This window comes from Calypte anna, chromosome 2, assembly GCF_003957555.1.
Source record: "Calypte anna isolate BGI_N300 chromosome 2, bCalAnn1_v1.p, whole genome shotgun sequence".
NCBI classification, from domain to species: Eukaryota; Metazoa; Chordata; class Aves; order Apodiformes; family Trochilidae; genus Calypte; species Calypte anna.
In genome coordinates this window covers 81,576,853-81,702,630 of record NC_044245.1, presented here as the reverse complement: position 1 = coordinate 81,702,630, position 125,778 = coordinate 81,576,853, and the positions used below count along the sequence as shown (strand labels likewise).

The window sequence follows — 125,778 nt, the reverse complement described above, 5'->3', positions numbered from 1 at the left end:
CACAGAAGATGAGTTGTGAGGATAGCAAGAACAAACTCACCGTGACATGGGCTCTGGGTGTGGAAGCAGAGCCTGAGGCCATGGATGATGCTCAGTGCTCCCTCACTGCCCATTGAGCTGTCTACCATACATACATACATACATACATACAGACATAAATACATACATACAGACATACATATATGGCCCATCTCAGCACACAAAGTCACCACTCCCAAACACAGGGCCTCCACCTCTACTGCATGGCTTCTCCACCCACTTGGAGGATGACCAAAATACTCAAAAGTTCTGGGGTCTGGGTTTTTTGTTTGTTTTTGTCTGTTAGGGTTTTTTACCATGTTCTCTTGTCTTAAAAGGTACATCTCACTTTGCGGACATAATTTAATAAGAGTTCCAATTTTTATGAAATTTGCTTTTCCTTTTTCTCTTTTTTTTTTTTTTTTTTTAATAAAATGTTCTCAAAGAAAAATGAAGTTACAACATAAAACCACAGGGAAAAAAAGAGTGTGTAAATACAACTTCTCTATTAGAAAAGACAGTCTGGGTAAAGGCTGGGAAGCAGTTATTTTGTACTTTTGAAAACAGATATAAAATTTAAGACATTCACCTACTCACTCATTTTAGGGTTCAGCTAAGCCATATCAGGGTATTGCACCACAGAAAAAAAAAAGCAAACAAAAACCAAAACCAAACCAAAACAAACAACCCCAGAAAGAGGGAAACTACACTAACCTAGTTTTCTGAGGGCAGAGTTTGTTTCAAGGTACACATATTCAAAGCATCCTATTTTCATGCCATCCTTGCATATTTTCATAAATAAAATTATTGAAATTGTTGTTTCTAAACAAAAGATGATATTGTCCAAAAAAGAAAAAACAAAACATAACACACAGAACACATGAAAAGAAGCAAACCTATAGAAGTCCCATCCTGAACAGAAAATGCTGTTTGCCCTTGCCTTTAGACTATGACCTCTGGTACTTACACTTCTGTCTTGTTTCATATACATCATCACATATCCTGGTATAGCATAAATAAGGAAACACCAGACCCAGGAAGCAAACCCACTCTGATTGATGGCTGCAGCATCATGTCATATGAACCATTTTAGATATATACACATACATTTGTATATAGAATATTAACGATACACAAAATCACAGACAGAGCATGTGCACATCAACAAGAAAAGTGACACAGAGACTGCTGCGTGAGCAGGTGTGCACAGAGATGTTGCAAAGGCAGTGAACCCTCCCAGTATTCAGAAATAACATTTAAAAGCTACGTTCAAGGCAGTCCTAAATTCCACTGGGGCTGTGCTTGTTTACAGGGTTAATGAATGTGGCTTTATTTTTGTGCTTTTTAGTAAAAGCAAAGAAACAAAATCACCTGCCTAAGCTTCTGTCCCCCTTCCCTTTATGTAGGTGTCTTAAATGAAGGGTTAAAAAATTATAGCATGGGGCATAAAGTGACCTAAATCCTAGCACAGTAAGAAAAAGGTGTAAGAGCAGAATATTTCTGTACAGCCAATACCTGACTTCACACAGGACATGGAATCTGAGCAATTGCTTCATCCCTTCTTGGTTGGTATCAATCAAAAGTGGAGAGGAGTAAGAATAACTGTATGCATCCTAACCATCTATGGGAAAATAAACCCATATCTAGTTTAAATTTTTTTTTTAAATTAAAAAAGTTAAAATAAAGGAAACTCAGAATAGTTAATCTCTCCTAGTGAGGATCCTCTTTAGATCAGTCTTGTACAAAATAGTATAAGCATAGAATTGTTTGGCTTGGAAAAGACCAAGTCTATCATCGAGTTCACCTGTTAACCCATCACTGTCAAGTCCACCACTAAACCAGGTTCCTAAGCACCACATCTACATGTCTTTTTAATACCTCCAGGGATGGTGACTCAACCACTTCCTGGGGCAGCCTATTGACAACATTTTCAGTAAAAAAATTTTTCCTAATACCCAATCTAAACCTCCCCTGGCACAACTTGAGCCCATTTCCTCTTGTCCTATAACTTCCCATTAGGGAGAAAAAGCCAAGCCCCCACCTTGCTACAGCCTCCCTTCAGGTAGATGTAGAGAGCAGTAAAGTGTCCCCTCAGCCTCCCTTTCTTCAGACAGAACATTCCCAGTTCCCTCAGACACTCCTCATAAGGCTTGTTCTCCAAACCCTTCACCAGATTAATTTCCTTTCCTGACACACTCCAGCACCTCTATGTCTTTCTTGTTCTGAGGGGCCCAGAACTGGACACAGTACTTGAGGTGCCGTCTCACCAGTGCTGAGTACAGGGGCACCATCACTTCCCTGCTCCTGCTGACCACACTATTCCTGATACAAACCAGGATGCTCTTGGTCTTCTTGGCCACCTGGGCACACTCCTGGCTCACATTCAGCTGGGTGTTGATCAACACCCTGAGGCAGGCAGATCAACACCTCTGGGCAGCTTTCCAGTCACTCTTCCCCAGACCTGTGGCGTTGCATGGGGTTGTTGTGACCCAAGTGCAGAAGCTGGCACTTGTAGGACCTCATACAGTTGTCCTTGGTCCATCAATCCAAGCTGTCCAGGTCTCTTTTCAGAGCCTTTCTACTCCCAGGCAAATCAACAGTCCCACACAACTTGATGTTGTCCACAAACTTACTGAGAGTGCACTCCATTCCCTCATCCAGGCCATTGATAAAGATATTAAATAGAACTGGCCCCAGCACTGAGCCCTGGGTAACACCACTTGTACTGGCCACCAGCTGGATTTAATCCTTTGGGACTGGCCAGCCAGACAGTGTTATACCTACTGAAGAGTGTGCCCATGCAAGCCACGAGCAGCCAGTATTACCAAAATATTTTTACCTCATTTGCGGGTGTATTCTGTCTTGGAGCTGTAAGCGTAGCAGGCATTGATGACACAACCCTGTCTGGGCCATGGAAGGGGCAGACAGTTCCTTGTGCTTGCCCTCTTTACCTGGAAGGCAACAAGCAATTGTGTCTCTTGAGGCAACTGAGCTATAATATGGGAGTAGAAGGATCACCTTTTGGCCTGTAATTTACAGTGCTTGTTTTTATGGGAGGTCACTGGCCTTCCTGTATGTACCACCTTGTAGTGGAACAAAGCAATCAGACGCCTCTGATTACCGAGAAGTGGGTGTGAGGCGGTATCAAATCCACCTGTGCCCAATTAGGGCAGGCCCCCTATTGAGCATGTGCAAGACCAGGGGGCCAATAAAAAGTGAAACTCACAGCCACAGACTAGCTCACTCCCGAACACTGTATTACCTTTATTGCACTACTAGTGCTCATCACCTCCAAGGTGAGGCTCTCGTGGCGCAGCTGGTTAAGACCCAGTACTGCAATGCCAAAAGCCCTGGGTTCGAGACTCCACAGAGAGCCTCACCTTGGAGGCGATGAGTGCTAGTGGCGCAATAAAGGTAATACAGTGTTCGGGAGTAAGCTAGTCTGTGGCTGTGAGTTTCGCTTTTTATTGGCCCCCTGGTCTTGCACATGCTCAATAGGAGGCCTGCCCTAATTGGGCACAGGTGGATTTGATACCAGCTCACACCCACTTCTCGGTAATCAGAGGCATCTGATTGTTTTGTTCCACTACACCACCTAACAGGTACCAGTAATTTGTTATAATTGTAGCCACATGCATTGCTCTGTGGACACTCATATGCAGCATTGGCATCAGTGACAAAGCTACTACATAGGCACATATGTGTAAAATTCCAGTGTAAAAAATCCACTGTGCACGTCTCGTATGAAGTAAGTGTCTTACAGTAGGCATAAACAGCTAAGACTTGAGCCGGTGAAAAAAAAAATCTGCAATTCATTATTTTACTGGTATCTTTCCTCTAACTTCAGTGTTGTTGCTCCTGACTTGCACCAGCAAAAGTGAAAGCACAAGAAGGAACTCTGTGTGTCTGTATTAGTGTGTACATACAGGAAATGTATATCAAATATAGCTTCACGTTTCAGGCCAAATTGGCCTAAGTACAAGAGTTTATGGTTTCATTGAATTTCTTTCATAATAAGTACGTGTGCTTGCAGGCACTTAAGAGTGAAGATTGTGGACCTGTCTGACAAGGCTGCTGGTCTTGTTAGTTTAATGTTTATGTTTATTGAACAATATCCATTTATTATGCAGAGTGGAGATATTTATACATTAAGTTAATAAGATGGGTTATTTTTACAACTTTTGCCCAGGAAGTATTGCAGCGTTGATGACAGATTTTTATGCAGCTGCAAAAATTTCTTTTTTGCCCAATCTTAAACTAAGTATGAGAGTGTTCACGGAGAGGAATGAACAACTGGGAAGAGTAAGTCAAAAAGATGATGAGAAAAATATTTTTTTTTTAATATCAGCTGTGTTTGAGGTTAAAATCTTTTAATCATAGAAGTTTTAATTCTAACTGAAATTACAATATCTGCAGCAGAACCCACTGTGGAGTAAGCTCTGGATTTTACTGAACTCTGCAAAGTGCTGCAGTGTCTGGTCTCCATTCAGCAAAACATAATTTTGTTTTAAATCTTAGGATTAGTTCTGGTGAAATAAAAGTAACTTAAAGCACATGGGGAAATGATTTGTTGAATAGGAAGCCAGAGTTCTCAGCACCTTTGTGGGGCTTGGTCCCTCATTAAACAGCAAGTTCCAGGAGAAATGGAGAAGGTTACACATTTTGACTGGCTGGTTTAATTCAGCTCAGTGCTTTAAAAATAATTAAGTGAGACACTTACAAGTAGAGCCAAATAATCTACAAGACATCTTCTGTGCAAGCAAATGGAATTTTTTTTTTGTATGTAAGAGAAGGACATGTGGATATTTACCAAGCATTTTAAAAAGATGAAAAATGCACATAAAGACTCTTTCCCAAAAGTATTTCTAGCTAGTGCTTTTCTCAGTTGTACATCATACATTTCTAAATAACTAAAACATGAAAGAAAAATTAAATACATCTCTGTAACGTTTATGCAGAGAGAGGAGGGGTTGCTTAACAAAAAGTGGTCTTTTATTGGATAGGGAGGGAGAACATTTATTAAAAGAAGAGCCAACAATACCCTTTTTCTATACATTAAATGCAATTCATACTTCACAGAGTACATTACAAGGGTGTTTCTTCTATCTTTCATATACCTGCTTGCCTGCCTGGTGACACAAACAAGGTGTGCCGTGATGTGCCAGCAGCACCTTTGGAGATGGAGAAGTTCTACTTTTTACCACCAAAGCAATTCAAGACCCTCTGGCTGGGGGATCCCATCCCACCCCCAGTTGTGTGTGAAGTCATCTGAGATGAGCCTCTCCATCTTTTAATCATCCCAAAAGAGTCAAATAATACCAGAAAGTTAAAAAAAATTTTAAAAGTCTGGTGTAAGAGCTCTGTGCTAAGGGTTTTAAGAGAAAAGGCTTGGCCACTCCTGCTTGTTGTGTCCTTGTCCATGTGGTGCATCCTGTGCATGATTTACAGTTTTGGCAAGGCAGGTTTGCAAGAAGCATCAGTTAAGGGAAGGGCTTTCAACTATGTGACTACAAAAAGCTCCTACTTAGGTTACTAAAGGTTTTTGGTGATCAGACATTTTCAGTAAAAACTTTAGTACTCATTTTAGAAAACTGATTTGGACTGCATGCTACCAAAAGGAAAATATTTTCTTGTGGAGACACCTGCACTTTTGATCCTCTTGTTACTTTTTCTGTCCAGTCGCCTTGTGCTTTGTTGCTGCTGTGGCTCATGCAGCTCCAGTAACGCAGCTGGTGAGGAGCAGCTTTAACTCATGTGGAAACGGTGCTCCCCTCGAGTTATGTGGGAAGAGAATTCGTACCTGTCCTGGCTGTGGTAACCACACATGTTGCATTCAAAAGGATCACGGAACCCGTGGCAGCCCATATGGATCGTATACATCACGTGATCCAGGAAAAGGACTCGACAGTGTTCGCACTTGTAAACTTTCACCTGCTCCCCGCTGTTGCTGATCACCTTGAAAGCATCCTGGGAATTGTCAGTACCTGCCCTCAAGACATCGTATTGCCTGCTTTCTTCTTTTATAGAGATGCCGTTTCTTGCGTGGGGACCTATGTGGTTTGTCAGGTAAATTAAACCACTGCGCTCCTCATTATTGCTCTCTGTATCTGTTGAGTCTTGGCAGCTGTTGCTGGGAGAGGCATCCCGCTCCGAGGAGACGGATTTGGCTTTGGAAAGCAGCAACAAGTTCTCCACTGCGCTGTCCTGAGCTGCGTGGTTGGAGCGAGCCTGGCTGTCCCCCAGAGGTTTGTGGAGCTGATACATGGGGCTGATGACAGGGACCACCTCGGAACCACCCGGCGGTGTCTGGACAAGGGGACGCAAGGACTCTGCCCCCAGGTAACTGATGGCGTTGTTAATGGCCTGGTCTATAACGTGGGTCTGCATGATCTCGTTCTCTTTCTCATAGTTGGTGGTGGCATCGTATGGAAGATCGGGCAGGCATTTCTCACCTGCAGGGAAAAACAGTCAGGATTTAGAGGGATGATTCCTATATAATCAAGGAACAAAACACCATGGATCAATAAAACAGCAACGTGCAAGAGAAGAGCTGCTCAAATCCACCTCTGCAATTCACCTGAGTTATTCATACTTCTCTAACAGAGGTGGTCAGAAAAAAAGGTTAGTTGTTTTTCTCTGTTTGTGTTTTTTTTGTTTGTTTGTTTTTTTAACCTGTAACATAATTTGAAAAAAGCACTTTTGGAAAAGCAAATGGATGAAAACAGACTCTAGAAATAAATATATGGGGATTCGTGGAAGCTGCAGATTGAGTGGATCCTTTCTAACAGGATTTTTGACAAGATTATTTCTCCTTTCTAACAGGACTCTCTCATCTTACTCCTGCAGTGAGCTGAGGAATGCCTTTCCGGTTAGTGGAGACAGTTTACCAACACAGTTACAGTGAACATTGCCTTTGTGCAATGAAGCACATTTTCAGTATTTTTCTCTAAAAAACTTCAATTGTGCACTGTAAATTGTATGGTTTAGTTTTCGTCCTTCAGTTTCTTACAAATTGCCCACATGGGCAATGTGGTCATCTCTAATATGGGAGAAAAATAATGAAAAAATTATATTTTCATATTGTCACTTCCTCACCACACCTTGTGTTTTAAGTAAGCCATATTAGACACAGTATTAGAAGCTACCGATGTCCCTAAAAATTTGTGTCAGGAACCACCAACAGCCATAGAAAAAATTTACCTCATGGAAAGTTTTTTAGCCTCATTATCCTGTGAGGTAAAAAAACATATAGAGCATGATTACTTTTACTTTTAACTTTGAGTATGATTTGGGATCCCAAATGTAAGAGAGTACCCCTTATTATTATAACATCAGACTGCACTAATATACCTCCAGCTGGATACCCTAGTTAATTTAAGCACTAAGTTTCACTACAATTTCTCAAAATTTCTGGACAGATAGGACTTAGAAAAACAGAGAAGGTAAAAGTTAGGAGAGAGAAAAACTACTTAAATGCACAGGTGCTGATTTTATGAACAAGAACAGGGCAAGAATAGGGCAAGACATTACTGTTACTATCAGGCCCTAATAAATTTATGTACATTTAAAGAGGTTAAAAAAAAATCCCAACAGGGTCTCAGTGTCTGTCAGTATGCAGTCTGGATGGATGTTCTAGTTTAACAGATCCTGGGAAATTCACTGAAAGCCACAAACATCTCTTTGGGGTGCTGTCACCATTTCCTAATCAATATAACATTTGCTGATAGGCCCTGGAAAGTCCTAATTTGTTGAAAAGAAATGCAAATATGAGCATGGAAAATCTACCAGGAGATTGGCAAATTAATTTATCAACAACAATTTCCCCCTCCAGTTTCTATTCATAGTTTCTATTCAAAGTCAGTGAAGAGCCCAGGAATCTTCCAGCATAACAATATTGCAACGATGGGGCAAAAGAGTAGAAAGTCTTGCAGTCTACATTTCCCATCAGATATGGTTTCACACAAGTGTGTCCATGTTCTGCAAGCAGAGAAAGAAACCCTCTGATCATTGCTTAAGTTCCTATAAGAGATGTAGGGTATGGGTACAGACACCTTCTAGCTGCTCTGCACAAGCTTCTACTTCCTCTTGTTTCCTCTCTGTTATATGTGCTGCTAATTTGAGCACCCTTCTAACTGGGTTGGATTCTTTTTTTTTTTTCTTCCAGATTTACCCTTTCTAATGCTGTAGTTGTCTTTGAAGCTTAAGATTCACAATAGGCATTGTGAAAAACTTAAGTATCAAAAAACTCTCCTAATATGTTTGTATATCCTTCACTCAAGTGGGAAAAAAAGGAGGTCAAAATTGTTTGTATTCCATGGGTAGTGTATACCACAAAAAAGTGGGACTGGTTGTCATTATACACAAAATTTTGGGCATTCAGAGGGCATGATTTTAATAGCTGTTTCTTGGGTAGTATTTGCTTTATGTAGCATAACTAGTCAGTAGTTGGACTGAGAAGACCAGTGCTTATAAGAAAAAAATTGTTTCCAAGCAGACTGCCTGAAACAGACACAAACTCGAGGTAGGCAGGTATCATTTCTATATCTGGGCAATGCAGGTAATACTTGCACTCATTAAAAATAATAGCTCATTTCTGTGGTTATTAGAGCATAAGTAAATTAAACTGCTAATGGTGTGATGCGCTTCAAGCTTTGCACTGCTCAGGCTTCTGCAGCAGGTACCTAGATAGTAAAAATGCACTCAGTGTATGTGAGTACTTTTTCCTTTTCTTTGCTGTTTTTAACCCCTCACTTTGCTGCCTGTTGTTTGTTTTAACATGGTAAAAGCATGTCAACCTTGGCTAAAGTTCTCACTCATTTGGATGGCCCAGTTCTGCTCTGGTGTCTGGGAGATATTCCAGTTTGGAATACAGAGACAATTTTACAGGTAACTGGCTTATTTGTTGAAAAAAATCTCACTTTTGAAAGGCAATGAATTGAGAAAAAGTAGTGAAGCAGAAGACAATCTTTCCCTTATGCAAAGAATGCCATTTCCTCCTTCTCCCTGGAATTCAACACGAGGATTGGGATGACACGGTGATTTACAGCAATAAACATGTTTTATTACCCAAAAGCTCCCCTGACCAGCCAACCCAACCTTGTGTTAATCAGGAATGAGCCTATTACATGAAGCAGCAGGTGAGGACTGGAAAGGAAAGGATTCAGGGGCATTTTCTTGTCAGAAAAGTTCATCCTTTTGAAGGTTAGCAGATTTCCATAAATATCTGCTGTCAATAGGCTGTCTTCCTACACTGGACTCTGAATAAATAACTGACAGAAAACTTTGCCCTCCTAAAACTTATAGTTAAACTGGCTGTCTTTATGATTTCTCAGGGTGAAGAGAGAAAAGGAGAAGAAAAAGCTAGTCCACACCCCTGGATATATTGCATACAAGTTACTTGCTAGTGCCTTTTACATTTTAACACATCTGGTCTTCCCAGAGCTTTCACTGAATTAGCATTTTGCCTAATGCAATCAGTTACTGGAGTTACTAAGTAAATAATGTTTGCCTCACATAATTGATATATTTTTGGTAACTATCTCTACTAAAACTTCTGTCCTTTCATAAGCATATATTTCTTATCCTTGATTACCTGCTGGAATTGTTGCCTTTGGACTTGAAGACAATATTGAACTTTCATTCCAAACCTTTTGTTACACCACTTCCTGATGTAGCTGGGATTTCCCTTTTATTGTCTCAGAAGTACTTTCACCCTTGTGTCCCCATTGAAGAAAGTATATTGAGAAATTCTGTCTCATGAACTGGTCATTTTTTGTCTTGACTTTTGACTGAAGACCTTCCTAACCTGTTTTTTTCCCCCCATAGAATTCTGTTTTCTTTGGATGTGTCTTACAGAATACTATAAATGAATATTCAGAGAATTATAAAAGAACCTAGCCAGTTATAAGTATATTCTGTCCTCTAATCTTTTTATTAATTTAGGCCTAACTATATTGCTGACAAAATATTGTCTGTGGGTCTCATTTTTGAAAAACTGATATAACCTACTTTGTACAGGCTCACCAAACAAAACATCATAGGTGCAACCTCCCTTTTTGTGGGTATAGCCTCGAGTTTTCATTAAAACAAAAAACTACAATGTGCAAATGGGCATGAAGCTTTTCCATCATTTATAGAATGTCCTCAAAGATCTTTTCATGTAAGGATTTTTCTCATGCCTAGTTTTATTTTTTTCCATGGTCATTTTGGGCTGTAGAAGTATACAGATTTTATGAAGAATATTATCCAGCCTATGCTCAAATATTCACAAATGCTTTCACAAATGCCAGTATGCCTAGACCTGGATGTCATCCAAGAAGTTAACAAAATCACCCTGAAAGTGTGGTCAAATGCTTTCCCAATAGGAGATTTCTGTTCCTGTCTTCAGGTTCTTAAGGCACCTTCAAAAGCCTCTCCAGATCTTGTAATGATCTGGTTCATGAGCATTAAAAAAAAATTCAAGAGAAGGACTTAAAATTGATCTCCAGATGTGGAAAATTAAACATGCAAAAATACATGCTGGAGAAGTGTGGCTGTTTTTTCTCAAAACATTGCTGTTTCTGTTTCTGTAAAGATACTTATTGCTAATTTAATAAACCAAGTAAAATCATAAAGCAAAAGTACAAATCCTGTGATATTTGCCTTTGGTTTTGTTTTATTTTTTTTAGGAGACAGCAAACGTTTAACTCTTACCAACAAATTTCTGAGGCATAGAGCTCTTACGTTTGGCGACGTTACTTGCTAGTCTATCCAGCACGAGGGATCTTTCTGACCCTATCTTGCACAGGTCTTCAGCCATTTCACTCTGGTTATTTTCCTCTTTTATGACTGAAATCAAATGACATCAGAAGGGTTAGGCATGCTTGTTCCATTTTAATGGAACCGTTGTCTTCAGGTATTGTTTCTCAGGTGATTTCTTTCAGCTCCCAACCAGCAGGAAGGAGGAGCTCACCGCTGAAGGCACAGGACACTGCTGACTCTTGGTAAGGCCCTCATGCTGATTAATCTGTGGTCATGTTTCCCTTATTTAGGACACAAAAATGAGACTGAAACTGCAAGGCATCTGCCTGTACATAACGTAATCACTCCACCCTTGCTCTACAGCCTCTGTAAATAACTGAGGTCCTAACAGAATACTGGACACAAAGCATTCATCTTCTCACCCTCCTGCTGCCACCCCACACTCTCCCTCTGCACCTCTCCCAGGGGAACCACCTTCGTTAGCAGGAAACAAGGACAAACTTCTCAAGTCCAGCAGTGCAAGACAGATTTGCAAACTACACCAACCCTTCTCCCCACCCCTTTTTCTGTTTCCCTGGTAAATATTTCTGTACTTCCCTCGGTGCCATTTCAGACTTTAAATGACAATTTAAGTTGATAAAGTCACATCTACAGTGGAACCACTGATTTGTAATACTCAAACCTGTTTTCCAACCTCCTGCTGTTGCTGAGACACTGTAGAATTAAAAAGGAGCTTAGGTGTGTGGCTCTAAGAAAGGGAGACTATTTCTCCTTCCTTAAATTTTGCTACAGTATTTTCCTGCAGGAACAGAAGGGGTGTATGAAAATGGATAGTCAAAACAATGACTATGGAAAGTGTATGGAAAGATTTTTCTGACTCCCAGAGTCAAAAGGAAAGATCATATGCAGCAAGGTAACAGCACAACTGTTTTGGTTTTTTTTTTCTTTCTTTTTCTGACCAGGTAAGTCAGAGACAGGAGAGAAAGGGATTAATTTTACTTTTACCTGCTGCTAGGAAATGGATATTTTCTTGAAGTTGTGAGCTGTTATTAAGGATGGTTTTCAGATTTTGATTCACTGTTCTGCTGCATTTTGCCTGCACATTTGCATTGTTCCTGCTGAGAATTTATCATTGGATTTATTAGTTTGCAGTGCCTGGCACCTGGGTGTTTCTCAGTAGTTGAGAACACACTGTAAGTATGTTCTCTGCCACGTTTTTTTGGCAATATACCCCTGCCATAAAAGGATGATGGTGGAAGTTTCATTGTTCCTGAAATACGTGAAATCATGGTCTGGTGGATAACTTGAAGGAACAAGTGAAATGTCCTAGAGAGCACAGCCTGGCAATATCCAACTGAGGAGCACACAACTGGCTCTTGAGTCCTTGATAGAGCAGCACATACTGGAGTGACAGTGACACTGACAGTGAGCCTTGTGGAATTATGCCACAAACAAGTAAGATGCTCAGGATTGTGACCCATGCAAGATAAGAATGTGGACATAAAGGTGCAGAAAAGCGAAGGACATTGATGGTACCCAGTCATCACTAAACAAATGTATGCCAGCATGGTGTGCAGACTAAGGTTCCCAGATTCCACCTCAAGATGAGACTTCCAGAGAATGCTTCAAAGCAGCCCATTTATCAGGAAAGCAAAAGACTGAATTTTTAGCTAAAAGCAGAAATTATCAGAAAATACCTCCTTAGGATATAGTCAGATTTAATTTCTAATAAACTGAAGAGAAGCTAAGGCAGGTATTCAAGCATTTTAAAATGCCATTAAAAAAGTGTTAATCTAATTAAGTACTAATTTTAAGTCTTTGCAACTGAACATCAGTGAAATTTACTCAATAATTTTTTTTCCTGTAATTTGGTGTCTGTGAACTAAAAAAATTTAAGAGTTCTCAAAATTTCACTTCCCAAAGGAAAATTCACAAGTAACTGAAGAATTGTAACCGACCTTTTTTAAAACTATTTATTCTGTTATTTTATATAGGCCCAGTAAGACTTCAACACGCTTCTACCCAACTCAAATGCAAAACTCCAAATAATATCATTAAGAGAAGAACTTCACACGGACAGTGAGATTTTAGTCTTATGAAATAAAATTTAAAATTCATTAAATTCAGCAGGTCCTTAATTTCATGCTTAACCTCCTCTTAAATAAAGCACAAAAAAAGTTAAAATGTAAGTTCAATCTCTTGTTCCTTTCCTTACTCCTTTTTGCTGGATCTTTCTCTTACTGAAGTACTTTCTAAATTATATCTGTGAGATTTAGAAGCTTTAAAGTCCTTTCAAATGACATTTGGTTTTTCTGTATACCGTGCAATATATTTTCAAAATGGTGTCAAAAGCAATTCTGCTGTAGCAGAATGTCAAATTGGAGGCTTTGTCAGATTTTTATACCAACTTTTTAGAATCAGAACAAAAAAAAAAATGGAGAGGAGGGAGGGGGCAAATGAGGCCTCAATGATGGTTCTAATAACCCCATATCACACTTTGAAATATTACAAGAACAGTGTTAGTATATCTACTTGCTTTTCTAGATACAATGTAGAAAGCACTAAAAATCCCAGAAGGATATCCACTCATTGTCAACTGTTAAATTGTACATTTCAGTCTTAGGATTTCTAAGGGAAATAATGTAAATAGGGCAAAATTGTATATTTGTAGTGAAGTAGAATCCTAAGTTAGCATCAACTCTTATGTCATGACTTGCTATAAACAAAGGTCTATTTCTAAAATTGTGTTCTATCTTACTGGAGTTTATGATTCCTGACAGAAGTTTCATTTAGATATTTTTACTTAACAAGACTTTAGTAGTAGTTCAGTTACTCACACAGATTTTCATGTTCTGCATGCAGGAATTCAAATCCATATGGCAGACACAGAAATCCCAAGACAGAATATTTGCTTCTGAATCCTATCACCTCTTCGAGGAATATATATTGCAGCTTACTGTACATTATATTGAGCTTTTCTATCTGTACATTCTCCAGCCTCTCATTATAATTAGGAGGGGCACTGCTCCAACGTGCTCTCTGCCAGAAGCATCTCACCTGTATTCACTTCTATCATTATGTGCATATACTTTATGTTATTTGTTAGCATGTAAAAACATCTTCAGGTTCTGTCCAGATATAAAACAGTAAAGGAGGAATCATTGCAAATAGGTCAAACCTTCCTTTTCTGTCATTTGAAAAACCAAATGCACTGACAGGACCAAAAAGGTACTCAAGCAATTTAATTTACTGGATGGGCTTAAACTCCACGCAGAAGCAGTTCTTATATTCTCTGTCTAAAACTGCACATGCAAAGGGATTTGTATGGTAGTTTACTGTGAGCAATCCCATATAGATCTTTAGGATCTTTGTTTAAAAAAAAATCCAAACCCCAATATCTGCTTGCTCTGTATCTGGGCATAGGTTTAGATTTTATATTCTCTAGGAAATGGACTTTATCTTCATCACGAGACCAGCCTCTCAGAATAGCACAACAGCTCTTTGCCTCCTTCCTGTTTAATTTGAAAAGGGAGGTTGGGAAAAAGGGTGTCCACAAATTATTAGCCTTTCTGGACTGTCTCTGTCAAGATGGCTAAATTAAGTGCCTCTTGTTTGGCTCCATGTCTTCTTGTTTGGAAGAGCAAGATCTAAGACAGGTGGCTCATCCTTGCTAGATGAGTTGGCCCTAGTGCTCAAGTAAGTCCCATAAGCTGGGCCTGGGGAAGGCAGAGGATGTGCAAAGCAGAATATTCTGCAACCCTACCAGAGCACTGATACTAAGTCATTATCAAGAACACATCCACAAGAGTACTGAGATACTTGACTCCAAGGAAAAGGGAAAGATGATGAGATGATGCAGTCATACTGTTTTGATATGGTCATCTAAAGTTTTTCAGGTTTTGCAAGTGTTTTGCCCCTGACTGTTTTTTTAGCTTGGCTAACTATTTATCAAATCTAAAATGAATCCATATGCAATATCATACATATGTGCGTGCATGCACACCTCTACAATGCAAAAGTTGCCATAAATGGTACTACTGTTCCTTTTGCACTTCTTTTTCTGCCTACATGACAGGACAGCATTAATCCCCAAATGGACACGTTTGTTACCTGAATAAAGGCTGCTTGAGATGTTCATGGTTTGCAGGTAGTTATGGCAGCGTTCTTTATGTTCTTCCAAAGAGCTGCGCTGCTTATAGCTGCGACCACAGTATCCACACTTATGGGGTTTGCCAACTGGAGAGAACACAATTAGTTGAGAGATTCAGATGAGGTGTTCAACAGCATATTAATAATGGTATGAATAACAGGAAAAAAAAAACAAAACACTCCAAAAATAAACTTATGCTGTGGTGAACTGAAGAAAGATTTTTTCAGTTAAAAAAACAAAATCCAACAAACCAACCAGAAAAACAACAAGAAGAAAAACTAATGGAAAACTAATTGTGTATCTTTACATCAATAGGCCAGTTCTGTGGGTGCTGCAAAATGATTTCATGATTCTCATCAGATAGGGATTGTGACATGAAATCTTCAAAAACAGCATCTACACAGGTTAGAAACTGAGACACCTTCAAATGTCTGAGTACACTTCCTTTAGTGCCCATCTCCCTCAAGAAGCAGCTAACAAGGGAACTGCTGGTGTAGGTAGGGACACCTGCCCAAGGCTGGTTCTGATGTAACCAGAAGCAGCCCCATCCTTTTAAGACAGTGTCAGATTTCACATGTTTTCTGCTTCTGAGAATTCAAGAGAAATGCTACAACAAAAGTTTTTTCTGTATTACATCGATCCAGATGTAGGTAGTTTCAGGGATTACACAGTAATAATGCACTTTCATGGACTTCTGGACCTGAATTTTGTATTAGCACGACAATACTGTTGCTTTATCTGTGATTTCACAATTTTATGTGTAAGCAGTTCCTTAATTGTGTGCTCACTTTATGAGCTCCCCTTCTGGTACTCAGACCTTGGTCCCAAAGCCAACATCTGCAAGTAGTTATCAGTGTTAATACCAGCAGTGAGTTTTGGAAGTCTCCTATCCAAATAACAATTTGCATTTCTGGTTTACCTTGAGAAACTAGATGAGGCAACATTCTGTTTTTAAAGGCACTTTAAAGGAGCTAAATTAGTTTTGCTTCACAGAAGGTGTGTGACTATGGCTTCTGTAAATCAAAGTTTTGTGGTAATGGAAAAGTGAAGCTATTCAAAAGTATTTATTCAGAACTCCATATTACTGTAGAGATAAGACACTGAAAAACTCTAGCAGAGTACTCTTTTTTTTAAAGATTGTTATCTTCTTCTGTCCCACCCCTCCCTCTTCCCCACCCTTTCTCTTTGAAAGCACTTGTTAAAAAAAAGGAGCAACAAATAACTTCTGCTAAATGTTGCAGGTGATATTCAGTCCTTGATCAAGAATGACTACCAGACAGGAGGATTTTGAGACTTTGTGAATTAAACCTACTGTGTTTAGATCTCATTTCATCTCTATATGTGGATAAATGCCACGCAAACACTAAAATATCCCTCAGCTTTAACTCATGCTCATAGCTCCATAAAATGGGTTACTCAGATGAGGATTGTAAAATGAAATCCTAATAGAGAAAATTCTAGTCATCCAGGAAGCCTGGGAAAAAAACAGTCCTTCTGGTGAAGGATTGTGACTGGGAGATGTGTTTAGTCATTTCTTTGCTAGTAAAACACTGCACCCAACTCACATCTTGGATAATCCCAACATGGGACTCCTCGCCTCCTCAGGGTGAGAAGATCTGCTTGGCTTGGTGGCCATGAACACCCCCATCTCCTCGATGGGTGTGGTGCCGAGCAGGCCCTGGACAGCCCCAAACCTTCACTTACCTGAGTGGGTCCTCAGGTGCCCAGTGAGGGCATCCCTGCGCCGGCAGGCATAGTTACAGAGGTGACACTTGAAGGGCTTTTCACCCGAGTGCAGCTTGATGTGGCGCAGAAGGTTGCCCTTCTGTGTGAAGGAGGCTCCACACTGATTGCACTGGAAAGGGCGTTCTCCTGCGGGGAGAACGGGAAAGGATGTGAGAACAAAAAATCTCACGCGGTAACAAGAGAAAGATTTCAGTGAGAAAGTTGTTTTCTCACTGCTGCTCTGTGACTTCCACCGGCTGCAGGTTTGATATAACATGAGGCTTTCAGACTAAACCTGCCAGTTTCTTAATGCTTCACTGGCTGGGTCAATTTGATCTGAAAATCTAATTTTTTTTTTCTAAATCAGAATGGCACATCACAATGCAAATTCAAACTCATTTAAATAAAGTGACTGCAACATTTTGTGTTGAAGAGCCACTCTTCCTGATCAGCAGTTTTGGAATAAACCAATATCCAATTTTGCATGTTGTGGCATTTGGTGGGGTTTTTAATGTGGCTTTTTTCAAAGGGTCTTTAAAATATGCCACTGAAGCAGCAAAATAAAAAGGAAACTCATTAAAAATGCATTTCAGGATCACAAGTTCATTTCAGCGTTACATTCTTATATTTAAATGAAAGGCACTTCATTATAACAGTTATAATAACTTCTTTTCATTTACATTTTCCCTGTATTTTCCCTTTCAATTTCTTCTCCATTACCTGTCTGTCCCTAAGCAGCCAAATCAGGAAAGAGACAGAGACAGAGAGAAAAAGAGAGGCTAAAATCACAGAAGTTAAGACAGTGCAAAAGAAGCCCTGCACTTCCATGCTGAAGTCCCAACCCTTCTCTGGGTATGAACAGAGGAGCTGCACAAATGAGCTCTCCTCGTCTACACTTTGGACAGACACAGGGAAAAACTTGAAGAAACACAGCCTTGGTGTGTCTAAACTGCTGCCTGCTCTCAAGGAAGCAAATCAACCAGCCTTTGCAAATATTAATATGGCTGGTTTTTGCTTTTTAGAACTGTTTAAAATCAATATGCTCATTTATTCTCTCGGCTATTTTTTGAAAAGTTAAGATAGATGTGGTCTTTTCTTAAGGCAGCAGGAAATAAAATGTTTCCAGTTTTAGTAGACAGGAGTAAAGGAAAAATTAAACATAAGAGCACTCCATCAGCAGGCACTGCTCCTGCCTGCCCATTTCTCCATAGCCTCTGCCTAAGTCTAACATTCCTTTGAAACTAATTTGCTGAATTCTGTTTCTCTTTAGGCATAAATATAGTCTGCTGTAGTAGCAGTAATGCACTGATTATATTAGAAACAGCCCAGAGGTGACCTGTTCTTAGTTTTGATTTTCTTTATGTAACAATAAAATTGAATTTAAAATTTCAGTGCTGAAGCTAAAATATTTTTTAAAAAACATAGCAAACACAAGTTAAGCAATTTACTTTATTCTCTCTCACTTAATCATCACGTACTATTTTGCACATTTAGGACATGCTTGTATTTCCATACTGTGTATATATGTGCAACATGATCATTTTTTACTTTGGGGTAATGCAGTGGAACAGCTGCAAACCAGTTAGACAGTAGTGCAGTTCCAACCCAAAAACCTGCAAACTCTACCATAAGGGCTGGCAGCTTTAGCATTCAGCAAACAGAAAAGTTATCTCCTTTATGGCAAGATGTTTCCATTGGTTCAAGAGATCCAAGCAGGTTTAGCAAAGTCCCTGTTGAGCCCCTTTCTTCATCCATCAGATAGGTCTATGTCATCTACAGATCTATGTAGCATCTATATCATCTATACTATATCTGTAAGTGGTTCAGCTGGGGTGCCCCTCAAAAATGCCAGGATCAGCCTTACAGGATTTTGCCATGTACTTCAGAAGCCATGCACAGCAGTTGTTTGGGGAAAAAAGAAAATGGGTAAGAGTCTGTCTGCTTTACCTCTTAATCTTTGGGGCAGTTACTCAGCATGGAAGGTACTTTTCATAAATGGACTGAAACAGTAATGAAGAAATCAGTTTGTCACAGAGGACACAAAGAAGAAATGGTTAATTCTTACTCAACTAGCATACATTTCTGTTATTTCTGACTCAGAGAAGCATAAGAGGAGAAGCTGAAGCTCACAAGAGTACTCCAGGAATGAAAAGCAAAGCACAGTAAGAGTGTAATATTTCTCCAACCTGCAGCTTTTGCAATTTCAGGGTGAAATCTTGCACTGGTTGGAGAAGACAGACAGATTGGAGCACTTCAAATGAGACTGCTGCATACCAAATATTTCTACAAAATTTGCAGTGGGATCAAATGCAAGGGAAGCTGCAGTCACATTGCTGTACAAGAGAAATGGCACCACCATCTGAAGACCCTGAAAGTATGTGTAGCTTGGCCAGCCCTTGATCATACATACTGCAACTACCAGGGTGGGGGACACCTGCCTTATGAACCCAGCAAAGCTCCCAGACCTGCCAGGATGGGGATAGTTGCTGAGGGAAGGTATGGCACTATAGCCCCAAACAGGGAAGGGACAGGATGGAAAGAAAAAATACCGACTGCATCTCTTCACTTTATGCATCATAATGCATCTTTTTCACTTCAGGGCATGCTCTAGTGGGTGATACAGATATTACTATATGTATTTTATTGGAGGGGGGATGTTGACTGTTGGATGCTCTGATCTGAGAGATCTTTTCCAATTGTGACAATTCTGTGATTCTTTAAACAGTGAAGTCTGTGTATTCTTATAATTTTCTCTCCAGTTCTGCACAGCACACGTCTATGCTGGGCTGATTCCACTGCATGGTGTGCAGCTATGGATATCTGTCCAGGCACTAAAACTACAATAGGATCCCGAAATGAATTAACCACCATTGCCTTGATATGTAAGGCTTGGCAGGAGAATGGAGTACTATTTATTCCATGAAGAGTATTTATCATCTTAATTGAAATCTTTCTGATTTCTTAACCAGCATAAGAACAACATCACCTAAGACTAAGAGATGTGCATAGCTCTCTTTCTTCTTTATTTTATTTTATTTTATTTTATTTTATTTTATTTTATTTTATTTTATTTTATTTTATTTTATTTTACTTTACTTTACTTTATTTAAGTGCTCGCTCTTCAACTGGCATTAGTTTTCTAAATAAATGTGAGATATTCAGACCCAACTAACAAGACATAAGTGAACTAAGTGGTGACTTAAAGGAGGGTACACATAAGGAAGCATTATGTATGCACATATGTACATATGCACACATGCATTGCATATATGTGCACACTGAGCAAGTGAAGCCTGAATCTATACTCTGAGGTCTCAGCACCAGGGAACAGGATGATATTTCTCTCTCCTTTCTACATCACCTTTTTCCTAAACACCAAGCAAGGCAGCAGTAAGCTGGAGAAAATCAGCATACTGAAAGCCTTTGGGAAGGGCAGGGTGGAGGGTTGGGCATCTGAGAGATTTGCTCTGCAGAGAGGAGCAACAGGTAAGGTGCTAGGGAGCAGTCAGTGCTGTACAGCTGCTTGCAGACAGGAGAGGGCAGAAATATCAGGTGCTGCTCTGCATATCTGCATTTGGCAGGTGTATTCATTAAAAGTAATTATGCCTTTTATCAGGTCAGGCAGTCATTTTAGTTTGCCACTTTAGTGTGCTACAGTTTTGTTCACTTATCAAATATTTATTTAAGGAAACCTCACTGCATGTGTAGGTTTTACATGAATTAGCAGCAAAGTAATTCATTTGCAAGGCTTATTCCTTCACCAGGCATGTATTGAAATGGGCTTCGGCATAGTCAGTTAAATGTCTGTAATAGTATATCCCATTTCTACTTTAATTTTCACAGCACAGCTGAAAGGAAAAGCAGTCACTGCTGTTTCCCCATAATGTCCCTTTAATTTAAACTAGTGGTTCTGAGCCTCTATTCCCTTGCTATCCCCCCGAAAATCTGCCTGAGCTCAAGGGAAGAAGTTGCTCAGAAAAGGAGCTGAAGGTGAATTGGGAAGGAAAGCAAAGGCTTTCTTTCCACAAGAGCATTCAGAGACTCAACTTCACACCCTCTAGTTCTGTTAGGTGTAAATAAGGGCATCCTGCTGAGCAAAATGCAGCTCTTGGGGTGTTTCCACTGCAGGTTTTAACTATGGTCCCTAAATAAAAGAGGGTCCAGTTGGCAAAGGGAGGGCTCTGAAAAGGGCAAAAAAGTCTTGGAGTAACAGTGCTTGCCTTGTAGCACCCTGAGCACCCTTGGCAGGCACAAGTCCTCCTTCTTGGCCTGGAGTTTGAGCAGCCCTGGTAGTGCCAGGGAAAACAGTGAGGTAGCCCTGGGATTGCTGTGCTAGGGAACTGGCAGCCCAGATCACCCTTCAGAGATTCAGCCTGATGGGTACCAACCAGGGTGCTGGAATAAAGAGCAGGCCTGCCCATCATGTACCTAAAATCAGGTGTGTCCCCAGAGAGGCCACCCAGCCCCAGTGCAAACACTGCCTCTGGCCCTCAGGAAGCCAAAACAAACTTCCTCCTTGGAAGCTTCAATAAAACAGCATCTGCCTTAAACAAGAACATAACCTCCTGCATCTAAATGCATTTTAAGTTGCAACATTTTATTTCAGCTAGTACAGAATCCTCCCCAAGCCCGTGGGTCTGTTTGAAAAGCCTCATGTCTAAGTAATTTTCCATACATACATTTATCCATTTTTAAAGGATCACGTTACCTTTCAATTAAAGAAAATGAAACAATTGAACAACAAGCACTTTATTGTATCTAGGAAGCAGGCTGCAGCCTCTCTTCTGAGAACTAGTTGCGACTTTTCCAATAAAGATAACTATCTGCTCTTCCCTGACAGAAGGATTTATCATATTGAAGGGTATTTTGAAGTAGGCAATGTAGCAGCATTTCTAACCAGCACTAGCACTGCTTCTGAACATGGCTAACCCACGTTATGATATTGCACCCTTCCAGAACTTGAACAGCCACAGTTACAAACAAAGGCATTAACACTGGGGGAGATGGATGATACTCAGTGTCTTACCATGGAGCTTCTCCATTACACTCTGAAAATATTGTGCTAATTTCACTAATTCTGTAATTTTGGGGAAATAATTTTTAAGCACGACTGGGGGGATGTGGAGGAACAAAATATGTACATATTCACTAGCATGACTAACTCAGTGGAATCCAAACATCAGAAGGTCGTTTTTATGTTAAAAATATTTTAAAATTCCCTGGATACTGAGGCAAAAAAATGCCTAATAATTCGTTGATTTGTTTATTTTCAAAGTAATTTATGTAACACAATGGTACAATTTAGTTCTCCTTTGGCCTCAGGAGTTCAGACTGGAAGTCTGATTTTCATATATCCCCCATTTGCTTCTTTCTCTTATTTTTTTGTACTGAGATTATTTAGAAAATTAGAAAATTGAGGCAAGAAGATTCAGAGCACTGTATAATTAAAAGGCATGTGTATGACACACAACATCTTTGCATACATCTTTTAGTGTTCCAGTGCAAACACTTTAGTCTAGGTTTGACCAGTGACTATACTTGTTTCCACCTCATGCAACTTTTGATTTAAAATGATCCTTTTTTTTTTTTTTTTTTTTTTTTAACTAAGACCTCCAGTACAGTTCCCTTAACACTTTCATAATCACTGATCCACAATGATATTTGTTGCATTGTCTGTAAGATTAGAACTGTGTTGATTTTGGATTTAGCCGCAAACAGGTTTTTTTCATCAGTTCTCAGAAATAAAACAAGTCTTACTTATTTAATTTTAATTTTTCATATAGCTTCAAAGTAACAAGCTGCACAATTTCTAGCCCAATGGACTAGATGGACTGCCATCAAGAAGAAATCCCAGTTCCTCTGCTGGTCCAAAATAACCGAGTTCCAAATGCCCACTGATGCTACATCATCTTGCAAGAGTGAACACGTGCATCATGCAGAACAGAAGTCTTATTTCCTAATGTGTGGCCAGTTCTTGTCAACTAAAGAAAAAAACTATGGCAAGCCTTACCAGTGTGGCTTCGTTTGTGAACCATGAGCACATTGGGGCCGATGCAAATTATCCCACAGATATCACATTTTAGCTTTCCATTAGGAAGTCGAATGCCTCCAACTGCTGACATAGCCTTGCTGCCTGGGCCATTGTGTGAGCCATTCATTTTCTCTCTCGAGGCATCAAGCATTCGTAAATCCTCTGCACATTCTTCCCCATTCATTTCACAGGCACGCCCATTCTCTTCATCACTCTGAGTCTCTATTTTAATATTACCAGCTGAAAAAAACAATACAGGATGCCACTCAGTTTTGTTACAGAAACAATATGGTGACGAAGAAGCAAGCACATCAAAGGAGATAACTTCTAAGCAGCATCTACAAAATAACTAAATAATAAAAGCTACAAACACAACTACATTTCTGTGGGCAATGCGATGACTTTGTAACACATGGAGCAATGAACAGTGAATATCAGTAAGACATATATCAGGCATACAGGGAGCTGACATTCCCAAGCAACATTCCAAGTCTGTTACTAGGTCACTTTGAGATTTTTGCGTTTGTAATGCTCATTTTGACAACATGGATTTACTGGAATGAAACTTAAAATTAATCCACTTCACATGGATTTGTCCAAAACAATTGTGATAGGAAGTAACTCATCAAAGACAATGGATGGAAATACATTGAAAAAGCAATATTCTGTACTTGGCAGGAACATCTTGAAGGTTGTACTGAATCCAAATATTTGGTTTGCAGTTCTGTGAGTTAAGGAAAGACAGTGGGAAAGCAAAGAATATGAACACTGATAAAGAAATTAGTGGGAAAGGATGGAAGGAAGAATTTAAGAACAAGAGCTAGGATTAGGGGTCACACTACTGTAACTATAGGAGTCACAGCTGCGTTTTTAGGACACCAGGATTAGGATCACTGAGCAAGAGGGGAGGATCTCTACACCCAGGAGCTACTATTAAATATCAGTCAAATCAACAGAAGTGGTGGGAGTACTATTTACCCTTTATGGAATAAATTTTTTTCTGTTACAGTTCCATAGGTGACAATTGCTTCAAGCTACAAGAATAATTCCAGTATAAATTTGACATAGCCTTACTACATGTGATAAGACACTGGTTGGTAAACTTGGTGTGAAATAAATTCAGCAAATGTAAATGCTATGGGGAAGGGTCAAGATTCAGATGAGTTAATGCCAATATTCATTCCTCTTCTCTCCACAGGACTGCATGACATCTTGCATAGGACACATCTGCTTTACAGTTATTTCCCTCTTTTTATAACTATTCCCCCCTTTCCTAATTTGCAAATTTTGGTGAAAAACTCAGGGCTTTTTGGCTGAAAAAGACCACTTAATTGCCCCAAATCTTATTTTCCTTTCAGTGAAAAATCTCTTACTTGCTCTTGCTCTCCCAAAAGGAGAGCATTTGCTTTAGTGGCAAGCTGAGCATATGAGGGGTCTGTTTCACTTATTAAAGGCCAGGTCTTTTCCTTCTGTGGAAAAGTAGTGTAATGGTAGCATTATTCATAAGTAGTGGTCTAGCAATGATGTAATTAGGCTGTGAGCAATAATTGCCTGAGAAATGAAAGACCTTGACATTCCTTTGAAATGGAAAGGTTTGACAAACCCTTCTCTTCTACAGCCTGCAGCCTCCTAGGTGTCCCAGGAGGACTGCATGGATGTGACTGACAAGCTTGTCTGACTCAAAATCCTACTGGGAACCACGCTGAGTGTAAAGGTGTTCATATTCCTGAACACTGCTTGACTGGACACCTTTTATATAGTCTACCAATCTAGACACTTTAATGATTTTTCAAATAGTGCATTTTTAATAGCAATCAGATGCAAGATGGAATGAGTGCACATCAAAAATAGCAGCTCTTCCTTTGAAATCTGTGCCCTAAAAAGGGTAATAATTTAGAGATATGGAAATAAAATTTAAAAATCAGTGACCAAACAATGATTTACAAATTGTATGGTGGTATGACTGCAAACTGTATGATGGTATGACTGGATAGACAGAAATCATCTCAGCTGTTCTGCAAATTAAGAAGACTACAACCATATACTGCTGTTTTCACTGTGCTGAATGGAAGAAATGGAACTAATTGGCTGGAGCACATGGCACATGTTCCATAATTCTCATACCACTTTTTTTCTCTCAATTATGAGAATAATAATTCAAATGTAAATATATTTCTACAAAACTATTACAGATGCTTTGACTGCCAGGTATTTGGAGAAGTTGGCTTTATGTTAAGTTAAAACAAAATACATGGGAATGAAGCAAAAAGATCAGACTACTTAAGCCCTTTGGTAACATATGCAGACAAACAGACATCACTGAGAAGCAAGTGACACAAACAAAAATCTTAAAAGTAGGAATTAGATGGAAATGCTTTTTAGTAAATATACTTACGGGAAAAAGATTTGGGAATTATTGCATGAAAGTCCCTAAAGCCTTCTGCCCCGTATGCAGCTGCAATAAAGAAGGCAAACAGGATGCTGGTTTGTGGTACTGCTAGCAGCAAACATGAAATATACCATTATTGCTATAAGAGAAATACCTGGGAGAAATACAGAACTATCATCACAGAAGCAACACAAGCAGTTTAGAATGAAGCAGGACCATCAGTAGGACAGCTGGCAGGACAATCTTGACCTGCCCAGAGCAATTCCTATTTGTAAAAATGCACTTTTCTTATAAAGCATCCAACAAATTTCATCATGTTTTCTAAACGCATAACGTTGTCTGGGTATTCCCCCTGCTCACACGTTAACTCCTGCTGAAATCAAGAGGAATTTTTGCTTACATTTTTTGAGAGGGTCAATCGGAGCATAATATCTAACAGAGCCTTCTCCAACCCTCAGGGAAACCACAGGCCCTTACAGTGCTCGCTCCCACTCAAGATTAATTTTTTTGCCAACATGAAATTCTTTTGTTTTTCCACCATTGTGTGCCAGAGATGTCTCCTTTGCATGTCCTTGTTTCTAGTTACTGCAGTTATAAGTAGTGAAACTCCAAGCACTCTTTTCTTCTCATGTCTGCTGGTATTATGCAGTAGAAGATGAGGGAGTTTAAATTTCTGTATGTATTTCTGTATTACTCTGTATAGTGGCATATGTTTGTTTGTATTTCTAAAGCTTCACAATGTATCTACACAAAATCAGTTACACAAACACATCACACCCTGCATATTATGGGTAACCACGTGCAAATTAACATGCCATGGGGCACACTGATGGAGTTCATCACTTGACACAAGCAATGAGAGGGATATTGATCCAGTCAATCTTCACTTCAGATCTGCATTGCTTTGCCCCTGGACTGTCATAGCTGTGTTGCTCAGAGAAAGTCTCCACACAGATGAAGCTGAGCTGCCCAGCTCATGGGAGGGCCTCAGTTCAGGTGCAAAGTTCACTTTGACGGTGTGAGCTCTTGGACGGTGAGGGAACCCACCTATAAAATAATTTTATGGATTTTATAGGTTTAACTATCAAATGAAACCTCTTCATCTTCAAGCTTAACATTTTTGCAAACCTGTTTTCCAAATAAAAAATAGTAAAAAAAGAGCCCCACTGATGTAGGAGACACAGCAGGAGTGTGTCTCCTACAGTATAAATACTAAGGATTTTTATTAAATCTCAGTCAGAAACGGGAAGGCAGATTATACAAATATTTTATTTTGGAGACTTAAGTTGAAAATAAATATCAACAGCGTTTTCTATTTCTTTTGTGAGAGAAGGTCCCATCCCTCCCTTGCTATCATGGGGAAAATCACTTTTGGAACACTGATGGTGTGACAAATACCTGGGAATTTGACTTTCATTCACTGATCAAGAGTAGCTCCACAAAAATTCATGGTAATAATTTCTCATTGTCTCTCCTGACACCATTAAGACATTAGTTATTAATTATTTTAAATAAACAAATAAATTAATAAATAAATTCAGTTTTGTTGGAGATGATCTTAAAGGTCTCTGTATTTTACTCTCTTTGTGCACATTAGTACAACTCAGGGGAGATTAAACCTAACCCCATTCTTTTTTGTGCAAGGAATGTGGAATGCACCAGTGTCAATGAAGTGACAGCTCTGCCACCCTCCCTTTTTACCTACCCAGAGTGTGGAAATTTTACACAAAAGCAGAGCAAAGAGTGGGTCTTTTGTGTTCTCTAATGTTTACTGGTAGCTTCACTCAGGATTTTTGTAAGAGCTTTGAAATTTGTGTTACAAAGACTGTTAATAGTGTTTTATGCAAGACTTTGGGAAAAAAAATAATAAAATAAAATAAAGTATAAGTTAAAGGGGTACAGAGTGGTGGTGATATGATTTATCACTGAAAAGCAGTGTCCCTTGACTCAGTCTGGGACAGTCGGGAAGGCAGGATGGAGGGCAAGGAGACTGGATCACACTTCCCTGGAAAGAGTTAATGAGTGTGGAGAGGGAAGGAAGGCAGTTTGCAATGAGTGAAAGAACAGGGAGAAAGGAGAAGCCAAAAGGACCTCCTGTGAAACAGGATGTGGAGGGTGGCTTTTAAAGGACAGAGAAATGGGCATTTGGATATGGCATTCCATTTGTGAGAATTTTGCACCAGCACAGGTTTAAGTACCTAGGCAGAAAAATCCCATTTGGAAGGGGATACTCACCTCCCAAGTCATATTCCTCTCCAGTGGGATTTTTAAAGAAGAAACAAAGCATTAGACCCAGCTATCAAGGGAGTGAAGAGAATAACACAGAAAGAAAAATCTCACTGAAGTTTCTGGGGCATTTTAAAAACAGAATTCCCTAACTCCCTTTGATTTTTAATAGGAATTAAGAATCTTTAGTACTTTTCTTCCAGCAGTTGTTTAACTGCATCTTGTGGGATATACATGCCTTTAAGAAATTATTCTTCAGCCTTTCTCTGAAAATAAGACCAATAATCCTAATTTTGTTGCCTTGCTTGTACTTCGTAACCAAGTGCAAAGAAAAGACCTCTCTTCAGGTTGCTTCAAATAATCTGGGTGACTGTAATTTTTTTTGTTTGAAAGGCTCATTTGTTATTTCATGACAAGACAGAATTATATTGTTGGTGTTAGCTGATGCTTAACTGGTAGCTTTAAAGTCCAACAAGAGCTTTTCATGAAGGCACCATAACCATTTAACCACCAGACAGATGAATCTGCAACAATACCAGGCTGATATGAATGGTGGATAAGCACTATTATGGTGAGGAGGACAAAACCTTTAACCACCTAACACCAACTAAAAATGCATAGAAAATGTTGCTGAAAAGGCAGAATAAGGTGAAAAAAGACTATCAGGCCAAAATAAATTGCCTCAGCATGCCAACATGTGTCAACAGAAGCAGCCAGGACATCTTCCAATTCATACAGGTGCACAATCCAGAAAACAGAACATTGCCAGCAATTCCACCTGTTATTTCTGATATAAGACATAACAGTTATTTGGTTTTCTTGCAATACACCAAATTCTATCACTTGGCTATGACTTGAAATCCAAACCTTTCCCCTTTTCTTTTTACATCATGGTAATTTACGATGGCATAGGATCTGTTCTCATCTCCTAAGAGCACTGCTGGTGGAGGGTGCCATACTCAGAAAGGTAAAGCAAATAAGCACGTTGTCTGTCCATGTAGTATTTCAGGAGTTACTGCTCAGTAGCTAGGCCTGACATCAACAAACACCAATTATTTAACTTAAATTATGCTTCCATTAATAGTCTTTCTCTTATGAACCTATGAAGTGACATGAAGAAACATGCAGGTGTGAAAAAGGCCAACAAAAGGTCTGGGAAGAGAAATCATAATTAGTAATGCCACAGCCTCAGCCTTTCAGTAAAATTCAGATAACACAACACAACATAGGTGGGACTGATCCGAATTAACTAGTTATTTAGCTATAGAAACAGTGAATGCATCCATGTGCTGTTAAAAATCACTGGTTTGCCCTCTCCTTTCTACATATAGCAAGCATTGCATTGTGCATTTAATCAAGCATTTGTGGTATCTGCCTATGCAAAATGCTGCAAGTTAGAGGCCAGCTCCAAATTGCCTAAAAAGTTAGAACATAGAACGCAACCTGATTGTTATGTTCAAAAAGAAACACATCAATAGATAGAAGGCTGCATGCTGCTCATGCTAGACAAGCTGTTACGTAGGGTTTCCATGAAAAAAGAGTCCCAGCATTCACTGTATCACAGGCCAGAGATACCAGTAGCACAGTGGGAGGCTGATGTCCAGGGCTGGTGAGGCAGCCCAGTGATGCTGTGCTGGCACCTTAACATTTGGCTTGAGAGAGTTAAGTCTTTACCATAGGCTGTCACATGATGAGGAGGCAGCAACAGATGAAAATGGAGGTGTCTTCATGAGAGTCTCAGCTGGCTTTTTAAGGGAAATAAAAATAACAGAAAGAAGAGTAGTAGCAGGAACCACTGGGCCACACCTGCAGGTAGGGAGAACTGGTGCTGACGGATAAGGAGATCCTCCTCGTGGGGTCTGTGCTGCCCCTCCTTTGACACCAAGTGCCAATCAGCCATTGGCAGCTGATTTCTTCCCTACTGTAATTTTGGCTTTCAATCAAATGTATATTATTCCAGAAACACAGGCGTCCCCAGATAAGCTATCTCCCATGGGACAACCAGTCTGAGGAGCTCCACCCATGCCATAGCCCACGACTTTCATTTCCTTCCACTGCTGGGCTCCTGGCTGCTGCAGACAGGGAGGTGGCTGGTGTGCCACAGCCCATGCCAGTGCCCACTGGCATTACCACTCAGCTTTGGCTTCAAGGCAGGGAACTGTGCTCAGTGCACTGCAAAAACACATCAACATGGCCACGTTACCTGGGTAGTGTAATGAGATCAAGCCATAACAAATGCAAACAGGTGAGCAAAACAACCAGCAAAGTGTGTCCTCTCTAGGTACAAAAAGTGGCCCCTGGTGTAGAATTCCAGTAATGCCCTGGTTGTTACCTTTGGCAATCCTTTAATGTACGAATAGAGATGGTCAGGTTAAAGACAGTTGGAGCTAAGTGCTGTTATCTGTAACCAAGCCAAGGGGCTGATCTGGTTCATTTTTATTGTCTTTATTGTGCTGGTCCATTTTCTATTGGATTCAAGTTGTTTTTTCAAGACTGCTAACTACCTGGCTGCTTGATGTTTATTATCTGAATTACCAGTAAAACTAAGTTTTAAAGGTGAGAGAAGGAGCATTATCAAGAAAACCTCTGCTAAACATATTTCTCGAGTTCCACATGTATGTGTAACCCATGCTTCCTCTAGACAAAGTACTCTGTTTCTTTTACTGCTGGCATGGTGAAGCTAAGGGAACTGCATGCTCACTGGTAACAAACTCTACTGACACTTTTCTGTTTTGAGAAGTAAGCTGGGAAGGTTTTCAAAATGCCATCATTGCTGACAAATGATGGCACGAACAGAGTGTCTCACCCAAGTTTTTTGCCTTTTCTGCTTCCACCACATTTTTTTAACATGGGCATTAAAGGATGAGGAAGTAGCAAAAAGGCAATTAGCAAGATATTTTTTAAAAAGCAGAGTAACCTCAAGTAACAATACACAGCAATGAGGTAAAAGCACTGCCACGTATGAAAACATTCCCAGCACACACAGGTGTATCCGTGTGGATGCAAATGCCTACGTGCCGAGTCTGGCACCTGTTTCAGAAACATTTGAGGCACCAACATTGACACTTATGTTCTTCCTCACACAGCAGAGCCTCAGACAAATGGTAGCCTAACTTTTATAAGGCATCCTGCTTCTCTAATCCTTCCACAAAGAATGCTTTAGTGAAATTCATGGGTGTCAACCTCTCCTCAAATAATGCAACAAAATTCTAGCTAATGGCACTCACACGTGGCAGTCTGGGAGAACACGGAAAGCATGTGCACCTGCAAAGGTTTCTGTTTAGAGGAGTGACTAGGTTGAGATTTAACAAGGAGAGCAGAGAAACTCCTCACAGATGGGAGAGGTGGGCAGGTTCTTGCATAAAGCCATGGGGTAATGGCTGGAAGTTATCCTTACCCTGCTGCAAACCCAGGGCATACTGTGGGGATCCCTAGCCAAAGAAAAGGGCTTAAAAAATGCAGAAATACAACTAAAGCACAGCTACATGCCTCAGTTGATCATCTATGAACAAATGCTGTGAACTGTATGAGAAGGGGAATTTTAAGCCTGCCTGTCAAAGAGAAAATCTTTTAAAAATTTGAACATGTGTAGAGGGTATTGCCCAGACCAGCACCAGCTGAAGACAGCAGTCATTAACTTGCAGAAGAAAGCTACTGCTTGGGAGCAATGAAGTCTCCTCCTGCCTGCAGTAGGCAGAGGAGCTTGGTGCCTGGTAGGGCACTGGGATAGACAGGGAGATGAACTGTTTTGTATGTTGCTTCAGAGAACCTAAATGTACCTTCCTCTGAATGCAAAGTTAGCCCTTGCAAACGTTCCCCTTTTCATGCTCCATCTCAGTGAGCTGTTTACACATCTTTAATTTTGTCCCTGGCGTGACACAGAGCTACCCTGTCTCAGGACTTTGCCCTTGCAAATGAACATTTAATGTGCTGTGCCTTTACTGACAGCAGGGTGGACTTTGGGACTTTTACAAGGGACTATTTAGGTATGGTGATGATGTCCTCAGCACTATTTTATGCAAGTATCCCTAGTTCCCCAGCTGTCAAAGGGTCAGTAGACCTAAAATTAGACCAAACAGCTGTGTTTAGGTTTGAGGAGGTGCCTACGGGGGCTGTGACAAAGATGTGCACTGTCAGTCTCCTTTTTAGAGAAGAGGTCAGAGGATGAAATGGAGCCATTTCAGCACTTGAGAAGTGGTTACTTTATGGCTATTTTATCATCTTGCCTATTCGGAAAATAAATGAAGTGAAGAGTCTTCTGTGTCCCCTTCACTAGACAGTTAAAAAAAAAACCCTCCAGGGATAGGGAAAGTTTCTTTTAGAATAAAGCAGATCAAATATAATCATCACTTTATGAGTAATAAAGTAGATGGTCCCTGTGCAAAGAAGGTAATCCTGAGCCAGCCTGCTTGAGATCTGTTAATCTTGAGTGCTGAGTTATTTTTCTACAAGTATCCATTTGAGGCTTTTGGAGTCTTTTTCCTTTTGGGTTGCAGAAATCTTGCCAGAAAGCTTTGCAATGTAAACTGTTGTTTATGTGATTACAATGTGCTCAACAGCCCAGTGAAAGGAAATCCTCATCTATACCTTCTGTGGAAGGCATAAACTGTTCTACACAAATCCTAAAGATATTTTCTGAATGCAGATTATCCTGAAAGTCTGAGAACTCAGTCCAGTCCACATTTTTAAAAGACTTCTTCTTTCCTCACTTCTTTGGCCATTTTTAGTGTCTGCTGTTTCCTTGCTTTTACCTCAGGAAATGCAAGCTCTCCTTTGTTTCCTTGAACAAACTCCAGCCTTAAAAATCTTAGTGCCACGAGGAGTCATCCCTGATGCTGGATTCCTATTCTGTGAGGCATCCAACAATTGCAAAGTTACATACTGTTTCTCTGAACACAATGCTAAGAGAAAAACCTACATTTCACTAGCTTGCTGCAACATCTAACTCAAAAGAAGAAGGAGAGATTATTTTTAAAATCCCACATTCTCAGAAAGATGTGGGGGAAAATGTTGACAGTTCAGGCCAAAGAATTTTCTGTACGTAGAAGATAATACATCAGGGCCAGTTTCTTAGCTGAAATTCCTAGCTCTGCTCTGCAAGTATAACTCAGCTGTGATTTGAAACTACTGAATTTAGGAGTTCCAATTCCTGTCCTGAAGGGTATCTCCAAAATCTGATGAAACAGTGCTGCAGAAGGGAACTCCAAACTCAGGTTTAATTGGATTCCTGGTGTGGGTATATCTTGCCCCCAGAAGAGAAAGGCCAACATGGCAATCTACTCAAGCAAAGCTTCCTCAAACAAATTTGCTGAACAAATCTTCAGCAATGCTTAAGAGTAGGGAATGTAAAGGGGAATTTTAAGATTATTTGACTGCTATCTTGAATGAATAATCCAACATTTGAGACTCACTGGAAACGGTCAAGATCACAATCTACACACAGTCACAATCAGCATGCTGACTATCACTATCTTACATCAAAATGCAACCGTTTTCTTCACATGGATAGATCAACAAAGCATCCAATTCAATATGTTGCTGGCAGAGCTTCAAGGCAAAAGGCTTTCAAAATAATTGTTGCTGAATTAAGTGGTCTTTAATAGCACCACTCTATACTAAATTGTCATGATTAGACCAAAACTGACTATTATGAACAGAAGAAATCTACCTAACCTCAGACCGTAGAAATTCTTGCATCATGGCCTTCATTTCTGGCTGAGGTATAGAACAGAGCAATCTAAAACTGTTAATCCAGCATTTAAATACTGTTTGAATTTCTCTAAACTCTTCCAATCTTTTCAATACCCCTATCAATTATTTTAAAAGTTGTTCATCAGTGAAAGACTTTTACAAAAGCAACTATTGTTTTGGGGCTCTCCAACTTTAGGCACAAATGAAACTAGATTATCAGAACAGAGATCACCCAGAAAAACACTATTCACTGAAAAATCAGACCACTGTGCAAAGCCAAATTCTGAGAGTACAGTCATGTCTGAAAATCAGGACAATCCTCTGTTTACCATGGACATGCTCCTTACAGACTCTGCTTGCCATAACCTGTAAATTGATCAGTGAGGAAATATTTAACTAAATGGACATGTATTGGCATATTCTGATCTCAAAGCTCAGAGCTGGTTCAGTCATTGCTTCCCAATCTGCAGCAGAAGGAGACCACCAAACCCTTTGCTCCAGCACAGCACCCCACAGACTGTGAGCAACTATGTGGCAGTGGAGAAAAATCTTGAAGTATCTACATGATTTGGGAGCTTAATACACTTTGGCTTTGGTGGTATTCAGATTTTTAAGACAACCTGACCTTCTCCTGGAAGGTGGAGAAATAGCAAGACCACACCGAGAATGCTGTTGAACTTGGGTCCAATTGCAACCACAGCTTAGAAACATCACAGCTTCCCCCTTGTCCAGCTTAACAGGAAACCTCTATCTACTGTTCCTCTAACTCCTTCCACAAACACACAGAGCAGTCTGGACATATTACCCATTTCCTCCCAACCCTCACTTGTTTATCTCCTTAGCATCTGTCATGACCTAGAATTTTGGAGCAAACCCTACACTAGTTGCCATGATGTACTTAAATCAGTCAAGCTGAAAGGCTTTTAGGAGACCCCAGACAGCAGAGCAGAGCAGAAAAGAGAAGGAAAAAAGAGCACTTCTAACTAATAGTTGCCCTAGAAAGTAGTTGGAGTAAAGTCTGTGGGATTGCCTTCCCAGCCACCTGGTATCTCAAAAAAACTATAGTGCCTGCTCATCTTCAAGGTTTACTCCACACATAGATATGGGCACTACGAATAATTTTGCCTTTGATGTTATAGAGTAGCTGCCTTTTCTTTTTTAGAAACAAAAAATTTATAATTTTTTTTTTTTAAATAAGGACAATGCCAAGAGGTCTGCTTAGCTTGCATGTCTACAAGCAAGTTCAGAAATGCATCAGGGTTGTATCTTCTACATGGCAAGACTATTGTTGGAGACCTTCAGACTGACACACACGGCCATCTCACCCTTGCATTCATGGACACATTGATGATTCAGTTTGAAGTTATCTAAAACTATGTGGAAAGACATTATTCCAGGGTTTTGAGCTGGAAATCTTGTGACTGCCTGTCATTTCTCTTCCCTGTTTATAAATCTCTCCCCTCTTTTCCTCATCCTTCCACTCCTGCCTTCCCACCCTGACCTGCTTTTGCGCACTCCCAGAGGTGAAGTAGAAGGGCTGTAGTTGTGACACTGCAGTTTGTGTGTCATATTGTAACTGGGTTTCCACATCCTCCTGGCTCTGTTGTAAAAGCACTCGAAGAGGAAGAAGGGCAAGTAATGAAATGTAGGAAAGCAGGAAAAGAGGAAGCAGCCGAGACACAGAAGCCCAACTGAAATGCTAAGAATTATGGAGAAGTGACAGAAAGGGAAGCGCAGACCAGGAATTATACTTGGTGGCTTAGCAGAAAAAAAAGTGATAAAAAATTGAACCAAACAAAACCATACAGGCTTAGCCTTTTCTGCCTCTGCAGCAATCCTCTAGATTATTACTCCTCTCCACCTTTTGGCCACTTGACCTGTATTCCTCTCCTCACCTACTGTAAGACAGGTAGCTACCAAACTATGTGTGTTGTGTACAGCTGGACTGCACCAAACCTGGTCCTGTCACTACTGCCCTCTTTATCTTTCTGTCAGACAAGAGGAGATACTCCACAAATGACTCTGGAAAAGAGGGAAATTAAACATGAAGGAAAGGCCTCAAAATGCCTAGCCTCAGGGTGAAAAGGCTCGATTAGGCAATAATCTTATATGCTGAAGGAACCACTGAGGACAGAGTGATCAAGAGTACAGAAGGAAATTGGCTAAAGCAGAGTATGGATTGCCTAACTGGGCAATCCTGCTCAGCTGCCAGTGGATGGAGCAGACTACTTAGGAAGTTTTCCACTGAGATCATGTACTGTGCTCATTCAGAATGAAACTTGGCTGGAGCAGAAAGTTTGAAATTCACATGAAGATTTTTCTCTTCTCCATTTGAAGACAAAAGAGATGACAGGCAGAACATGTACCTCTTTAAGAATAGAGTGGGACCCAGCCTTTTATGCTCTCTCATTTCTCAGGGAGTTTTCAACAAGAATTTGTCTCATAAAGGGCTGAGTAGAAAGTAAAAACCTGAGAGGTGACCCTCTATAAATATCACAGCTCTAATGGTTATGCATTCTTTTTGAGTCAAGCTACAGTCTTTATCTTATCTGGTGGCTAACTGAATTTTGCAGCTTCTCAGGAAGATAGTGGTGAAATCCTGCTTGTAAACGAAGACAGGAGTGTTTCACAAAGGTGTACTGTGGTATAACTATTTGTTCATCATTGCATGAAAACTATCCTGTTGGAAGAGCTCGTTCAAAACCATTTGTGGCCATTCCACCACAAAGGAGGCTGTCAGGAGGTGATAAGAAATGGGCACTAGGGAGTCTTACTTTCTTTGAAACACTTTTGCACCAAGAATATCAACAGCCTCAGCTATTTCCCCAACCATTTATCTGGGAATTAGGAAATATCTTCTGGCCCACTCGATCAGTGTTTAGTTCCTCAGCTGAATGTCAATGGATTTTGGGATGGGTGGGACAGAGCAGAGATGTCTTTACCTGTGTCGGAAGGTCAGAGACCTTCACCTCATGTCAGGTCCTGCAGCTCTGACTGCTCTTCCACATTCCTACAGATACAGCACCAATACCTCTAGTTTGCAGTAGCATAGTTTATACACTGCACTATTTTTCTAGGGATGGCAGGGTGATAAAGCTTTGTAGTATCCATGTACAAGTATGTGAGATATTATATGAGCTGTGAAAGTTTTGACTGGCTTGTTGTGTCCTATCTATTGCATCTCTGGTGTATATTTTAGGTTGCCCTCAGACCATGATCTGCCTACTTTCTTCTGGCTTTACTAGTTCTGGTCTGGTTTTAACTTCTATGGAACACCTCTTGATTGAGTTCAGCATTACCAAAGACAAAAAACAGTCATGCAGTTGTTCAAGAAACAATGCAAGTCAAGTCAAATGAGTACTGCAAGAGAGAATTTAGTTATAGATGCACTCTACAGCAAATGGATGCATTTTTCCTATTTGATTTTGGTTGAGAAATGTCAAGCAATGATAATTTTCCTGTCAAGCCAGTCATAATGCTACTTACTCTTAAACTAGGACAGCTGGAAACAGCTAAGCATTGGCCTCTACTCTGATCTTAGCCATAAGGAAAGGCCTGAGTAGTTGGCTTTGTTAAGGAGCAATACCACAAGGGGATTTTTATGCTGATGTAAACTTGGAAAAAAAGAGAACATTAAACAGCAATAGAAATGGGTGATACTTGGTCCAGAACTGCTCTCAGTTTCTCACCAATTATAAACAGTACTTATCTTTTAATAATTCTTTTCCTCACAAACAGCAGCCTTCTGCTTCAACCTATAGTGAATCTGATAATAAACAAAGTTTTATAGCCTCAAAGAGGGACAGGGCACTGGATGCACACTGAAGAAATCTTGGTTTAATTCCTAGCTCAGCCACAGACTTCCTGTGTGGCCATGGGAAAGGCACTTCATCCATCATGTGCCCTTACTTCCCTATCTACACATTTTTCAATTCTTTTTTTAATGGGATAAAGCTTTTGTTTTAAAAAAAAGAAAAAACAAAACAACAAAAACCCCAAAACAAAACCCAAAAAACAAACAAACAAAACCAGCAAAACAACCAGGGAAACTCAAAAGCTACCTAGAGTGATGGGTTAGCCATCCACTGGTCAACCTCCTGGCATGTATCCCACAAAAGGCAACTGGGGGACCATGTTGTAGCTGGGAACTGGGAACATGTAACTGGGAGACTGCAGTTGTAGCTTGAGTAGCTGCAACACTTAGGTATTTTTGAAAATGTTATCCACAATCTGTGATGTGTCCTACAGAATTATATAAAGGTGGAACTATTGTCTAGCCTAATAAACCTTCATTAATGACAATCAAGTGGCTGGAGTTCTCAGGCAGCTCTCCCTTATCTGGGATTGCTTAGGGTAAAAAATTAGGCTATTTTTTTCAAACTGATGATGAAGAAGCAGGAAAGGAATTATATTTTTCCTCAGATGTTCTTTTTCATTGCTACCACTGTATTCCAAGAGAGAAGTAAAAATCCTGAAGACAAGTACCCCAGGAAAAAAAGGCATAAGCTGCTTAAAATATCCAAACCAGTTTTAATTTCCCGCCACACTGCAATCAGCATCACAGAAGCAATCAGTGGTCTGAGAAAGGAAACAAAAGAAGGTTTCAGCCTGTGCCTTTTCTGTAGGAAATTACTAAATACTGAAAACTGTGTCATCTTCAGTTCAGCTTTGTAGTGCTTTTCATACATGCTCAGTTATGAGGTGTGAAATCCCATTCCTAAAACAAATTGCTTATTGTTTTGGGGGTTGTACTGGTTTTTGGAATTGAAGGTTTAATTAATCAGTCATGAATATATAGCCTTGATTAGACTAAGTAATCTCTAAGTAAGCTCTTTGGGCTGTGCTGGTTGTGTTTGTGAAGCATCTACAGCAATAGATCACTGTTTCTTTCCCAGGAACCCTGTGCCACAACATCAATTCGTAGACAAAACCAATCAAACAGCTAGAGACGAATGACAGTAGGAACACCCAAATCTTAACTCAATCCCCTTCCGAGTCTTACATAAACAATAAGAGATAATATGGACAGAAGACACTCAAATACCCACAATTAGAACAAGAGCTGTGCTGTGAAAACTGGCTCCAAGCATTCAGAGAGTGATCAAAACTTTGCCTCCCATAAGGATGATGATCTGTTCACACTGACAGCATTGGCATTTCCTGCCCTCTCAGCATTTATGGAATTTTTGAAAGTGTCTAGCAGGCAAAGTTTCAGTCAGACTTCCTCTCTTCTCCTAGCTGCATACCCTTGACACTCCAAGTGCCTTTTACTTGGAAGTATACTTTTCTCACTTCTTAAAGCATGTGCCCAGTTCATGTGTAAAGCACTTTTCAAATACTGCAAAGGAACAGACATTGTGTTGCATTTTTACCAAACATGAAGGATCTGAAGTGTAGAAACACCCAAATGTATGTCCTAATGAGATTACACACCAGGAAAGCTTCTTCTTTCCCTTGAACTACAAAGTTGTAACTTCTTGTCACTATCAGCCCAGAGAGACTGCATCAGGACTACTTAATCCAGGATTCGTAAGTCCTTTAAATTCCTACTAGCATCCAGACAGTGTGGCTGGACTAAGGGGGAGGCAAATGGAAAGTGTGAAAAATCTTCCCCATTTCAATGCAAAGCAGCCCCACAGAAGTTGCTATTTCTTATTAGCTAGGGTAAGCTTTGGTATCTGTGCCATGGCTGTGCTGCACTGTAGAGTACAGTGTGAGGTCAAGAAAGCAAATGAAATCCTGCTAACTTCACCACCTAGGAATACATACATCTGGAAATAAGTTTGAGCTGCTGGGTTGAACTGGGTCATGGTGCAGACCAGTTTGTCAGAGGCTGCAGTACATGTGCAGACTTGGTCTTCAGAAAATTAACATTTACCTGGTAAACTGGTCAGTGACCAGGGTCAACAATAAGGGGACTGACAAATGATGCTCTGTTCATTTGGAAGAGAACATCTCAAAGAAAGTTGCTTCTGCTTTGTCCAACACAAAAAAAACAAAGTCACTCTGGGTTGACATCTGGCTTGTGACTTCCATCAGAGCAGTGCTGAGAGGTCTCCTTACCACCAGGACAGATGAAGTATGAATCACCCACAGCTTCACGTACCTTTACCTCCAAGGCACCATGACGGCCCACTGAAGCTGATGTGATCTATGTGCTTCTCAAATGTTCGTAGAAGAAAACGTTAAAAGTTTCATTTTCTGTTGTTATCTTTTTTACCTAGTGGATGTGCAGCAGCTGTTACTAGTGCAGGCCTGTGGCATGCTGTGGCAAACCTTCCCAGCAAGTCTTGTGAAATTTGTTTCTGCTGATGCAAATGTGCTATTTGCTAGAGCTCCCCATTGCTATCTGATGAACTCCCATCCTATGCCTGAATTCTGAAAAAACACAACCCACAGACCAGAATGTGTGGATCGCTGTGTTCTCAGGAAGTATGCAACTAATATGACTATTTGATTTTTGTCTCACTAAGGGAAAAAAGGAGTGAAAAAACCCCACTGCTGCACAGTCCTCACACAGGAGGCAGGGTACTGTATTTTGTTCAGCTAGCCTGGCCTTCATGAGGAACTGTATTTTGCACTCTGCTGTAGCTCCCTGTTACATGCACAAATAAATTCCCTGAACATCACTCTCTTTCTAAGACTGCAGAGAAGAAGGGTCCATTACTCTATCTGTTACAGTGGTTCTTTTACTTGTACTTTCATATTTATTAGCTCAGTTAGCTACTGAAACATCTCTAAGAAATTTATCGAGTTAGGCATGCATCAGATTTTAGTGGAAAGCTGTATCTCAAAAAAGAGATGCAAGATATTATATCTCCATTTTCCATTAGGTTATTTGAATACATCAGCCATCTACCCCTCTATGCTGTGGACCAGATACCCTCTGAACCTTCACCGCACAACTTTAATTTTGGTATAGAACTGTGAAAGGATCTTCTGGAAAAAACATTTCATCAATATACTCCTCATTTTGTTACAGACCTTACCGGAATAACACTGTAAGTAGTTAAATGAATAAAACCTTGGAACTCAGGAAGGAATAGCACAGGGGAAGATCCTGAGAGCCCACAATACCCCTTCACTGCTGAGCCAGCAGCTCCAGGCAGCAGAGTCTCTTTGGGCCATCACCTTGGGCAAGGAACACCAGCAGGAATTATTGAGAAGGTATCTGTGTCTCTTTCTCCTTTTCCCAGGACCTTCTTTCTGCATGAACTCCTTGGTGGTCTTTCCAGGACCTTGACCCTATCTGCCCTCACAGCTGCCTCAGTAGAGCAGCTCTGGATGGACTGCAGAAGCTGCACTGGTTACAAGTGGGCCTTCCTCAACTGCTGCCCACTTCCCAAATGGAATTTACACTTAGGTTTCTTACAGGGACACAGACAAATTAGCAGGAACTAACTTTTTCCTCTTTTAGGTTTTAAAAAAATATATTTCTGACAGCCACTTATTTTGCAGAGAGTACTGCATAGGTTTTTCTTTCCCTCTTAAAAAGAATTAAGAGCTCAGATTTCATGATAACTGCTCTTTTCCACATATGTGCTGGTTTTTAGGGTTTTTTACACAAATATGCACACAGAGGAATTTGACTCCGCAGACATACAGTTTCATATGTGTGTGTCTTTATGTACATGTGTGTATGTGTGTGCATTTACACATAAAAAAGAGAGAAAATGGAATGAATGGCTCCTTTTGACTGGAAAATACATTGCCATTGCAAACTTCAAATGGAGTATTAAAGGGAAGAAATTAATTACAAAAAGTTTCAGAAATGAAAAATAATTTTGTCCTGTCTCCTTAAGACCTAGGGCTAAATTGGGCATATTATAGATCAGCCTCTTTCATGATCCACAAGAAAGAGCTTGTTTCCAACAGTTACACCATATAGTAAACATACAGAATCATTAATATATAATTACAGCATAAACAATATCAGACTTCTCTAGAGTGTTTTGCAAGGAGAAAAAGAAATTCCACTTCACACCACAAAAAGACCACAATAAGATACCAATTTTACTAGGATCCACTAACACTTTTTTAGGATTAAACAAGCGTGTTGCCATGCCAGAAGTACTGTTTCATTACCATTATTCTCTCATCTTTTTTATATGTTGGACTTTTGCTAGCACAATTGTAATTTCTCTTTTTTATTTCTACTTGGCATTATGTGGACAAATGTTCAGGAAGCTGAGCCCCTCCCCAGAAAAGCCTGGTTCCTTTTTGACTTTGAGATAAATTGTAGATCCACACCTGCAGTAGACAAAGTCCCAGTGATCACACTCGCAATCGGGGCTTTCCTACCTCCCCTCCAGTGCCCAGTGCCAGTTACAAAATTGCTTGGATTCTGGAAGGAAAATGGACAAACCTCAACACAGGAAGGCAGGTGCCATGTCAATGCAGGAGGGATGTTCTCACCTCTTCTCTTCTGGCTTCAGCCTAAGGAAACCAGGAGGAGCGCTCTGCTCAGGAGAGGCAGAGCCATTCACAGCCTGAATTATGAACACAGCCAGACTGTGGCTGGAATAGGGATGGGTCATGGACAATTTGACACTTCCCTCAGCTGCATAGATATTTCTTTCTCTTTGCAAATCTGGGCACAAAAAAATGAGCAGTGGGTGTTTGTCCACCCCACAACAGCACAAATGATTTTTTCATAGTGAATTCTATATGAAGAGAATTCATACTGAAAGACCCAGAAAGATGTCTCTGAAACCCAGATGCAGTGCAAGGGGTGCAGAAACAGCAGTGTTCCCGAGCAGGCACTTGCCATTTCAGTGCTAATGAAACCATCCCACTTCAACACCAACCACTGCCACCACTTCCGAGCATTGCGACACGTATTCACAGCAGGAAAAAACAGGCTCAGTCACTCAGTCCCTCTAATGCTGAGGTGCACAGTGTTGTCAATGAGAAAGGAGTGATCTCTCTCCACAAAAATCCCAGGCAGTGATTAAAAATCAGAACCCAAAGCTCTTAGCTTGGACAAAAACCAAAAGAAGGAAACAACCAAGAATTTGGGAAGTTCAAATCCATAGCAGGGATGCTGGCTGATCACAGCTTCTTACAAATACAGGATGCTTTTAAATTATGAAACATGGACAATGAATATTTCCTCTTCTATTAATTGCAACACAAGCTGAAAGTGTCACCAACTTTACTTAAAACTCACCTTTCCATTGCATTAAACATCTCTGTTGCATAACTTAATCAGCAGGGAGGGCAAAATCATGTGCAGATACTCTGTTATATGAAGAAATCAGCAATCCCTTTTAAAGCTCTCAATCTTTTTTTTTATAAAGGAGAGGTTAGGAAGCAGATGAGTTCTTATGTTGTTCTATAAAACAATCTAGAAGCTACAGAAAACTATTTCCTCAGAAGCAATATTTCCAGGTTAAAAAAAAAAAAAACAGTCAGTCCTTTCCCTCTTTTTTTTTTTTTTTTTAATTTTCTTCTTTTCTTTTCTTTTCTTCTCTTCTCTCTTTTTCTTTTCTTTTCTTTTCTTTTCTTTTCTTCTCTTCTCTTTTCTTCTCTTCTCTTTTCTTTTCTCTTCTTTTCTTTTCTTTTCTTTTCTTTTCTTTTCTTTTCTTTTCTTTTCTTTTCTTTCTTTCTTATTTTTCTTTTCTTCTTTTTTTCTCTTCTTTTTTTTTCTTTAAACCCTGACACTTCTCTTGGAAGAGTAGAAGCCAATTAATTGTGCCATACTACTTCACTTTTTTAAAATTTATTACACTTTTGAAATAAGGTAATTTCAGAGATCTTTGAGGGAGAGGAAAAAGGGGAAATAAAAGGCAAACAACAAAGAGCAAAATATAGATATTATATTTCCTTTTAGGATCATCCCTTCTTTGGTTGGAAATTGACAGTAATTCTGTGTTTGCTCTGTGTTTACTAATTCTCAGCAAACTTTCAATGGGATTTGTAATTGCATTTTTAGGTTTGGATTTTGGCATTTTAAGACTGAAACCTCACGTAAATCAAAGGAGCAGGAGTTACTCACTTTCAAGAGTTGAATTTGGTGGCTGTGGTGTTACTATATCTCATGTTAGGATGATAGATTTGATACCTTGAGATCTCTTATGCCAGTAACTGAAATTTCTAAGTGCTTCTAGGAAACACGTCTCTAAATGACAATTAATGCAAGATCCAGATATTAATCCTAAATTAAAAGCACGTAATAAACAAGGGAAGAGAAGGACACACCTAATGGATTACTTCCCTAGAGATGATGCTACCTGCATATATACACTTACAACAAAAAATTCACTTGCTGGGGATGGAGGAAGGGAGCTACAGGAAGCATCTCATGTTGCAGGCTATGTGTCTGATCTGCTTCTGGGAAGCTGCTCCACTGCCTCACTTGTTCAGGGAAGCAGCGAGGTGAGGCAGGACAGAGTTTCCAACCAACTGTCTCTGTAGGCCAGAATTCTGGGGTCCTGGATGATCCACCTTCACAAGTTAACACCTTCTTGTCATCACACTTCTCCACTGTAAATGACAGGCTGAGGCTAAGCCTGCACTACCTGCCTCCTGCACGTGGGGAAAAGGTTCTTCTGGAGAGATCATCTTCTGAGGTTTCAAGAAATCTCACATAGTGAGCTCAGTCAGAAAGGTGCAGAGACAAATCTCTGTCCTGCTGCAATGTGTGGTGTTTGGTCCCGCCTTTAGGATAACAGCTTCAAAAAAGAGCTTCCTTCATCCCATACTCCACCATAAAGGGCTTGTTCTACACTGGGGAAGTCTGTGGTGGCACAGCTGTAAATCCTTCCCTGAAAATCTGTAAGGCAGGGATGCAGCCACAGTGACACTATGCTTGCACATTTTTCTGTGGGACAGAGCATGAGGAGCTTGTACCTGAGAGGACATCATCAGTGCCGGTCCTCTGCAGCTAGAAACCACCTCCTCCTAGGGAGGCACCATAGCAGGAGATGAAATTACAGAAATGTCAGGAGAGGATGAACAAAATCAAACCAGCAGCTTGTTCTAAAAAGGCACCTCTGTAGAGGCAGATGGTCTCTATACTGCACCTCAGTCCAGCAGTTAAGCCTTTCACTCAGAACTCACTCCTGAAGAGCACTTGGGTTGAATGAGAACTTGCTCAAGGGAAAAAAATCAAGCCTGCAACAAAGAGCAAGCAAGAAATAATAGAGAAGAGAGGAATGGCTGGTGTTGGCAGGCCCATCCAACCTTTTGATTCAGAGTCGTTCCCTTAAAATAACCTGAGGTTCTACAAGCTGCAGTTATAGAGGTCCTACCCAGCTTAAAATATGTCCCCCTTCCAGCCAAAGCCCTGTATTTCTAAGTCGTGCTGCAGCCATGGCTGAGATCCTGCTAGATAATTTTAACTCCCAAGCTAGAATGGGGCTTATCTCTGAGGCACATCTCTTCTGCTCAGATAAAGACAACTTCCTCTAACTGCAGATTAGATCAGCAGGCTCAGTATCCGTACCTAAAAGCCACACAACTAAACACACTGCATCTCTCCAGTTCAAACAAACACTTGCAGCTTTCTCAGTGCAGAAGAAGTAAAATTGACACATGTCCAGGCATTCCCTGGCTATTGGAGTGATGGTCCCCTCTGAAAACACAGCAGTACCCAGAAGGCACTCAAGAAATTGGCCACAGCTCCACAAGATCCACAGCTCTGGAGAACTAAGGAAAAAAAGAACATAGCTTCCCCATCAGTGCAATGTCATATTGCCACACAGAGGCAACAGAAACCATAGGTCTACTAAGTGGGTGAGGAGAGGAAAAACGCCTTGCAAAATGAAACAGACATCACTGGAAAAGCACAACTCTCTTTTAGGACCAGTTCTCTCCTTAAGGATTTAATTTTATCGAGTGCTTTGGTTGCATGAGAGAATTTTTATGTGATTGCTTTCCCAGTGGCTCTGCCCTGGCTCCGGGCGGGCTGAGTTCACTGTGGTCATACAGCACAGCCTGTGTTGAGGCTGTGGCAGCTCTCATTTCCAGGCAGGTTTGCCTGCCCTTTAAGAAGTTACTTGCAAGTGTGTTTTGAAAATGTTTATCCTCCATCACCTGCAAGAGTAATTTTTAAATTTGATAAAAGAACTTGTCTCCAAACAAGGGCCATTTTCCAATGACCTGCTGAAGTCCGAAGTCATTACATTGAGCAGATTTTGTCTCTGGAAATAAAGCTAGCACCTCAACTTCCAAGCAGTTCCATATACCTGGACTTTCTACACCTCACCCTAGCACACTGTTTCACCCTATGCCCATGCAAAATGAACTTTTGAAGCATATTTTGTGCAGCATATGTAAAGTTGTTCATGAAATCTGTCACATGCCTTCTCCCACCAGACCACCCACATCCACCTCTGTACAAATTCCCAGAAGAGTTTTGCATACAAAATGAAAATAATCCTGTCAAAAAAAATCTCCTGTGTTCCCCTTAAAAACAGGTAAGCCATACTGTTAGGGTCTAAAAGAATGTAATACCAGTCCATAACAGTACAGACTTGTACTTTGGAGCTAGACAGAGGAGCTTTGGCCCAAAGAAGAGGGGAGATTCCCAACTTCCCTATTTTTAAAAGTTTCTAAAATACTTTAGTTGCAAATTTTTCAATTTCTTCAGAAGCCTCTTCAGTTGTTCTCTCTTTTATTGTGTAGAGTCAAAGGTAATTCCTAAAACTCCCCAAACCGTCTTGAAACAAATTTTCTCTCTGCTTTCAGAGCCAGTAGGGCTACATCAAGTGAGACAGAAATTACCAGCAATAATTAGCAATGGCTTTTCAGCTCCTACATACTTTCAGACCTTTGAGTGACAGAAACATGCATCTGAAACATGAGCAAGTAGAACATATTACACAGCCCCCCCCAAGTTACTTTTGTTCTCTGAATGACTGTGTCCATGCACACATATGCCACACCTGTATTTTATTACTGATACACAACACGCTGTCTTCATTGCCACTCATCCCCTACAGGAAAAGCCTGTGAGGGCCTTTAGCACTGGCAGACTTTCTCCTCATTCCCTCTCCTTGCCCTACAGAAGCGCCAGGGTAGCAGCGACCTGGACCTGCCTCAAGCAACAGGACGGATTTTGCAAGCTGGGGTGGGGCACTTCCCCTTTTGGCTTTTCTCCCTTCTCCCCCCTGCAGCCTGCAGCCTTTACACACTTTTGCTCTGCCTCCACCCAGCTATGTGTGAGTTGCAGCAGGCTGATGTAATGGCAAGTTGTTGTGGTTGGCCTGGTGGCTCCTCAGCAATGCTTTTGTCCTTGCTCTCAAATGGTTGAGCTCCTTTTAAGGCAATAAAGCACTGAAGCAGCTCAGAGTAAGGACACTTGCTTGCACCAGTAAGTAGCTACTCGGGCAGGTTACCACCTCTGGGTGCCAAAGGCCAGGAGGGAAGACTCCAGGATGTGAAGGCAATGCCAGGTTTCTGGTGATGCCATACACCAAGGCTCTGCCACTATACAGCCTTCTGCTTCAATAATGTGGTTGTGGGAGGGAGGTAATATTAGTCACCTGACATATCCCACTGGGGCAGGAAAATGTCAAAAAGCTCTTTCCTACTTCTCTTTCCATGCTAGTGTTCTTTATTTTTAAAAATACAGAGTTTCTAACTTTATATAAATCTTATTTTTCTTCTAATTCAGATCTAGGATCACCTTGACTTGTTACTTTGGGCATCTTCTGTCAGGTGTCCAAAAGTTTCAGCCCAATATTGTGAGATAAGTTCTCCTCACCTCTTCATCTCAGAAAAGAGAATATCTTTGTGCATTACATACGCCCTGTTTGGACTGTAATCTCTAGCTATGTTGGTGATAACTTTTTTTTTTTCAGTGAGAAACCCTTGATTTGTGCTGGAAGTCTAAATGTCTGCAAGTCTTCAGCAGCTACCTGTGCAGAAATTGTAAGATCACAGCCTTTTTCTGAAGCCAGTAACACTGTGAGATGACATTTTAGTTTTTAACCCATTGACAGCAAGCTACACTCTGGGCAGTCACAGTTAAGGGAAGCTACTGCTTGTACCGCTGCAGCAAATGACTTTTTAGGCATGAAGAAGGCTCCAACCTACAGCTCACTGAATCATTAGCTTCTCACACATGCCTTGAATTAGGATCCAGTCTCAGGGCATGAACAGACCTAAACTGCAACCATCTTCCATGTACAGGCTGTTCAGTATTGATTATACACAAAAGGTGCATGCAATATTTAACCTAAAACTTGAACGGAGAAATTAGGAATCAGCAGAAGATATTTCAGATCAGCTCCTATATTATAGGTTAGCATGGAAAATAGAGCTGCCCATTCAAAATAGGGTACAAAGGAGCAATTCTTATCTTAATCGAATGGTGTTTCAGTGGGATGTGTACTTCTAACTTATCAAAATTTCAAAGGTATATTCAGGATAGACGGTAAACCAGAGTCTCCAGTGCCCTAAAGAACTATGAAAATCTATCTCTTTGCTTGTCTGAAAAAAAAAAAAATTGTGTGTGTTATAGGTCCCAGGTTGGCCCAAGAAGGAAATTTGGGGTGGAGAAAATTACAAGGAAGGAAGAAGACCTAGTAGCCAGAGCAGTAGAAATTAAATGTGCAAGAGGAAGCTGCTCAACACATAGCAGCATTTCATGAGTTACAACACTGAAAACATAGCAAGCTCATCAAGGAAAGGAAAAGACAAAGAAAACATCTTTTAGTATGTTTCAGCTTTCCTATGCTGCTTCAGGTTAAAACTAGAAACTGTTGATGACTTCACTTCCAGAAATGACCTTTTCACACTCACTTATGATTGAACAACCTACATCTTGGGTGCCTCTGTCTAGAGGCAAAGTCAAAATAGAGATTTCATGAATCTCTGGATACCTCCCTTATGAAATTTCCACCCTCTCTATTACTTTTAAATAAGACACCCAAAATTTGAAGCTATCAAATAAAATCTGGTATCTGAACTGCATACTTCAACTTCTGAAGTCTACTACACTTTCATTCTCAGAGTAGGAGAGATGCTTCAAATGTTTCTCTTTATAAAGTCTATAGCACCATGTTCAAGTCAGTCTGGGGCTGGAAGAAGCAAGAAATGAGACTTCTGAAAACATGTGGAGAAGCCTATCATTCTGTTCTGAAAATAGCTTATTTGCCCTAATCTTTGACTTTTAAAATGCTAAATTGATGAATAAGGTAATTAAACTTCTGACTCTGAGGTTAAAGGTTTCATGAAGTGTTAGTTCAAATCTGAGTAAGCAAATGGCCATTTGAACATTTCTATCTCAAAGGCTGATTTAAATTAAAAACAGATTTCTCACCTGCTTTTTAGTAAGATGAGGCAAATACTTATTATTTTCATTTAACAAACCTGCAATTTCTATTGTAACCTCTAGAACAGTACATGCACACAAAAGTCCTTCAGAGCACGATGGCCCTCATACATAAATGTCTGACTCAAATTACCCTTCCTCAGAGCATACTGGATGGACAGCTGATCTCTGGGGGTGGTACAGATTAGGTGGAATGCACTGTAAATCATATGCTGAAACACAGCACAGTGCACAGGGGATTCCCTTTTGACAAAGGAAGCAGGTGGGACGTTAGGAAAGAGAAAAATTGCTGCTTGGTTGTATCTGCTCATGCATTGCCTGCCAGTTGTAACAGCCTGCAGTCTATCTCCTAGCTATGAGATACATACAGCATCAGTGGGACTTAATATTCTCCCATCTATCTATTACTTTCAAACTGTTTTTTCAGATATTTTCTACCTAAGTATGGTGGTAAATAGAGCTGAGAAACAGATCTTAGGGCTTAAGAGATGACAGCATGGCACTAAACACCAAGCTTGTCTACACTGCCATGCCACTACCTACATAGAAAGGCAGTCCCCCTCATCCCTAATACATCTATGGGATCATATGGGCTAAACACTACTCCTAAGGTGTTGGTTATCCCTAACAGGCTTTTTTTAATGATGATCCAGAATATGCATAACAATCATTCAGCTCCTGATATATTTGGGACACATGTTCAAACTCTTTGTAAAAAATAAGAATTAATTATTTTTTTTTACTTTTTCCAAAAAGTTAGCTTAGGGCTAGAAAAAGCAGCATCAGAAGAGGAAGCAGTATACACAGCTTTACAGAAAAGACAAACATTGCAAGCACTGGAGCTGACACCTACCAGTAAAGTCATCCATAATAGAGTACTGGGAATTGTCTGTGTTTCTGTTGACTACAGTAAATGTCTCACTATAAGATGTGACCCTTATAAATCAAAGAACTAGGGGTAGAGAAAATGGCTGTAGAAAAATGTTTAAGTCAGGACTTGAAAAATATACTTTACTGTTGAGTGCTCAAAGTAAAACTAATAAGAGATGGTACTTATCATATTTAGGATTCCAAAGATAATATTTTCTCCTTTTATTATAGTAACTTCTAATATGAGTTTATATTAATAAATATTTTAATTGTTGAGAGAATAATTACATCATTAAGTATAAATTTAATCTTTGATGGATCTGTATGATATTTGTCAGGTGGAGTAAATTCAGCACAACCAAAAATCCTGTTTGTTTCTTTGTGTAGAAGGTGTTTAAAAAAATGAATATTAACTTTTAAATCAAAGCTTAAATATTTTGTAGGGTTTAATTACTGTGGAGGAAAGGAAGCTTAGCTCATTTTATTGAGTTGATACACAAAACAGTAAAGGCAAGATTAATTAATAATTAATAATTAATAATACAAAATTAAACATCTTTCGTGGGGGGGGAGGCGCGCCACAGAAAAAAGAGAATTTGGGGGGACGAGGGGGGGGGTCACGAACACGACGCGGGGACAGAAGTGGCAAAGCTTGGTCGCTGCGAAGGGGTTGGGGACACCAAATAACTTTGGGCTGAGAAACAATGCACTAGGTAAGGGATTATATTTTAAATTAAACTAATAAAAAGCATTTTTAAAAATTATTTTTTCATAAGACATGTCAATATAATATAGGAGATGAGCTTTACACTCATTTTGGTAGTATCAAGTGGAGAAGCATAAGGTGATGCATCCTCTTCTAGCTAGTGCTGAAGTTTGGGAATAGGCTCTATTCCTAATCCTGACACCATCTTGTTGTACTACCTTGACTTGATTATTTTTCCTTCTGTGCCTGCCTTTCCACCTAATGTCCTTTATTGGAATTCCCTAGGCAATAAACATAGAAAGATTTTTGCAGTCTTTCTATAAAGTCTTCCACTCTAGCCCTCATTCTTTCAATAAAAATATGAAAATTATGATCAATACTTTTATTTGTGGATAAAAAAAGATAGTTTGGTAGTTGCTCCTCTTCTGAAATATTTTTATCATAAAGTGCATAGATCACAGCATTTTGGACTCATCATGCTTTCGCTCTCTCCTTTTTTGTTTGTTTGTTTTTAAAACCACTAATAAACAAGCATCATGTTGAAGTAATTTTGTGTCTTCTCTTTTAGTTGACTACATCTGATGCATACAGTAGTCAGCAGCATTGGTATTTCTTGATGTGGACTTTATGATCCCTAAGAATCATCAGTGTTTTGCAAAATCATCTTTAGATGATAATTTATTCTAATCTAACAGACTAACAATTGCTGACTTTTGCCTAGAAAAATAAAATTCACATGTTTTCTGAAGTTCTCCTAGTTAAAAAATCAAGGGTAAATAAAGGTCAGATACTGGCGTATGAAACATGTTAATTATTGTCTTTGTTCTACTACGGCATTTCTGGAAAATTAGAACAACCGATAACATTCAACGTATCATTCAAATTATTAAAAAATACAGCAATAAAAACATCTAAGAGTTTACTAAATTTTTATCAAAACTAAATTTATATTACTTTAACCTGGAACTACATCTTTCGTTCCATTTCCTATGGAGAATGAAAGCCATCTTTCCCGGGGAGAATTTAATACCATCAGTTATGCTTTAGAAGTAAGATAAACAGTGGGATCTTTTTAACACCTCTGTGGATGAACAGGTTTTTTGTCCTTCAGAATGACTTTCCCAAAGAGAAGGTTTCACAAAAAACACTAAGCAGCTGAATGATCCTCTGCTGAAGATCAAGAGGCACATTACCTTCTTGTATAACATCTTGCTATGTAGTGTAACATTATTGACATATTATGTTATGTGCTAATATTTATCAGAAAGGACTAGTCATCTTACCCAAGATTCTCTCATTCTTAGCATTCTGTTGTCCTCCAGTACTAGTTGAAAGGTCTTCTGGTACAGGCATAGGTTCATCTGCATCATCAGGGACATCACTAATTGGAGGACTTTCTTTTCCTAGTAGTGAAGAAAGTAGCACCCATGAGTCATCAAAGTAGCCTCATTTTCAAATAATACTGGAAGAGGAACAACAAACCAAGTACAATGACAAAAAAAAAAAAAAAACAAAAAAAAATGACAAACTTATTTTCCTGGAGAGAAACTTCTTTTCAAAACAGAATTATATTTGTGAAAAAGAATGCCTGGCCAGTGTGGCTTCCAAATTTACTGAAGTCTGGATACACTTATCAGTCTCAGCATTTTTGATATCTTTAACACCTTGCAGGTATTTTTCATCTGCTGTGCTGAAAGATCCAGTTTAGCTAATGTAGACTGACAGACTACAGAAGTTATCAAGTGGTCATCTACTGTAAAAATTCTTCTTTCCTTCACAAATGGTCCTTGAGAACACATTGGGATTTTCTTCAGTGACATAGCCAAGTCTAACCCACAGTTTTTTTTGAACCTTAACAGCACTACCCAAAAAATAAAATATTGCTCCCAACTAAAAATTCAACTACAGCTTCAGCAAGCTTCACCAATACCCACAGATCAAGATTCAGCTGGTCATTGAGCCTACAAATAACTAAGTGCCTGTAGCTCCTGGGACTTCCTAAACCACGTACAATTAGTAGAGGTCAGCCAAAATGTGACTTGAAGTGCTTTATGGGCTCTTATTTGAAAAAAAAAATCAAACCCCAGGACCTTGTTTATACAAGGTTTAGCAGAAGCAAATAGTCTGGTACTTACGTGTATTATAAGTATTATGGAACTGTTACAGCACTGGATGCAATGCAATAAGGAAAACAACTCTTGCTAAGCAGTCACCTCATTAATGTCCTGTCCACAGTACTATCCCTGTCTTGCAGAGCTTCTTTTAAAATGACTTCACATATCTGTAATAAAAGCATGCCTTGGAAACAGCTACTTTATTTTTCAAATTATCTGATTTTTAAAATTATCTAAGTTTCAACTATGATCTAGGTTTCAGGTATTAGTAAAAGGCTGGTCTCTGCATTCATAGCAAAGAATGCAATTGGGCCAGAGTCCAATAGGGTGCTCTTCACATAAAACTGCAGAGAGAGGACTTGGGGGTAACAAAAGAACAGTCACTGGCAAAGGGACCAACTAGGTGAGTTCGTGAGGTCCCTCCTATCTCCAGCTTCTCTGAGGTATTCTTAAACGGGCAAAATCACACCCACAGGCTGTGCATGCAAGAGCAAAGGTGGATAGAATAAATGGAATAGAAGGATTTTGAATTTTACAGCAGAGGAAAGTAAAAGCAGGAAGTTCATTAAAATAGTTTTTGCCATTCACTGTTTAGCTCCTGATTTAATTGTCCCAGTAGTTTTCCACACTATTTTTATGGGTACTTCAAAAAATGATGGCAACTTTTCAATGAAGCCCCATCCTGCTGAGCTGATGTATCTCTTACAGATTGGATGCCTGGGTGAGGAGAGACAGCTGAAATGTCTCAGCTTTTTCAACACTTCTGCCTCCAACAAAACAAAAACAAAAAACCAGAAGTTTGCTTGGAGGGAAAGAGGTAGTCTGGTCAGAGTCAGCTATCTTGACACAACATGTAGGTTAAGGAAATTTGTTAAAAAGTGATAGCAATCAAAAGCCAGCTACACCTTCCAAGGTTCAAATTGTGCTACCGATTACAAGTTTATTCTTTGACTTAATCTAGATTTAGAAGAACACTTACCCTAAAAATTTTAAGGCTTTTTTTTGCTAAAAAACAATATCAACACATAATATCAGACTTATGAGATAATGGATAACAAGAAAATAAAAACTTTCTGAGTGTGTAAATAGGGTGTAAATAGGCATCCTACAATAGGCAGGCTGAGCCATATGCTTTGAAAATAAGTCAAAGCCATCTTTTGAAATAGAAACCTGTTAGTAGATCAGAACTCAACAGATCACAAAACAGATACCAGTCTTCTCTTGTTAATTTAATAGCCATTTGCCCAGGTGGCATGAATCAGACTAGTCTTATAAACTTGGTGGTCCAGAAGCTGGAGATCTGGTGCTCTCCCTTCTTTGCTTAAGACTGCAGTTAAGGAAACCTAGAAAACTTGGATTTAATGCCTCATTCCACATAATTTGATTTCTCCCTCTTACACATGCTCAAGAACACCCTGAATGCAAAAAGGCAGAGTAGTAATAGTGAACTGAAAATAGATATAATTGTTGGGCTCTGTGTCTTGGATTCCAGAGCATGATATTTGTATTTCGTGCCTTAACTGCATCTAAATTGTTATACTATAATATGTTCACTACTGCACGGTAATCTTACAGATATGCAATCTCACTAATGTCCTTTTGCCAATGAATTTCAAAATGGAAAGGGGATAAGGAATAGGAAACAGGAGGGAACAGCTTCCTATTTAATTTCTAACAGGCATGTCCAGAACAATAACTGGTTGAAGAGATGGAGCTATAAAAAAATGAAAACAACTTAGTGGAAAGTAGTGGGATAAATTAATAAAATGTCACAAAACAAAGTACCATAGGTTTATTCTATTCTGATTTTATATTTTTGCTCAAAAATAAAAAGCAAAGCATAAACAATGCAATCTAATCTTCGGGCGGGGGGTTGTCCTTTTTTTCTTTTTAATTTTTTTTAAAGAGCCACCTGAAATATCAAATGAAAAAGACAAGAGAGCTATAGAGTTGAATTTCTGTTTCTGGCACTGCCACTGATTCATGATGCCATTGCTTAAGTCATAAATAGAGATAACTTCCACTGCAGGCTGTGTTTTTCATTCCCTCAGTCATCTTGAAGCTCTGAAAGGTGGTCTCAGATTTCCCCTGTCATTTCTATATGAAAATTGTCATAGAAGTCCTTAACCTATCAATGGTGCCTGATAAGACCTTCAGCTTCTCTCTGCTTAAGTTTCCTCACCTCTGCCCTAGAAAGATGATAGAAGAGAGGAAGGGAACAAAGTGCCCAGCCCAGTAAGGTATCATGCATCCTTTCTTTCAACCCAAGTCTGTAGCCTGGTGTTTCTTTAGCGTCTTTTTTCACTTTCAAGAGTCATTCAGTTCATGTCAGGATGGTGGTGGAGCTACTACTATAGAAAAGAAAGCTAAGGGAAGTTTTCTTACAGAAATTTCATTCTCTATCCTTTCATAAACTAATGTTGGGTTTATTTAATCCAGAAGCTTGTTTCCTATGGAAACACTAGAATCATGGGAGAAGTTAGGCAAGAAACGCAACATATGCATTTTTCTGGATAAGAGCCACAACACAATTCATGTCCCTTTTCATTAGTAGAACCTCAAACCTCTAGCAGTGAAAAGATGTTTGCTCTGGGAGAGGAGCCAAGCTCTCAGGCAGGAGATACCAGCCCATGATACTATCATTTTCACCTTCCTAGGACCTAGCAAGAACATCAAATACAGAACTCTTCTTCCTTCTTTAGCAGAGGGCGGCACAGCCTGTTTGGTGCTCGGGGGATCTTTTTATGTTAGATGTGGAAACATTTGTACTATCTTTTTCATCTTCCTTAACTGTTAGGCCCTAGAGCTGAGAAAAAGAAAAAAAAAAGAAAAGAAAAAAAAAAAGTAGGAAAAATACTGCTTGTTAAGTGAGATATTATCTGTGTTTTCTGACTCCCTCATATGGGTGCCGGATACCATTTGGTTATATGTATGTCAGCTCTCTCCTAATTTCAGAACTGCAACTGCTGGCCTCATGAAATATCACTTTCAGGAGAAAAATAAAAAACGTGAACTCTGTGCTGGTCACACAGTATTTCAGTTCCTTTAGGAGCCAGCCATGCCTGGATTCCCAGAAGCAGGAATGCCTGTGTGCTCGCTCACATCAGTTTTATACTCTCTTGGCCCTGCTCTCCACTGCCACACCTGAGTCAGCTACAGCTGCATAAGGCACATGGCTGCAAAGCACTGCTTTTGAGCTGAGAAGACTGTTTCTAGAGACCTATTTTGTTTCTGGGTTAAAAACAAAACCAAACAAAAAAAAATGCAAACGCCCTAAACTACTTTTACTTTTTAATAAAACTGTTCTTTTTAAAACACAACCAAGTGTGCTAGTGAACCAAGTCACCTAACTCCATAGACTCAGAGACTAAGCTATATCTGACAGGCATTACTCACACAGTAATGGAGAAATAAATGTTTTTCAGCTGACAAGACAATCTCACACTCCTAAAACTGTGCAATAGTCTAACTAGTTCCCAGTACATTGTAGGGCCCCCTGATCATGCAAAGAAGAATCCTAGAAGCATGTGGATCCCTAGGAGGACAAGGAGAAGGGAAAACTCTTTTCTGGATTCATCAGCCTATAAGAAAGAAGCAGGTAATAGGCAACATCCCTGTACCTTCAGATCCTCGACTTTTGAGGACTATTAAGAGCCTATGAAGAGCAAGTATCAGAGGAACCTGACCTGACAAACTCCTGTTTCCAGAAGGCTGAGTTAATAAACAGCTTACATCATAAATGAAAGTAAATTAACAAGGTTGTGCTTTGGCCAGTTGGTCACAAATCCACTTAGCATCCTAATATACCTCACAGCCTTTGCTCATAGAAAGTCCCAGGTGACTGGTGAAAGGAATAGCAGGAAGAGTTCAAAGCAAATTTTTCTTTTTCTGTAATATTTATGTAGGTCTGCCTTTTGTCAGAGGTCAAGGTCTTCCTAGACTGTTACGTTTTGGGTTTTTTTGAGAACCCCATCACTGAAGAGTACTATTCTCATCAGCATGACTTGCCAGGTAAGTTAAGGGCACAGAAAAGTAGTAGAGTGGTTCAAATCCTGGAAAATTTTGAGAGCTACAAATTATATGCAGAGATACACATATATTATGTAAATATTTCAAACATTTAAGCCAGCAAAGTTTCTCACAAATATTCCTTCTCAAGGGGAGAACCAGACTATAAAGAAGGCAAAGTGTGGGACCTTCTAATACAATTCCCTGACTCAAAGCAGCATCTCCCAGCCTAGTCCTCCCTACATCAAAAGAAAGAAAGAAAGAAACAAAAAACAAAAAAAACAAAAACAAACAAACAAACAAAACACCAAAAAACAACCAAAAAACCCCCCCCAAAAGCAATAAAGCAATAACCTGTAAGAGGTAGCAGGTGAGCAGGTGCAGAGCTCAAATGATCACTCTTGTAAAAAACTACTGCAAAGGTTAGGTGTAGGTATCCAGGGAAGCCTGTGCTGCTGCAGAGGAGGAGGAGGTCAGTGGTCCTGCTCCCTCGCACAAAGAGGGAAGGGTTTATGCAGCACGCAAAAGGCTCAGATCACAGCACTGCTCACCACTTCAAGAAGATCCATAATGCTTTACCTGCATAAGGATTTAAAACTACTTTTTCTGCAAAGGCCACACATGCTCCAAGCACAGCATGTATAGGCCAGGTTTCATTTCACTTACAAATTGCTTCAGCATGCAAAAAAATACTAATGCATAAGTATAACCAGTTACAACTTTAAAATTTTTAGTTGAGGAGGGGAGCACAAAACGCCTTCACAAAGCTGACTAGGAATGACTTCCTGATACTACAAGTGACTGAAAATTTTCTTTTAGCATGAAGTATTATTATATTGTTCTTAGAGATGGAGAAAGTCTTAGATTTTCGATTTTCAGATGACACTATAAGCTCTTAATTCCAGTTTTTGAGAAAACTCAACATTTTTAGAAAGGAGGAAGAAAGAGAAAAAAAAAAAAAAGAAAAAAGGAAAGAACATTGTGTTCCTATGCTTCAGGAAAACCCAGTGACCTAGTCACCCACACTAGACCCAGGACTTTCATATTCTCCTACATCTGGCCTCCAGGTCCTGAGCCAGCTTTGCCCGAGAGCTGCTGCTTACAGCTGACCCACATGCCCAGGTATCTGCCCAGAGCTCCCCCTGTGAGGGGGCTGCTGGGCTTCAGGGGGAACACCAGAAGTGAAAACTGAAAGCCATTAACCACTGCAGCTGCCAACGGGTTAGGGAAACTAGGAAAGATACTAACTTGTTCTTTTTCAACTGCTGAGGAAGAACAGTATGAATGTGTATTACATTGCTAAGCCAATTTTTTAAGGAACCAATTGCCAAGGAAGTTAAGAATATAACCTTCCACGGGAATATCAACATGGGGTAAAAGTGCAAAATGCTATCCATGCCACTATAGGGCAGTTTTTAGAAATGTAATTTCTCTGCTGTTAAAAATTTTTTTGAAAAATCATTGTGGACAAAACCAGTTACAAATGTAAAGAATCATGTCATTATGTAATTATATTTTTCTCTCTCTTTTTTTTTTCTTTTAAAAACTATTTGGAAGTAAAACTGAATGCTCTGGATGAAGTCAAACAACCTTGTGTAGTAAATACAATTTGCTTTTAATTAGTATTTTCCCCCTCCCACTTGCTGAACTTTTTTATTCTATATTTATTTTTGTAACAATCAGAATTTTGCTCCCAAAAGAAAGTGTAACTGTGCACTTGACCATGCTTCAGGAATATGCTACCACAAGGTTAGTGCAAAATTACATCTATGCTTCTGTATTTCCTTGACTTCTTGATTTACCCAGTTTCTTTTAAAAAAATCCGTGCACTGTTGGGCTTGATGTCAAGTGATATCATTAATTATATCTCAATTCCCACTATGGTTTTAAAAAATTTCTAAGGCAATTTTATTTAGAACAAGAACAAAACACTATACTATGCTAGAAAGATGATTTAGTATTTTCTTTGCAGCAGCAATTGTCAAGGACCTCACCTGAAACCTGGGACATATCTTGAACCTCATCTGTTTCCATTTTCCTCAAGATATCTGGAAGAGAGGAACAGCTGTAAGTTAATGCAGAATAACACACACATACACACACAGAAAAAGGAAAACAAAAAAGCAAACAAAAAACCCCACAAAACAAATGTAAACCCACACATGCAGAGAAGGAGAAAGAAGGGGAAAGGAAATAAAAAAAAACCTTTGCTATTTAACTATGAGATTATCTGGGAAGAATAATGTATTTTTCTCTTTTTTTCCTCCCTGCATACTTGCTGGAGTATCAGACTGGCACAGACCTTGATCCTTTTAAAAACAGCATTACAAAGATTTATAAAAATATCATTACAAGCACAGGAGGACCAAATTTGTTATTTATTGTTAATTTCCTACTGCATAATAACCCAAAATGCAAACTGACTGCAACAAAATTAAGCAGAAAATTAAATGGCCCTGGGTCATTGTAGGCACAGAATTCATTCTCTTGGTTGATCCATAGTTATGTTCTTTCTAATTTACTGAGCATGCATCGATGAACCTTGAGTCAGCTTGGTGACACGCGTACAATCAGCAATCAAAAAACGAAGCAATTTGCTGAAGAATGTCTCATTTACCCAGGCAGGGCTGCATATCTGAGCAGCCACTGCCACTACCTCCATTAATAATGAATACACCTCCAGCCACAGCAGATGGGCAGAGCAGAGGCTCCGGGCTTCGGCCCCTGGCTCGCCTGGGACTTCTTCCCTCAGACCGCAGCAGCCCGGAGCTGCGTGGGGGGAGAAGTCCAGCTCCCGAAAATAACCAAACGAGCCCAGGAGGGAAAGGGAACCTGTGCCTTCCTGTTTTGCTGACAGATGGCTGGCTCCACGGCACGGCGAGCGATACCGGGAAGCTCCAGCCCTCTGCTTGCAACACACCATCTTCCGAGGAGCCTGTGACCACAAGCACCGGGGAGAAGCGTGCGGAGGGTTCAGTGGGGTAGAAACAACAAAATTCAGGTTTTCAGTCGGAAAGGGACGCTGCAGGTCCCAGGGCTCAAGTGCTGGCTGTGGACAGCTGGTGGCCCCTTCGATTATAGATGTGATGCTGGAGTAGGGAGTCCCAGCACAACCTGGTCCCCACCTGGCGTGAGCGGCTGAAGGAGCCTCAGGTGGGGAGGGGACAGGAAGCCTACAAGCTTTTTGTTCAACCATGGTTTGCCAGGTCAGGCCTTTAGATAGTTTTGCTGCTTTTGCATTCTATCAAGAGGAGGAGCGGGCTCTTTGCTGTTCCTTTTAACTGAGTTATCTTCCCCATCAGCCCTGTTTCCTGGAATTAAAGATGCATTTTCTTGAGGGCTGGAAGCAGAGGAGGATGTGGCTTGAGTGACTACAGAAGGATTCAAACCATATCCTCACCTTTCTAGCCCAGCTTCCATAATCTCTTTTTTTTCCCCCAAAAAATCTTTGGCCTTGCTACCCAACAAGCTTAAGTAGAAAAGTGTAATAGATGTGACCATATCTGTTCATTTTGTAAGCTTTATGGTCTCCTCACTTGCCTCTGCATGTTGTCAGTACACCTGAGATCCCATATACTGCTGCTCCCCCTTGTAAAAGATGACTTCCCTCACCAGGTCCATGCCACCCTTGCAAAAATAGAGCATGTGAACTGCAGGACTGCCAACAGATAGGTTGGAGAACAGACTTTGGTCTATGCAAGTTGCAGTTGCCTGCTGCACATGTACCATAGCCCTGCTTAATAACCAACAAAGCTCTGTCTTGCTTTACTTTGCTCTTAAAGTTTAATTCCAGTCAAGCAATTTGTTTAATGCCTATATATAATTCTGAGAAATGGCAACAGCCATGCAAAATGCAAACCGCCACCTACCACTCAACAATTTGCATTGTTTCCTATGGGACTGAAGAGCTTTCACTATGTCTATTTTAAATTAGTCAGTGGGAAATGCAGCTTCTCTGGCAGGAGGGAAAACCCTATAATGGCAGCCTGCTCAGTTACTGGAAACAGGATGCATTTATGGCAGGTGGTGTGGTACGAGGTCTAGGTATAATCCCTTATTTCTCCTGCAAGCATGACTGAACACAAAGGAAGAAAAGAGAAGAAAAGCCTGGACATCTGCTACTGCCTTCAAGGGTCACCTGGCTACTGTTAGTCAGTTGACTACTACACATTTCCCACACAGTACAACGAACTCCAGCCAAGCAAAGAAAACCACCTGAAAGAATACCAGGCAGAAGGGAGCCACACTCATAAAGGGCACTTTTTTCCAGTGGCACCTAACTTCTCCCTAATGCTCAGGCTTCAGCAGGATTGAGAGGGACAAGGGAGAAAATTTCTAGTTTCATAGACATGAATTCACCTGCCTTTGGCATAATGAGCCTTACATCCAGCATTCTGCACCTCAAGTAGCACACTTCTCAGCTGTACTCCTTCCTGCCTCTTCTCTCATCAGGCAGAATTCAGTTTGAAAGCACTTCCCCATTCTTAAATAGAGAGGTAAACTAGAGTACAGATTGTTCAATTTTTTTAAGCGGAGGTAAACTGGAGTACACTTTGGTTTATTATTTTTTTTAGTGGAATACTCTTGGGCTTGCTTGCTGTGAGGTTGGATGACTGCCTGTCCTGAAACAGATACCCTCAGCTCTCAAAGAGATGACATCAGGATTTATCCTGAATTAGGTGTTTTTACAACTTTCTGCAAAGGACATCCATTTCCCAGGGACAAAACGTGGGGAAAATAGAGCTGGTGGAAAAGTGATGAGGAAAAGATTGTTTTCCCTTAATGATTACTTAGAACATATTAGCATGGTTTCTAAGTGTAGATTAAGATCCATAAGCACTAAGCAAAAAGAACTCTTAAAAAATCCTAAGAAGTGCTTTGAAACCCTCGCAGTTGAAAAGTGTACTTTGACATTATAGTATCCTGTGGTATCTGCTAGATATTAATGAAATCCCAGCTAAATTCAGATTAGGCTCTGTGTCAGCAAAGAATACATGACAGGACACCTGTCCCAGTTCTGCAATGGGAGTCCCAGCAGTCTGTAGGGTTTGGCTCTGCAACTGTTGAAGGTTCTGGACCTGGGCATTATGTACCCTGGGTTAAATTTTAAGTGCTAAGAGTAGAATTTATCTCATTGAATTTGGCAGGATAAATCTATGAACAGGAAACTATGCCCAGTTTGTTTTCTCTTTCCTTTGCTCTAGAATTAGCAGAAACATTGTCTCTGACCTCCCAAAAAGCAAGACAGCCTTATGCATGATTACCAGGATTTGCACTGAAGTACCTACTTCATATCAACCTGTAAACTAATAGAGCTTTAGAAATATTTATCTGAAAGAACACCGTTTGAGAAATGTTTATGGCACGAGATGCTAAATGACTGTTCATTTTTGCAAATAAAACAAAGAATTGTTTTGCAACTTTTCACTGTAAGTTGTGTCTCTAGAAGCAAACTTATCACTAGCATGAGAAGCATGTATGACCTCACTGTCTTCGATGCAGTCACATTTATTTAGGCTAGCAGCTAATTTAGGAGCCTGAAGTTAGAAATCAAAAGCTGGGTGGGCAGATGACCAAAGCAGTCTTACTCTCAAATGCTGAAAGTGCATAGCCCTCATTTATATCAGGAAAGAGTTCAGAACCTAGGTGACAACAGATATTTGTTCCATTTAGTAATCCAAGTAGCTTCAAAGACTGGTCCCTTATTGAAAGAGCTACAAATCTCCCTTCAAAATAGATAAAACTGTTTCTTCAAGTCTTTTCAGACACAGAACTCTAACCTGTGCATTTTCCTCTTCATACTCCAAATGCCAAATTCATAGATAAAGCTACCATAATGCATTGGAAAAAGAATCAAATGCTGAAATCTTATGCAAATTAATGAACAACACACAAAAAACTTGAAAGGCTATGCTTTTTTTTTTTATTATTTTTTTTTTAATAAGGAAGCCCATAACTTCCATGCTCACAGAAAAATGTTAGATTTAATTTAGTCAACCTTTGTCCAGGTTACCATCTTGATCTCAAAGAAAATTTACAAGTTTCCAATTTCTCTCCTTGCAACTCTGTCTGCAATATAACTTGTGCTATGTTTTAAGAATATATTAAAACACACCCCATGAATCGCTGAGACACTGCTCCATTTATACCTGGTGTCAACTACAACCAGAAATGTATTTGGGACCTTTTAGTATTCTGAGGGTAAATATGAAGAAGTAAGTGCAAATTTTTCTTATTTTTCTAATCTTTCAGGATACAATAAGTTAATTGTTTGAAAATCTTGGCTTATTATTTCATGTCCTGCTTTACAACGCAAATTCAAAGCTAGCCCTCCTTCTCAGGAAGCTGAATGCTTAGGATTTATGTAAAGTTCTATCAGCACATACAAGAGTGTAGGCATGACACACCTTCTACAAATGCGTAGATCACAAGATCGGGTCATTGATATAATTCAATACATCGACCTAATCCAATGCCAAAGACTTATTTTCCTTTCTTCTTTGTTTCCCAAGCTACATCTGTACTCAACTCTCCGGGACATCATGTTCTTTATGCTCAGCACATCACTTATGGTATGGAAATCACAAATTTTGACATCCGTGGAGCCACTTTGGATTTACACCAGCACACCTAATCTAAGATCTGTCTTTCCATTTACAGATAGCTATACTTCTGTGCTGCAAGGAGTCCACAAATAATCATCACATCCAGCTGCATGTCTCCTCACTGTTTGTAGGTGTAGTCTTGGTGAGCAGACAGGAAGGACCCTGAGGGACCACCTCAGTCTTGAGTGCATCCTGTGGGGGCAGGTACACCTTTCCACAAAACCTCAGAACTGAAAATAGTAGTGCTCACAAAGTCTGGAGGAAAGGAGAAGAAGCCTTCTACAAGGGGCCTGATGTTCTGAAGGTGTTTTTGCAAATACAAAAAGAGAGGGGAACCTGTGCTCCTCAGCGGCCGCCGCAGCTCTGGGTTAAGAATGAGAGAACAAAGAAGCAAAGAGGCAAAACCCCAGCCTTGCTTCCACAGCCACTGGAGGGAAAGGGCTGATTATTCAGCCCCCTGTTTGTGCAAGCAGCCTCATGGCAGGAAAAGGGAATGCTCACACAGGTCCTTGGAGCATCTGTACCTGTCAGAGTGCTCCTGCCTGACCACGTTTTGTCCCTGTGGTCTTTGACATGTCTCATTGCCTCCTCATCACATAGGCTGCAGCTTTAGCAAACTAAAAATGCAAACTAACAACCAGAAACATTGGAAAAAAAAATAGCAAAGCTCCTAAAATTGGTCCTAGGTGCAGCCACCCATGACATATAAAGATATGTTTAAAGTATTAATAAAGCAAAACCAGGCTGCAGCCTGGAAAACACAGTACTGTTGAACCTCTGTAGCTCTTAATACACCTGACAGGAGAACTTGCACATTAACAACAGATTAAGAGTGATATGTATCACCATGCATGTGTCATACATCTTTTTTTTTTTTTTTTCTTTTTTTTTTTTTTTTTTAAAGTTGGCAGTTGCATTTACCTGCAGAATGATAATACAGCTGCATTACTAATTGCAACAAAGGGTCTCAGCCTAGCAGACCCATACCTCTTGCTGGAGTGGATGAGTTTGAACAACAACCAAGTGAGGAAATGAATAAAGGTACCTATGTAGAAGTATTTCACATTGCGTTTTCTGTTGACCAAAGACTTTTTTTTTTTAAATACACTTTGAACACCACACATGAATATAAGACAACAGGAAGGCTGCTAAATGCGGGTAAAAGTTAGCATGTATTTCACGAGTGGAAATACTAGAAGAAAATTGTTAGAATCCTACAAACTAGATTTAATTAAAAGCGTCCAATATCTCAGCAAGCAGCTGATAATTAGCTTTATTATTGTAATTTAATATGCTAGACTTCACAATCTCTGTGAATGACTCTACTTTAGAACCATTTTAATTCTATTTTTAATTTCCGCCTCATCACACAGTTCAATGTAAATAATAACTACAAAGATGAGGGGTGGTCCTTTCTGAAAACCAAAAACTGAGAGTCATAATAAGCAATTCAGTGTCTTTCCAATTCTGCTTAAGAAAAAATAACCTTCCAGGTCTTTTCAAGGAATGCATTAAAGGAGAAGAAAAAAAACCTATGTGGATCAATTTCCCCCTACACTAATTCCATATTCAGCATTTTCTACAAAGTCTAGGGAGATGTTTAGTTTATTCAGTCTTTTCTCTATTCCTGCCTAGTGCAAATTCTGGTTAACTACACAAACTGACAATACAATTATGAGCCCACAGTCAAATTTCAATGGAAAGCTCCTGTCTGCAAAATGAAGGAAGCACTGTAATTCAACGCACAAGATTAAGAAAGGAGATCTGCTAACACTGCAGATGTGAAACATTTGTATGTCTGGCACATGTAAAATTAATTTCCGTGTTAGTGAACAATTGTTAGGGTGTAAAAAAAGTTGTCTCAAAGATCCTACATGGTTCTCAGTTCTTTGGGAATTCTTTGTCAAAGCACAGGCAAATGATAAAAAGTGCATCTTGTATGCTCATCTGCGTTTCCCAGAGCTCTCCTCTTGGCATTCTACTGTTTGTAGATGTATTCATGTAACAATTCATTGTTAAAGGCAATAATAAAAAATGTGTTCTTGTGTTGACTTTGTGTGCAAATTGCTGGACTTGAAATCATTGCAAGTATGGAAAGGGCTCTTCCTTCAAGTTTTTGAATCGCGAGCAGAGTCATTATAAATTGCTTTCACAACATGAGAAAAATATGAAGGTAATTTTCCTAATTAAGGCCACATTCTATTAACTCATTAAACTCTGTCACCTTCATTCACTAAAAATCAACCAGAAAAGTGGAATAAATTCACCGTGGCAAAGAAAATGCACATATTTCTATCAAATAAATAAACTGAATAAAAAAAGGTGAGGTCTGTAAATTAAGGCACTCAATCTAAGAACACAGCACATTCTCAAGTGGCCAAATTGAGCTCCCGGATATTCTTCCAGAACTTCTCAGGAGAAGGCAAGCAGGAGATGCAAAACTGGTTTTGTTTCCATCTATATATATGATTTTAAAAGCATAGGATGTCCTTAGTACAGCATATCTAAATATGCAATTTAGAAAACATAAAAGAATCCTTTTATCAATCTGGAATTGTTATTGACAAGTGTTCCCAACAATATATCAGTAGCCAATTTGTACAAATTACAGGAGGTTTCAGTAACTGCTCCATGATCACAGAATTGCTTCCTAATTTTCCTTCGAACTGTTGAAGCTGTTATGGATTATTAAAGGACATTATCGGCCTGATTAAGCATATTAGAAATTTGTGTGATTTTTTTTCTCTAAATAAACCTAAAACTAACTCCTAAAATTAGTATAATTTAAATGAATTACCAAGTTCCTCCTCACTACATGTTTCAGCTAACTCACTCTGTTTTCATTAATATTTTGGACCAAATTTACTATGACAATTCCAGCTTAATATTGCAACTGCTCTACTGTTCTCAGTGAATTTACACAAGCAAAAAAAATGAAGCAATGCAGTGGGGAATAAGATCTATCTTACAGAGCAAATTTCTCTTTAACTGAGAAAGCTAGAGCAACTGGGTTCAGAAGAAATATAAATCTTACACATGAAATACCCTTCAAAATAAGCTACAGAAGTGAACAGTTCCCATTGCTTTAAAAATATGAAAATTTCTGTGTGACTTCTCTTCAAAAACTGTTTGAATGGCCTTCTGAGGCATTTATATGGGAAGCATTAGTGTGCCATGCATGTCCCCAGCCTGCACTGTCCTATCCCTATGAATTTACAATGGTACAAATAGGGCTAAGCACAGGCTTGGCTTTAAATGTATTTTTTGAGGACTAGGACCTACGTTTGCAGTCACCACACTGTGTTGGTAGTGACCTGTTCAGTGCAAAAAACCCTGCAATCTCTTCTTGTTCAGCAGTTTAAAAGCATGGGGGAAGAGAAGGGTGAGGCAGGAGGTTTTGGGCTTAATAAAGATGCATCACAACACACTCTTGGAGTCCTACACGATTTTGTTTAAATTTAAGGAGCAAACAAAATTTTGCTGACTCCAAATTTTAGTTATGTTTATGAGAATATTAGGGACATAAGCACAACAAACCACCTAGGAAAAAGGGAGTTTCCCAACCAGGATAGCCACTAAAAAAAACTCCTGCAGGTATGTTGGATGAGTGGAAAGTATTTAAAGCAGCCTCCTGCTTAAAAGTTGCCATAAAGCTGACAAGACCCACACTGCCTCTCATGCCTCAGATGGAGTTCACTCTCATCTCTAAATGCTGTTCCCCTCCAGTGGGGGATTACAGAAAAAGTACCATTGAGGAATAGGTCTTTCCTCTTTTGACTCTTGCATTGAGTTGCAAACATTTAAAAATGCTTCCCAAAGAATCTTAGTCCCAGAAAAACTGATGAGAGCTCCTGCCTTCCAGTGCTCAAAAGACATAATGAAGTCCCAGGACTCTCCTGAATGTATTTAGCAACTGCATTTAATCCAGTGGCATTTGTCCCACAGCATGGCCTCATCCCTTCCCCTTTCTGTTTTGTTTTTTTTTTGGGGGGGTTAGGGTTCTGGGAGGAAAAAAGAATTTCTAAAGTTCTATTTCTGTAATTTTTTACTTCCTAGAAAATGGTATTTGTTGCTTTAGAGGGGAATTCAAGGGGAGTCCACTACAGTGCCAGCAGTGCATCTCACCTTATGTTTGTAAGGATGACAACTTTTTCCAAAGATCCCATTGTTGCTACACTACTTTTTACTATGTTTTCTTTGGTCTAATTCTATTACCTTTAATAATAGCAGAAAATAATGACTGGTCAAAATGTAATCAAGTACATATGTGAATCTTGACTGAAAAGTAATAAAATTCACTATGGACCCAGTTCTTCTTGCATGTAAAACAGGAGGGGGGGGGGAAATCCCACAAGTCTTCAGTGGAAGTTTTTCCTGACAAAGAGCCACACAATTAGGCTGTGATCCATGACTTTTGATATCCTCTGGACTTTTTGGGAAAATATTGCCAAAAATGGTCTTTCAGAACAGCATACATTTCATTATGCCCTTGTTTTCCCTTGCTGAAATACAGAGCAGACCCATTTCCTTGTTTTCTGCAAGATTGTGGCATTAGTATAAGAAGTACCTAAGCTCAAATAAAATGTGTCTGGAAAAGTTTTTGGCTTATTTTTGGAGTTATCCAATTTTAATGATGAGAAACTAATTTTGCATTGTTGTAAAACTCTGTAGATTGATTCTCCACTTACATTTCTGCATTACTATGCAGAGGGGGCAAGCAGACCATGTTTTTGGTATTAAGGTCCACAAGGGAAAGAAAACTGCTACAGTAACACTGAGATGGAGACTATTGCATTTTTTATTGTACACTGCATGTAACACAAATGACAAAGGTGTCATTCATGCTTATATGAAGAAACATACCACCAGAGCATTCCAGGAGTGAGCACTGGAAACTGGGAGCCGAGGTGGAATGCCATAGGTGTATATAACAAACTTGTCCCTCTGCTCCAACTCCTGAGTTTGTGACCTACTAAAAATATATCAGCTGCCTTTACAGACTTGGAGTTAGGTAGCCATCCTGAGAAAGACTCATCTGGGACAAAAGATGCACACAGAAACAGTGTCTAAGCTTCTCTGGTTACTGGGAACATGAAGGTCCAAGAGAGAAGAGTCCTCTGCCCTGGATGCCCATCACTACATCGGGGCAGAGAGATTAGTGATCTCTGTTGAAGTACTAGGATCCACCAGTCCTTCCTGCCTGAGTTAGGACAGTCACTAAAATTCCACATTATGCCTCTGCCTTCCTGTCACTTCCCCTGGAAGTCATACACAAGGGGTAGATGAGTCTTGCAGGTTGAATTAGGTTTGAAATCCAGGCTCCTGAGGATGTCCAGTATTGGACTTATATTGACTTCAGTCTGGTTGGTTTTCTCACTTTGTGGATAAAGCTGCCTTCCCCTGGTATTTTTTGTCTTAAATTCACTTTTTTTGTTAGGGATATAATTTCTCTTTCTTTCTCTTTCTCTCTCTCTCTTTCTTTCTTTCCTTCTTTCTTATGCTTGCAGTATATCAAGTTCTGAGTTTAGACTACTCAAAACAAATAAAAAAAAGAACCCACCCAAAACAATAGGGAAAAAAGGAAAACATGGAATGTTGGAAGACAGTCCAGGATAATACGAACATGAGCTAAGGAAAGAGAAGTCTTTTGGACACTTTCCCCACACAGTTCTGCTAAGGACAGCTATCATTTTAAGAGTTGGTGTTGCATTTTGTCTACACTTAAGATTCATATGTCCATATGCAGCAGTTTCAAAAGGTTTGATAAAGCAATACAGCATATGAACATCAAATTTGACTAGGTAGAGTTTATCTATAGATTGAGGTACCGGTATCATGGGGAAAGGGAAGTCTATGCAGAATATCTTGTATTTTTAAATTCAGTTTAAAAACAAACATTCATGAGTTAAAATCAAAGCAGTGAATGTAAATATTAGAAAGAAGCTTCTGAATGTGAGTGGTGACATCTTTTAGAAAAGTGACATAATATGAACTATTGTATGCTACGGTTGTATTAGAAGAGGAACACTGGATGTTTTCATGGTAATACGGACAAATCCATTCTCTTTTTTTTTACTTAAAATTTCTCTGATTAGAAAAGAGAAAGAAAAATAAACAAAGTTACCTAAAGGCAAAAACTTGGCTTGGAAAATTCAGAAGCAACTACATTTTCATATAAGGAAGCCATTCCTTTATTTAATTTTTCTATTTCACTAAGACTCTGAGCACCTTAAACTATGCAATTCACTGGCAAGGCGAGAGAGCAGTGCTGCAAGCCACTCAATATGCCCCTGCTTAGTTGATTCAGATAAAGTCTTTCCAAACACTTGAAGAAATTTTACTACTTATTTCCAAATGTACTATATTAATATGGTTTTTTTTTTACATTTCAGTGATCATTTCTAATGTTTAATAGTCATACTACATGGTACTCCAGTATGGATGTGAGTTACAATTGATGTGAGCAGTCAACTGACGCTAACACAGTGCATCTTTTAAAAGACTTGGCCCTGACAATGCATTACAGCTTCCAATTTTAAAACTACACTATTAAAGTCTAGCAAATGGGTTGAATGCATGAAATGTAATCAGGACCAGATACCTGGCTTCTTTCTTTTTTTTTTTTTTTTTTTTTTTTTTTAATTTTTTTGATAGCTGGACAGCAAAGGCATATGAATATAACCTTGGTAGTAGCATCTCTGTGTTGAAAAGAAAAATACCTAGTCAGGAAACTCTCATTCTAACTTCTGATCCTCACACAAAGTCATTTGACAACACTGCTTGCACTTATATGTGTAAGCAGACTCAGCACAAGGAAAAAAAAAAAAAAAAAAAAAAAAAAAAAGAAAGACAGAAAAGGGAGAGAAATTAAAAAAAAAAAAAAAAAGGGAAAAACATTATATTCCTCCATAATAATTTATATGTCTTAAGCCAGTGGATACAATGGTCTTAAAAATTTTGCATTCCACAAAACATCACTTTTTTGAGATAATTTGCAATCATAAGCTACTTTTTTTTTTTTTCTGACACACTATTAACTTGTAACAGTTTTGGAATCAGAATGCTTTTCATGATGTCTGCCAGCTTTACCATACCTTTTAGACCAAGGCAGAAGTAATCCAAGAAGTAATCAGCTTTCTTGAAGCCCAAAATTAAAACCTTCCTTAGAATCAACTGCTGCAGTGGGAAGTCTTTTCTTCACACACACAGTTTCTATCTACAGGCATCTTCTTTAATACCGACCACACAGCGAAACTATCGCTTCACACAGAGGGTAACTGCGGAGCAGGGTGAAAGAAAACCTCCAGCTGTGTGACAGGCTGTATCGCAAGGAGGAAAACTTCTGGTGACACCGCTACTGGGAAGTCAGCAACTTCTCCTCTAACGCCGTTCCCCTCAAGCGCGCAAGGAAATTTACAAGTTGACAAAGCTAATTTTACAAGTTCTTAGCGGCTTTGACAACCTCCGCACCTGCCTCCCTTCCGCACATCACAGGCTCAAGCAGTTTGGACTCGGGCTTTGAACGAACCGAAGTGCTGCGGCTGACTGGAGGAGGCGAAAAGAGACCGCTCCGCACCCACTCCTGCGCGGGGGGCAGCGCTTCCACAGCCCCGCCGCTTCCCTCCCCCTTGGAATCAATGAACACCCCTCCTGGGCCAGCTCCTGGTGGCTGCTGCTCATCTCTGAAATTTTAACCAAGAGTTCCAAAACGCCTGGATCACACCCAAACTGCGGCGCAATATTTTCAAATTTAAAATTTTGGGGGAAAAAAAAAATAATTAAAAATAGCGGGTGGGACGGGGGTGAGGTGAAGAAAAGGATGGGATGGGATGGGATGGGATGGGATGGGATGGGATGGGATGGGATGGGATGGGATGGGATGGGATGGGATGGGATGGGATGGGATGGGAGGACCTGCCTGTTGGGATCAGCAATCTCCCACTTTAGGCTCCCGTCAACTTCTCCCCGGCAGCGCCGGCTCCGCACGGCCCCTCCTCACCCCCCGCACCGCAACTGCTCGGGGCTAACACCCCCCGCTCGCCCTCGGGGGATGGGGCCGGTGCCCACCCGGGACCCCCCGCCCCGCGGTACCTGCTAAGACGGGGCGGGGGCCGGGGCGGGGGCCGGAGCCGTGGCGGGCGGCAGCTGTGTCGGCGCGGCTCGGAGCCGCTCCATGTGCCGGCGCTGCCCCGCGGGCGGTGGCTCCGCGCCCGGTCCCTCCCCCGCCGCTTCCCCCCGCCCGCCCTCCGCCCTTCGCGGCCGCCCCGCTCCGCACCCGCGCACGCTGGCGCCCCCCGCGGAGGGGTTTTACCGGGGCGCTCCGCCGGCTGAGCAGAGCTTGGGGTTCTGGAGAGGAGCTGGGGGTGTCCCAGCGTGGGGTGACGGCGGTACGGCGGGGTGCCACATGCCGCCAGCTGCAAACATCCACCTGTAACACCACGAAGGTGAGAGGGAAGGGGGGGTCAGGTCACCCTTTTTTATCTCAGCACGGTCGCTCGCATCCCATGCAAAACGTGTCCCAGGCTTTCTAAGACCTTGAGTTGAACACTGCAGGATCAGAAGTTAGGTAAATGACTTGGGATCAGTGGCAGAGCCAGTCACTCACATCCCCACCTCAGGCTTCAGGGCAGAAAGAACGGTGAACCTGATGGAAATTACTTATATGCTGAAGAAGTAAGTGCCCACACGTTCTGTGGAGGACCAGGATCTCTTTTTTGCTGTGCTTCAGTTCCTCGTCTGCAAAATGAGGATAATAAGAGTTCCTTTCTCACATCCTATCTATTTGTGCTCTCACAATACAAAAAAAATGTAGGCATAACTTTATGTGTGTGAGTAATTTCGTTGACTTAAAAGGAGCAATTCAGAGATGCAAAGTAAAGCACACATGTAAGCATTGGAAAGATCAGGCTTTGTAACACAACCTCTTCAAAACAGAAATCATATAGTGCTTACTAGAAGTTTATACTGTAAAACAAAATAAAGTCTCCAGGGCTAAGTGAGGCTTCTTTTAGAACAGACAGTATCTGGAGACTTATTTCAGGTACTCCTTCCCAATGCAGATGTGATTGCTGCATTCTTCACAAGCTAGGACAGTGTCTGGATATGATTGAGATAAACCTGGGGTATCCACTCCCTCTCAATTCTTCTTGTTTTTCTCATTGCATCTTTACAGAGATGTAGAACTTTCCTTCTTAGCAGACTTAATGGATCTTTGGGGGTTGCAACCCAGAACCAAAGTCTCCTCTTATTCCAGAATACCCCCACATCTTCCAGTAGGTTTGCAAATAGAAAAACAAGAGCATTTGATCACCAGAATCACACCCCAGCATTAAAAAGAAAGAAAGAAAACAAACAAAAAAAGGTCTACAAAATGATCCACAAAATATGCCACCATAAACTTAGCAGTTACTACCATTCTCCAGGAAATCCCAGAGCTCTGCCTCAGCTAGATTGGGAAATACAGGCAGGGGAGCATCATCAGCCACCCTCTTGAAAAGCAGAAGCTGGTGAACTCAGGGAATGTAGCAACTTTCCACAAATATTCATGTCCTGATATTCTGCAGTAGAAGCACCAACACTCCACTGAGGAACAGCACTTCCAGGAGATGTTTGCTGCTCTCTTGTGCTCCAGCTGCTGCAGGGCTTGCAGGCCAGCGGCTCTGAGTGTGCCTCAGCCTTCTAGGAGGAGCAGATTGAGAATGTATTTCTAATACATGCATATTGTGCAAGCCACAATTTCTCATTTAACATTTGTCAGGAGTTTTTAAGGTTAGCTTCAAGTCGCTGGACATATAAGCCAAGCCTGTTGAACTCAAATCCTCTAAGATGTTAAGCATCTTCTGCAAGTTGCTGGACTCAGGTTTGTTAGTGGCTCATGGGAAATCCCAGGACTTAGAAAAGGTTGTGAAGACCTTTTTATGGCTGTCACACTTGAGAATTATTAGCAGTGTAGTCACAGCTGCTCTGAGCTCACTGCAGGCAGCCTGCTCTTGTGTGCAATGAGTTTCTTGCTGGGATAGTAGCAGCAGGTAGTCTGAAGAGAACTTCAGTGTCCCAGTGATGCTTAGCAAAGCTAGAGCTAGTTTGATCAGAACTGTTAAGGTAGGATTGCAGACATAAGCTTAGGCACTTGCCTGAGGAGCCAGTTTCTACAATTCTTTTCTTGCAGTATTCCCACTGACATTTCTGGGAGCTTTGGATGAGCCAAAGTACGTTTTAAAGGATGTAAAGCAAAGCGGTGTATAACATGAAAACACCAAGATGCCTTGCAGTTCTGTGACTGTCAGCTAAATCTTACCTCAGACTAAATCTATTAAAGGAACTTTTCCATTGCTATAAGGTTTGTTGGGGGAATCACCTAACAAAGCTGCACAATGATGGTTTCTCTCTTTCAGATTTGGTCTTAAATACAAATTGTAATTGTTACTGATACTACAGCCGTGTGTTACAGTTTCCTTTCCCATTTATTTGCCGCAGCTGCCTTACCAACCTGAATCTTCAAAACAGAGTGCCACATTCATGCTGCTTCAGCCCATTGCCAGGCAGGTGAAGATGGTTAAATACAAAAATATAACAGAAATTTTTGGCGATTAAAAAAGTTTTAACCACAAAGCATATATATTCTCTGACAGCTGGAGTGTGGCAGGCAGCTAGTCCTCTTTAATTTCCACTGCAAGTTTTATGTTGTAGTCCTAATTCTTTGGAGAATGGCCAGAGCACTGTGTCCACAGGGTTTGCTTGCAGGATTGTGAACTTCTTGTGTGAGTTCAGTTTGGAAAACATAAGTTCTGATCATCATGAGGATGGTGAAGATTTATCACCTGAAGCGTGTTAAATTTCCAGAGGCACAAGGGGGTAATAGATGTTGTTTTCTACTGGGAGAAATCTCCCCCAACCATGATTTCTACTCTGAGTTTGACCAGCTCTGTTTCACAATAGTTATTGTGCCAGATACCCCCATCCCAAGAAATCCCCTCGGTCCTATTTTCCTCTCAGATGGCTCTTCATACTTTGCAGTGCCAGAAGTGCTTAAGAAAATGTCATGGACCTCACACTAAACAGTTGATCAGCAGCTATTTGAATATGACCTAGGAACTACAGATCACTGTTCCCAATCCACATAATGCATAACATTTAATAGATGTTCCTTTCTTTATAAGTTTTGACCAATTAAACTGTAGTCTTGGATTTTTTTTAACTTTAGAAAAGAACTCTATCCTTTTAACAAAGCGCTAATGTTTTTGCTTCAAAAGCATCTTGAAGGTCCATGGTTTCCTCTTTCATGGGAAATACCACCTCTGTCATCAATATGTAATACCACCACCTAAATCTTTCTCTCCCATCAATCTGCTAATGTCATTTTCCTCTTTGAATTGCTGTGCTGACTCCTCAGCTACTGTTGCAACAGATTTATTGCTCACCTCTCTCTTAATCTATCTTGCATTGGTTTCTCACTTTCCTTTACTTGATTTCTCCCATCATTTCCATTTCTTGTTTACATATATGCATTTCAGACAGAACATATAAGCATTCGTACCTCTAGGCTTTTTTCCCACATGACTTCAGTGACTGACCTCCTTGAACTCAGCTGCAAGTCCCTTGCTCTCTCCAGTTTGTGTATTTGCCACTGACTGCTACCATACTGCTGCTTCTGAGTCACCTGCGTGCAATCAGAAAGCCTCCCTTGTCCTTTTCTATACCTCAGCCTCACAATTCTTTCTTTGTGAGCTTATCTAGAGGCCAGAGAAACTCTTGGTGCCTTATGAGCACTACCACAAAGACAAGATAAAGAATTGTTGCAATAAAGCAAGGCAATGGGGATAACAGCTGATCAGATAGGTAAGATTTTAATCTGTATGTAGGTGAAAGGAGAGAATAATGAACAGTTTGTCATCAGCAGCTTTGTTAACTTCTTTCCAGTTTAGGAATAGTAAATACAAAGAGAGCATTTTTTGGTTTTGAAAATATGACTGCAGACGTTTTCTTGGCGTCAATGACAGGTACATACATGACTGATGGCTGACTTGGAACCATGAAGTTTAATCACATTTGCTGTTAGGCAAGGAGAATCCTAAGTTTGTATGTATTAATGATTTTAGTGAAATTAAGCACACAGGTTGTGCCCAAAACACTTGGGAAGGAGGGTATGAAAGATGTCATTAGTCCCACACATTGTATCATATCACTTGCTGACAGTTCATTCTCAAACTTGGTGCTTATACTCACATCTGGACCAAAGCAAAATGTGGAACCAGGACAAATTCAGGAGCACTCAATTGCATTCAGCCTGTTATCTCCTTGTTTTGCCAGCTGATCTCACATTTTTACCAGGATGTCTCAGGTAACCTGAATAATCTGTCTTTGGATCAGCTGGCCAGTGGGTCTGCCTACAGGACAAGTACAATGGAGATAGGAACCACCCACACCACCACTCTATTTCATAGCACAGACACACTGAAAGTATTACTACTTATGTTTAGAAAGTGCACAGAGGTGCTAGTTAATAGGTGCTACTTTATCACAAGCTGCTCCATGAATTTGCTGTCTTCTTAGGCAATGTTTGTTACCCAGCCTATCATGCAAAATGGGACTTCCTTGATTGCAGACTAATCAATCCTGTCAGGGCTTGGTTACACACATTAATATCTGTGCATCAGTGGAGGAGGAAAGGATGCAATTTCTTTCTAATTACAGAAGACTGACGCTCTACTGTCAGCAACAGGGTACCCTCAGCTAGGGTACAAATGAAGAGTTGCAGGAAACATATTTCTTGCTTCAAAGACCACCCAGCAATCACTGCATATAAAAACATGGCACGTAGGATTTAGAGTAATGTAACTGAAACCAAAATTCTGACCCTGTCTTCTGAAATGTCCTGTGTGGCCCATGGAAAAAAGTTCTGCTTTTTCATCTATTCAAAACAATAGATCTAGTTTATGCTTCCTTTTTGTAGCTAATTTCACAAAGAATATACACAAAATTCAACTTCCAGTTACACCTGAAAACAGCTATTGAAGTCCAATAGTTATTCTCGATTTCCAAGGTTAAAAGTGGGTACAGAAACACTTTATTTAAAGTTTCAAATTTAAAATTAATTGTCATTCCTCTTGCTTAAAATGCCTCAGAACAGGACTGCAGTAATTTCTCTACTATTACATATCCCTAATGTTTCCAGAACTCTTTGATCAGACATGCCAAGACCAGAACAAGGCAACAAAGATGATGAAGGGACTGGAGCATCCCTGCTATGACAAAAAGCTTAGAGAGTTTGGACTGTTCAGCCCAGAGAAGAGGAGGGTCAAGGGATTCTATCAGTATGTTTAAATATTTTATGAGAGGGAATGAAAAAGAGGGAGCCAGGCTCTCTTCAGTGGTGCTCATTGATCGGACCAGAGACAAAATGGCACAGAAAATTCCACCTGAAAACAAGAAACTATTTTTTTACCATGAAAGTGTTCAAACACTGGAACACATTGCTCAAAGAGTTGGTGCTCTGTAGAGATATTTGAAACCCAGCTGGATGTGATCCTGGACAATTAGCTCCAGCTGACCTTGATTAAGCACTGAGGTAGGATGGACAAGAACCTGTGATTAAAAAAAGGCAATAATCTACTTTTCAGAGATAATTAAACCTATGTATACATTTAAAAAGAGAAATGTCCTATCATGTTAGTTTTCCTATTACTGATCCCTTCCATGCTTCTGAATTCATGAAGTATAGCTATACCTGTACTTGAGTTATAATATCTCAAGTAATTTTCCTTTTGGAAAAGAGGGGTAAGACCTTTCTAGGTATACAAAAGTAGGTGTACTAAGAGAGATTATCATAATTCTTTCATACTATCATACCTGAGGCTCAAATGAATTTAATTTTTCTTTTTTTTTTTAAACTTATTATGTAATACACACATGCACACATACTATTTCTGTCTGCCTACAGACCAGGTGAAGATCACAGATGTTAGGACCAGATCTACCCAAGTACAGATGATGACCTCCCTGAGCCTAATCAGGTACAGGATCTATTCCAAGATCATCTGTGTTAATCAGACATTTCTCTACTAATAGAGTTCTGTAAGAATTGGCAAAAGTTTTTCTTGAGAAACTACTGCTAAAATTAAATCTACCTGAGAAGGTGGCTGGAAATAGAAAAAAAGATATAAGTTGATTTTTGTATGGCCTTAATCTTGACATTTAGTAAGATAAGATATTAGAAATTCAGGATAATAGTTGACTGCCAAATGGATTGTTTATCCTCTTCCTCAACTACGCTTATGATTCCTCCCTAAAACTTCATTTGGACAGCTTAAAAAACCCTAAAGATAGATATCTGTCTTATTTTCTGGTAATGATGAAATGAAACAAATCTACTGTTATTTCAATGCTCTCTACTAAGAAGCAGGAAACAATGGAAAGTTGTGTTAATGAACCAGTGTGTTGGTTATAGAGGTTTGCTCTTTCATTTTCTTTTAAATCCATCTCTTAAAGTCTCTTGGATCTTTTTTTTCAAATCATGCAACTCTAAAGAAGTCAGTTCAGAAAGACTCAGATGTTAAACTTGATTTTCAAAAAAGAGTAAACTACTAATAGTACTGCTAGTACTTGAAGGATTGATCCAACTTCTCTGCTTGGAAAAGCTTCATTAGCAAATCTTGATTTTTCCAAGTTCGTATAATCATAGAATAGTTTGGTGTGGAAGGGACCTTCAAAGGTCATCTAGTCCAACCTCCCTGCAATGCACAGTTAATTTATTACTGATCATTACTCAGTGAAGATGCCTGAATATGGTGGTTCAGCACTCAATTGTTTTATTTGATTTTGTGAATCATATAATCTTTCTGAACTGCCAAGAAGTGGCAAGAATATCCATGTTCTAGTCAATCTAATATTCATTCTGTGAGAGATTTGCTTTCACTGAACATTTCTCTTAACAAAATGCAATTCAGCTTTACAATAAGTACACTTATTTGGCTCTAGTAAAAAATACTGGTCTGAGGTCCACCAACTTCTAAAGGCCCTATCTTGCTCAGGATATTGTCCATTACTATCTTACATATAGTTAGTGGTGAATTATAATTTCTGATACTTACTGCACACCTGTGCCAAATATCCTGGAGCAGATACTATGGAGCAGTTTCACCTGGAAACTATGCTAAGGTACATGGAAAATAAGGAGGTGGTTGGTGACAGACAACATGGTTTCATTGGGGAAAATCATGCCTGACAAATTTGATGGCCTCCTATGACAGAGCTACAGGGTTGGTGGATAAGGGAATAGCAAATATGGTCATCTACCTGGGCTTATGCAAAGTATTTCATGCTGCCCCACAAAATATCCTTGTCTCTCAATTGGAGAGACTTGGACTTGGCTTATGGATCACTCAGTGGATAAGGAATCGTCTGCACGGTTGCTCTCAAAGAGTTGTTGTCAACAGCTTGATGTCCAAATGAAGATCAGTGGGAGGTGGTGTTCCTCAGGGGCTGGAGTTCAGACCAGTGCTGTTTAACATCTTTGTGGGTAATACAGACAGTGAGATTTAGTGCACTCTCAGAAAGGTTGCCAATGACATCAAGCTGTGTAGTGTGGTCAACATGCTGGAGGACAGGGATGCCATCCAGAGGAACCTTGTCAAGCTTGAGAGGAAGGTCCATGCCAACCTCATGAAGTTCAAAAAGGCCAAGCGAAAGGTCCTGCACATAGGTAGGGGCAATCCCAAGCACAATTTTAGGCTGGGGAGAGAGAACATCCCTGAGAAAAAGGACTTGGGAGCTGTTGGCTGATGAGAAGCTCAATGTAAGCCAACAATGTGCACTTGCAGGCTGGAAAACCTGGGCTGCATCAAAAGAATGCATTGACCAGCAGGTCAATGGAGGTGATTCTCCCCCTCTGCTCTGGTGAGACCCCACTAGGAATACTGCCTCAAGCTTTGGAGCCCCAGCACAAGAAGGGCATGAAGATCTTGGAGTGAGTTCAGAGGAGGGGCACAAAGATGATCAGAGGGCTGGAGCAACTCTCCTATGAAGACAAGCTGAGAGAGTTGGGATTGTTCAGCCTGGAGAAGAGAAGGCTCTTGGGGAGACCTTATAGCAGCCTTCCAGTACCTGAAGAGGGCCTACAGGAAAGCTGGGGAGGGACATTTTACAAGGACGTGCAGCTATAGGACAAGGTCTTAAACTGGAAGAGGGCAGACAGGTAAGACATCAGGAAGAAATTCTTCACTGTGAGGGTGGTGAGACCCTGGCAGAGGTTGCCCAGGGAAGATGTGCCTACTGCCTCCTTGGAAGTGCTCTGCGTCAGGTTGGATGGGTCTTTGAGCAACCTGATCGGGTGGGAGGTGTCCCTGCTGAGCCAGGAGATTTTGAACTAGATGATCTTTAGGGTCAATTCCAACCCAAACCATTCTATGATTCTATGATTCTATGATCCTGAATCTGAAGAAACAAAGCCATTTTAAGTAAACTACATTCCTTATCTTTGTGCCTATTTATTGCAATGTATTCAATGTAGTTGAGAGTGTACATCTCCTCTCTGGATTATCTTTTTTACAGTTAATGATGACAGGTATGTGGTCAGAGTGCTGTTGTGGTAAGAGTACCGTTACGATTTATATCACTTGTTGGAAACCTTTTTTGTTTAATACAAGTTAAAACTTTCTGCTAAGGAATCCAAAGGGGACCTTTAATCTATTACAAGCAGAGCGATAAATCGAGCTTTGGAGATTAGTACTGCAGTTTACAAGCAAGAAGCTTGGACAGTGTTCACAGTGCAGTTTTGGGTGAACTGTTCATTCTACTTTTACCATAGCTCTCTGGAGAAAATGGCAACATTAACAGATCTTTATTTCACCAGGCTATTCACAAAACACCATAAATATTTTGAAAATTTCAGGAGGTGTGATAAAGGAATTCATTATCAAGGAATGTCTGTAAGGCAGACTCAAGCTTCTCTGCCTTCACTTTGAGCTAGCCAGATGTCAAGCCAGCTGTGAGCTTGCTGTGAAACAACCTTGCCTGTCTGCCAGGTGCCCACCAGGCCATTCCCTCATTCCTCTTCCTCAGCAGGACTGGGGGAGAAAATATGCTGGAAAAAGTAATGGGTTGAGGTAATGACACAGAGAGCACTCACCAGCTACCATGATGAGCAAAAAAGACTCAGCTTGGTGACATGAATCTCCATAATTGCCAATTAATAACAAAATAGATGGTGAGAAATAAAAAACAAAACAGAACCTACCTTCCCTCAACCTCGTTCTCCCCGGGCTCATCTTCACTCCTGACTCCTCTGCCTCTTGTTCCCAAAACATCACAGAGAAATGGGGAATGGGGGTTGCCGTCACTTCATAACATTTTGAAACTCCTTCATTAAAATGCACTTCTGTTCCAGTGACTGATCCCTCCTGATGGAGAGAGTCCTCCATAAAGTGCTCCAACGTGGGTCCTTCCCACAGACTGCAGTTCTTCAGTAACTGCTCCAGCATAGATCCTTCCCATCTCTGGACTCTTTCAGGAAGAGACTGCTCCAGCTTGGGTTAGGTCCTGCCAGAAAACCTGCTCCTACATGGGCTCCTCTCCATCCTCTCCATGGGCTGCAGTCCTACCAAGGGTCTGCACTAGAAAGGGCTTTCCACAAGATGCATCTTCTTCTAGGGCACATTCAGCTGTTGTGGCACAGGGTCATCCATGGTTTTCAGGGTGGATATCTGCTTGACTGAGGTTCTCCATGGGATTTAGGGAACAACCACCTTCAGGACACTCTTTTCCACAACCATCAGGGGCTTCTCTGCTCCCATGTCTGGACCACCACCTCCTTCTTCATTCGTTATGGTGTCTGCAAGGCTGTTTCTTTCACATTTGCTCACAGCTGCTGTGCAACATTTTCTACCCTGTATTATGTCATTAGAGAGATGCCACCATCGTTGATGATGGACAGGAGCAGATCAACCTTAGAGCTGGTTGGAAATGGCTCTGTTATTGGGCAGCTCATGAAGGCACCCCTGCAGCTCCCTGCCCCTACCAAAACCTTGATACATGAAGTCAGTGAGCTGGAGGAAAAATAGTCACACTGATGCCAGCTTTAAGAGAGTAGCACAGCTGTCTGACTATCATTGTAGGGCTGCTTACATGCACAGCATAAGCAGGAAACATACATGCTCTTCATCTGAGGGAGTGCAGGCCTTCCCATTTGGCAGGTGAGCAGCCTTTTATAGTCTGGGCTTTTAAAAGGACATTCTTCAGATTATTATTTTTATTTGCATTACCTGAAAACAAGCAGATGTCACTGAGGGAGAAGGACTATCATGTGTGGCAGGGTGTAAACAATTCATGACCTATATTTAATCAGACAGTGGATAAGCAACAGGGAATGCAAGAAAACAGTGAAATATTATCAGACAAATCAAGAAACTGGTGCTGGAAGCACTACATCACTGTGGTTGTTATCAAGTTTTGTAGGGATAACAGCTACAAAGAGGTTCAAGGAAGAAAATGAAGTAGCTGGGATGATATGTACAGACATATCCCAGCCATCCTCACGTGTAACCAGAGTAACCTGGGGAGAGCAGTCAGGGATACAAGAGCTTCCCAGCAGAGGTGTGGTATAAAGACCATTTTAGACCAAACCAAACGTGGAGAGCCAGAAGTAGATAAAATACTTCTGAACAATGTCATAAGGCAATGGTGCTTCCAGCATTTTGAATGGGCATGAACAAGACAGGACAGGGTAGGCTTGTCTCTGACAAGGGAGAGAGACAAGGCAAGAGATTGCATGGTGATGAGAATTTAAGCATGAATTTCAGCTATGGGCAGGCTTAGGAAAGGGCAAAATCATGCAGAGAGGATCCACAGCTTTCAGGCAAATTCTTTAGAGGAGGACACAGTAACAGTGGCTTAAAGGGAAGGCCATGTTATCTGTTCTGGTCTGAAGCAACATGCATTATACATTTTTGTTCTGGAGCTGATGATGTCAAGAATAGATATTAACTGTGTAGCTGTCACAGCTTCTCTTTGTCCCACATCTGCCCCTTCCCTGGGTGTGTCCTTCATAACGACTCTCTCAGGAGACTCAAGATAGAGATGGGTGATATTAGGGTGAAATTAGCCATAAAGAAAACATTAAAATAAAAATGATTAACCCAGTGTTAGAGCTATTATGGGCCCGAAAAGAAATGTCAGAGAAAAAAAATGTGTACCACAACTGCTCCATTACACTATAATTAGTTTATCTTTGTATAATTTATGGTTAGCTCCATGTCAATGAATTCCAGTAAGAAGAAACCCCTGGCCTGAAGCAAGGCTGAAAGAGAAGACCTGGGGACTCTCGTTTAAACAGACTTTTTAAAGGTATTCTGGGAACTCAGATGTGCTTTATCTTTGGATGTTAAAAGGAAGTAACTCCTTGTATGAGTTCATAGACATCAAATTAATTACAAGGTAGGCACTTGAATATCTTTAGACATGTATGCTTACATTTTGAATTTTATACTTTTAGCAAGAACTTGGAGAACTTCTCACTGCTTGCATTCTATAACCAGTCTAGTGGCTCTTAAGAGGCATCAGCTAAGTTTAATGAAAAGTATTATTTATCTCAAGGGAGGTGAACAATTATTCTTTTTCTGGTCCTTTAACTCCTTCTTCATTTTATAGACTAATATTTGACTAGAAAAATAATCATTAAGAGAGTTTATACTATTAGATGGAAATCTAGCCCAGTTACCTGACTTAATGGCACAAACATGCAATAATGTGTATATATCGATGGCTCAAAGAGATTATCAGGACATTTTGTCCTGCAAAGTAAGTATTGATCAACATGTACAGTGTATTTTCCCTTGGGATCAATATGCCTGTTTCTTCTTAAATCAATAAGTACTTATTCTTAGAGGAAAAGTTTGGCTCATAATTGGATAAAAGTGGGTAAATAGTAAATGAAAACATTTTTCTTGCTTGCCTCCAGCAGTGGTGGGGCTCAGGGTTTTGAAAAAAAGTCAGACTGAATATGTAGAATGCTGCATATGGAGTTCCAAAATACTATCACTCACATCTGCTGAGCTAATATAATAAGTATCCACATATATGACCCAGTTTTCTAATTACAGAACACCAGTATTTGCTGAACTCAGCTGAAGTGGTCAGTTTTTCATGTATCAGTCTCTGCTTTTTGGTTATTCTTGACTTCTTGGAATATTACTTTGTGTGTTCACTTAAACAACTGGTAGAAACATCCAGGGAACCCTGGGACATGTTTTGTGATTATGTATCTTCAAGCCCTGCATACCAACTATTGTTCAATTGCAGCTGATGACCTGACTTGAAATAAGAGAGGAAATGAGAATTTGACCATTATTTTTAGAATCTAGAAATGTTCATCTTTTTTCTTCTTTATTCCAAACACATGCAGAAAACCTTTACTACAAAAGCTTTTCCTGGGCAAGAGAGGTAAAAAAAAAAAATCCTAAGCATTCACACCTTGTAATATATTCTATGAATGAACTTGTAACTACGTAAAACAATAAAAACCTACCTTTGCCCTCTTCAGAACTGCATTTAGGGTTCTCATTTCTTTTCTACTGCAGTCATACACAACCAAATAGAGAAGCTGTCTGCCAAGTTTGTCTTTTGAGTGAAACCCTCAATTTTCTATTTCCATTACTAACAGGTGAAAACATCTTCTAAGTCATCTGACACATTTATGTGATTTATTTACACTGAAATTTGCATTCCCCAGGTGGGTTGAGATACTAATGGATTTCACATAGGTTTGATTGGCTGCTAAGGGGCAAGTAAAGGTGCTCTCATTAGGACTGCTCTGCCATTACGTTGCCATCTTTTGCCTGGATGGAATTTTCACTGTCTAAAGCAAGGACAGTGTATGGTGGCACAGGCCTAAATCATTTTGGCCATTTCAGGAGAAATAGTCTTTAAAATATTTTTTTTCCACTGAAAGAGCTAAATATAATGCACACTTGTTAGTCCCTTTTACCCTGGATTTTTCATTTTTGTGCCCATTCTCCCCCTGACTGGGGGTCTGGAGGCTGAGTGAGGTAAAGCTGGTGGCTGCTGCTGAGGTAGAGATGTGTTGCAAGACGAACCTCTCTTAGGGCACGGCACTCCAAGGTCCAACAGGTGTCCCAGCAGAAGTGCACAGACAGCACCATGAGTCTATTGCCCTCAGGACTGGTCAGCCTGGCTCAGTGCTATTGCTCCAGATCCAACTGACCTCTCTGCTGGCTTGCTCAGGACTGAGCTGAGCCTGTGCTTCAAGCCTCACCTTTTATTGGCCCCCTAATCCTGCTCATGTGCAGTTGGGGCCCGCTCTAATCAGGCACAGGTGAGCTTAACACAAGCTCATGACCACTGCCTGGTAATTAGTGGCACCTGGTTGCCTCATTGCCTCATTTCAGAGATGCAGGAAGAGGAAAGTCTCTGTCAGGCCACAGGGGGGTACTTTGTGAGAATTTGCACTTTCTTTACCTATTCTGAGTCCATTGGAGCAATTGGTCATCTCTGTGTGTGGCTGTGTAGGTGCTTAAACTCCTTGTACTGCGTACACAGTTACTAATAAAAAGGCCAAAAACTAACACATTACTCCAATTGCACTTCACTGTGCTGTTCCTTTTCACAATTTGCAGAGATATAACCACTTCAAGTTGGTGCAGTAAGACCTCTAGTAAGACCATTTTGCCTTCTTTCATACCCTGCAAGTTTCCTTCACCACGTCCATAGGCATAGGAATTTTGCGATGGTATCCCTCTAATTCTTCCAGTTTCCCCAATGACCCCATCCACCCTATAATCCTTTGCTCTCCCTCATACTCATTCTCACTCCCTTCTTTAACTTTTTGTATATTCCATCTCTCTCACTTCCACACCAACTCTGCAGCTGTCTCTCCCACCCTTGACTTCCCTTCCCTGTCCAGTTACCTCCTACATTTCCCCTTCATATCTGAGCACATTGAGTGTACTGTCTGCAAGCACTGATAAGACATCCTGTATTCCATTTCCACCCTAGAGTGTCTAATCTAGTTTCTGCACCTTTTATTCCACTGAAATTAAGAACAGCTGAACTGGACCACCCGTGAAGACCACCTAACCCAATATTTTGGGTTCTGTCCTACACCTCCTCTTCCCCCTGCCCCTTACCTCTCCAAAATAAGAAGATGCAAGGTACTTTTGAAACTAAAATTTCATCTGACAATTCCATATTGTTTACTGACAGGCTTATCAAGGAGACTTCCCTTGAGACATCTTTGTGAATATTTCTCTATCCTCAAGTTAGCCAGTGCCAAAACTGGTGTAATTCCTCTCCCTCGGGTCCTGACTGTGACCTCCTTCTGAATCATAGGGTACCAAATGAGCATCCTGCCTCTTTACTCAGTACAGACTGTCACCCAAAAACCTCATCTGCATCTCAGAACTCCTTCATGTTTTTCTCATTCAGACCACTGCCAATACTTCAAACTGTTTAAAAAATATTTAAAAACATGTCTAAAAGTTTCTAAAAAAATTTCTAAAAATTTCTAAAAATTACTTTGCCTATCCATCCAACAGTTATAACAGCTAACCCCAAGTTCTTATCCCCCTGTATCTTGATTATTGCAATATTCTTTCTTCTAATCATGACAAAAGCTGCAGTCATGTTCCTTCAGAATGTGGATATTGAGATCATTATGCTTGTCTGCCCCTTAAACCAAATCAAATCTTTTTTTTCTAGATAACTCCATCCACTACTCATTCTTTTTGCCATAAAACAGGAAGAATTCTGTGGTGGTTTTTAGTCCTTTCTATGGACTCTCATATGGACTCTCATTGCCTATCAAAATGTAAGCCCTAACATTCAGTGGAACTTTGAAACATAATTCCAATTAATTTTTCAAACAAGAACCTTTATTTTCTCATGTTGCTCCTGCCTGGTAATGGCTCCTGATTCCACTCTTGCCTTCCCTCCCCTGTTTTGAAGTTCTCACCTATTGTCTTGGGAGAAAAGAGAATTATCACTTCTTAAAGTTAAAATCAACAGCCTATTTTTATAAAACAATGAAATTTATGGTTATAAAGTAGTGGGAAAGGCTTCATGTGGACTACAAGACGGTTGTTTGAAGAATAAACTATATTTCCAATCATAAGAATTTGATATATGCATACTTCCAACTTTAGTGTAGCTTTACTTCTCCTGGTAAAATATCTATTATTTTCAATATTTGTACACATACAGGCAGCATTTTAAAGATCCTCAGTTAAGAGCAGTGATGATAAATGCAATCAAAAATTCTGATTTTTTTTTTCCAATTTTTCTCTTGTAAAATGCAAATGGTTTTCCCAAGAAAGTGACATAATAAAGATTTTATACTAGCCTGAAACGAGATTATTTGACCTCCACTTCCTTTTTTTTTTTTTTTGATTGGTGAGGGCGCTATTTAGTAGTGAGTTGAAGGTCAATGCCCAAAGCAATCAAGAAAAATAATGTATGATGGCAAACACTCTGCCTGGGACAGAACTGGAGCCTCCAGGTGTTTGTCTCAGCATTGCAGGAATCACTTCAGTAAAATGAGAGAAGCCAGTATTGTCTTGATTAACTGAGTGTGTCGAGCTTTGTGTGTGGGGGGGCAATACTTTTCTTGAAGCACACACACAAACACAAGACAGAGGAAATCATATCATTACCCACATGAGCCTGTGGTTTGGAAAGACGAGTGGTTGGCTTCCGGCAGCTGCAAGGAATGATGGGGAGTCAGATAGGGCCAGGCTGTCACACACTCCATACACTTTTTTGCAACACTTTCTCCCCCCATTTTTTTTTTTTAAATGCAGTAAGCGTGCTGCTGTCTGAGTCTGCCAGAAAAATGAATTACATAGGTGTCCCCTCACTCAGTTATCAAATACTTCTCTTCCAGCCTACTAAATAAAGAAAAAGAAAAAGGCTGTTGCAACTAAAAAAAAAAAAAAATAGAGAGAGAAAGAAAGGTAAAATCGTTTTCATGCAAGCCCATGCTAGAGAATCAGGAAGGTATTCATTTTACTTTGTGTATCTAGACAGTGATTTTAATGTTATGTAAATGCAGCAGGCAATTCCTAATCTATCCTGAAATGCATGTGTCAGAGCTCTTGTGTAGTACAGGTTACTGATGATAAAAACAAGATGTGTTTTTATGCAAGGAAGGCACATGATTACTAGCTTTAGAATTTTTTCTTTCATTACAAATTTAAAATAGGACAAGCCAGTCCAATGGAAACTGAGGAGTATCACCATAGAAAAAGCTAGTGTCTTTTCAGAATCAAGTTTGACAAGCATTGTTTGCCTCTCTCCTTGAAACCAGAACAGTATAGATGGTAGCAGCCCCTAAGACTTATAAACTGATTAAGTATAAAATATAAGTTTCTATGAATTCTTAGTGCTCCAGTGTTCCTCTTTTTTTTTTTTTTTTTTTTTTTTAATTGTGGAAAGGAAACTGATCTTGTCTAAAGAACATTTCCAAACACTCAGTCAAGTTGGGGTTGTTATGATAAGGCAATCTTCACATCAGGAGGCTTTTAGGCTTTTTCAGAGAGGAAGAAGAAACTCAGATATAGGCAGGGTCCAAGACTTGGATCCAACTGTCAAGGAAGCTGATGCACAAAAGGTCTTAAACTGACATTTATGTTGCTGCTATGTGCTTAGATGTCTTGATAGGACAATCCAGAATCTCGAATCAAGACTCACCTGCCACCTCAATCTGACAGTGCCTCAATTTGTGTTTCCCCAGTGAAGTCAGCACCCTTCTTTTACACCAGAAGCCAGCAGTTAGACCACGTGCACGGACTGTGCATCCACACAGACATCTCTGCTCTTCTGCCTGAGTAAACTCAGATTTATTTGCGCACCCTGTTGGCTGAATCCCTACAACTTCCAGTCATTCCTATGGAGTCATGAAAAGTATTCAGCTACAGAACCTAGTGTCAAATTTCTTCCCGACTTGTATAAAGCTATCAGAATTTAACAGGCAAGACAGAGACAGCATTTCCTGTAATGGGCAATACCTCAGCAGCTCAGTGCACTGGCAGTGTTCTCTTAAGGCACATATAGGTTCCTTCCTACAGGCAGATGGGGAACTTGAATGCAGGTCTCCTATAGCCTGAACAGGGACTATCAGATAAAAACTTTTGTGGGGAGAGCAGGAAGCAGGGTGAGAAGAGGAACTTCTACAGTGTTTTGTCAGATTAAAAAGCAGACATTGTAGGGTAAAACTAAACTACCAAATTGGTTTCAGGGCTGTTCTCCAGTTCCAGCTTGTGTTTCCTAGCAGGCTAGAATTATATATGTGACTGATTAAGAGGACCATAAGCAAGTCAGTATGAGCAGAGCTGAGGTGCTTTCCTCCCTGTGCACTGACCTGGGTGGATGCTGTTCTGAGAAGTTTAGCAACACTTTCCAAGTCATCTGTAGCTTTTTCTCTCAAGAGACACTACTTCTCTCCCCTAAAAGTAAGGCTGTCCTAGCTCTGAGTCATCTTAGAAAGCTTCCAAAGAGCTCAGATGATAAAAGAACATAGTAGTGTTTTCCTTAATCCTGGGAGTTGGGCAATGTGATCCAGAGACCACAGTATCTGCCCTACATTGCAGCAGTCTGGACACCTTCTGAATTGTCATTTGAATTGGCACTGCAGTATCTTTTTGTTGGAGACCATTTCCACTGAGGACAAAGAAGGCCCAGGATCCAGATACAGATCTCAAGTCCAATTTCTAACCACAAAAAAATAATGCATTCCATCCTTTAGCATGAGATAAATTGGGAGAAAGCTCTGTGGCAGGTAAAATCATGGAGCAGATCCTCCTGGCATTTGTAGTAAGGCACATGAAAAACAGTGAGGTGATTGGTGACAGCCAACATGGTTTCATTAAAGGCAAATTGTGCCTGCTGAATATGGTGGCCTTCTATGACAGAGCTGAGCTCTGGTAGATATGGGAAGAGCAACTGACATCATCTATCTGGACTTCTCCAAGGTGTTTGACACTGTCCCACATGCCACTCTTGTCTCCAAAATGGAGAGATAGGGATGTTCTGTATGGATCACTCAGTGTATAAGGAGCTGGCTAGAAGGTCTCACTCAAAGAGTTGTGATCAATGGCTCAATGGCCACCTGGAGACCAATGTTAAGTGGAGTTCCTCAGGGGTCTGTTTTGGGTCCCGTGATGTTTAACATCTTTGTCAGTGACATGGACAAGGGCATTGAATGTACTCTCAGTAAGTTTGCTGATGACACCAAACTGTGTGGTGTGGCGTGGTGGATTCACTTGAGGGAAGGGATGCCATCCAGAGGGACCTTAACAGGCTTGAGAAATGGGCCAGTGCAAACTGTATGAGGTTCAAGAAGCCCAATTGCAAGGTCCTGCATCTGGGTCAGACCTACCCCAGGCACAATTACAAGCTGGGTACAGAGTGGGTTGAGAAGAGCCCTTAAGAGAAGGACTAGGGGGTATTGATTGGTGAGAAGCTCAACATGATCTGGCAGTGCACTCATGCAGCTCAGATGGCCAACCACATCCTAGGATGCATCAAGAGGAGTGTGGTCAGCAGATCAAGAGAGGTGATCCTCCTCCTTTACTCTGCACTCCTGAGACCTCACCTCAAGTACTGTGTCCAGTTCTGGTGTCCCTGCCATATGAAGGACATAGATCTGTTGGAATGAGTCCAGATGAGGGCCACAAGGATGATCAAGGGCCTGGAGCACCTCTGCTATGAGGAGAGGCTGAAGGAGCTGGGATTGTTCAGCCTGAAGAAGAGAAAATTCTGGGTGGCACCTTATAGCTGCTTTCTAATACCCAAAGGGAACCTACAGAAAGGCTGGAGAAAGACTTTTCATAGAGTGTCCAGTGACAGGACAAGGGGAAATGGATTTAAACTGAACAAGAATAGTTTAGATTGGATATTAGAAAAAAGTTCTTCAGTACAAGGATGGTGAGATTCTGGAACAGATTTTCCAAAGAAGTTGTGGATGCCCCCGTAGATGATTTCTAAGGTCCCTTCCAACCTAAGCCATTTAATGATTCTCCAGCTATGTGGACTACAGAAAAATAGCAACATAATCAAACCTACACTTGAAAGTGATGCCAGTCATAGAATCATAGAATAATATGGATTGGAAAGGACCTTAAAGATCATCGAGTTCCAACCTCCCTTCAGTAAGCAGGGACACCCTTAGCTAGATCAGGCTGCTCAGAGCCTTGTCAAGCCTCACCTTTAATATCTCTTCTCTACTCTTCAATAATATAAAACCATTGATCCTCATCCTATCTCTACAGGTCCTCTCAAACAGTCCCTCTCCAGTCTTCCTGTAGGCCCCCTTCAGATACTGGAAGGTCACTGAAGCCTTATTTTCTTAAGACTGAACAACCCCACCACCCTCAGTCTGTCTTCTGAGGAGAGGTGTTCCAGCCCCCTGATCTTTTTTGTAGCCCTCCTCTGGACCTACTCCATCAGGTCCATGTCCTTCCTGTATTGAGGACTCCAGAGCTGGATGCAATACTCCAAGTGGGGTCTTACCAGAGCAAAGTGGCAGAATCACCTCTCTTGATCTGTTGGCCATGCTTCTTTTGATGCAGCCCAGGATGTGACTGTCTCTCTGGTCTGCAAGCGTGCACTGTTGACTCGTGTCCATCTTTTCATACATGAGCACCCCCAAGTCCTTTTCTGCAGTGCTGCTTTCTAAAACCTCATCTCCAATCCTGTACTGATAGTGCAGATTGTTCCAACCCAAGTGCAGGACCCTGCACTTGGTCTTGTTGAAACTCATGAGGTTCACTTGGGCTTACCTCTCCAGTTTGTCCAGGTCCTTCTGGATGACATCCTGTCCCTCTGGCTTATCAACAACACCACTCATCTTGGTGTCATCTTGCGTCTTGGTGCAAACTTGCTGCTGGTGGACTCGATCCTATTGTCTATATCTTTGCTAAAAATATTAAACAGTACAGGTCCCAGTATGGAACCCTGAGGGACACCACTTGTTACTTGTCTCCATCTGGACTTTGAGCCATTGACCACTACACTCTGGGTGCGACCATTCAGCCAATTCCTTATCCACTGAACAGTCCACCCATCAAATCTGGATCTCTCCAACCTGGTGAGTAGGATTTTATGGAGGACTGTGTCAAAGTCAAAGGATTATTCTTTTGTAAGAATTAGAGGTAATTTCATAGGGTCCAAAGGTTCTATGATAAGGTATGGTATACAACTCTAAGCAGAGAAAATTTGAGCAAGGTCATATGGAATGGTGAGATTGACCAACCAAAACTGGCCAGAATCCAACCCAAGTAAAAGCAGAGAACAGACAAGTGTCAGGATGAGAATCTACAGCACAAAATCAATGAAAAGCCCTCCATTTTGGTAATTTGCTTAATTTAAATGACTTGCAGACAAGCCATTTAAGTGGGTCTCCAGATCAAGTCTCAGCCAAATTCACCTGGCTCTTATCATAGAATCATAGAATCATAGAATTGGCTGGGTTGGAAGGGATCTCAGAGATCGAGTCCAACCCTTTTACCACCGTTACGGTTGCTAGACCATGGCACTGAGTGCCACATCCAGTCTCTTTTTAAATATCTCCAGGGACCGAGAATCCACTACTTCCCTGGGCAGCCCATTCCAATGCCTGATCACTCTCTCCGTAAAGAAATTCTTTCTAATATCTAACCTAAATTTCCCCTGGCACAACTTAAGACCATGCCCTCTTGTCTTGTTGAAAGTCGTCTGGCAAAAAAGACCAACGTCCACCCGGTTACAGCCTCCTTTCAGGTAGTTGTAGACAGCGATGAGGTCTCCCCTGAGCCTCCTCTTCTCCAGGCTGAACAACCCCAGCTCTCTCAGCCTTTCCTCATAGGGTCTGTACTCGAGTCCCTTCACCAGCCTGGTTGCCCTCCTTTGGACCTGCTCTAGGACCTCGATATCCTTCCTGAACTGGGGGGCCCAGAACTGGACACAGGACTCGAGGTGTGGCCTCACCAGGGCTGAGTACAGGGGCAGAATCACTTCCTTGGACCTGCTGGCCACGCTGTTTCTGATACAGGCCAGGATGCCATTGGCCTTCTTGGCCACCTGGGCACACTGCTGGCTCATGTTCAGCTTCCTGTCAGTCCAGACTCCAAGGTCCCTTTCTGCCTGGCTGCTCTCAGCCACTCTGTCCCCAGCCTGTAGTGCTGCATGGGGTTGTTGTGGCCAAAGTGCAGGACCCGGCACTTGGCCGTGTTAAACCTCATCCCGTTGGAAGCAGCCCAACTCTCCAGTCTGTCCAGGTCCCTCTGCAGAGCCCTCCTGCCTTCCAGTTGATCGACACTTCCCCCCGGCTTAGTGTCGTCTGCGAATTTGCTGATGATGGACTCAATCCCCTCATCTAGATTATCAATGAAGATATTGAACAGAACCGGGCCCAACACTGATCCCTGGGGGACACCACTAGTGACCGGCTGCCAACTGGATGCAGTCCCATTCAGCACCACTCTCTGGGCCCGGCCTCATTCTCCAAAGAAGAGAGAAATTATCTCGGACAAGTTATCCCAGAGAAGTTATCATGAACATTTCTTGACATCTTTTTTTTCTTTTTTTTTTTTTTTTGGTCCTGTTCTCATTGTGACTGAGTTGCAGAATTTGAGGTAACATGTGAGCTAAGACCTCTTTAAGAGTCCTCTAAAATACATAAATTTAAAAAAATGAAATATAGATCTTTCACAGATTTTTGTTCTTATCACTGAAAATGTTATATGGTGAAAAATACCGTAGACAGTTTCCAGAGGAAAGTACAATTTCTTCTCTTCTTACCTTTGTTCCTGTGCATGAATGGAAATGTTCATTTCAGAACAGAATGTGCTTCTTGTTTATAGTCAACTTGAACCCTTAGTTCACTTCAATCTTCCTTCAAAAATGAGTTCAAACTTAGAAAAAAGGATTTATGCATCTGGAGCATGTACTTCTCAATGATAGCTAGCATATACTAGAATAATCCCAAAGAAAAAGGTTTTAATGAACTAGCAGGCAGCACATGGTATCCCTTATATAGGGATGCCTCACAGTGGCTGAATTGTCCTGGAGAAATGACACTGACTTGTGAATGGATAGTATTTGATAGCTCTGGGACACAAGGTTGAAAATTCTAAAATGAGAAAAGACTGAAACTGAGCCTCAAGAAACAATTCATATTGCTCGCTATGATGGCCAGTTTTAGCCTTAAAGCTGTACAGGAGAGCTAGGGAAGCAACAGATAAGCATGTGGAAATTATGTATCTAGAAACCAAAATGTTTAGTAAGCACAGAGCAGCAAAGGCTACTAAAATCAGCTGGCACTGTATGAAGACTCCTTAGGCCCAGGTGGCCAAGAAGGCCAATGGCATCCTGGCCTGTATCAGAAACAGCGTGGCCAGCAGGTCCAGGGAAGGGATTCTGCCCCTGTACTCAGCCCTGGTGAGGCCACACCTCGAGTACTGTGTCCAGTTCTGGGCTCCTCAGTTCAGGAAGGAGATTGAGGTCCTGGAGCAGGTCCAAAGGAGGGCAACCAGGCTGGTGAAGGGACTCGAGCACAGACCCTATGAGGAGAGGCTGAGGGAGCTGGGGCTGTTCAGCCTGGAGAAAAGGAGGCTCAGGGGAGACCTCATCGCTCTCTACAACTCCCTGAAAGGAGGGTGTAGCGAGGTGGGGATTGGTCTCTTTTCCCAGGCAACTCTCAGCAAGACAAGAGGGCATGGTCTTAAGTTGTGCCAGGGGAAGTTTAGGTTAGATATTAGAAAGAATTTCTTTACGGAGAGAGTGATCAGGCATTGGAATGGGCTGCCCAGGGAAGTAGTGGATTCTCGGTCCCTGGAGATATTTAAAAAGAGACTGGATGTGGCACTCAGTGCCATGGTCTAGCAACCGCAACGGTGGTTCAAGGGTTGGACTCGATGATCTCTGAGGTCCCTTCCAACCCAGCCAATTCTATGATTCTATGATTCTATGCTATTAGCAGAATTCATACTTTATTAGCCTAGTTTCTGTGCCAAAATTAGGTGTACTAGCTGGTCAAATAGGGCTTTACTTGCACAAACAAGCACAGAGTGTTTAATCTACTCATGTGCCACGTTAGTGAAAAGACAGCAGTCTCTCTTCTTGACCTGAGCAGGAATTTTACTCTCAGGACAAGAGAATATCTTATGCCAATGTCATGTGCATATTTAAGCAAGCACTGGTAATTAAAAAAATTGCAACTAAAAGCCAAACAAACAAACAAGAATTAGCTTTTGTGAAAGAAAACCAGACATTAAATTTCACCAGAATGATCATGACTATTTCATTTTGAGATCAACACTTAAATATTTACTTGACAATACATCAACATTTGTAATGCTGTAAAGAAGTTCTATGAATGGCCAAATAGTATGTAGACATTTATAAAACAGTTCATCAGCTTTGCCTCTGAGGTGTGTTTTAATGAAAATGTGAAATTTTCAAAAAAAGTGTTTAAATGCGAGATTTCCAGTGCAGTCAGTAAGAAATTTAATTTAGTCAAAACAGTACATTTTGAATTAAAATGATCTGTAACTACAGAGTATCTAGCAGGAGTACATAAAATCTATTTAGTAAAATTAGCAATATTTTGTTGCAATATGTTAAAAATGTTTGGGGAAGCTAAGGCATCTGGAGCCTCTTATTTTACATGAGCTGTATACCAGGGAAGGATTAGTTTGGCTGCTGGTGTCAATGGAGTTATCAGAAATGCAAGCATTTATCTAAGTAATTGCATAGGAGAAAACATTAAGAACTTGGCACATGTTAAATGATTTCTAATTAAAATGTTATTTAATAAACAGGACCATTTTATTACTCATGGACTAAAAAAAAATTAATAAGTGACTGCTAAACAAGTAATTATAAGGGCAATAAAGCTCTCCACTCTGATTAGGTAAAATATTCATTTCATGACCATCCAGTGATCCATTTTCTACCACAGCTGTCAAAAGAGGCAATCTGCAACCATTTAGAGATGTACTGTTGTTATTCTGCTTATGTAACACTTCCATTACATTTTGTGACCATAATAATGCTCTCAAACTAGTTCTTTGGGTAATTATAGATTAGGTTGCTTATACATTAGCTGCTCTGGAGTCTTCCTCATCTCACAGGTAAACTGATGCAATTTTGCTACTAGGGCTGTGAGGCATAGGGTGGCTTTGTAGCTTTCTGCCCCTCATCAGCATTGCTCAAAGCAGTCATCACTCCAAGTTGGGTTGTGGAAAAAGTGGTTTCCACTGGCTCCCTGACTCCAATCATTAAATGTAGGAGAAGCTGATCACCACCCTCCTCTCACTGTTAGCCTCTCACCATTCAGGCAGGCACTCCTACAATAAGTACCAAGAGTTCAAGAGGTGAAAAATTGGGGAGGAGAAATAATAAACAGAAGAGGATTAGTGCCTGGTAAACTAACAGATTTTAAACCAAACAAGGGACCTGGAAGCTGGTAGGTTACCTTGCTGTTTAAGATCCTCTTTCCCTTCAATTTTCCCTGTTCAAGGCAAACTTCCTGTAACTACCTGCACAGTTTTCCTTTCCAGCTCTTTCAGACACAGGAGGCCTGCATGTCAGTCCTCCAGACAATCTTCTGTCTTGATGGCCCTATCTCAACTTGGACTTGTTCAGTCATAGAGAAGACTCATTTCACTCACAGAAATAAGTCCTTTCCCAGCAATATTTAAAACAGTCTGTGAGCCATCTGTCTATCTGTCTGCATTAGCAGAAACAAGTCAAGCTATGGAAACATATTTCAAAAGTGAGAAGGCCCACAAAAATGTGTTATCAATTATTCTTTATGGGTTTGGGTTTTTTTGTCTTTTTCCAACAATTAGATTCTGCTTTTAGATACGACACAGGTGAGCAACAACTCTTCACCGCCATAGACACCCAGCTGTGGTAGTGCACGACTGAAGAGGAATAGTATCACAGGAAGAAGATGTGTTGTAAAGCATATAATTACCATAGGAAATTACTTGGAGATAATAAGTAATTTTCCCACCTTCAGAAGATGTGGTGAACTTGAAACAAAGTTGCAGGATTAGTCCCCTTGCACCTGAAGGAATCTCAGGGCTATGTTTGGATCCAGACAGCCAATGTTTATGCTTTTTCCATAGTTAGACTTTCTGGTCCAGGAACGCCCGGACCCTCACCAGCAGCAGTGTTCAGCTGGCTGCACATCAAGAGGATCACCACATAGCAGAAGATGGTACAGTGGTTCTCACTACTCCTTTGTGATAAACAGCAAAGGGAATAATTGTGTTTCATAAGGACAGCTGGCACTGTCCCCTGATATTCACATCTTTGCATGGCATCAGCCAAGAGATAAAGGCTGAATATTATCTCACTTTGCAAAAACTGTTTTTTAAAAATCACTCACAAGGCTTCGTTTCAGCTGAGAAGCATAAGACCCGTGAGTGATCTATACTGCTGGAAAAAATCAGGAAAACAGCCAGTGTAAGATAGGCTTTTCAGGAAGTCACTGTAGAATTTTAATTTTAAAATAAAGACTTTTAAAAGGACAGCTGTACAAACAAAATTTAAATTGTGAAAATAAGTCTTCAGTTTTTGCCAATCAGGACTTGTAGGAACAAAGGAAAAAAAAGATTTGAAAAAGGTAGGATATTTTTTTTAATGATAAGCCATCTATTTTCATTTGATACAGAAATGATAGTGTTTATAGGGATGGTTCAGAACTTGGGTGCCATATAAGGGAAGTTAGTTTTTCAGCAGAACTACCTTGCAGAAAATTATTACTCCTGCTACTACACTTGCAATTGTTATGATCTTTGTTGTGAGGTACAAAACCAGGAAGAAATTCTTAACTAGAAAATGCAGGAGATGAATTCTCAGAATTGGTAACCTCTTAGCTAATGTCCTAATTCCCAGTATTAGATAGCATTCAGGAACTGAGTCTAAGATTATATTTATATGAACAATTGCTATGTTTTTAGGGCCTTACCTGTGTATCCCCATTGTGTGCAGTCAGTTCTACCATTCTGAAAAGGTATCCTGAAGATAATCAGCATAAGAAAGGACCAAGGGAACTTAACAGCAATATGCAAGAAATATGCTAACTAGCTTTTAAAAGTTCTTTAAAATTTGCATGCCTTTTAAGGGCACTATTCCTTAACAGCAAATTAGAAAGGGATAACCTAAAAAGGAATTACTGAAATGCTTTAGTTAATCTGGAATGAATTTCAGCAATAAAGTATTCTCTATCCTGTGCGATGGAGTGGAAAAACAAAGGTATCTGGATTCTTTCTATTTCTGCTCTTGTTGGTTTTTGTTTCGTCTTGGGTTTGTTTTTTTGGTTATGTTTTTGGTGTTGGTTTTGTTTGTGTGTTTGTTGGTTGGTTGGGTTTTGTTTGCTTGTTTGTTTTGTATTTTAAGGAAAAATACACCTAGTGAAAAATACAGTCCCAAGCACTCTCTGGAACAGAATGAGCACATGAGCACAGGTGCTCCACTTCTCACTCTGATGAGAGAACAGGACACAATTAGTATTCCCCCCTTTATAAGAGGATTGTTTGTTCCTACTTTTTTCTCCACTACAAACCTGGAAGACTAGCTCACCTTCTTTAAGAATTTTTAGTTTAAGGACTTCTAATTATTGTTTAGAACATACTGTATTTTGCCAGCTAAAACTATAATGAGAAATTTAGATCTTATTTCCAGGAGCATCTTGGAAACTAAAGCAATTATTTCTCTAAATAGATTTCAGTTCTCAATTGCAAATCAGCAGCAGCTGCTCACTGTTCAATACAATAGGTGCTCTAACCAGAGATCCATGCCTACACAGTTCAAAAGGGACAAGAGGAGTTCTTCTATTGAGGTCTCCCACATTCCTATCCTTGCACTCTGCTGGTGTACTTCTATGGGGAAAAGCATAGGAAGCTAAAGCCCTCCTCCTCCACCCCCTTACTGCCATAGCATTTCCCCCCCTCTGAAGCACTAGATGTTCCAAATGAGACAGAGAACTCCGGTGAACAGGAATTTCTTGTTCTTCAGTCTATTCTTAGACCAGACCATCTCAAACTCATGCCCACTTGCTGCTTTAGGAACCAACGGAGGACTCAGGGGTGAAAGCCACTCCGATGCAAGGGCTGGATAGTCTTTTAGAGGTCCATTTCTATTACCCTGACTACCATTAATCTCCCTCAGCTCTGGCCTGTGCCTTCAAACTGCAGATTTTATGTGCAGCAAGGTTACACAAGGGATCTGACAAAGCCTAAAATTGTAACGTGGAAGTATTGTTTCTTTACCATGTCTATCCATGGTATTGTTCAACACAAAACAAAGAAACCACTGCCTTTTAAGGGGAGGTTTGCCAGTTTAGATGATACCTCATGTGATATTGTACAGTGAAATAATATATGAAGTACAGCATTTTTTTCCCCCTGGGATTCTGCCTGGAAAACATTCAAGATATTAAGTCATTCTCCACATTCCCAAGCAAGTGTTTTTCACATTTAATCACTTCCATTAATAAAAAACTTAAGTGAGAAGGTATTAATATCTAAATAAGCAAAATAAAAGCATGGACTTACCCAAGTATGTGTATACTACAGTTTATGCCTGGAAGTAAGAGTAAGAATTTGAGAGATTGACTAGAACACACTGTATATTAAATCATATTTAAATTCCACCTAGTAGCAATTCAGGAACCATTGATGGTTAATATACTCTTTACAATATAAATAAAATATGTTTCCCTTTGCTGTGGGTACATCAGCTTCTTCCACTGTGTAGTAATATCTGATAGCCACATAGTATTTCTTTAAAACATTTTTACAGGTAGTATATATAGTCTTCAGCAGCTCACTCAGGGCCTACAGGCAGTTAATTAAATAACCACCATAGCAGTTTTATGGTGAATGATGCCAGTAATAATGCCTGTAAAGCAGGAAATCCTGGTATCTGTGTGTGACCACTATCTGAATTAGACATTTGAGAAATACACGTTTTAGGGTTTTTTATTTAACCTGAAAACCAAAGAAAGAAATGCAGAGCAGACACTTATGTTAGATACTTAGGGGCACTATCATTCGCAAAGATCCCCACTCCGCAATGCTGGAGACATAAGACCTCTGTTTAAAATAAGAAGTCACACAAGAAACAAGCCTTTCTCTAGAGAACTGCCAGGTAACAAGTTAATCTTTATTTACCAAGAAGCTGCAAAACAAACCCTAATAGTTACCAGTTCAGTCCAGACAAAAAAAGGAAAAGCCCTGATTGAAGGACAGAGCAATGAACATATGCATGATAATCCAAATCCTGTCTATACATTGTGGAAAAAATAAAAATAAAATAAAATAAAAGACTAACCAACCAACCAATCAAAGAATGAACCAAACAAAAAAATGAATAAAAATGCTCAGAAATAAGGCAGGAATAGAAGTGACAAAGGAAATCTAACCACTTCTGTAGTGGAACAAAGCACTCAGACGCCTCTGATTACCGAGAAGTGGGTGTGAGCCGGTATCAAATCCACCTGTGCCCAATTAGGGCAGGCCCCCTATTGAGCATGTGCAAGACCAGGGGGCCAATAAAAGGTGAAACTCACAGCCACAGACTAGCTCACTCCTGAACACTGTATTACCTTTATTGAGCCACTAGCGCTCATCGCCTCCAAGGTGAGGCTCTCTGTGGAGTCCTGAACCTGGGGCTTTTGGCGTTGCAGCACTGGGTCTTAACCAGCTGCACCACAAGAGCTTCACCTTGGAGACAATGAGCACTAGTGGCACAATAAAGGTAATACAGTGCTTGAGAGTGAGCTAGTCTGTGGCTGTGAGTTTCACCTTTTATTGGCCCCCTGGTCTTGCACATGCTCAATAGGGGGCCTGCCCTAATTGGGCACAGGTGGATTTGATACCGGCTCACACCCACTTCTCGGTAATCAGAGGCGTCTGAGTGCTTTGTTCCACTACACACTTCATGGCCTGCACTGGAGTTCCTGCAAAATGAACTGTCAAACCCCACAAGAAAATGTGACTCAAAAATGTTTTAGTGGTCAGAAAATATTGATGTTAACTATGGACTTACACTGCTGACCCAAGCCCACCAAGTTATTGAAAAAAAGTCACCAATTGTTAGTGATGACAGGATATTGTATCAGTTCTGTTACATCAAAGATGACAAGCTGAGATGAGAGGATGAGAAACTGCAAAGCATCTGCTTTGTGACACCATGAAAAAAAGATAGGGAATGGATAAATTCAGGTAATAGTTTCAGTGGTGCTGCCTTTGACCTCAGCAATGATGATTCATTGGGTCATTACCTATGATAAAGTGTCATAAAGAAGTCCTTGTAGTGTGGATCCACACAGCTACAACCCATACATTTGAAACAAAAATGCAGGGGTAAGGTCCTATGAAGCCAAGCCAGCAGTGGTGACAGACTGTACAGGACATGTTTTCCAAGTGAAGAAACAGACACCTGTGGAAAAGGAGACCAGGTGTATTATCTGGCAACAATATTGATTGTCCCCAGCTGAGGGCCCAAAGAGTACAACCAAGGACCAAGTGGAAGAGGAGAGTCAGAGCAGTTCAGAGCTGGCTGCTTCCAAGATCCATGTCTGCTGAATGGAGGGAGCTGCCTGCTGTCCGGCAGCAGGAGACCTGTGGCTGGGAGGTAATTAGGTCTCCAGGGTGAAGAAGAATCCATCTCGGCAGGTTTAAGAGCAGATGTCAGCTTGGCTCTATACTTACACATGGAAATACACCTGACATGAGGTAGGGAACACATCTTTTTGTCACACATAAAGAATCTGTCTGACCTGCCCACACTGTGAGACACTCACAGGGATTGCAGGAGACCTCACAGCTTGTCTAAATCTGCTGTTTAAAACCCACCCTGGGAAGAAGTTGTAACAGGGTCCTTCCCTCATAATATCTGGAAAAACACAGGCTGTGCATACCATCAGGAGCACTTCCAAAAGGGTAACAGCCAAGGGTGGTAGCTCAGTCCAAGTATACACAAATGGATGTGTAGTCCTAAAATTTGTAGCAGACAACATCTACTGTTCTTCAGCATGTAATGCAGTGATGGGAAGAAGGAGTTGTATTCTGCTGGCTGGGGGGCAATACTTTGAAAATGAACTGCTATCAAGTAATGTAAAAAGAAGATGAGAATGCAAGATTGTCCATGATTGCCAATAGGCATGCAAGATATTTTCTGCAAAGTGCTTGGGTAACAGGAAAAGAGAGGACATTACGCTATCATCAGGAAATGGGAGATAATGAAATAGATGCCAAATAAAGAATGCAAGTTGCAGCCTAATGAAATAGTTCCTCTTTTCCACTCTAATTTTCCTTTTTCTTTTCTAATTTCAAAACACACTTTTTTTTTGTCCAACATGCCAATTCTTTTTTCATTCATTTGGTTTGAAAAAAAAAAGTCACTCAATAAACATAACAGTCACATGCATTCATCTGAAATATGAATGACAGGTAAAATTTTCCTGTTTGACATCCTGAGGCTGCTTAAGCTTCTTTGACCTGAAAGTGAGTACTATCCTACCCAGCAGAGCCTCATTCATGTATAAAGTCCCAAATGTTCATTGAATTCTAAGAGAAACCAACAAAGAAAGGTTTTTAATCTAAGAGAACCTATGTCCAGTTCCCCACTTAGCTTTTGTTCTGTGAGCACAAACATTCTCCCATTGTAAAATTCAGATGACGCACACGCCATCCTCACAGAAGGAATCTCATCTACCCAAGAAAAAGGATTTATTTTTATCATCCCTGGAGGTAATTAAAAGGCATTTGTACCTGGTCCTTAGGGACATGGTTTAGTAGTTAGCTTATGGTGTTTGTCAAAGGCTGGACCAGATGATCTTGGAGGTCTCTTCCAACCTGAAACATTCTCTGATTCTGTGATTTATTTTTGAAAAGCACAGACTAAGTTAAGTAGAAGCTGCTTTAATCCTTGTTCAGTGGTCATGGTTAGCCACCAAGCTTAACTTATCCTCTATAGGGAGAATAAATTACACTTTCCATTCAAAGCTGCATTAGCATTCCCCTGCAATTTCACTGTTTAATATGTCTTTAATTTGAACATCCTATTTTAAAAAAAATATTAACACATTTCCCCATAAATTATATGAATCATTTATCTCTGATCCTCCAAGGTAGAGGGATGCTTAGAGCAGGGACTCCTTCTTTGCACCTGTTTGTGAAGTGCTCAGCCCTTCAAGCTAGGAGGTCTTAAGCTCAAGTAAGAACCAGTCGTTGGCACAGGTAGCAACTTTCGATTGGAAAAAACATTACTTTATTATTAAAAAAAAACACCAAACCACAAACCAACAAGCAAACAAAACTGTTAAAAAATAATGACTGACTTAAATCTCATGTCTTTTTCCATTACCAGATTCCAACTTAAGGGAAGGAAACTTCTCAGAGTTGAGGAATATTGTTTGGTCAACTATATAAATTATAACAATAGTGGCTAGGAAAAATGACAGATTGATCCAGCTATGACAAAGCTTTCAGCCATGAGAACTTCCCTATCAAGTATGACTACTGGAATATATGACTCTTTCTATGTCATTCCTGCACAACCCATATGGAGACTGTCCCAGCACATGCTCTGCCAGCTCACACAGGGGAGCTGCAAGCACATTCACAATATCCTCCAAGCAGCATCTTTCAGTCCCACCTTTCCCCTGCAGCTTCAGTCATATAGCTAAGTTTCTCATTAAAAAAAACGCCCCACTCCACCTCCACAGAAGTACTACTGTTTTTTATTTTTGCACCAACTCTTTGCCTTGCACTCCCACTGACAGGTTTGATGGGTATGATGGCTGAAGCTGACCCATCTCTTCCCAGTGCCTCCCAGCTTCAGGACGTACCAGCTCGCTCCCACACGGCTCATTTCTTCCCCATCTTGGTTTCAGCACCTCCCACCAAATTCACCAGGAGAAAATGAAGCCTTGCCTATATATAGTAAGGTGCTCAAACATTTCTGACATCATCTGGGTGGGCAGCAGGTGGGAGAAGGGAACATTGAGCATTGCACCCTGCTGGAAAGGGAGCACATTGAGACTTACCTCAGAAAAAGTTGCTCTTCTGAAGCATCAACAGTTTCACTGTAAACACTTCAGTGTTTACCTCATCTACTGAGTGGCTCAAACTTGAGCCATTATGTATCTCTGAATGGTCTTTTTAATTATTAATATGTTTTATTGTCTCCAAAGGGAAAATGTAGTTAAAATCATGTCTTGTTTTAAATTTGAAGTTGCTTTTTGGAGCATGTCTTAAACATAATTTACTAAATGTATGGTAACTAATGCCAATTCTCACAATATCACTCAACTACAAACCCTACTGGGAATACTGCTTACCTCCCAAGTAACTAATAAAAAAACCCAAACCAAGTAAATTAAAAACTTTACCAAAAATCAAAAGTGTTTAATAATAAATCTCAAAACTGGAAATTTTCATATGCTCTGGTTTTCCTTTTTCATCCATTCTCTACCACCTACTCACTGCTCCAAATATTCACAAAAAATGGACATTTTCCACATAAATATTTTCTTTCAGCAACAGAAATCCATATTTTTTTCAATTTTTAGCCACTTTGTCTGATTTTTTTTTTATTTTTGTAAATTCTGTGGCTGCACTACAGTCTCTGCTGACAGAGCCCTTATGCTAGCACTACTGAACTGCCTTCCTCAAACACCACATAGATTACCAGGAAAAGGATTGTGGTGGTTGTTTGCAGCACCCTGGCATATACATGTGGCAGTGTGTTTCTCACCCTAAAATAATGTAGCAACATGAGCAAAATTTGTTGGTGACTGCTCTTTCAGTTAGCCACTCCTAATGAAAGAGAGCTCTGCACTGACTTCACTGAGTTTTTCCTCCTCTCTGCATGACTCATGGACCTCCAACATGAACACTTCATAAATAGAGCTTTACGTGAAGTGACACTGAGGAATAAGGAGCCCTAGCCTGGATTTTGAGAGTGCCCAGCTACTGGTCTTTTGTAGATTGAGACTACAACCTTGTCTCTAAACACAACTCTCTTTCTTGATGCAGAAAGCAAACCCTCTTCAGTGACCTGCAGACCAGGGACATTCAGACACAACTTTCTCTGAAGTGTAGACACAGTACAAACACAAACACATTGGCAGTGCCACCTCACTGAGCTGTGTCAGAAGGACAAGGCAATGCACAGATTGTGAAGTGTCATTCTTTGAAATCTAACCCTTTAGCTGTTGACTGCTATAGTGTTCTGGCTTCTCTAGGAACAAATGGAAGCCAGAAAATAGCATTCTGGTTCAAAAATAGATTAAAAAATCATATTAAAAAGCCCAACCAGAAATCATGATCAGCTATTATAAACTGATTTTATCAGAGTTGAGTCTCATCAACTATAAACAAATCTCCAGGAAACAAAACCCCCACTACTCTTGCTGTGGAAACTCCTTTTGAGCAACACCTCATTTTTGCCTGGGTAAGTGTCACACAGAGACCATGTGAAACAGTAGGGAAAACAAAACTCAACAGCGAGGCACAAGCCAAAACAGCTTAATAGGGTGAGGTACATTCTGAATTACTACCACTCTAAGTCTGCAAACGGATATTCCTCCAAAAAGATAAAATTTGTTTGTCCATCCAGGTACATCTTTTGGTACTGCTTGTGTGGCACAGAGGGAGCCATTGAGTGCTTGCAGTTTCTCCCCAGAGAATGAATCCCCCCTCTGCAGGGATTCTCCACAGCCGGGAAGCTGGCAGCAGCTTCTCCTCATCCTACAGCAGCTTTACTGCCCCCTGAGCTGGACTGGGCATGGTGGCACAGTACATGCTGGGGACGTGGGGAGGAAGCATCTTCAAGAGGAAGCAAAGACAGAAGCTTTTCAAAGGAAGAGAGAATGAAAAGGCCAGATAGCAGATCACTAGAGGAGAAAATACTCTGTGTTTTTAGGTCTTTGTATCATAAAAACAACATGCAGAAGGCACACAGATGTAATTGTTTCTAAGGCACAGATGAAAAAAAAAAAAGTATCAGGCTTTAGCCACTGTTCAGAACAGTCCCTGGAAACTAGCAAAATTAAAAGCATCATAAGAACCACAACAGATTCACATATTCAAAGAGACAATGCTGAAGTGCTACACAGTGGTCAAAGAAGAAGAGGAAGAAAAAAAAGGTAAGTTTGCCATAGGAAGAAAAGACCAAGGATGTGATGGAATAAGCTTCATCATAGACATACCGAAGGAGCTGGATACAAGTCAGATTTGGAAATTAGTGCTTTGAAAGTTTTCTCAAAATAAATAATGGAAAGAGGACATTGATGCATCTCCAAATCAACCTGAGCCCCTTCCCCCCCCCTCCCCCCAACAAAATAGTTTTTTTTAAAAGTCACTATGCTGCAGATTTAATACTAGATTAATATTTCTGTGATTCCCTTGAGCACATGGAGGAGGGCTATGACTCTTCACTGTCTTGTCTTTTAAGAGACCCCATAAAAAAATGCAGAAGAGACCACATGCACTGCTACATCAGTATTACCAAATACCTGAGTGTGAAATACTTGCAGTGGAGAATGTCCTCTGCTCATGTATTTCTTATAGTGGATTAGGTGATTATGTACTGTATCACATAAATATTTAATGACATATAACTACAATTATATATCATATAAATATTCATGGGAAAGCATGCATTTTTTTAATTTGGATTAAAATCCTTCTCTGATTAATTTTCTGTCCAAGTTCCTTCCAAATACAATGGAAATATATATATTTTTTCTGCAGTGGTTCATGGTATTTCTCTTTTTTAGCTATTACAAGTCTTCAGGAATGTGCAACACAGGCAAATTTTAAGTGTTGAGTTCCAAAGTCAGACTTCAGGGGGCACATGGAAAGAAAAGTCAATACAAAAAGCAAAGCTGCCTTTAGTGTTAAGCCTCAGGATATGTGAATTTGGGCAAATGTAATATTTTTGCTTTAGTTTCCCTAAAACTAATGTTTGGGTATATCAGTGAAAAGCACTGTAAATAGACCAAGGAGCTATTATCACTGTATACTAATTAACCCTTCAGGGAACCATAAGCAAAAAACACAGTAAGTGCCCTAGCTTGTCATCTCTCAGTTGGCCGGACTTGAGGCCCTTTGGCAGGGCAGCATAGGAAAGCTCTGGGACAGATTCACAAGAGGTACTCGGGCACATGAATCCATCATGTATGCACTACTGGTATCCATCCCACTCAACAGGTACTTCTGTTTCTTCCAGGCAAATGTCTGATCTCCAGGCACACCATGCAACTGATAAAGTAATGATTCCGCTGAGGACCTAAGCACTTCGCTCCTGCCAAGCCATTCTGGGATCTTATTTTAGGTTGCTGGCTCTTGGTTCAATGAATTCTATACAAAAGACAAATGGTAGTAGTAGGATCAATTTGCACATATTAAATAAATTGCTCCGATAGAATATAGGAAAAATGCAGGTTTGGGCCCTGCTCTGAGAGATGCAGAGCAAGCACTTTGACTCCACTGCCCAGGCCTGCTGAGGAGACAGTTTCCCTGGGTGTGAGGCACATAAGTTGGTCTAGAGGAAGAATGAGAGCAAGATTTGCAAATTGGTCATTGCTCATGGTTTCCATACCTTCCCTGCCTCAGTTTAATTTACAAGAAAGAGAAGAGGGTTTGATGTAAGTATTTAATTCTTGGAGAAGGAGCATGGCCTCTTTCTCCATCTGTTCCCATCTTGAGACATTTGAGAAGTTTATATAAGCACTAGTTTAACCTGTGTCTTTCCTTTCAGATTCCCAAAGTGTTTCACCTAAAAGAGCTACCTGTAAAAGTAAGTTTTTCTCTCTCTAAAGCATTTTTAGAGTTAGTTAGGGCCACATTCTTAGGCCTGCAAACTGAATCACAGATGTCTGACATGCACACAAAGTCAGTTTCGTGGTAAATGCCCTTACCAGCTCCACAGATGCAGAAACACATAGACAGTATCTCTCTACTCTGCACCCCTGGCATCCATGCTACTAAATTGGTTAGCATGTTATTTTGGATGGAACAGTATTAGCTTCACATAAAAAAACCTTTAAAAATACATTGCTATGGACATACACTGATTTCAGTAGATCTCTGGAGGGAATACACATTATCTCTTTGCTGCTGTGAAGAAGAAAAACAAACAAACAAAAAATGTTCAGTTTACTTTAAAATATATGAAGCAACAGAATGAGTAAGTCTGAGATTCTTGCTGCCTTCTCCCTTTGTCCCTAATGGCTCCTCAGAGCAACCTTCAAAGTTTGAACCATCCCTTCAAGTTAAAGTGTTCCTTATCACACCGTAAGAGACCAAGAATCTAGAACTGGAGAAGAACAAGCACCCCTCCTGTTATCAGTGGTCAGATTTGTTACTGAAAGCTATCTGTAACGCCTAACATGGGCTGGTCAGCTTTGGAGAATACAGAATCATTTGCATTCCCAAAAGCCCTTTCTTGTTCATGATCTCTACTGGCAGTGATGTCAAATTTTCCGGAGAAAAAGACTGACACTTTTTGATTGTTTTGCTAGAGGCAGCCAATTAGTAAATGAGTCAGCATCTTCTTGTAAAACAGTAATAACTCCAGTGTGCTAAATCACAGTTTCATAGGCATTCTAAGGTTGTCTTATCTTCATCTTTTCTGTTTGCTTCAGCAGGGAGGCTACTATTCTGAGGCTGAAAAAAAATTGTGGTCTCATACCTTATTCTGAGATCAGCATCTAACTATTTCAATGCATTGCATCTACACCTTCACATGACAGTCTTAATTCTTTTTTCTAACTAACGGTTAAAATCTTCCTGAGGAAAATGTTCAGCCCACCCAAACTGCTAACGCCATGTTGTCACAGGTTTCTCTAAATCTGTGGGCAGGGAAAGGTCATGTTAGAAAAAAAAAAAAAAAAAAAAGCTGTTAAAAGAAACAGAATGTTTACTTTAAATTTAAATAAATAAATAAATAAATAAGTTATTTGATAATGAAGTATAGTTTACTCTGGAATTAAAATATCCCATTCTTCTGATGCCCTGCTGCTAAAGACCCCAGCCCCCATACACCACCTTGGCCTTCCTGTGGGCCTCCCTGTCTCTGTCCCCCATCCCCTCCCCATGCTCTCTTTCCACATCCCTGGCACACTGGAGAAGGAGGTGGTGGGCTCAGTGGCTGCCTCTGGGTGACAGACATGTTGGCAACCTGGCAATATGCACATGCTGGCTGGTCACCTGCCCTCTGCCATTAGGCTAGGCAAGGGACAACTGCCTTGTGCTTTCTCTTTTTAGGCTCTTCTCTCTTCTTCTCCATGCAGAAATGAATTGTCTAGAAAGGCTGGTAGGAACTTAATGTATCTGTGATCCCTCCATCAGGTCAAGTTTAGCTGAAAGCTGCCAACCTGGTTTCCTGCTGCCCAACACTGTGTAACAGCACAGCCCCATAAACATCATGTCCTTAAGAAGGAGGGGAAAAAAAATCAACTATAAACACTCTGCAGATGAGAAACATGGTAAACTTAGGTACTGGAAAAATAAGATTAAAGTTCAGCAAGTGTGTTAATCTTGCACTGGCTAAACCTGCATTTTAAAGTATTTCTTTACTTCTTTGATTTTCCTGACAAGACAGGAGCAGTACAGTTCCAGAGGAAGCAGGAGTAATATGTGCATAGGTATTTTTTTCCTCCCTCTCCACAAACTGCTCTGTTCCAAATGAAAACAAAGATTTTTTTTTTACTCCATGTTGGGACTTCATTATATCACAGCTTGTGCTTTCTGAGCCAAACCCTTTGTGTTGAAACCACTGGCAGGACTGACTTTGCTGGGAGCAAGAGGTTCCTACACCCACCTTGCCAAGTGAGTTCAGAGTTGGGGCTGTGAAGTCATTCTGAACACAAGGGCTCATTTCCAAACTCATGAAATCAATCCCATGCAATTTTCCCACCAACATCATATGTGGAAAGAACAAACATGTATTTCCCTGTAGAGATAGAAGTATGCAATCACCCCATTTACTTTTAAGGTATAATAAAGTTTGCACTTTAGCATTCATTCCATAGTCCAGTGCTTTGGTATTATTAATTTTGTTGCTTATCTTTTACTCAAGGATTACTTTGGTAAAATCTTTCCTTCATATCCTCAAAGGAAACCAGAAAAAATGATTGCCAAATGCCATATTTCCCATTGGGAAACAGCATTCTCAACCACCTGAACACTTAGTGTGCTACAAATAGTATTTATAGTACATTTTATGAGACCAAAAGTTGTCAGTTAAACCACTAGAAACTAATAAATGGGCCTAGAGTCATTTGAGTTGTCAACAGGATATAAGATGATGTAAGGGAGGCTTCTTTTGCAGTAATAAATGTAGTGTTGATAGTCATGTTTGACTTTGTAGAAATGTTTTGAGTAAGGAATATAGTAATTTCCTCCGCTGCAACAGTAATGATCATCAGATCACTAAGACATTCATTATATAGGCATGCCTAATTCTTTAATATCATCATGCTCAGTAACCTCTATTTTAGGGTAAGCATTCTCACATGTAGTAGTTTTGTTGAGTGAGAGAGCTAACAACAGGAAAATCACACTATTGAAATTTCTCTCTGTGCTTCAAAGGATGGATGTTAAAACACCTGGAAGAAGAAAATAACATCTCATTCCATAAAAAAAAAAATTAGAATAAAATCCCATTTTTAATATGCACTAAAGCAAATTAATGTGTTATCTGAAGCATTGTGAAATGGGATAGGTAAGTAGGATCAAGATAGATAGGTTCAAGAACAGCAAAACCTTCATAAGATAAAAGGAAACAAATTCTCAATGGATAAGATTCCATTCTTTGCCTTTCCCCCCAAATCATGAACTGTAAGAGTAACTGCTTTAAACATCTGTTTTGCAGAGGTAGGTCAGCATCAGAGGCAGAGGTTCTTATCACTCTTCTATCAAGAACACCAAGAAACTCTGTATGAAATGTACGTCTAAGGACTAGTGTAACCAAGGAAAAAAGCTTTACCAAAGGGTTTGAATCTGCTAGATTCAGATCAGGTACTCTGATTGCCAAGTTAAGAATGTATTTCTTTGTTTGGTTCTGCTTCTGGTTATCATTAATTCTTGTCTTCATATCAAAGACAAATCAATCATGATTACAGATGCCTAGAACAAAATGCCATTTAATCAGTTTCTCTAAGTGGAAAAATCTCAAATTTTCACTGACATAATTGCCTGACACTCTTACATGTTAAAGTTTTGAAACTTTAACACAAATATTTAAGTGTGCCTCATCCCTTCCTGGAATTTTGACCTAAAGAACAGAGGGCACCCTGAAAATCTAAATGACTATTCTCTCTGAGAACATGTGCTTTTAAACAAAGGTAGAAATTTCCCTGAAAAGAGAGGCCAGGGAACTTGCCTGTTCAGACTCTTACTCAGAAGAAATCAGTGACACGTTCTTTTCAGTTTGGACTAGGAAATGGATGTGAAAAATACAGTGGGAAAGATTTTTCTAGAAATATATTAGTCTGTTTGAAATTAGGAAATAGTGAGAATCTCCGTAGGTAGCAGGACTTAAAAAAATTTCCACTACTAAAATTCAGATAGGGTTCTGACAAAAGTCACAGTGAGACTTTTTCTCCTGCTCAACATGTACAGAGAGAAAACACTACATGGTTAACTGTGAGCTCTGAACTTTTGTCAAGATGATCTTACAAAGATAGTCAGTTTGAGGAAATTTGTATTTAAAATCCAGGAAGAACCAGTTCACCATCAAGAACAAGTCTACCAAGAACAAACACAATGACAAAGAAGAAATGGGAATTTCAGATATAAAATCAAAATTGCAGATGCTTTTCAACACTAAGTTTGTGATATAAAAATAAAACTTAGATAATACATTTCATCCTAATACAGCAATATATTTCCAGCACACCCAAGACTATGCAGTGCAGGTTCTGGCCTCTGGTTGGATCATGCCAGAGTATGGCTGGGAAGAACAAGTGACATATGTGCTGGTACGAGGGGGCTTGTCAGACACTCTCACTACTCTGAGGGTATGTTTGCATTTGCAGATGGAGATACAGCCCTCTAACAAGGACTAACCTAACCAAGGCATAAGGGCAGCACAGCCTCCAGTGCAGGTGTGCTCTGGCTGCCCCTGGGACACCAGGCAGATCTGTAGAGCCCACATCCATTGACATTTTGCTGATTTGGTTACAATTGGTATTTGAGCTCAATTGAATCACGGCAGGGCTAGAGCTGTGATCACACACAGCAGGTCCCAGGTGCAGTGCAGAGTACATGTAGCTTGCTCTGGGCTTGACTAATTCTGCTACTAGGAAGAAAACTACGCAGAACTTCTCTGGCCATGGCCCCTCTTTTGCTGTGCAGACAGCACAACAGACTGACTTTTCTAGCTCCTCTCCAACAGAGGATTCCTCTTATATGAAGAGCTGAGTTGCGGGATTTTTCTGGCACTCTGGTGTGGACGGATGCAAACCAGCTCAATCCCACATGATCCACTCCTGCGTATAAAGGCAAGGTGCTTATGAAAACAGTTTCATAGGAAGCCCTGCCAGTTTAGGTCAGGTGTGAAGCTGGGTGGCCCTGGGAATTTGTGCTTTACATAAATACATGAAGTTTTTCATATTCCAATGAACATAAATGAGCCAATGTGAAATATCTTTTTTTTTCTTGTTCTTTTATATTTCTTTGATTCTCCTTACTCTAGAATGAAACACAGATGCCCCTATGCCAGTCATCTTGAAACCAGAAATATTCAATCCTAGATACAACTGACTGATACTTAAAGCTGCATGATACTCCTTATTGTGTACCTAACTGTAATGAGTCACTATCTTGGACACATATCCTATATCTGTATCCAGTTTTTTTTTTTTTTTTGAAAGCCCCCAGAAAAGAATTGGGATGCCTCCAAAAAATATCTCTCACCAGAAAGTACTCCTGTGCATAGATGGAAAATTAAGACATACAGACTAAAGGCTGGATTTACAGAGGTGCTGACACATTTACCTTGCAAAAATCTAGCAGAGTTTACTGGTTTGACTTTGCCACTCAAAATTCCTACATGATATATGCAGAGAAGTTATATGCCCAAGCATGGAACCCCACAAGTATCAGTAGCTGTCCAGAGCATCCAAAAACTGCCAAGGAGGGGAGTGGAGCTACAGCCCCAGCTAGGAGAGCATGAGGCATTTTTTCTACAAAGAGAAACCTCTCCTCCTGCCCTGAGAACACATGGTCTAGCTGTGAATTAGACATCTAAGCCATGCATCTCTGCAGAAGGTAAGCAGCCTTCTAATTGCAACCAGCTGCTTACAGGACTCTTTCCCAACATGGTGGTTTTCGTTATCTGTGAGGACTTGAACCTGCTTCTCTGGTGGAAGTCCCTTGTTGCTCAGATCATTGGTCAATTTGTATCTAGGGCTGTCTTAAGCCCATGTTCCATTTTCAATAGACTAAGGAAATATTTGAGGGTCAAAAAATTTCTCTTCAATCAAATTTCTCTTCAGTCTTCAATCTGTGGAGAAATCTCAATGGTTACTAAATATAAGCTGATTAAATATTCATTTACTAGATCCTTTCTTATCGAACTCTAAACTATCCACTTGAGCTCAGACAAGAAACTTTTTTATGTGCTTTCATGTATCTGCAAACTGAAGACTATGATGATTATTTTAATTTCTTAACTGGCATGAACGTTCTTTGAAAACACAGTGTCTAAGAAAACAGATCATTGGAATGTCAACTTACTTATAGGAAGAGGAAGAAAGTGAATGTAAGTGTGAGTGAATTCCCATATAAAAGGGAAGTAGTAGGAGAAGTAGAAAGTAAGGAGAATTTTAGTATATTTTAAAATCTTTTCCTTTATTTGATTACAAAGATGTATTTACTTTAAAAATAACTGAATCTTTCATGGAAGTATCCTAAGCAGTCATCTATGCACTTTTCAGCACCCAGCTACCAACCTACTAGCTTGATCCTTTGTCAACCACTCAGTATAAACCACAACACCTATCTGCACAGCTTGCAGTGGTCTGACTGCTCCAGGGATTTCACTGCCTGAATTCTGGGCAGTCTTTTTTATCAATTGGTATCATAGTGTGATGTTACACCTTTGGATCTGATTTGAATGCAGATGTGTTTCAAGTACCTGAACTACCTGCCAGAAAACAGACCTGTTCCAAGCCCACTGAAGTCAGCAACAGCCTTTCTGGAGCCACATCCAGTTAAATCAAATTCTAACAGAAATAAGTCAGAATATTTAACTGGATGTAAGAATGCTAAATAAAGAGAGACCTCTCTTGAGGAGGCTTTTCTGTAATAATTTTAAAGTCATGTCTTTGAAAGAAAAGGTAAGGCTATAGGTCACAACAATCTAAGTCTACCTTACATTACCAACTATTAGTCATAAAGTTTATCTGAATAATTATTTTTATAGCTCCTAACTGCAGTAAACACCTTGAAGAAAAGCCTATCCAGTCTCTAGTATATTTTCTTTTCATTAATGAGAAAGAATACTTAAAAATCGCAAAGTGGTAATCAAATAATTCACTGCTCATATAAGCTGGAGGAGCTCACAACAGTAAGCATACAAATTACTACAAATGTTGAATACCTAACAGTGCAATGGTTACTGGTACAGAAGCAGAGTATCTTCCGATTTGAGTATGCTAATGTCCAAAGTGAAAAGTAAAACCTAACCCTAACCAGTTCCTCTGTCTAGCTTAATGAAATTCCAGGCAGCTTAGTGAGGTTGAGTTTTAGGGTTGGTTTTTTTTCTGTTTGAAACAGTCTGGACAGTGTGGGAGAAGGACTCTAGAATTGCCTCTAGGTAACGTGTGTGGGATTTTTCAATATTTACAGAATTTTTCACTCATTAGTTATCAACAAAACCATTAACAGAGTTTCTCCACAACTTTTTTTAACTTTTTCTGCAAACCCAAGGCCATCTATTTATAAAACCATGGAAATGTTGGCTTTGCCCTAAGTAGAAAGTCACTTTTACCCAATACCCACATACACCTATCCTTTCCTAACTGTGCACACACTCAGGCACTTGCTTCTCTTCCTTGGCTGATATTTGTGCTCAGCCCTTTAGCTTACCTGCATCATTACATCCCTTCCCTTTTCCACTCCATCCTGTCCCATTTTATCTTCATTTCTGTTTCTTCCTCTCCAGTCATTGTGTTTTCCAAACACATATATATACCCCTTTCTCAACATTGCCAATATTCAGTAGTTCAGTTGCATTCTTTCCCACACTGTCAGTGTGCTCATTTCCTGTCCTTCCCCAAAACTTGATCTTCCCTTACTTCTTTCTTGGGAAGGGAATTTGCAGTCCAGTCAATTAATTATGATGTTCCACTTCAGTTCTTGGTTTTTTGGTTGGTTGGTAGGGTTTGCTTGTTTGTTTTAGTGGGTCTTTTTTTTTCTGCATCATTAATATGGGAGGGGAAGCTTGTCAGCCTGGCTGTGCTGATAATGTCACAGATAAAACCAGTAAATAGTCCCAATTTTGAGCTTTGCCAGCAATTGGGAAAGCTCCCTTCCTTCAGGCAACCCTGAAGCCTTACTGGGGTCTCCTGTCTCCACCACCTCTTCCTCTTCAGTGAAACTAAAATATCAGAAAAAGGCATTATCTAGCCATTTGCTAGGCCTGCCTATGTAGATATTTACTGGAACAATCAACATTACAGAAACCTCTAACATGATGAAGATAAGCACATGTATAATTCTTTGTAGAATAGTGGCTGGCTAGAGCTGCTTCCTTGAAGAAATGGCAGTGATGTCCTGCACTTCTGTGGAAGAATTGCTGTGGAAGGCTCCAGGAAAAACACAGAGTTCACAATAGAAGAAAGAATCCCCAACCTATCCTCTTTTATATGAGGCACCCTCAGCTATAATAAAACATAATTATAAAATCAAAAGCCACAAAATCATTTACTTAATGACAAGAAAACCAGAATTGAAATGAATTTAACTGAGAGAAAGCCTTGAGGAAAAAAATCTTTTACAGGGTAATTTTTAACTTTTTTTTTTTTTTTTAAGGAATAAATATTAACTTCTTGAGCAACCTTTTACAGCCCCATGCTTTAGGAAACACAATATAAACCTGCTGGGGCCTGGTGCAGAGGGAGGCCCGGCCTCCCTGAGCCTGCTGTGGGGCAGGACTGTGGGGCAGGCTAGGGGGTGGCCATGGAGCCCTGGCCTGCAGGCAGAGGTGGGGGTGAAGGCCCCAGATCAGGGCCATGGAGACCCATCAGCTCTTTAGGGGCCCTGACATAATTGTAGGGGAACTCCCCCGAGAGGCGGAGGGCCCGGGATTTGTAACTGCTGCACAATGGCCGCCCCGGGGGACAGTAGGAGGGCCCCGGTTGGCCTTGGGGTGCTGCCCCAGAGGTGTCAGAGGTGAGGTGGCACTGCCATAGCTGCCATAGCTCCTCACACCACCCCAGCAGCCTCAGGGGGAGCTGTGTGGCTGCGGCGGAGCAGAAAGGCAGGAGGAGGGCTTGCCATTTCCACTGAGGGAGGGAGTGTATTTGAGCCACTGTATTTTCTGTCTCCAGGTAAAGAAGCAACATGAAAAGCTGTCTGCCCTTCTAAGTGAGAGGCAACTCTCTTTCTCATACTTTCCAAATCTGCCTTTCAAATCTACGTTCCACCCAAAAAGGAGCTCTCTCCACACGTGCCCTTGGGCTGTCTGCAGTCTGCAGTGACGGGTTCTGCCTCGGGAGGCTCCAGCCAAAAAGTTATCCCGGTATTCACTTTGACGGATTGTTCCATGAATGATATCCTGATGTCTTCTGAGCATCAGAAGCCCAAAGACCTCAGGCATAGAGGTGAGACATGGCTCTCATCACTCTCAGGAAAATCCCTAAGAGTCAGGTTCCAGCTGTGCACAGGTGTAGGCGATGTAATTTTTCCTTCCCTAAATAAAATGAAAAAGAAAACAGTGATATTGAACTGCTCTTTCTTTGAGGCAAAGAAAAAAAAATGGTATCTACCAAGTTAAAAATGGTCTCTGTTTATTTTTGAGTGGGAGTTAGTTTTTTTGTTAGATGCTGTTAGGTACAGCATACCCCATCACAAATGCTTATTATTCAATCCATCTATTACAGGAGTGGTATCCCCCTTCATGTCTCTGTTAATGTTGTGCAATAATTTCCACTCTAGCCCACTCTTCTCAGTCACCCACCTAAGCTACTAGCTCAGACTTTCACCCCTTAGGTTAAAAATTTCCACCACTGGCCTCTATGTGAAGCTGCAGCTTTTTGGAAATGTAAGGTTAAAACTGCCTTCTGAGTATAAGGGGAAAGAAAAATACACTTCTCTGTGTCAAAAACCAACCAACCAAACAAACAAACAAAAATCTCACTGCTTTTTCACAGCTCTGGGGAGGTTGTAAGATCATAAAAAAAAAAATTGTAAAAAGAGTCTTGTAAGAGCAGAATATTTCCTAGGCTTGAAGGCTGATGGCTTGGTCTTGACAGCAGTATGTGTGTGTGCCTTAGAAAACAGCTAAAGTATGTGTTTATATACTGTTTTCTATATACAGTATCTGAAGTAAGCATTTGTTTAGACTATGTATTCTTTTTATATGTATTTTTATACATTATATGGTAAAAATGTGTATAAGTATGCACTCTGCTCCATACTGTTTATGTAAGTTTGTAAGCTGCCTACAGACAGTAACATGTTTGTGAGCTGGTGATGCAGTACCCAGGAAAGGCAGAGCTAGGATGTCATGCAGTAGTCAAGTTCCCATCCAGACTGGCTGAGGTAGAAAATTATTCAGTAAGTACAATTAGGGATACTGACTGAGAGTCCATTGAATTTCATAGTTTTTCCTCTACTTATTTTGAAAGCTTTAGGACAAGAATTTCTGTTAGGACTAAGATTTCTAGGATTTTCCATTTCTCATATGGACAACACACAGGGCAATGGGCACAAGTTGTTCCTGGGGAGATTGTGATTGAACACGAGGGTAAAATGTTTTACTATGAGGACAGTCAGACAATGGAATGGTCTCCCAGGGGAAATGGTGGATTCCCCCACTGGAAAATTTAAAGGCTCAGCTCAACAGGGTGCTGAGACATCTCATAGAAACAATAATATTAAAGGATTGGACCAGATGATCCTTGAGGTCCCTTCCAACCTGACATTCTATGATTCTTAAAGACTGCAAAAACCTGCAGGAGAGAAGCCTTGGTGTATTTGCACTGATGATAAATGTACCTCCCCCAGCTGCTCATCTCAGATGCCAAGACCCCCCTTTCTGAAGCACAGAAAACCAAGCTCAGTGTTTAGGCAAATATCTACCAAGCAGTATCTCTTCTCAGAGCAAGGGATTTTGACATAATCTGGTGGATTTTTTGGCAAGATACAGAAAGTGAAATAATTCCTTTTAAACTATTGATTTTCTATTTGTTGTCATTTTCTGAGAAATTCTGTGCAATTTTGCTAGGAGAAGCTTCATCATGGTTAAAAACTGAGGAGAAAATATTTTGCAGTGTAAGTGGATCTACTTACTTGGTAGAGAAAAAACCTGAGTGGAGGACTACAGCAGAGAATGTCTGTTATAGCCACCAGTTCTCCCTCTTCCTTCATCCCTGCTCATGGTTTTCCCCCCCAGGTAAGACTTGACCTGGGAGGGATGTTTTCTCCAGTGATGTGGAGTCACTGCAGACATTCTAAAAGAACTTCACCATAACCTCTCAGCTTCTGCTGCTACTGACTGTCTGTTTTTTGCATTTTGGGGCATTTTGAAGAATGTGGTTCTTTTAAAAAACTACTGTGAAGTGAGCACTGATGTCATAGCTGACATTATGCTCTTTCCATTTTACACCGTGTGTCTATGGCTGTAGCTAAAAATGGCATGGTTTTGCCTTTTATTTTAGAAATAACATTGAGTCACATAATTCCCTCATTCTATTTACAGTTTCTTAGCTTCTCTTCTGCGACTATGAAAACCGTGCCTCTGACAAAGCTGTTTTAAAAAAAGAGAGACAGAAGCTATTTTCAAGTAGATTACCTGAGGCACCAACAGCTGACCTTATTCTGTTTCTACTGAATTCTCTCTTTCTTTTCTTAATGTCTTTTATTTAAATAGTAAAGCATAAGAGAAGACACTGTCTGATCAGAAGCCCTCTGTACCATCTAGAAATGCTTGTCAGACTGTCTATGGACAGGAGCTCATGAGCTTTTTCCTGTTCCAGACTAAAGACCAACCTCTTCCTGACTGTGCTCCTATTGGAGTGTCAGCCAAGGTTCTGGTTAGCATCATTTCTGGAATATCATGTGTCCTATCCTCAGAGAGGGTGTTTTAATCCAGGCTGAAAAATGTGTCTTAAGAGACTATTTTAAATCAGCATTAGCTCTGTTTGTGCAACAGCTAAGAAAATGAGGTAGCTGCAGGTGCTATTCAAATTCGACTGATATCTCCTGACACTTGCAGATACTTGTCATACACTCTTGACAGTTTTGTATTTTTTGTTCTCCGACTGTATGAAAAATAGGAAGAAGGTAAAGTTGTCTTAAAATTTTTATCAAAACTTCGAAGAAATAAGAAAAAAGAGAAGACTTAGAAAATTCTGTTGCTTTAATTCTCTAGTTGAAGTACTACTAATAAGGAAGTTCAGTGATCAAACCAAAGCTTCTGGACTTCACAAAGTAAGGCTTTTCAAGATTTAAAAATTTTAGTTTTCAAAAGAATCAACATTTTGGGTTTTCCTGGATGTGTTGTGTGTGTTCTGCTTGGAAGGCATATATGCTGTTAGAAAAAATGCTTTCTCATGGAGAGTAAACGGTTTCATCAAGATTAGTTAAATTAATTTAATTCTAAATCCCATGGATTTCTCCTGAAGTAATAAAATGCCCCAAATTATACATAAGTTAATTACCTTGCTTAATTGGGATCTCGGCAACTCCTTTATGATTCTATCATTTTTGAAACATTATAAGTAAATTGTATTTATGAATAGGATTAAAAAGGCTTTCCTGACTGATGGAGTTGAGTTGGAATGGGCTGATAACAAAGGATCTATTAAAACATCATTGGAAAAAGCTCTATAGTTCATACATTGCCTCAGTTAATCTCTATAGATTTTTTTAATGCTGTTGCTGGAAGGCTGGTGTTGGAGAAGGAGAGAGAAAGAATGCAATCCTCTTTTTTGTACTTCATGGATCCTTAACCCTTATATAAAAACGACTTTGGATTTTAGACCAAATAACTGTTCTTGTAATTATATCAAACAGTTAAAAAAAAAAGCAAGTTAATGATGTTCAACATAAGTAATCATGTTAAATAGTGAAATTTAATTTCTTAAAAACTTAAATCCTCATATCTTTTGGAATGCATTGTACTGTAGGATGTCTGAGTAAATTAAATTCTCCCCTGCACACTAAAGCATCAATTTCCTTATGGTAATTATCTGCTAGATTGGATCTGTCAGTAGCAGGGAAGCATGCCTGACATTATACCCTCTTTACAAAAAATGATTACAAAAAATTAAGACGAATGAGTAAAATTAAGGCTGCGGCTGGTAAGCCTATATAAAGCTCTCATAGATCACTTTACATAAGCTACCATTGTACTGGATACTAAGCTTTTAATGACTAGTTGCATAATGAGGTGAAGGCCATTAAAGAACAGCAGAGGTAACTGATCACAGAGATAAGAGCTAAAAAATGATTTTCAGCCAACTAGAAGCAATTTATTATACACAAAAACACAGCTCTAACTGAAATGTCTGGATAGAAGAGGAACTTCAGAAAGTTGATACAGTTTCCTTCCTGGAAAGTTTTACAGATATGATGATATGATGGGAGCCTATCTCTGTCATATTAGATTCTTTTGCTCTGCTGTTCAATACTACAGAATTGGGGTGGTGGTTTGCCTTTGCCTTTTTTTTCCTTTTTTTTTTTTTTTTCCTTTTTTTTTCTTCTTTTCTGTTGTTTGTTTTGGTTTGGTTTGGTTTTTTATTTGCTTTTTTGTTTGATTTGTTTTGTTTTCTTAATACCACTGGACTGTAGCACTGCATTTCATTAGCCCACTTGAAAGATAAATTAAAGCGAGGTGTAGCTGATATAAAGGAAATTAATAGTACACTGCCAGCAAGCAGTATATGGAAGCAGGTTAGCTGTTGCAAGTCAATAGATACCCTGTCCCGAACTGGAAAATAGCATCCATACAACAGAATTTCCTCTGGGGAGGGGAGTTTAGTGTTGCCAGCCAACATATTGCTCCTGGGGCAGTGCAAAACTAAAAATGCTGCTTCTCTTGTAACAAGCAGTCACTTGGAGCCAAACCAGAAAAAGAGCTTCAGTGCCTTAAAGATAGCACAGGGTCAAATTTTGAGGTATCCCCATCTCACAGGGGAAACCTCATCCCAAACTTACACAAAAGGAATGTGGGAAAGAGGAGGGAGCTGCAGGATGAGGTGAAAATCTGCAGCTGGGCTCTCTGAAACACTTGGTGTGTAGCCACTTTAACTTAGCCAGTGGTTCCATATATTTAAGCAGACATACACACATATGCTCCTATTTTCTGTTTCTGTAAAACCCCATTGTTTATTAAGGAGACAGCATTTACAGAAACAACAGCAAAAAAATCTACAAGAGACTTCATAATCAAAACCAACCTGGGGAATCTACTTTCCCTTTTATCCTCCCTCTCACATCACCTTTCTGTGGCATGGAATCCCAGTAGCTGCCTGGCTTAAAGGATTCAGTAGGGCTGGACAAACCACTAGCAGCTGCCTGGGGATAGAGTAGGTATTACTGACAAAGTGGAGAGTCCTCAGGGGAGGGAAACAGAGTTAATTGTGGGGCTGGAGTACATCACCTAAGGACTAGGGAAGTGGGTTCCATTAGCCTGAAGAAAAGGAGTCAGCTGGGAGGGTGTAATGCAGTCTTCACCTAAATATATGTTACAGAAGAGCCAGATGTTCCAGTGAGGTGCAAAGCCAAGTGACATGAAGCAATGGTCTCAGACTGTAACAAAGACAATATAAGGAAAAGATGATTACAGAAGAGATGGGAAGCACCGGGATATGAGAGGTGCATATGGGATATGCACCGGGATATGAGAGGTGCATAAGGGATATGCACCGAGATAGAGAGGCTGTGGAATGTCCATTCTTGGAGAATTTTCAGAATCCAGCTGAGCAAGGCCCAGAGCCACTTGCTTTGCTTTCACTGCTGGCCTCATTTTGAACAGGGAATTTATATAGACAACCTCTAGAGCTCCACTCCAAACTACATATTTTTTTTTATGCCTCCATGATTCTTTTCTGAGGATTATGGCCATCTTATTCCCATTACAGTTGTGAATTCTACCTATATCTTTGCTTCCCAAGGAATATATCCAAATTCACAGGGGGGGGATGCTGCCTGCACAAAGTGTTTTGTTATTATTATAGTTGGTTTCTGGAACTTGATCTGGCATATGTGTTCACTGTGTCAGGTAATTCTGTGCAAGCTCTGAAGCAAATTTCTGAAGCTGTGTCAATGGGAGCAATTTAAACACCACTGGGGACTGCTCCTGGCTGTACAACTGGATCAACTATACTATTAGATTTCTAGCACAGCATCTGGCATATTTTTGATTCATACTGAATGGCATTCTTATCCATCCACCCAAATCCACTTCAGGCATCAATTTGGAAATCAGCAGGAGTTACCAATTCTTACTGGTGGCATCCTTGTTTTGGAGTGTCATTGAGTTAACAGTAGACAATACTGGTTGTTCCTTGACCCAAGTGCCATTAAGTGTCCCTTGATGTGTTTTAATTCCCCAGTGTGGACACAGCCTCAGTGTCTAGGGAACTTTCAAGCCAAATGCTCAACTTCTGTATGTGCTGGGAGTTGTGCAGCACGATGTATATTGTGGGGAGGAGAATTAATCTCACGTTTTGATTTCATTAGTTACATTCCATCACACTTCTGCTTTTAGGCCCTCCATGCACCTAATTCTTTGCCATTAGAAAGCTGCAAACTGTTTACACAGCACTGAAGTCAGTGAATGTTTTTGAAATTTTTAAACTTTTTTTTCTTTGTTTGGAGCTTGTCCAGTTCAGTGATAAGGTAAATAGCCTGAGTTACCCCACTTCTCAGCAGCTTTATCAAGGATTTAATTAAGATTTTTTAATTATCTACATTTGTGAAGTGGTTTGTCTTCTACAAAACCTTCAGTCATTCCAGTAATTCTTACTTTATTCTGTAATTATTTTTAGTGTAAATTAGTTTGATTTACAGTCTTCAGACTGTGTCATTATTTGAGATGTGTGTATAGTAGCATATTTACTGTGTCAAACTGATGGTGGCTAATACAATTATATGCTTTTTTCACTGACATCTGATCTGCTAATTAACTGGAAAATATTTTGATTGGGGTGACTGCTTACCAAAATTATTTAATTGTCTCGTGCAAGGCTGTCAGCAAAAAAGTATGGAAATGAGCCTAAGAAATTCTGTGAGATTTCACACTAATGGCTCTTTAGGTTAGGGCCAGAATTAGACAAATAGTGAAACAGCAAAACCAACATGGAGCCTGAAGGTAAAGAAATTAGCTCACATTTTATTTTCAGTGCAGAATAATAGTAAGAGCACTTAGGTTTTGTCTATCCCCTTTCCTCCCTGATTTTGTTTAGAAAGCAAGACACTCGTATGCCCATACTAAAAGACTGTGTGTGTGGAGGAGATTAAGGTTGAGAGAACTGAGAAAACGATATTAGGAAACTGGATAGCTCTAGCTCTCAGATCTGTGCCTGGTGAACTGGACTGGACTTCTTTCTGATCTTGGGTAGGCATTTTATCCTGAACTGACTGTCAGTCACTAGTGAACTGAACATCATGGAAAGTAATTTTACTAGCTGAGAGTTTTATTTTCAAGCTGTGCAGAATGCACTGGACATTCTTTCTTCAAAAAACATAGAGCTCCTGTAAGAAATTTTGTTTGATTTTTTAAAAGAAAGTCTAAAATATTTTTTTAAACTAAAAAGCAATGAACTCATTGAATAGTCAAAGGTTCTTGTTGAAGGAAAACTCTTGATTTAACAGATACATCCTTGCTTTACTGAATATCTATAATATTTGCATATTATCAGACCTCATGTCAGCAATGAAGCCGTTAACTAGTTTAAGTGGTGTTAAATGAGTGAGCTATAGATTTTTTGTGGTCACTGATATAAACAAGAAGGTTTACACCACAGGATTCAGTAAGGAGTATGCAATTCTAATGCTGAAAGCCAGCATGTGCTTGTGCTCAGCTTTGTCTGTATTTTTGTATATAGGGATAATTTCTTGAATTAAAGGGCCACATCAAAGTTGAGAGAAGCAGGACACTTGTAATTTTATTCATGTGAATATTTCCATTGAATTCCTTCATGCTTGTACTTGTGTGGTGTAGATCTTTATTAGGAAGTCCTGGAAATTTCATTTTGTATTCCAGTTGCAAGAGTGCTGAAGAAATGGCAAAAATCCTAATTGAATGAGCATACATATAATTTGCACATACAGACTTGTTTCATGGAGAGTGTCAAGAGGTCATACAAAGAATTTTATGTAAAGATGGAAACTGATTATTATTTTTATAATGGTACCAGAGATAAACACTGTCAAAGTTTTGCTTTTTGGTAAAAGGAACACCACTTATGGTGCTCCAATGTTACTGATGCTGCACACACATAAATGAAACTACCAGTAAGTGGAGTATGGTGTCTAAAGATCTCTGACTTTAAGGATATACACGTGTGTACATATACATTCACATATATATGTCATAAACATGCCACATATGCTCATTACTGCCCAGAATCACAGAACATTAGGTACTGCTTAGTACTAGGCAAAGTAATGAGCACACAGAAGCAGCGATGGATTTGTCAGGTCCCATAACAACACATAGGACTGATTCCTATTTCTCTGAGAAACCCACAATGAAAATCAAATTTAATAAATGAGGCGATGATTTGGGTGGCTGTGTTCTTTCTCAGCCTTTATTGAGACATATTTCCCCAGGTTGATCTCAGAGGTGCTGTTTTTTAGTGAAGATAATAGATGCAAGCTTGACTTACTGTCATTAGATGTCCAGTATTTGCAAGGGAAGGGGTGACCCCACTCCCTCACCACAAAACCAGGATTATATTTTATAATTTCAAACAGACCATGGATGAGATGGTAAGCAGTTGTACTGCCTTAACACAAGATAGGGCCATATTTTAGGAGCCATCTCCTCATAAATGGCTCAATACATATTTTGTCTTCCCACAGACAGGGGAAAAAACAGAATCCTGTTCTAAAGTGTGAGACAAAGACCTTGAGTCCTGCATTGCTGGTGGGAGAGAAAAGATGGCAGTGGCTGAGAGGTGCTGAGACCTGGAACAAGGAGCTTTTAGACCATCAGTGGAGGGGAATACAATACCCCACTTAAACTTTGTTTCCTCCTCTGCTCTGCCAAACTTTCCCAAGTAAATGATGTTTTATGTCCCAAATAATTTCTGAAAGCATTGCAAGTTGTCTACTTTGTTGTGATGTTTTTCTATTTTTAATTGTATTTTATTAAATAAAAAATGCTTCTATCTATGGTGAAGCAAAACAAAATTTTCAGATATTATATGCTTTTGCTTTCTGTCTCCTCTATCAGCACCTTATTTTCTCCAGCAATTTTCAAGATTTCAGGCTAGGATCTCCACAGCCTCTTATATCACATTATTTTCCTACCATGAAGTTGTTTATGTGTATTGTTTACCCAACAGACATTTCTCTTTCACTTGGTATATTCATTACTAAATAATTCTGTGAGAAGATACAGGCCACTGAGTTTCTGCAATTTGCATCCCCATACTCTAAGCTATGTTGAAAGCAAAGCTTTTTGGTCCTCTTGCTTTGGAAGTACATTAATATTTCTATGACCTTTACTAGATGGCAGATGAGAAGCATTAGGAATAAAATAACAAACAAACCAAAGGAAACCAATTTTTTTAAATGCATCATTCTGAAAGGAGCAAGAGGGAAAAGAATCTAGTCTAAAAAAATATGAACTTTAGCTAGAGTTGTGATAATTGTTCTGTTGTAGTCTATTTTTTCATGTCGAAATGTTTCTTTATGATAAATCCATTTGACATAATGCAAAAATGTATTTGAAGGGGTTTAGTAGCTATGCATACAAAAATATATAGATATTATTTAGAGATACTTTGAAAGAAATAGAGTATTTTAAGACATTTATTTACTGCATACATTCAAGTGATCGTATTTAAAGCATGGTCACTATACTAACAACTACTTTTTACACAAAAAACTTAAAAGCACTTCCAATGCTTCATGGATATAAAGAGAAATTCTGTGAAACAAGCTGCAAATGTAGTGACTTTTTGTGTGGTGCAAATGCTCTGCTTTAGAAGACTAGACTTTCAGAAGACTTTAGAAGACTGTGGAAGGAAAACCAACTAAATTTTACCCAGGAAACCATTTCTCTCACAGCAGCATTGTTTTTCAGTGGTTTTACTACACACCGGAAGCCAACTCTGTTCCTGTTCATCTCAATGTCGATGCCATAACCCAAAGGAACAGATCCAAAAATGATTTTTAATGAACTAGAAATTTGACTGCTTTATGAACACCATGTATAGATTAACAACATCCATGATTCAGCAAGGCATTTAACAGATGGAAAGCAGAAGCTGTTCCATAAAGTGAAGTATTTGTTCACTGGTTTCCAGCCAGAGGCAAAACTGAGACCCACCCTCTTTCATGTACTTTATATCTTACACTTTATACCATAAGGCTCCGTGCCAAACAAAATTATATTCTAGGTTTTTTTGTTGTTTCTCTTTAGGAGAGTGTGGAAGAGTCAGAAAATTTAAAAATAGCAATAACCAGTTCACCATATAGTGAATTAACAAGAATCTAGAAAGGTTCAGATGAAATCAAGTGGTGCTATTTATAGGACTGACAAGATGGCAAGAGTCCCCTTTTGTCTTTACTACCAAGTAGCAGCCAGTAGAAACAGGAATAGCCCTTGTACTGAATGTGTCACTTAAATATTTTTTAATTATTACTTTTATGGGTTCTTCTTTTTCAATATATTTTATAGCACCTTCCCTCTGTGAGGTTTCAAAGAATGCCATCTTATAATTTCAGGATCAAAATATAATTTATTAAAATTATAAAAACTTCTAAAAGTGAAAAACAATTTGAGATGTTCTTTGTTGTTGTTTCAGTT

The 125,778-nt window shown here is 40.1% G+C and overlaps 1 protein-coding gene across 8 annotated transcripts; it reads right to left on the bottom strand.

Moving 5' to 3' along the window:
• Positions 1 to 4,212: 4,212 nt before the first annotated feature.
• IKZF1 (IKAROS family zinc finger 1) lies at positions 4,213 to 70,667 on the bottom strand. Of its 8 annotated transcripts, none has more exons than XM_030446158.1 (9): positions 70,645 to 70,667; positions 57,943 to 57,996; positions 51,110 to 51,229; positions 25,060 to 25,119; positions 22,644 to 22,904; positions 16,613 to 16,780; positions 14,869 to 14,994; positions 10,711 to 10,845; positions 4,213 to 6,470 (listed from the first exon to the last, which is right to left on the bottom strand). In XM_030446158.1, exons 2-9 carry the CDS (start codon positions 57,980 to 57,982, stop codon positions 5,764 to 5,766), a joined length of 1,617 nt encoding a protein of 538 aa, XP_030302018.1. In that variant the 5' UTR covers positions 57,983 to 57,996; positions 70,645 to 70,667; the 3' UTR covers positions 4,213 to 5,763. The 8 variants fall into 8 exon arrangements, with proteins under 8 accessions (XP_030302018.1, XP_030302020.1, XP_030302019.1 ...); XM_030446160.1 differs by having other exon boundaries at positions 10,741 to 10,845; XM_030446159.1 differs by lacking the exon at positions 70,645 to 70,667 and adding an exon at positions 69,648 to 70,100.
• Between the last annotated feature and the right edge of the window lie 55,111 nt (positions 70,668 to 125,778).

Coding starts and splice junctions, on each gene's coding strand:
- IKZF1 (XM_030446158.1), bottom strand. CDS start 57,982: ATGGAAACAGATGAGGTTCAAGATATGTCCCAGGTTTCAG. Junction 25,120..51,109: donor TAAGAATGAGAGAATCTTGG/GTAAGATGACTA, acceptor TCTTTATTGCAG/CTGCATACGGGGCAGAAGGC. Junction 16,781..22,643: donor TCACAAACGAAGCCACACTG/GTAAGGCTTGCC, acceptor TTCTCCCCGCAG/GAGAACGCCCTTTCCAGTGC.